Source organism: Choristoneura fumiferana, chromosome 7 (assembly GCF_025370935.1).
Source record: "Choristoneura fumiferana chromosome 7, NRCan_CFum_1, whole genome shotgun sequence".
Lineage (NCBI taxonomy): Eukaryota > Metazoa > Arthropoda > Insecta > Lepidoptera > Tortricidae > Choristoneura > Choristoneura fumiferana.
The window spans coordinates 4,792,702-4,916,798 of NC_133478.1; the positions used below are offsets into that span (position 1 = coordinate 4,792,702).

At 37.3% G+C, this 124,097-nt stretch overlaps 5 protein-coding genes, 2 long non-coding RNA genes and 1 pseudogene across 10 annotated transcripts in view; 5 read left to right on the forward strand and 3 right to left on the reverse strand.

Moving 5' to 3' along the window:
* Window positions 1-5,731, reverse strand: part of LOC141429556 (uncharacterized) — an 8,256-nt gene extending 2,525 nt beyond the window's left edge. The window contains exons 1-4 of the mRNA XM_074089910.1: window positions 5,329-5,731; window positions 2,646-3,660; window positions 1,106-1,259; window positions 1-50 (exon numbers count right to left, since the gene is read on the reverse strand). The exon at window positions 1-50 is cut by the window's left edge and continues 97 nt beyond it. Coding sequence (XP_073946011.1) covers window positions 1-50; window positions 1,106-1,259; window positions 2,646-3,660; window positions 5,329-5,466 — 1,357 coding nt within the window. The 5' untranslated portion in view covers window positions 5,467-5,731. The remainder of the gene's footprint in view (window positions 51-1,105; window positions 1,260-2,645; window positions 3,661-5,328) is intronic.
* A 1,615-nt stretch (window positions 5,732-7,346) lies between these two features.
* PCB (Pyruvate carboxylase) lies at window positions 7,347-61,314 on the forward strand. 3 transcript variants are annotated; one of them, XM_074089913.1, is made up of 25 exons: window positions 7,347-7,506; window positions 27,395-27,635; window positions 29,935-30,086; window positions 31,062-31,202; window positions 32,168-32,283; window positions 32,788-32,882; window positions 33,288-33,456; window positions 36,518-36,624; window positions 37,591-37,715; window positions 38,605-38,814; window positions 39,742-39,832; window positions 40,421-40,556; window positions 41,344-41,526; window positions 44,527-44,577; window positions 46,452-46,701; window positions 48,108-48,255; window positions 48,964-49,223; window positions 50,147-50,361; window positions 51,545-51,755; window positions 52,863-53,069; window positions 53,780-53,888; window positions 55,230-55,355; window positions 56,393-56,554; window positions 57,286-57,361; window positions 58,441-61,314. In XM_074089913.1, exons 2-25 carry the CDS (start codon window positions 27,549-27,551, stop codon window positions 58,611-58,613), a joined length of 3,600 nt encoding a protein of 1,199 aa, XP_073946014.1. In that variant the 5' UTR covers window positions 7,347-7,506; window positions 27,395-27,548; the 3' UTR covers window positions 58,614-61,314. The 3 variants fall into 3 exon arrangements, with proteins under 3 accessions (XP_073946014.1, XP_073946013.1, XP_073946015.1); XM_074089912.1 differs by lacking the exon at window positions 7,347-7,506 and adding an exon at window positions 11,442-11,508; XM_074089914.1 differs by lacking the exons at window positions 7,347-7,506; window positions 44,527-44,577 and adding an exon at window positions 11,442-11,508.
* A 2,806-nt stretch (window positions 61,315-64,120) lies between these two features.
* On the reverse strand, window positions 64,121-72,491 carry LOC141429558 (uncharacterized). Its single transcript, XM_074089915.1, has 5 exons — window positions 71,933-72,491; window positions 69,921-70,219; window positions 69,283-69,377; window positions 67,842-69,206; window positions 64,121-66,137 (listed from the first exon to the last, which is right to left on the reverse strand). The coding sequence occupies exons 1-5, from the start codon at window positions 72,042-72,044 to the stop codon at window positions 65,927-65,929; spliced, it is 2,082 nt and encodes a 693-aa protein (XP_073946016.1). The 5' UTR covers window positions 72,045-72,491; the 3' UTR covers window positions 64,121-65,926.
* Window positions 72,492-73,449: 958 nt separating this feature from the next.
* On the forward strand, window positions 73,450-78,096 carry LOC141429559 (uncharacterized). Its single transcript, XM_074089916.1, has 3 exons — window positions 73,450-73,603; window positions 75,480-75,797; window positions 76,149-78,096. The coding sequence occupies exons 2-3, from the start codon at window positions 75,485-75,487 to the stop codon at window positions 77,015-77,017; spliced, it is 1,182 nt and encodes a 393-aa protein (XP_073946017.1). The 5' UTR covers window positions 73,450-73,603; window positions 75,480-75,484; the 3' UTR covers window positions 77,018-78,096.
* A 5,989-nt stretch (window positions 78,097-84,085) lies between these two features.
* Window positions 84,086-92,419, forward strand: LOC141429901 (uncharacterized). The gene is made up of 6 exons (XM_074090459.1): window positions 84,086-84,299; window positions 84,647-84,895; window positions 85,049-85,211; window positions 89,235-89,344; window positions 89,610-89,855; window positions 90,859-92,419. The coding sequence occupies exons 1-6, from the start codon at window positions 84,089-84,091 to the stop codon at window positions 91,737-91,739; spliced, it is 1,860 nt and encodes a 619-aa protein (XP_073946560.1). The 5' UTR covers window positions 84,086-84,088; the 3' UTR covers window positions 91,740-92,419.
* Window positions 92,420-96,801: 4,382 nt separating this feature from the next.
* Window positions 96,802-101,541, forward strand: LOC141429384 (uncharacterized; annotated as a pseudogene).
* A 2,450-nt stretch (window positions 101,542-103,991) lies between these two features.
* Window positions 103,992-113,132, forward strand: LOC141429385 (uncharacterized). Of its 2 annotated transcripts, none has more exons than XR_012451527.1 (5): window positions 103,992-104,166; window positions 106,404-106,482; window positions 109,029-109,130; window positions 109,563-109,720; window positions 111,416-113,132. It is a non-coding gene; the product is annotated as an uncharacterized lncRNA (long non-coding RNA). The 2 variants fall into 2 exon arrangements; XR_012451526.1 differs by having other exon boundaries at window positions 109,029-109,223; window positions 111,416-113,131.
* Window positions 113,133-121,342: 8,210 nt separating this feature from the next.
* LOC141429386 (uncharacterized) lies at window positions 121,343-122,724 on the reverse strand. Its single transcript, XR_012451528.1, has 2 exons — window positions 122,582-122,724; window positions 121,343-121,883 (listed from the first exon to the last, which is right to left on the reverse strand). It is a non-coding gene; the product is annotated as an uncharacterized lncRNA (long non-coding RNA).
* Window positions 122,725-124,097: the final 1,373 nt, after the last annotated feature.

The following is a 124,097-nucleotide window of genomic DNA, read 5'->3' on the forward strand; positions in this document are numbered from 1 at the left end:
CGCCTGTGTGGATGCGGTAGTGACGCTTCAGGTGGTCCCTGCTTGTGAACCTGTGAAGTAAACAATGTAAGCTATCAAGATGTTTTTATAGGTCATCTTCTTTAGTTTTTTACCTATAGGTAGTGGTCAATGAGGTTTTTGGGACAGGCCAGTTGGCGCTATTATCGTGAGATCCACAGATATAGATTACACTAGATAACGCAAACACCTCAATCTGTATGAAAACCAACCGTGTCACTTTTTTATATCTACTGTGACGTCTCAAGAGCGAATTAGCGATGTGGATTCACCGATGTCCGCGCAAAATCGATTCAAATGCGCCGCCCGCCCGCGCCGTGGGGCTCGAGTCAGTCACTAGTCATTATTAGTCAGTTAGCGGTCAGTCTTTGTATGGGGCCAACCCCGAAGTTTGGTCGGGGTTCGGACACGCGAAGTAGATGCATTTGCGTAATCTAGTGTTATCTATATCTGTGGTGAGATCTGTTTGACCTGACAAGTATGATACGATTATTTGCGTCACATTGTGATTGGTTAAATAACGAAATGTGTCAATAAGCAAGACTGTAATGTCAAACCGACCTCTCGATACTAACGCCATCTAGCGAAATTTCGCTTGTTACCTTCATTCATTACAGAATTTAAAAACAAATGGATTATCAATGAGATACGTTAGTCTTTCTTTTTATAGCATAAAATAACTGCGGGAAGTGACTTATTTTGCATTTTTGTATTATACACAGCCTGTGTCCCACGGCTATATGCCACATCGTAGGAAATTATCTTAAATATATTGTAGTTAGAAAATTTTACTGAAAGTAAACTTCATTTTGATTTTGTAAACAAGTTTAACTGCATTTAAAGTTTTTTAGATAATCCCCTGTCTGAACTAGGAATCGAACCCGCCAAATGGTAAGAATAGAATTTTTTTTTCAAACAACTTAATTTTTTTCAAATAAAAATACGACCGTGTAAATTTACGTTTATAACTTCAGGAATCTTAATCTGGATGTTTTTTAACCATTTGGTGGAAACTGGTACTTATAACATTCCCTCTAGTTTTTTATTCTACGATTTAATTATTCCAAAAGGAAATAGTGCAAATTACTTCATAGGGCAGACGTCGCAGTGGTGCGGCTTCACGCCTCGATGGTTGAGCGTGTGTTTCTGCAGCGAGCTGCCTTTGGTGAACGTCGCGCCGCACTGTTCGCATGCGTGCGAGCGCTCACCGGTGTGCGTCGTGCCGTGGGACTTTAGCTCGCCTGGAACCAGGTAAAGCGTAAACCACACAAAGAACAGCAGCCCTCAAATAAAAACCGGCCAAGAGCGTGTCGTACACGCCCAGGATAGGGTTCCGTAGCCATTACGAAAAAATCAGAGGATTTTCGAAGGATTTCGTATTGTGTACTGAATCTTCCAAGTTTAGGTATATTTTATACCTTAGGCTGCTATTTACTCTTAAACTACTAAAATTCTTAAGCAATCTTAGCCGCTATAATTTTCCTTGTAAATTCGGTATAATACTTACTACCATGCTGAATTTTTTCAAATTTTTCCACCCAACAGTTTAGATTTTAGAGGAGGGGGGGGGACGCTCGATTTCAATGAAAATTTGCACTTTAAAGTTGAATATTTCGCAAACAGATCACTGAATAGAAGTCTTAGCAACCCCCCAATGGTTTTAAAAGACCTATCCAATGATACCCTACAATATAGGGTTAGTAGAGAAAAAAAATCACCCCCACTTTACGTCTATGGGAGGTACCCTAAAAACTTTTTTTTATTGTACCACTTTGTCGGCGTGAGTGATATCGTATATTCATGTCAAATTACAGCTTTCTAGTACTAACGGTCTCTGAGCTTACCGGCGGACAGACAGAAGGACAGACATGGCGAAACTATAAGGGTTCTTAGTTGACTACGGAACCCTAAGAAGGTTGTGGTCACAGCCACCAGAAAATCGGCCAAGTGCGAATTGGAGTATGAACGCAATCATGAACAATCATGACTACTGATGTGCTATAGGAAACTCTCCAAAATTGCGGATATTTTCGCAGATGACAATTTCGGAAACTTCTCACAATTTTGTACGGGCATTGAAACTCCGTTTCTTAAATTTAAATTTCCTATATTTCTTGTGAAAATTTGCAGAAATTACAGAGAACTTTTCGAACTTTTTGGAAACTTTCCGCTGCTTGCACATCTATAATCATGATTCATACATGAACGACTTTTCATTTGACTTTATTTCCTTTTTTATCATCACCTGTAAAAATGTGTTGTCACCACTCTATTAGGGTTGTAGTCATGCCCATCGTCACAATCACGTATGTTGTATGGGAGCTCCCCCCTCCCTTAAATATTTATTTTATTCTGTTTTTAGTATTCGTTGTTATGGCGGCCACAGTAATACATAATCAGTGAAAATTTAAAGTGTCTAACTATTACGGTTCAAGAGATAGAGCCCTGTGACAGACGGACGGACAGACAGACAGGCAGACAGACAGCGGAGTCTCTGTAATAGGGCTCTGTTGGCACCCTTGGGGTATGGAACCCTAAAAAGAGTAATGAAACAGGGGGTTAATATTGTAAAGACTGAGAAAATAGATTTTAGGATAAAAGAGAAAAGGATAGTTTATTAAAATTACCTTTGCTGACAAATCTCTTTGGACACAGAGTGCAAGCAAACGTCTTCACTCCAAGATGCCTTCTCATGTGCTGGTTCAGATTGTTACTGGAATCAAAGCTCTTCCCACAAGTGGGACATAAATACGATTTCTCCTTCGTATGTATTTTAATATGCGTATTTAAAGAAGATACATGAGAAAATGTCTTTGAACAAATGGGACAAACATGACTCTTCACTCCAGCATGTTTGTTCACATGCTCTTTGAAAATAATATCTGAGGTAAACGACTTCGGACAAAGAGAACATTTATACGGTCTATTATTCTCATGACAGAGCTCATGCCGTTTCAGATGACTTATTTTCTTGAAGACTTTATCACATATACCGCAACTTAGGACACGGTCTTTGGAACTATGTTTCCGCATATGACCTGCCAAAGATTGTGATGATTTAAACACAGAGTTACAGATGTTGCATTCGTAATTTTGATTCTCATTTTGGTTTTCATTTTGATTCTCTGTCTCTTGTTGGTTGTGCTGTACCAAGTGTTGGACATATTTCGTATGGTGTTTAAATGTTTCTGGACACAATGAGCATTCATGTGGACCTTTTTCATGTATGCGTTTATGCCTCTCTAGTTTCGATGGCTTCGTGAATTGTTTGTTACATTTATCGCATTTATGTACCGGTTTTACTTTATGCGTTTTTCTGTGTGTCTGTAAGTCCGATAGTGCAGTAAAAACTTCAAAACAATTAGTGCAGACAAACGGGTAGTCATCGGTTTCCTGTTCTTCCTTCAACTCCATTTTAACTTCACAATATTGGTCTATTCCATTATCGTCACAGTCTATTTTATTATCATCATAAAGTTTATCTTTGTCTTCAAGTTTGATATTGATCATGTTCTTTTCTATTTGTCTTGTATGAAGCTTGAAGTCAATGGCTTCAACTTGTTTTTTGAATTTATAGAACTTTTGTAAGCAGTTGAAACAGCTATCACAAATTGATTTTGGTAAGGAGTCCTCAAAGCTGATCTGAAATAAAAGAAAAGTTTTTTTTCATTAAAGTCCTGTTAAAGATTAAAAAATTTTAGGTAAAAATTTCATTTCATTTTTAAATACAAGCTTTTTACCTAAACTACATTTGCATACCAAATTTCAAGTCAATGCCATTAACCGTTGAAGTGTTCCGTCCTGCGGAGACAATCCTGGCCAGACTACCAGGATGTCATTACCAGATTATTGTATTGTCACACAATCTACATAAGTATACCAAATTTCAAGTCAATCCAACTACTGAAACTTGGTCGAATTTAACTTGCAAGATTTGATTACAGACAGACAGACAAACAGACATACAACAGGACAGGTGAGTTGATAATTGTAAAACCACAACATTCTCTATGCTGGTTGCTCTTTAATGATATTTAGAATTATTTTATTTCAATTTTGTCATACTCAGTGTGCAAAATTCTATGAATCACTTGGGAGCCCTCACCATAAATAAATAAGTTTACTCCCTTATGACACAAATAACTATTTTTACCCAGGAAACTAACCTGTATCAAATCAAATCAAATTATGGCTCATGCAGCTGTGTGGGAAAACCATTTAAAAAATTGCAAGATGAATGAATGTGCAATCATTCTCTAATTTTGGCCAAGTCTGTACTTATACTAAGAAGTACAGTCCGACTGATAAGTGCTGTACCACTTAAAATTCCAATAAGAAGTGTCTATTAACTTGAAAGATAAACTTTAGCAACATATCTCATTGGAAGTTGTTACAAATTGAAGTTATTTATTTGACTTGAGGTATCCCATCTTGGGCCTCTAGGTTGGCAACGCATCTGCAATACCCCTGGTGTTGCAGATGTTTATTGGCGGTGGTGATCTCTTACCATCAGGAGAGCCACTTGCTCGTTTGCCATCCAGTCGTATAAAAAAAAAAAAAAAAAAAAAAACAACATTATGGTCAATATGGAAATGACAATGAAGATGTCATCTGTAACAATTTTAATTATGGCGGCAGCTATGTTTTAGAAGAGCTGATGTAATCAAATTTGGCATTGTCATGAAAATAGAAGCATATGGTGTTAGATAGAGTGAGTGCCATCCACAGAGTTGTAACCTGTTATACCCATTAGAATTATTAGAACATACGCAATAAGTTTAAGGACCTATATCACGCCATTTTGACTTTATTCTGGAAACAATTAGTAAAATTGCTTTGACTGTCTTTTTCAAAATATGTATATGGTGGGCCTCAAAAGGGTAATGGATGTTACCAAGCGGTTTGCTTTTAGTAGGTTCATACTTTGTATCCAGCCTCTTCAATGTCTAACGCCCAAGTGCTCGTGATGATATTACTATCTCTTTCTACCCTTATCTTATACCATTTAACAAAAGGAAACCGAGGAAGCGATTGTGATTCCGAGTGTTAGACTGTGTAGCCATATTGTCTAATGCTCTGGTACTCACAATCGCATTTACAATCTCTTTATCCTCTACTCACTGTGACAGAAAGAAGTGATGTAAACGATCATGATTCCGATTCCGAGTGCAATAGAAAAGAAGGCCACTGTTCTACACTTGTCTTCTTCAAACGTGGACACCATTGCGCAAATAAAGCAAGATTGTATTGTTTCCTGATGCCGACAGTTAAGGATATACCACATTATGTTATTATAAAACAATTGCTCACCTTAATCGCGGTACATGATGTTATCATTTCCACGACGCTCAGAGAATTAATAGGCGTATAAATATCAATCATTTCATGGGACGAAATGTTCATGCAGGTTCGACAACATTGGTTTTTCGTTTGTGTTTCGGTAGCCATAGTAAAGAATCAATTACTTTAATAATTATGATACACTAACTAATGGATGAAAAATTATTTTAGATACTTCCTAAATTGAATATTATTGAAAAGGACTGACTTCGAGATGTTTTCATTGCGATGCAAGCAAGATACAAGAAAATAGAGCGAGCATACTGTACTGTCACTGTCAGCTGTCACTGTACTTGCTGGTACTAGGCTGGTACTTGTACTTGTGCGTCTGCGGGGCTACTCCGAAATTCGGGAAATCGAAATTTTATCGCTGAAAGATTTATCGCTCGAATCGAGCGACGATATATTCTGTGGACGAGTGACTGCATGTGGCCCCGCCTTTATACAAGAGTGAGAGGGACGGTACGAAACGAACTTCTGTGGTAGGGCTACTACGAAATTTGAAAATTATTGATTATTATTATTATTCGTACTTTACGTATTATTAAATACATAAAGGCGCGGCCACATGCAAATCGCTCGACGCTTGTTGCCAGTGTCAAATCTGGTCATGTGACATATAGCGTTAAGGCTGAAAATGTTGAACTTTATCGCTGGAAAAAAAGAAAACTTCTTGAATTTTGGCTCAAACACTGTTTTATTTTTCATTTGCTACAATTTCTTTTATTTATTTTGTACCACTGCCACGATTGCTACTAAATGAGATAAGGAAATCAGCTTCCAAGACCAAGATCATTCCTGCAAATCTTGTCGCTGGTGCTCGACGTGGCGATTTGACGCTACTTTTTTGAGTCGCGGGAATTTCAAAATCACATTCAAAATGAGCTCACGTGACCAGATTTATCGCTGCAAACGAGCGACTGCATGTAGCCGCACCCTAAGTGTCAGCGGGACGGTACGATACGAAAGTGGATACGAACTTCGATTTTCGATTGAAATTTCATAGTAGCCCTCCAAGTGGGTGTAATTTCTGTCATTGTATATCACCTTTTTTTTGGAGATTTGTTCAAATATTTTTTGCATATTCGTAAGAAAAAGCCTAGCAGTGAGAACTAGCAGCAGAAGTCTTTTTTGAAACACACTATTCTAGTTTAATTTCATAGTAATTTTTTGGAAACGTAATTTTTAGGGAGGATTTTGTTTTTTGAGTGGCAACTTTAGCACAGCTGAGCTTAATGTTGCCAAGCAAATAACTTGGTCGCTAGAATTTTGATTTTACGAGATACTAGACTAGCGAGGCTACTACGAAATTCGAAAATCGAAGTTCGTGTCGCTCCGTCCCTCTGACACATACAATTTAATACGAGAGTGAGAGCGGTACGATACAAACTTTGATTTTCGAATTGCGGAGTAGGCCGTTAGGTCATATTTTACTCAAAGAACTTAGTCTGCGAATAATTCATTTATTCTTAATACTTACAAACTAAAATATCTCCATACCAAATTTTATCAAAATGGGATGAGTGATTAAATGTATGTTTTTTGTAGTTATGGAGTCAGTTCATTCTCTTCATATTTTTCATTTTATGTAAGTAAGTATTTTGTAAGTTTAGGACAGTTTTATGTATTAGTCATATGTAAGTAAGTGCATGTTAATTTATTTGATTTACAAGTTCTTAAGTAACATTATAAATGTTGATGTGAATTTGTTTGTTTGTTCTGAAATTTGATAGATAGTTTGAAACCCTGAGAAAGACATACAATAGTTAGACTGAGAAAACTTTTTACCTGACGAAGAAAATCATAGTTACACTACAAAAATTTACTTATGATGACGACATTACTTTTTGGCCCTTTTCTAAAGCAATTAATTTTATTTTTGGTCTAAAATTTTTTATTGGCTTGGCAGCATTTTCTTGTGGTTGTCAATGTCAGGATTGGACGGCTGCTAATGTCAGCTATCTGTCTGTCAATCTGTCACTGTCACTCATTTACATTGCTTACCTCGTTTTGTAAAGTTCAAACAGTGTTAAGTAACCATTGAGAAAAATACGAAAATAAATTATATCACGAACGTTTCTGACCGTCACTCATTTTGTTTAGTTGCTAGTATTAGTATTGTGGAAGTTGTGAAAACGTTATTATTCGGTAAGTGTACAATGTTTTTTTTGTAGAAATATATCCGTATTTGTTTTGCCCCATTCTCGGTACGGTACTTGCTGTCGAGTTGAGTTTTATTTTATTTTCATGGAGCGTGACATTCAGACCGCTTCGTAGGTTTTTACTAGTGCTTACAAAAATACATTCACATTTTTATTGTTGCGTTACTACATTTTATTTAGTGAAGACATTTTTTTGTTTATTTTTAACCTGTAGTTTTTGTTAAGTTGCTGTAAGAAATAATTAATTTCGCAGGTTTTTAATTTAGGAAAAATGGTGTGGAATTCCACATTTCATATTTTTTTTGTAAACCTTGTAGGTATCTGCTAAATTCAAAATGCTGGTATTCTTATTTTAACGGTTAAAATGTATAAATTGACCAAAGTATCCGAAACGAAATTGATCTTTGCACAGGAGAATTAGATAGTTTTTGTTATTTATTTTATATAAATTTAGCCAGGTTTAAAAAAAAGTACTTAAATTGGGGCGTCATGTTCTTAGTAACTGCCACATTTTTTAATTAACATGCTCGAATACGGCAACAATTTTGTATTGTTTTTTTTATCTCTCTTTCTGTTTTTTAGACTTCTCTTTGTTAGCATCTAAGGCAAAGGCACATTCAAATAAATAACTTACTTTGTTGACTAATCATCCCTTTTTTTCCTACTTTGATGTGGCTTTTTTATTTCCGTATCCCTTTACAGGAATAGCAACTGATTTTCTTTGTAAAAATGTTTTTCTTCATCGTTCATGGTTTTTTTAACTTACTAAATCAACCTGATGCTGGCTCAATCCATATAAATAAAAAAAAATAACAGTATGGGTGAATATCATTGTTGATAGTTCAAACCCGCATATGAGCAGTTTGTTAATACCGCATAAGTGTTTTTTTACAATTGTTCAGGAAGATGAAAAAACTTTGTATTTTGCCCATTTTTACAAATTTAACCATCTAAACTTTGTACCATATTTGCTATGACGTCTTTTATATTATATGTATGTGACTTTACTCAAAATAGGTTAAGATTCTGAGAAAAGTCACGCGGTTTTGTACCATGAAATAGCCACAAAAATTGAAGTAAAGTGGTAGATATGCGGAGTTGAAATAAGACACGTCAATGTAATTTTTTCGTTTATTTGTACAAAATTTGCATAAAAATCTTCTCAAAACTTCTATAAAACCAGTCATTGCAACTTCCAAATCAAGATTAAGGTGTATTATAAATTCTTGCAATTAAGTATATAAATACTCAAAAATAGTTAAATACACAGAAACATCCACTATTAAGGACAAACCACTAATGAAATTACAGTAATCCAAAACCGCGTAAATGCGCACTTCAATTGTAGTTTCGCAATATTAAAACCGCGTAATTACAGTACTAATCAGTTAAAATCCTTAGTTTTTTAAAATAAAAGCAATTCACAAAATAATATAATCATTAGAACAGTAATAAATAATGACATTATAACAAGATTAACGTACTGACGAGACTGCTATCCAATCCAAAAAATATATTTTTTCTGGAACCACCCACTGACCGTGTCATTTTTCTAACGATAATGAGTAAATACGCGGATTTGCAACCAACTTCATGCGACCAACGGATACGCGGTACTGTTTCACCGATGTTTTGACGGTGTCTGATTGGCTAACTTAGATCGTGTGAACACTAGCTGCAGCGAATCCGTGCTCGCTACCTGTCGGCGCGAAATCTCAATCTTTGCCACTTTTGCACATACGCGGTATTTACAAACAGCTCATACGCGGGTTTGAACTATCAACGACGATATTATGTCGTATGTACAAGATAACTAGTAAACTTTCAATGCCGCAGCAAAAGTACTAAGTGCTTAGTAGATCAAGGTTTCTATCTTGTTTTATGCTGTACTTTGATTATATTATTATTTTTTTTTTATTGCTAACAATATCTCTCATAGCTTTCAAAAGCTTTCAATTGATACCCATTTTGTTATAACACAAAATATGGATTTTAATCCCCCGCGATATTTTTTTCGCGAGCGCTAACCCCGTCTTTCCGACAGTTAGGGGGCGTTCAAGTAATATGTAACTCAATTTTTGGACATTTTTGGCCTCCCCCCTCCAATGTAACGCGCCGTAACATTTTTCTGTTCCCCCTCATATTTTTTTTACATTTCTTTAGCCATTTTCCGAATTAATTTGGCATTTTTTGGCACAGTCACACTCGATTTGGCCAAAAATTTACTTATCAGGCAGGTAGTGTCTATCAATGAAGTGAAAGTTATCGGAAATCAAGAAAACAGTGTGTATTAGTAAATTAGTACGTACATAAGCGGTGTATTATATGTATATAGACTAGACACTTATGCATCTGAGAATTTAGACTCCAGTTTAGTGCCAAGGTTTGAACATGCGTGTATAAAAATATACCGCATAACGCAATTTGCCATTTGTCTCTCTAAATATAACTATAAACGAGAGACTGAACTGGACTACGAAACACGACACATGGTAAGCTTAATTGTTTCTTTCATTCTTTTATTTGATTTTAATATACTTAAAGATAGTAAAAAGTTTTTGTTAGAAAAACATTTTTTAATGCAAGCCTTTCTGATGATTGTGCTTGCATTGTCATTCAATCTACATACTCCGGGATGGAGTTGGATTAAATTCTACTTCAAGATTTGACCCAGAACTACACGGTAAGTTAATCCCCGAATCTTGATGTTTTGTCAAATGTGTTGTTTCTTTATTTTTGTACAAAAAAATTGGCTACATAAAGATTATTTTTCAACAACTAATGGTTTTCCCGCCACACCTACGAATGCTCTCCACGTTGCGGTTTAGTCGTGTAATTGAATTTATAGTTAGGTACTTATTATTATATTTTTCCTGTAGCCTTTGGACATACCATTCATCTTTTCCACAGACCTAACTCCTAACCAACAACGATATTATAATAAAGTTGAGTGCCATTTCAATACCATCAATCTAATCCGCAAACATCCATTCACTAAAAGGCCTCGTCATTTTGCCTGTACTTGTTCAGCAATGTCGGATCTATAGGTTTTTGATGTGTTGGGCAGATAAAAATGTTTACAACCGAAATTGATCGTCGTCATAGCAGCTGTAGAACGTCCACTGTTGGACATATAATAAGCCTCTCCATAAACCTACAGTTGCTTCAGTACAACCGACGTAAAAGGTACTTTTACCTACCATAATCGACGTATGATGTACCTACTGCTGCTCTTTGTTCTTGTCTGCCTTCAGTAGGATTTAAACCTGAATTGTGCAAGGGAATCTAGTGGACCAAAGTTATCTGTGTTGTGGAGCATGCGAGGACAAAACTCTTACCAAAATACTCGATTTTTCCTAGCACAAGTCTACTGGAAAGGTAGTGCTCATTAGCAGTCGTCATAAAATGCTACCAAAACTAGAGTTCAAAAAATAAGAACCTTTTAACATCGCGTTTTTCAAACACGCCGTCGACGCGCATTTTTCTTTTAATAGAGCAAAAAAACGCTGTGTGTAAAGGCCTAAAGGGCCATGTGAAATGCTTCTGCAAGGCTCATGCATGGTAAATAAACATCAAGTTTAATTTCGCAAATGAATTCCAAAACCCACGACCCTCTGCTTGAGGGGCACCTTGACAAGTTCGTGTGTGACACTCAGTAGAACCCTGTCGCAGGGAGCCTCTGCTGCCTTATCAGGTTTTTTTTGATAAGCGCGGTAAATTCTGGCTGTAACAGAGTTCTATCGAGTGTCAGGCACGAGCTTGTCAAGGTATAGCCGGTTACCACGGCTTTATTCATAAAATGCATAATCCCCTTCAGACAGCAATGCTCCATAAACGCTTACACAAGGAGTTAACCCTCCCTGCCATTGAACCTTAGATAAGTTAGAGGTCGTCGTGACCCGCTTCTGTCAGTCCAAGAATTTTCAGTAGCACGTCGACCGTGGCCGAGAGAGCACGTGTTTACGTTCCCTGTCCTAATCGCCGCAAGGTATGTTTATCGCCGTTTTATTGCCCTGATTTAGATAGTTTCCAGTTGTAATTTTATCAGTTGAAATGGGTTAAAAAATTGGGAATTGTATGAAGAAAATTTGTGCTAAAAAGTGCCGAAACCAGTCTTCGAGGCTTGTTTGGATTAAAAATAAAAGGTTATCGTTACGTGTTCTCTAAGTTCTGTATGTTCTGGATTTTACGTTTTCTGCAGTTGTCACGTGTCTACTAAAATTATTAGGGTTCAGGCGCAGATCCAGGATTCGGTTTAGGGAGGGGGCAATTTTCACCCATTTCACCTGAATTATCTTCTAAAAACGTGAAAAATTAAAAAATGGTCATTTCCGTTTCTCTTAAGTAATATGGTCGTAAGTCAAGGGGGACAATCGTACCCCCTCCCCCCCCGGATCCGCGCCTGTTACTGTCTAACATTTTCTCGGTCTATATTAAAAACAAAACACAATAAGGCGGTTCGAAAATTCTAATACGAAACCTAGACAGACCGATCCCCAGTAAATAAATAAAATATCCTTAATAATAAAATAATATAATAAAATGTCCTTGATTAATCTCATTATGTAACGAAACGAACTGTAATGTGACTTTCAACTAATTATCGCACTTACTATGTCATAATTATGAGATATATGGGGTGATTCGTCATTCAATCTGTAGGTACTGTGTCCTCTATTTTATGTTCCATTTTTTTTTCTGCTGCTGTGCAATGGCTTCCTTCCCGTCTTTCTTTATAAATATAAATCCTTTAGTACCTATTTACCTTGCTGATGCCAACTTGGGCATCAAATGCACCCGAAGCATCCAAGAACCGGTATAATTCTCAACTCTTTTTTTTATCGGATAATTTTAGCTAACAAAAACAAATGTAATTGTGGTGATTTGAAGGTCGTACAGTATTTCGAAGGAACTTTAGATGCGTTTATGTTTATTTTTCTGACTTTGTTTCACCATCCATAGATTAAATTTATGTGTCGGATAAATTTGATGCCCTCTCTGTTTGTTTTGTTCGAATAGACGGAGACGGCATCACATTTATCCGTCAAATAAAACGAATCAATGGATGGTGAAACAGCCCCGAAAGGTTTTTTACGTAAGTAACCAGTAGAAGACTGTCGCCAGAAAGGTTGTTTAATCAGAAATTACTATTTTTAAAAATTTAACTCGCGCGGTTTGCGTATTTGCCACAGACAGACGCGTAGTAATAATTTAGTTAGTTGTTTCTTTTTTCGTACTTTTGTTTTTCAAGTTACTGGCCACATGAAAAAGAGGTTACCATATGATAGAACAAAAGGTAACAATAGATCAGACTTGATAGTCAACCAAGGGGCTGCATGGTAGACATTTAGTATTCGTATCTTTCACTTATCTTCCTAAATAAATAAAGCTATATAGCAAAGTCCAAAGTCTTAGATACTGTCACGGATGCGAGGCATGATCGTAGTTCAATATAGTCTCCTTTGTTACGAAACAGTGGGCAACTTGACACCTTTATCAATAAAATAGTTTAAGGAACAACACAATCTTTGAACCGCGTATAATGGCATTTGATCATACGTTTACCTAGTTATGGCATGTCAGGCATATTACACACATATTACACGCTTTCAAGCGGTATTTGTTAGTAATGCTTTTGCTCGCGACTTCGTCTGTATCCCGCCGGAATTTTGCGCTTTAGGTACGGGTTAAATTGTCGAAAGCCTTGTTACCCAAAGATAGTGTAGGTAGAACCCCTTTAAAAACATTAAAAAATATTTTTTGATAATTTTTTTGGCTTTGGATCAAAGATACAGTAGCTTATACAGTAGGGCCTCGGTAATCCGGAGAGGCAAAAACAAACCCTTTCCGAATCATCGAGGCGTCCGGATTATAGTATGTAATTGACACTGACGTACTACACGAAAGGCGATTAACAAAAGACTGACGACGCATTGGCTCATGGCAGTCCGCACCTACACCCGCCCGCCTCTTCCCGCGAAGCCCATTGCCCGGCCGGATTACAGCGATCACCGAACAAGCGGGAGTCCGGATTACCGAGGCCCTACTGTAATCTTAAAATTTTAATTTGAAAGTTGTAGCTCCAACCATTGGGCTCTACAGCTGTGTGACAGACGAACAGATGGACACGTAACTGACAGCAATAGGGATCCGTTTGTACCTTTCGGGTACGGAACCCTGAAAATACATAGTAATTTCCTTCAACTATTCGTTTTGCGACTCAAATGATAATAAATAAGAATCGTCTTTACTTGAGTTGACCTTGAGTATTTGTCAAAACACCAAGAGACAATGTTTATATTAAACTCATTTTTGCCTGAAATTCGTCCATTTATAAAAACCATCCCAAGGTCTCAAACTATCTCCATAACAAATTTCATCTGAATCGATTCAGCGGTTAAGCAACAGACTGACGGTCAGTTTCTTTCGCATTTATAATATTAGTATGGATAATCTACACATCCACTTGAAGTTATACGTTTGTGAACACCATAAATGATAAAGCTTCAAGAATTATAGATTAGATTATTTGGATAAAGCCACCCGTAGCGTAGTGTAGAGTGCAGTTTAAGTAGTAAAAGTATGCATACTAGTTGTTGCCCACTACTACGTCTGTACAGTCAGCTGCATTGATATCTGCCACAGCGGAGCGTGCAAAAATATCGGACACATCCTACCGGCCCTAGAAATAGAGTCGTAATTGAGATTGGTTTTGGAGTCTTTTTGTATTTTTTATATTTCAACTCCAAATTGTGTTACTTTTACGGTCATCCCGTAAAACCTATATCGAAAATACAAACTGAAACATAGATGCACAGAAAAACCAGAAACACACAGCATAGATGTCGCTAGTGTCGCTGCTTAAGTGACTAAATAAGAAACAAACAAGCTGAGATATGTGGTGCATAGGAGAAATTCGTGTCTGTACCCCTGTCCAGTGGTGGTGTAGCGGTATAGCACGTGGCACGGAATGCCGAGGACCTGGGTTCGATTCCCAGCGCTGTTCTACTTTTCTGGTTTTTCTATGCATCTATGTTTCAGTTTGTATTTTCGAAATAGAGTCGTATCAGATATTTATGCACACTTGGTTGTGTCAGATATCGGTGCTGGTTACTGTACAACGTGGGAACTACACTTTTTTGGGGTCAGAGTAGCCTATGGTAATCAGGTTGTAGTTTATTAATTAGTGAATTAATAGAATTTCTAATCTAATACTTAGTTCAGTACTTCCAGAAATTGTGTTACTTTAATCGTCAGCTGAACAGTTTGTTTTTGTATTATATTTTCAAAAATATCTCACGAGAGCTTAAGTAAACTACAAGTACTACTACACCAAGTATTTAAGTTCTACTTGAAACTCGGTACAACCCTGTCGCAGGGAGCCTCTGCTGCCTTTAAGATTATTTTTGAAGTGCAGCAAATGCTGACTATAACAGGGTTCTACCGAACACATACGAACTTGTCAACGTATATACCTAGTATAGTTACAATTCGGTCACGGTATGTATTGTATTTCATTGCACAAGTTTCTTTACATGCCGCAATGTTTTTTTTTTATACAAACAACTGAGATGTAAAACGGCGGAATTACGTAAATAAACTTACGAATTTTATCAGTGACCGATACCGGTTATGTTAGATAATAATGCCACGTTGATTGTGCTGCGCTTGAGTCTTTAGCTTGGTGGGGTTTAGGTGTTTTTGGTTCAGCACGGCGGCAAAGCACTTTGTTGTGAGTGGTTGGGTTCGATGCACGGCGCAGGAACTCGCCGGTTGTTGCCAAACATGCGTCAGGGCCACCTGTTTAATGCAATCACGAACGATCATTATAAAGGTTGTGTTCGAAATTTAAATCTTTCTTCTTTCAGTAATATTATGCATGTTTCTTAATGAAATATTTTCTAAGTTAAAATCAATAAGTACTTCATGGGGACGGATTTAAAAAAAAAACATGATAATTGGGAGTAGGTCGTTTCGTTGCATTGAATGCAAAGGTGAGGACTTATGAAACTGAGACGTGGCGAAGAAATGCAGTGTTGACTGTTGACAAGTCGTGGTAAGTGCAGTTGCGGTTGAAGAAGACCCTGTAACGCCTTGATTCCCAGAGGGCTGACAAAAATTTTCCCAACTCCGGCTTCTTTCACGCTCCTAACATGTTCACTCCACACCGCTGTGTCCGCAACAAATGACCTTATATCGCTGAAAAGGCAGTGGACATGTCAAGAGTATCATTGCGAGATCGAATTAAAAATATTATCGTGTCTGAGATATCTTTTGATCATAAATTTGTAGAGATGGATTGTATCTTTGGAGATGGTTTAACTAAATTCTTAATCGCTCAATTTTTTCTGAGTACCTACTTCAAATCACGCAGTTTCGCGTGATTCAAATCCATCACATTTAAGTTTTACGTCATTATAATTTGCTAAAATCTGTCGTCAGTCCATCTATCACCTCGTGTCGTGTCGTCATAACACCTGACAGTATTGTACCATATCTATAACTGACACGATGGGGTGATGGCAGTTCTTATAGACACGGGCTAACAATGGGCTTAAAAGATTTAGAAAGGAGCTACAAACCTAGTTATCTTACGTCTCTTCCCCGTTTTATGGGTAACCTCTCTTTAAAGATAACTCCATTGCGCAGTTATTTACTCTTTATCCTAAGTGTCATCACTTAAAATAAATCCGAAAGGGTACTTCAGTAGGTAGAGTTAGTTTGACTTTTTTTTTGGTTAGAATGTTTTTCAGGATTTTTCTAATTGTGGCTGACAAATGTTTCTATACGTTGGTCGATGTTCAAAGTGTACCGCGTCAGAAACGTGACTACATTTCGAATTAAAAAAATCTCAATCATAACTTTTACAAACATGTTCACTCAAACTATTCCTTGATTGTATTTTGTTAGCTACAAACTTAGCTAGGTAACTAAATGTTTAAAATAAAAATACTGTTTTTGCAATCTTTTATTATTTTTATCAGCACAATCAAACATCGCCTCAAAGATGTTTTAAATTTACATCTCAATTTTCCTTAAGAGGCAAACTTAGTATTCAGTCTTGTGAATGGTCATTTGCAAAGCAAAATCGACCGACCAAACGCGCCTGTGTTGCCAGTTCCAACATAATTAGTCACGAATGGTGAATTATGCTTTGAAATAAACTGCTAATTGGCTTGACCTTGAAATAACCAGTAACACTCCATTTTCAGAGTCAACACCTCATTCTTTAGTTCATGAAAATAAACGGAGCCGTGAGTGAAAGTGTTAGAAAGTTAGAAGTTTAATTTGAAGGAAAGTGATTAAGACATGGCTATGATATTACCTAGCCATCTTCAGTTGATATTTACACGCTACAGGCAGATGTATCATGAATTCTCCAGGAAAAAGAAAAAGACACAAACCTCCTAGTGCTCTCATTGGCCTGACCTTTTTATCATGCTATTCCACCGTGATTTTACTTCCCTTATCGACTTTATTAAACGAAAAATTTGTTAGACTCAGTTTAATATTAAAGAAATAATCAGCATTTACGTCATTTTCGACATAACTGATTGATGGTGCTTTTATGTAACACAGATAGGTGACGATAACCTCTATAACCATGGTGACCACTGTAAAATTAGCAGAAGCATTAAGTATATATACATAGGTATTGAGTGGCGATAGTCACGTGTTGTGCGAAAATGTATTCGGTTTGTACAATTTCACTAATGCAACAAAAATTTTACCTACTTGAACACGTAAATGACAGGATTGGGATTTTAGATTGTAACTTTTTTGAAGATTAAGTTTTGAGTATTAAGGAGTTTTAGAAGTTCGCGTCAGTCGCATAAAGTCAAAATATCTATATTTAGTTAAGCACTTATGAATCTCGAAAAATCGACCAGGGTTCGGAAACACCTCTGTTGTAAAGAACCCGGCAAGAAACTCAACGAGGTATATAATTTTTAAACAGATCTGCAATATTATTTAGGACTCAAAATACAAATATTTAACACAACTACATTTTTAAAACAGTACACGATATAATCATTAATATCGTCATTTTTTATTTTGTTTGATACTTTTTCTCCTTTGATGATTTTTGGAATTTTGTTAAGTACTTATAAAAACTCGCTACTTATAAAAGTACTTATAAAGAGTCGCTGGAGGAGCTCAATACTATGCTCAGTGACCTCAGTATCGTCTCCCAACAGGTGGGTCTTAAGATGAACATGGACAAGACTAAAATCATGTCAAATGTCCATGTCACACCCGTGCCGGTTATCGTTGGGAACGATGTACTCGAAGTTGTTGACCACTATGTTTACCTTGGACAAGTTGTCCAGTTGGGTAGGTCCAACTTCGACAAAGAGGTCGCCCGAAGAATCCAACTCGGGAAACTTCGTGATGTCTTCTCGTCCAATATTCCGCAGTGCCTGAAGACTAGAGTCTTCGACCAGTGTGTGTTGCCAGTGATGACTTATGGCGCTGAGACGTGGTCCTTAACTGTTGGCCTCTTAGAGAGGCTCAAAGTCACGCAACGAGCTATGGAGAGAGCTATGCTTGGAGTTTCTTTGCGCGATAGAATCCGGAATACGGAAATTCGTCGAAGAACTAAAGTCACTGACATAGCTGGAAAAATATGCAAATTGAAGTGGCAATGGGCAGGCCACATCGCTCGAAGAACAGATAACCGTTGGGGGAGAAAAGTCCTCGAGTGGCGACCACGAACCGGAAGACGAAGCGTTGGCAGGCCTCCCACCAGGTGGACTGACGACATCGTGAGAGTGGCGGAAACCGGTGGATGCAAGTGGCAAGTTGTCGTTCATTGTGGCGTTCTGAAGGGAGGCCTTTGTCCAGCAGTGGACGTCTTCGGCTGATGATGATGACTTATAAAAACGTACCTATGCATAAAAGGCTATATACTAACAGTGAGGTTGAGGTGCCTACTTATAGTGCATGCGCAGTACACGCTAATGTACATAATATTATAGTTATAGGACATAAATAATGGATGATTTGATTGAAACCTTAGTCAACACAATGGCTTCTTATACTGATATGCGTTTGAACACCACCCGCCGTGATTGGTTATTTAGCGAGTGATAGTCATTTGAAAATACACCGCGTGGTCTACGCGTGGTACCATCAGCCAAATATGTGGTCTACCACCTTAAAGTTGATAATCGTTTGCATGTCACAAAACAATAATGCCAATAGACGTGTCTGTCAACTTGAAAGTTCGACTTTAGCGACATATTCATTTGATAGGAATTATTTTGTATTGTTTAATAATTGATTTATCAGTACTCTCAAAGCACGTGTTTTTACACGATCATTATGACGATTATTTAACTTTGTAAAAAAGCAGTACTTAACTCTTTTTTCAAGATTTTCTTTAGCTTACCCTGTTTATTTATTCGTTTGGGTCAAATCTTGGAAGCTAAATTTGATCCTCTTCCAGTGGTCCGAATGAATTGAAATTTGGCATACTTATGTAAATTTGGTGACAATACAATAATCTGGTAGTGGCATCTTGGTTGTCCTGCCAGGATCGTCTCCGCAGGAGGGGACTCCTCAATGGTTAATAGTACCTACTAGAAATTTGGTACGGATATGCAGTTTCGATGACAATGCAAGTAAAGAAAAAGTATAGTCAGCAAAAAAGCTTGTATTGAAAATGAAATTTTTAACGAACACTTATTCTTTCGGCAGTCGTGTCAAAAAAAGGAATTATACTCGTAGCTAGGCACAATTCTCATCTTCAAATATAATTTGTGATTTGTAGTAGCCCCCTGTATTGGCGGGTAGCCATTATTTTATTCAGTTGTTTTCCTAGTGCCTTTCTTTCGTCGAGCTGTGGTGAAGTGTTTGGACACAAAATAATTTAATTTTTGGCATTTATTCCTCGCAATGTGATGAAAATCATTCTGTGTAGGTTTCATACGCCCCAGCAGGGCTACTACGAAACTCGAAGTTCGTGTCGTGCGGTCCCTCTGACACTACTAAATACGAGAGCGAGAGGGACGGTGGGTACGATACGAACTTCGAGTTTCGTAGTAGCCCTGCTTAATGCCTATTCGTTGTCATCTTGTGGATGGACTTCGGTCGCATTAAAACCTTGTTAGTACTCTCGTGCTTTAAAATGGTCGTTTCTGATAAGCACCGTAAATTACACCTGTACATTGCACTGATGGGTTTTATCCAGATAAGGATAATCTATTGCAAATTATCCTCACTTCTTGCATTTGTCATACAATTACAAACGTGACCCTATATAGTACTATATACGTATATCTTTTAACGAGCAATCTTTTTATATTTATTTACTAGCTGCTGCCCGCGACTCCGTCCGTGTAGAATTTATTTATCGCTATCCCGTGGGGATTATGCAATTTTTCGGGATAAAACTATCCCATGTCCTTCTCCGGGGACTCTGTATACCGAATTTCATCTAAATCGGTTCAGCGGTTTAGACGTGAAAAGGTTTTTTTTTTTATTCGACTGGATGGCAAACGAGCAATTGGGTCTCCTGATGGTAAGAGATCACCACCGCCCATAAACATCTGCAACACCAGGGGTACTGCAGATGCGTTGCCAACCTAGAGGCCTAAGATGGATACCTCAAGTGCCAGTAATTTCACCGGCTGTTTTACTCTCCACGCCGAAACACAACAGTGCAAGCACTGCTGCTTCACGGCAGGATTAGCGAGCAAGATGGTGGTAGCAATCCGGGCGGACCTTGCACAAGGTCCTACCACCTATTTTATTTACTAACTGTTGCCCGCGACTCCGTCCGCGTAGAATTTATTCATCGCTATCCCGTGGGAATAATGCAATTTTCCGGGATAAAACTATCCTATGTTCTTCCCCGGGGACTCATACTATCTGTATACCGAATTTCATCTAAATCGGTTCAGCGGTTAAGACGTGAAAAGGATTTTTTTTATTCGACTGGTTGGCAAACGAGCAATTGGGTCTCCTGATGGTAAGAGATCACCACCGCCCATAAACATCTGCAACACCAGGGGTATTGCAGATGCGTTGCCAACCTAGAGGCCTAAGATGGGATACCTCAAGTGCCAGTAATTTCACCAGCTGTCTTACTCTCCACGCCGAAACACAACAGTGCAAGCACTGCTGCTTCACGGCAGGATTAGCGAGCAAGATGGTGGTAGCAATCCGGGCGGACCTTGCAAAAGGTCCACCACCTGCAGGTAACAAACAAACAAACAGACTAACAAACTTTCGTATCATAATATTAGTGGGAATTCGGGGAACAATCGAACTAGCTTGCTCCTATCTCTGGGATAACGTGTTTTCGAGTTTTAGTGTTTTTACGGTGTATTTATTTTTAACCCCCGACGCAAAAAAGGGGTTTTATATGTTTGACCGCTATGAGTGTAGGTGTCTGTGGCACCATAGCTCTTAAGTGGGTGAACCGATTTTAATGCGGTTTTTTTATATTTGAAAGCAGGGTTTCTAGCGATGGTTCTTAGACGTGTTTTATCAAAATCGGTTCAGCCGTTTGTGACAATTTTGCATTGAACTTTAAAGTGACAATGTCGGGGGGCACTTTTTGTTGGTTAGGTTATTAAAAAGCTTGTAACAGAGGGAATATGCCATAACTATTTTATTTTATGACTAGCTTGTTGCCAGCGACTCCGTCCGTGTAGTATATTCTTTATTGCTATCTTGCGGAAACTATGAAATTTTCCGAGATGAAACTTCAAAGGCCGGCAACGCTCTTGTGACTCTTCTGGTGTTGCAGACCATGGGCGACGGAAATCGTTTACCATCAGGCGCTCCGTTTGCTCGTTTGCCCCCTATACCATGAAAATAAAAACAAATCGATGTAATTTCATCTAAATCGGTTCAAAGGTTTAGACGTGATGTGGTAACAAACAAAGAGACTTACCCCCTTATTCATAACGACAATCAAACCTATTTTAGTTAAAATGCCGCTAAAATTCGTTTGTCCTTATCTGTCACTTCGACATTTGTATTTGTTAGAAAGGGACAAAGCATTTGTTAGTTAACATAGGCTTGTTAAGTTTTATGAATAAGGGGGTTAGAAACTTTCGCATTTTTAATATGCAAATGTTATTACCTACGCGAAATCTTAAACATTTTTTAAATGTGTTTGTTTAACTGAAGTACTTAATATTTAATTCTATTATGTTATCTCAGCCGTCTAGTCTCCAGTCGGTGTAAACAAGCAGACTCAAGGTTATAGTTTTTTAGTCGAGCTAATTTAGATGTCTCAGTCTGAGGTCTCAGTGAACTAGTAACACTTAGTTTTTAGGGTTCCATAGCCAAAATGGCGAAAACGGAACCCTTATAGTTTCGCCATGTCTGTCTGTCTGTCTGTCCGTCCGTCCGCGGCTTTGCTCGGGGACTATCAATGCTAGAAAGCTGTAATTTTTCACGGATATATATGACAAAATGGTACAACACAAAAAAAAAAAAAAATTATGGTACCTCCCATAGACGTAAAGGGGGGTGATTTTGTTTTTCTTATCCAACCCTATAGTGTGGGGTATCGTTGGATAGGTCTTTTAAAACCATTAGGGGTTTGCTAAGACACGATACGCTCTTGGCCGGTTTTTTTAGATTATTTGTCAATGTTGCTTTTGAGGTTCCGTAGCTAAAGGCTGCCGACCGTCCATACATTTAACTTTGCGGTTCTATTGCAGTCGGCATGGCACGCTAGCTGCGATTGAAATGTATGGGCAGTCGGCAGTTGCGATACAGTATTTGACAACTCTTGAATTCGTCATATCCTATATATATACTCAGCGGCACAAAATTTGGCCCACTCTACATACATTTTTGAAGGCTAAAGTTTTTGCCGCTCAGTATATTATTAGGAAAATATAGATATACAGGCAGTGTTTAGCAAAGAAAAAAAAATCGGTTGAAAACTGAATAAATAGTGTTTTTTGAAAATCTATGTGTATATCTCATCATCATCATCCCAGCCTATATACGTCCCACTGCTGGGCACAGGCCTCCTCTCAGAACAAGAGGGCTTGCACGCACGCACCATTTAATTGCTTCGCAGGTTTGTGCAGGTTTCCTCACGATGTTTTCCTTCACCGCAAAGCTCGTGGTAAATTTCAAATGTAATTCCGCACATGAATTTCGAAAAACTCAGAGGTGCGAGCCGGGGTTTGAACCCACGACCCTCTGCGTATATCTATATCTTTTTAAAATGCAGTAAATATTTAATAAGCGCTATTTGAGTGTAACGTCATACGCTAGCAAGTCTTTCTCTCCCTAGTCTTGAAATTCAGTCAAACCCAAACTGTTATGAGTAAAGGTGCTTATAATTTTTTTTTATTCTATAACACGCATTGACTGGCTTTGATTTGTTAATTAATAAGAAATAGTCAAATGGACGCTGCAGTAGGAATGCAATCCGTCTGTAACTGCACAAAGGCATAATTTCATTTAATTTTCATTTCATTTTATAGCCACTCAAACAAAGTACTCGGAGAGACGAACCTTATTCTCATTAATCATATTTTATGATGCTTAATCGCAACTTTACAAGCATTAAGTTTTCATGTTATGTTATGTAACTTAATAGTTGTTTAATAAACAGTTATGAAGAGTTACAATCATTGTTTGCGTTTAATTGTATTGTCTAAATCTTTGGGCAAAACTCAAACAAGAAACAAAGATAACATCTCACAATGAGGAGAGGAGCAAAGTTTGAAACTGATGCCGAAAATAGCGATTTATACCGCTCCAGTACTGGTATTTTCGATAGTTTAAAGCACTCGTATAGGTATGTTATCTTATCGTTAAATGTCTAAGTGTTTTCAATTTCATTCATGTAAAAATAGTACATTGTGTCTTAAGGGCGGTAAATAAGGAATTACGAACGAGAGTCTATTAGAAGCCCGAAATCGAAGATTGAGGGCTTTAATGAGTCGATGTTCGTAATTCTAGTACCGCCCGTGCGACATACAATGTTTTTCATCACAGTTGCAAGTAAAATTTTATATTTGTAAAAGAAAAAATATAATTGTTCCAAATATTGGCGATACCTTAGGCTGTGCTCTTGGCAACGTCGCCCTCAACCTCCCTCGGCATGCGCCGCAACGTGCGTGTGCATGTGGTCCATGTAGTCCTGCAGCAGCGCGCGCACGAGCACGCGCACGGCGCAGCGCCATCAGTACGGGCACTGACTCATTTACCGACCTTGGGCTTCATGACAAGAAAATGTGCACGCGCAATGACTCATTTACCGACCACGGGTTTCATGACAAGCACATTAAGGTCGAGGGTTTTATTTGGGGGGTTGCAACTAAGGTAGCCTGCATGTTACGACACTGTTTACGAGCAAGTGTGATGAAAAAATATTTACTTACCTACTTTATTTTCTAAGTCAGTTAATAGTACCAGCCATGCATATTATACAGATAGTTTGAGTCCCGGAGAAGGACCTAGGATAGTTTTTATCCCGGAAAATTGCATAGTTCCCGCGAGATAGCGATAAACGAATTCTACGCGGACCGAATCACGGGTAACAGCTAGTGATAATATAATTTCCATTAACTGTGAAGTTTAACCAATATCGTAATATTAAAACATTTTACTTATGACTGTGTTTAATCTGCGGATTCACACAAGTAAAACTCGCTATATTTTTACAGAAACATCACAAAAATATAAAATAAAACATTACCTTAAAAACTAAAAGGAAGAAAATAAGTCTAGTGGTCTACAACTCTGTCAAGTAGCTAATTTAAAGTTCAACAGTCGGGACCCGTTTAAATCGTGACCAGCTCAAAAAATCTTGGTAATGGGTCCCGACTGTTGAACTTTAAATTAGCTATTTGACAGAGTTGTAGACCACTAGACTTATTTTCTTCCTTTTAGTTTTTAAGGCAGTCGAGTTTATTTTTTAAATTTTTAATGGGTATAGTTAAGTTTCTTCTATCTCACATATTTTAAGTCAGTTATTCATAACTTAGTAAACAGATTAGTTGTTAAAGTAGATATGCCAACCGATAGCGTGAGGTAGTTGAAAGTCATTCAGGTCATCGCGCTGCTAGTTTCAAATAGCGATTACCGTGACATCAGTACTAAAGTTTTAGTGTAAATTTGTGTGTTAAGTGCATTTAAAATCGGTTTGTGGTTTTCGATTTAGGTTAAAGTTTGTTTAACCTCAAAATGTAACCTTGGGATGGTTGTGTAGATTTTTCTTTGCCCGCGACCTTGTTCATGAAGAATGCGTTAACCGTTGGTTTTGGTGGGAACGGTGCGATTTTCTAGGATGAAAACTATCTTATGTCCTTTTACACAGACAACCTATTTTTAAAGTATATAACTTTTCCTCATAAAGGCGAAGTTTGCGTATGCACATATTATTGTTATTTACATATTTTGTCAAGATTTTGTCCTATAGCACCCGTGTCATGGTGATGTTTCTTTTCACTATGACATTTTCTGTGAAAAGGTTCCATAGTGGCTCACGAATCAATTGGTACGATTGAACATACATACAGAGTTACATGTACAAATATAGATACATATACTGCCGTGCAAAGTCCTTCACATACGTGTGACATGCCTACCTACTAGACATTTACGTGTAGTATTTAAATAGAGCAGCTAAACGATGGAAGTACAATAGCTAGACTAATTGAAGTAACTATCTGTTATTAGTATCGTTTACATACTGTATATCATACTATACTTTAGTTAAACTGCCCGACCTGCAGTTGAACCTTTTTACAATAAACGTCCAGCCCACTGGCTTCCTTGATGAAAACAATGATGACTTATTGGGACAAGGTTGCACTCACAGATATAGATACACCTCCATATCTGTGGTCTGTGGTTGCACAGCGTCGTGCTTACAGCGGTTTACCTATAGCCTTTGCTTTTGTGTTTATTTGTTAGCACGCTTAGGGTCGGTCGCACGGTCTAAAGTTGAAGAATTAAATTTTAAATCTTGGCTTATACTTCGTTTTTTTTATCATTAGAAAGAAGGTAAGCGATCTTGACGTGTCTTTTTATTGAAAAACACTTTTGAAAAATAAGTCACAGCTCATTATTTTGTGGTACTTATCACAAGTAATAGTTACTGTTTAAAAAAAAACAATAAAAAAAACGAAAAAAAAAAACCGAAGTATAGAGATGACAGTTCCATACCCGGTTTTAACCCGTCTATCCCACTAGTCACGTACTACTACCTAACCGAGGTTTAGCATTCAATTCTGAGTTATCCGTAACTCTGGTTCATGCAAGCACACATTGGAAAATTTCGCTAATGGTCTAAGAGCCGTTGAAGATCGACCTTCACCCATCTGATAAAAGTTGAGACATATTTTTTAATAAATATTATTTATTTACAAACACGCCTATGATACAAGTAGCTTGCCTATCGAAAGGTGTTCATGGCTATTTTTAATTAAATTAAATTTAGTCCACCATCTTGCTCGCTAATCCTGCCGTGAAACAGCAGTGCTTGCACTGTTGTGTTTCGGCGTGGAGAGTAAGACAGCCGGTGAAATTACTGGCACTTGAGGTATCCCATCTTATGCCTCTAGGTTGGCAACGCATCTGCAATATCCCTGGTGTTGCAGATGTTTATGGGCGGTGGTGATCTCTTACCATCAGGAGACCCACTTGCTCGATTGCCATCCAGTCGAATAAAAAAAAAAAATAGTCCATTATCTTTCTTATTATACTTACCAATTTTGACTGGTTATCAGATCGGTGTAGTTACCGATATTGACTCACCTGTTCATACCCGTTTGCCGGGTAGCCATGAACAACACTAAATAGGCAAGCCTACCAAGGTATATCGTCACTACTTTAAAAAAACTCGTACCTCAAAATAGATAATTTTCTGAGTGAACTTTATGAACATTATATCAAGGTTCAATTTTGTTGACATATTGATTTTAGATACGAGATTTTTTCAAAGTAGTGACGATATTCTCTGCATTAAAAACTATCAGTTGGACTAAAAAAAAAAACAGTTATCAAAAGAGTGTCTCCTCTACTATAAGGGCCAGATGCACGTAATTTGGGTTTCGTTGAAGTGGCCAATTTAGGTACCACATTGTGCCAAAAGAAGCCTAGTTTTAAGTATAGTAGGAATATTTTTATTATATACTTTTACGTAGTCTAATATTTATGATAAGCTGTATTAAAACAAAATTATCAATAATATTGTCGATTCCCCATACCTCCTAGGTAACATACCACTTTTAAATGCTCTGGCCTGCGCACTCGCTCCAAATATACTTTTGCCGTTAGGTCTTGTGTAGGTGTAACTATGCAAAGAATCGCTTTCTCATAAGAGCTTGTTCCACACATAATAATAATTATTTATAACCATAGTACTGATATTTTTCATCAAAAGTATAATAGTTATGTAGCCGCAATAAGAAGCACTTTATAGTTGTTTAGTGGCTGTTTTTTGCATGTTTTCAAGGAATTAGGTCTTGTCTTAAAAAAAAGAAGATATTGTCGTCATTTCTTTCGTTTGCTGTTTACTTTGTGCATAATATTTTCCTAATAAGTGTAGATATATTAGTGAAAACTTTACTGGCTCATGATTTACCTGCATGTATACTAACTTTATGTATGATTGTATTGCTGTTTCTTTTCCTCAACAAAGAAAAAATAAATCCATACTTAATATTATAAATGCGAAAGTGTTTGTATGCTTCTCCGTCTTTCACGTCGAAACGGAGCGGCGGATCGACGTGATTTTTGGCATAGTGATAGTTTATGGGCCAGAGAGTGACATAGGCTAATTTTTATCCCGGAAAAACGCACATATAACCGAATTCCACGCGGGCGAAGCCGCGGGAAAAAGCTAGTGTGATTATAATGATGATTAAGATGTGATTTTGTTACAGAAAACAACGGCACAACACGAGCGAAGAAAAACGAAATCGCAAAAGTCTAGTCATTTTTTTTTAAATTAATTTTAAAATGAAATAATATATAGTTTATCGTATACTTAAGCTATAAACTCAGTTTTTAAGTTTTTTTTTTTTGTTATAAGTCAAAATGCAGATTCTTAGAGCCCGGTTTGTTTGTGCTACCGCCAATCAGTTTCAAGCATGGAGTTGCGCGCGAGCAAGGAATTCTAGTTCCGTAAGTACTCAATTACCAAATTATTTGCCTTTATTTATACCAATTAGCTTTTATGGTGGTCTAGTGGATCGTGGGCTCAAACCTGAATTTTTCAAAATTCGTGTCCAAAATACGGTATTTGACAACTCCTGAATTTGCCATATCTTAATATTATTATGAAAATATAGATGTAGAGACAGTGTTTAGCGAAGAGAAAACTGTAATCGGTTGAAAATTGGATTTATAGTGATTTTTAGAAAAATCGATATACCTGTCTCTTTCTCAAATACTTTTCTCTATGCAGCAAGTATGGCGGTACTGGCGTGTGACGTCACATGCCAGTATGTCTTTCTCTGTCTAATCTTGAATTTCAAACCTTTATAACTTTGTTATTTGTAAAGGTAGCTTAAAAATTGTTTCTTTATTCGATAACAGGCATTGTGTACTTTTAATTTATAAAACATATATAAAATAGTCAAATACCGTATTACCATATAAACTTGCTACGAGCTTACGGTGAAGTAACGTGAGGGAACCTGCGCACAATGCAAGGAAATGGTGTGTGTGAAGTTCCCAATAGGCACTGGTCCCGCGTTGGAACTATGAACCAAGCTTTCTCATGCTGTGTGGAGGTTGGAATGATGCTGATGGCTTGAATGATGATGATGAGCCCTTACCCACGGCTTACACGTGTGTATCGCTAGATTTGGGAGTTCAATAGAAATATTGGGGCTTTCCTAAATTCCCATGGGAATTTTTAAAAATCATGTGATTTTCAATTCAAATTGAAATCTTTTTGCAATGAACTTTGTTAAATGACCGTTGACATAATTACTTATATATCCTTTTATAATTCTTAGGATTCCGTTGTCAACTAGGAACCCTTATAGTTTCGCCATGTCTGTCCGTCTGTCTGTCTATCTGTCCGGCCGCGGCTAAGCTCAGAAACCGTTAGTACTAGAAAGCTGTAATTTGGCATGATAATACATATCAGTCACGCCGACAAACTGGTAAAACAAAAAAAAAACACATAGACCTAAAGGGGGGGTGTTTTTTTCTCTACTAACCCTACAGTGTGGTGTATCGTTGGATAGGTCTTTCAAAACCATTGGTGGGTTGCCAAGGCGATTCGATTCAGTGCTCTGTTTGCCAAATATTCAACTTTAAAGTGCAAATTTTCATTAAAATCAAGCGTCCCCCCCCTCTAAAATCTGTTTGGTGGAAAATTTGAATAAAAATCAGGATGGTAGTAAGTATATCAAATTTACAAGGAAAATTATAACGTCTAAAATTGCTTGAGAATTAGTAGTTTAAGAGTAAATAGCAGCCTAAGGTATACCTAAACTTGGAAGATTCCGCACACAATACGAAATCCTTAGAAAAATATTACTTGAGTTTTTTGTAATGGCTACGGAACCCTATCTTGGGCATGTCCGAGACGCTCGTAGCCGGTATTTTTATAAAAAGCTCGATATTTTTATGTCGAATACCATTGTTATCAGATAAACAAATTAATCCTGTTAATTGATAACGAATAAACATCTCTTTTTTATCTCGTATTCAATCTACGCCCATTTTGTTGATTATTTAATATTTACGTTGCGAATACGAGTATGTGCAACAACAGCTTTCTATGTAACGTACAGTAGGTAGGTAGTTACTCGTACCTAGAAGTGTAGAGTACAGTATCTTTGCACTCAACTAATGTATACAGAATATTTGTATTTTTGCAAATCTGTCAGAGATAAAGTTATTTTATACATTTCCACCAGTCACCGGTGATAAAAAAGCAGTTGGTTGATATGTTATTTTAAGTACAAAAAATACCATAATACTAAATACTATGCTATGGAGTGCAATAAGTAATATGTTAAGACTGAAAATGCAGTTACTCCCATCATCAACATATTATAATTGAGTTGTGTGTGGCCGTTGTGTGTGGCCCTTGCATCGGTGAATGAATCGCGACTACATCTGTGTGAAAGTATACCGCATATATTTGCTCTCGATCATCAGCCTATAGCAGTCCTCTGTTGCATATAGGCATCCCCCAATGAGCACCTTGCGCCCTGGCCTCAGCTCGACGCATCCAGCTTCTACCAGCTTTTCGCAGATCGTCACTCCACCTGACCGGAGGGCGTCCTACACTAAGTTTGCCGAGACCCGAAGGTCTATTCCGTAACGTTTCTGATACTGCGAAAACTGTCATTTGATTGTGATCGCGAGTGTTAGAAACGTTACACAATTGGCCCTCTGATCTCCACTCAAGGAGTCATTTGAATTGGTAAAAAATAGAGGTTAATGCGTTTTGTTTTTCCAGAACACAAAAAAGCCCGTCGAGTACAAGCCAATAAGGAGTGTGCTCGTGGCGAACCGCGGCGAGATCGCGATCCGTGTGTTCCGAGCATGCTCGGAGCTCGGCATCCGGTCTGTAGCCATCTACAGTGAACAGGACAAGCTACAAATGCACAGGTGACCATCAATCTTAACTTTTATGGTGTGGAAAATGCGCCTTATGCAACCAGCCCTGTTCGAGGAAACAGAGGGTATATGTGGAACTTGTCGCCAAGTTCCCTCGTTCCCTCGTTACGGATGCATTTGGTCGCTTTTCCACCAGAAATGTGAGAGGACAGAGGATGCGTTGCGAGGAATACAATATGTTTTTCATGAACCAATAGAAACGCTTAATTTATCTATCAGGTATCTCCATCTATTCTATTAGGAATCTCATATTAAATGATATTGTAACGGATAACTCACGTCTTAAATCGAGTTTAGCTCGACATGTTTCGGGCTATTTCGTAGCCCTTCTTCAAGGAAGCACGAGACTCGGCGGCTGCCGCAACACGCGCACTACGCGCCACCGCTCTGCTCGCGCGACTGTCCGAGGAAACTAGCACCGGCGCACAACTACCCGCATTTAGCTATTAGCCGCTATTAGGAATCTGTCAGGATTAGGATAATAAGTATTAAAAACATTGGAAAATTGACGAAAAAATTAAATAGAAGAGAAAATATTTTCCCATACAAAATGTTCATTGGTTTCGTAACTGTCTGTTATAGACCACATCCCCATACACTTACAATAACTTAGTTATTTTATATTTGCCTAAAAAATATTCATTTAAAATAATTGATATATGGCAAAGCAACGTTGGTTGATGGTTTGGAAACGCAATTGGACCCGCTAGATGGCGCTGTTGTTGGTATGTTATCATAATATGAATGTAGTGTTTTTCGGGCAGGACAACGTCTGCCGGGTCCGCTAGTATTGAATAAGTGCCTTTTGGGTACCTAACTTGATAGACATCATCTTAGATTGATATAGCTACTAGAACTTACCTTCTTTATAAAAACAGTGACTAAGACATTTATAAATTGGTTTACCTCTCGCGCTAACCACTGAAGTACCCGACACAAAAATTATAAACTGTTTTTCTATTGCAGGCAAAAAGCCGACGAGTCATACTTAGTTGGCAAAGGTCTGGCGCCAGTGGAAGCATACCTCAGTATCCCTGAAATCATCAGGGTAGCCAAAGAAAACAATGTGGACGCCATACATCCTGGTTATGGACTGCTGTCGGAAAGGTAGGCATAGTTCAATGTTGCCGAAACCGCCTGCGTCTCTTCGCAATACGGGGTCAGTTTACCTTGGCTCCTATTTCCAAAAAGGTATCCTATCAAACTTGTAAGTATTTCAACCTGTTTGTGAAAACTCCTCCAATCCTCACTTCCCCGTAGTAAGCTCCATTAAGTTGGAGACGTGTAGTTGAGTTTTTTAGCCTCCATCTCCCATAAGGGCTTACGCAAGCCGGCGCGGGCGCACGGAGCGGGCGCACGCCTGCGGGTGCGGGTACAGATAAAATCGGTCGCACGCGACGCGCGCAGTTAGTGCTGCTCATACTATGTATTTTTCAATAGGCATCCACGCGCTCCGTGCAAACCGCGTCAGCTAGCGTAGGCCCTAAAGTACTTAGGTACACAAAACTAAAATCGAATTATATCAAAGCAAGCACCTTCTTTTTTTTTATTCGACTGGATGGCAAACGAGCAAATGGGTCTCCTGATGGTAAGACATCACCACCACCAGGGGTATTGCAAATGCGTTGCCAACCTAGAGGCCTAAGATGGGATACCTTAAGTGCCAGTAATTTCACCGGCTGTCTTACTCTCCACGCCGAAACACAACAGTGCAAGCACTGCTGCTTCACGGCAGGATTAGCGAGCAAGATGGTGTTAGTAATCCGGGCGGACCTTGCACAAGGTCCTACCACCTGCAAACCTACCTAGGACCTAGTGGACCTTTGGCCCGTAAGTCGACTCAACCCAAAAAAATTGCTTGGTTTGGAGTTACGAGCCAATCTGAACTTCGGCTCTTCCATTGAGTCCATGGCAAGAACGGCTGCTGAAGAGCTTGGCATGATGCCATCCTGTATAAAATGAAGGGGTTTTTCACTCTGGAACAACTTTTTGGTCTATACCAAGCATAAGTTCGCTCCTGTATGGAGTACGCTGGGTCTCATGAAGTTAATATGTAAACTTTTTGTACGCAGGGCAGACTTCGCCCAAGCAATCGTGAACGCGGGGATTCGCTTCATTGGCCCTTCGCCCGCCGTCGTGCAACAGATGGGGGACAAAGTTGCCGCTAGACAAGCCGCTATTGCAGCCAGTACGTATATAAAAGTATAAAAGTATTTGTTTTTAGTTCATTGATATGAACCTCGGCCAAGTAACGACTTATTTAATCAATTAGACATAAAGGCTGACCGATACTAAAAACCTGACGCGAGGGCAGCACTTTACGTTTTATACTGCAACATTCTTTACACTTCCTATACGATACCTAGTCATATTGACAACGGTGTCGGTGATGTTATTTAAGGGAATATTTTCTAATCCCTCAGACTTTTTCTATGACAAATACTTTTATTGCATTGTGAATTATTTTCTATGCTATGGATAATCTTCGGCATTTTAACGCACAAAAACACAAAATAACACTTTAAAATACTACACGCAAACAACGTTAAACTTTGACAGCAATATGACATTTGAACTTAGTGTTACCAGTGCAAGAAATTAGTTCTATTGGTTTTCCGCAATATGGCGAAGTTTTTTTATAATTCTGGTCAGCCTTTACTAAGTTCTAAAATCTGTTGCTCTTGTGATGCAGAGGTTCCAATTGTACCTGGTACCGACGGACCGGTGACAACGAAAGAAGAGGCTCTTGCATTCTGCAAGAACCATGGTCTTCCTGTAATATTTAAGGTAAGCTCTTGAACCTACTAATTATACTACTTCCTACTTCCTACTTTTATATTATAAATGCGAAAGTTTGTGTGTGCGTGCGTGCGTGCTTGCGTGCGTGCGTGCGTGCGTGCGTGCGTGCGTGCGTGCGTGCGTGCGTGCGTGCGTTCAAAGAAATTTGGTACGTTTTCGGGGATGACAAATCGATCTAGTTTGGTCTTGTCATTGGGAAAACGCTTATTATCGAGTTTTTGCCCGAGCAAGGCTCAGTCGCCCAGGTACTATAATATATTATTCTCCCAAGACACAATACCAAACAGTCGTATTTTTCTTATAATAATATCTGCTCTGACTGGCGATCGAACCACTCAGCCGTCCGTTTAATAAAAAAAAAAAAAAAAATGCCACCGGTTTTCTCTTCTCCAGGCAGCCTTTGGCGGCGGCGGCCGCGGTATGCGGGTAGTTCGCGACATGGCCGAGGTGGAGTCAGCGTTTGAGCGTGCCTCCTCGGAAGCCCTGGGCGCTTTCGGCAACGGGTCCATGTTCATAGAACGGTTCATCGAACGCCCGAGGCACATCGAAGTGCAGTTGTTGGGTGAGTTAGAAAATGCTTAATAATCCCAGCTTATATACGTCCCACTGCTGGGCACAGGCCTCCTCTCAGAATGAGAGGGCTTGAGCCGTAGTTCCCACGCGGGCCCAGTGCGGATTGGGAACTTCACACACACCATTGAATTGCTTCGCAGGTTTGTGCAGGTTTCCTCACGATGTTTTCCTTCACCGTAAAGCAGGTGGTAAATTTCAAATGTAATTTCGCACATGAATTCTGAAAAACTCAGAGTTGCGAGCCGGGATTTGAACCCACGATCCTCTGCTTCAGAGGCCATAGGTCAAAAAACCACTCGGCCACCACGGCTTGCTCCGATCCAGAAAATGCTTACTTACATACATACATACATACAATCACGCCTCCTTCCCCACGGGGTAGGCAGAGCCTACGTCCTTACACTTGCTCCCATCCTGGCATTCAACTCTTAAAAGCTGACTTACTTTTATTTATTTGGGTCAACCAAACTTTTAAGTGTAGCTGGTTGCAATGGTAACGTCTTATGGGTCACTTATTAAAATTATGATCATATGGGGTAGAAATCCAGTAAAAGTTGAGATTTGTGACAGTTTTAAGGCAATTTGTTCGTGGCTCATCTGAGCATGCTAGTAGTATACATTGCAAACATTTTTCTAAGCAAGTGTACCACTTATGTCTGTGTATGTGTGTATGGGATAGAATAACAACACTAAGGGACTGTTTCACCATCCATTGATTAGCGTTAATCGACGGTTAAATGTGATGCCGCCAGTTAACACTAATCAATGGATGGAGAAACAGCCCCTAAACAATTTATTGACCCCTCTATTAGCCTGTTTTATGTTCTTTAATGTCCCACTACTGGGCAAAGGCCTCTCCCTTGGATTTCCAACTCGCCCTGCCTCCACGTATGTCTGGCGAGTCGCTGGAGACGCGTCCAGTTTAGTCACAGAAAGACATGCTTGCATGTGACGTCACATGCAGTGAAAAAGCGTTTTAGAAAGAGACAGATATATAAATTTTACAAAAAATCACAAACAAGTCCAATATTCAACCGAACCGACTGGATGGCAAACGAGCAAGTGGGTCTCCTGATGGTAAGAGATCACCACCGCCCAGGGGTATTGCAGATGCGTTGCCAAGTGCCAACCTAGAACTCTCAACTCAAGTGCCAGTAATTTCACTGGCTGTCTTACTCTCCACGCCGAAACACAACAGTGCAAGCACTGCTGCTTCACGGCAGGATTAGCGAGCAAGATGGTGGTAGCAATCCGGGCGGACCTTGCACAAGGTCCTACCACCTATCTGTATTATATTTTCGTAATAATACAGTATATGGCAAATTCAGTAGTTGATAAATACCTTATATTAGGTAAATCTACTTTTGATACCAAAATGAAACTGATGAAAGACAACAAAGAATTATAACTAGAGCGTAATTTTCAAATAAACACGCTATTACTTTATTATTGTTGTATCGATGACCAGGCAGCCGAGCCCACCTTTTTAATTACATTTTAATCAAACAACATGACGTATTAATGAATTCGTTTTGTACTGTAATTGCGTCATGGCTCTTTTGTTTTGACAACGCCTTGTTTTTCACTGTAATCGGTTGTATTATCTTATTATCGTGTATTGATGTTATTTTCGGTTTGATCTTAGGCCTCTAGGTTGGCAATGCATCTGAAATACCCCTGGTGTTGCAGATGTTTATGGGCGGGCGACCCACTTGCTCGTTTGCCATCCAGTCGAATAAAAAAAAACTTCTATGTGATGTCACATGCAATGTCGTTCTCTGTCTAATCTTGAATTTCAAAACTAACTCTGTTATATGTAAAGGTAAAACCATCCACTACACCGTATCATGCCATGACCGTAATAGGAACGTGTCAGTAACGGAATGTCAAGCGCATACATGGCACGCGACGGCGACGGCTGGTTACGACACGTGGCTATTACTACGGCGTATGATACGGTGCAATCATGGGTAGAGACCTTATTCACGATTATAAACCAGGAACGGTACGGTACGGGTACGTTGGTCGAACGTGAGTTTAATTTAGTGATTTTATCAATATATTTCAAGAGAGTTTAAGTGATATAATAATGTAAATGTAGCTCAAAAATGATGTTTCTATTCGATAACGCATTGTCAAGATTTAATCTCACTAATATTACGAAGTGTAAGTCTGTCTTTTTGTTACCTCTTCACGTCCAAACCCCTGTACCGATTTAGATGGAATTAGGTATACAGATAGTTTAAATCTTTTTTTTTTTTTTTTTTTTTTATACGACTGGATGGCAAACGAGCAAGTGGGTCTCCTGATGGTAAGAGATCACCACCGCCCATAAACATCTACAAACCAGGGGAATTGCAGATGCGTTGCCAACCTAGAGGCCTAAGATGGGATACCTCAAGTGCCAGTAATTTCACCGGCTGTCTTACTCTCCACGCCGAAACACAACAGACAACAGGGAAATCTTGGGAAGGATAGTTTTTATCCCGGAAAATTGCATAGTTCCCATGGGATAGCGTTAAACCACGTTAAACGAATTCTACGCGGACGCAGTCGTGGGCAACAGCTAGTTTAAAAAATAAAATTAGAATGTTCAAATACCGAATTGATAAGTATTATTTTCAAACGACTTAAAAAAAGGAGGAGGTTCTGAATCCCTGTGTATGCTTTCAAATACTATGAGTACTATGAGTATGAATTATGTACTATGAGTTGTTTATTTAACCTGAGCGCCGACGCACACCAATCGGAGGTAGCTTGCACGTCGCCGTGCTCATTCTACCTACTTAAATGTACTTAAAGAAAAAAATATATATATATATATATATATAATATTATATATATATATATATATATATGTATCGCTATCGCTATCGTTGTTTTGTGTGTTTGTGGAGTCGCAGTGCAAGTTAAAACTTGTGTTAGTTTGTATGTACTGTATTTGTTGTATGTGTAGCATTCTTTTGTTTACAAATAAAGATTTTTACTTTTTTTTTTACTTTAAATAAACTATTTAACTTGTGAGTAAATTTTTGTTTTTCTTTACGCAGGTGACAAGGCCGGCAATGTGGTGCACTTGTATGAGAGGGACTGCTCCGTGCAGCGGCGGCACCAGAAAGTCGTCGAGGTAGCGCCCGCGCCCGGTCTAGACCCTGAGGTACGAAACGTTAAAGCCGGCCTGTTGGCCGTCGGGGCCCATGTGGTGAGAGGTGATGACGTAGAAGGGCACAGGCCTCCTCTCAAAATGAGAGGACTTGGGCCGTAGTTCCCACGCGGGCCAGAGCGGATTAGGACCTTCACACACACCATTAAATTTCTTCGCCGGTGTGTGGGCAGCATGTTTTCCTTCGCCGTAAAGCTCGTGGTAAATGTCAAAACACATAAATTCCGAAAAACTCAGAGGTGCAAGCCTGGGCTCGAACCCACGACTCTCTGTTTGAGAGGCAATAGGTCAACCACTCGGCCACCACGGCTTTCCACAAGGGAGTAGGTAATAAGCTGTTGAAGATTGCTGAGTTTTCTGGGATGGCCCATAATATTATATATTTTATCGATAGTAGACTTATAATGTAGCTCACTCCTGTAGATAGATATTTTGTTCGCTTGCCGTTTTTTTTTTCTAAAAATAAATTGAAACTTTATTTCGGCAAACCACACGTTTTGTGCCTTGGTCTGTTTGATTTAAAAAAGACGTCGTATTGACAGTTGTCAGTTGTCAAATGTCGCCGTACAACGACACATACGTCCACACACACGTACGTACGTACGGCGACATTTGACAACTGACGGCTGTCAATCCGATCTCTTTTTTTTTTAATCAAACAGACCAAGGCACAAAACCGATTATTCTCACGAAATAAAGTTTCAATTGATTTTGTCAAAAAAATGCAGTGAAAAAAATCTATATACAGGAGTGATTTACATTATGAGTCTACTATCAATAAAAATATAATATGGACCTAAAAGACAGGCGAAAAATCGCTAGACAACAGACTTGCTTGCAATTGGCTCATTTAGTTATTAGCCAATTGCAAGCAACACCGTAACGTCAAAAAAACCTCGCGTTACTACGCCATCTAGCGATGTTTCGCCCGTCTTTTAGTCCTCAATGTAATGTTTTCAGGTTCGCAATAGAATGACAGAGTGCGCGGTCCATTTGGCAAAGCACGTGGGCTACGAAAATGCCGGTACCGTGGAATTCCTTCTAGACAGCAAAGGCAACTTCTACTTCATCGAAGTCAACGCTAGGTCGGTCCAACCAAACAAATTAAATATAAAAATAAGTTTTTGTTAAAAATCTAATGGTTTACGTGTGCGATGCCACGGGTACAGTCTAATTATAGAATAAACCTAACCTAACCTGCCAGACATTCGTCTATGAAAAATATTTTCACTGTAATAAAATTATGTCAAACGATTGTTCGACCAAATAACATTAGGACAAAAAAGTTTTTGTTAAAAATTTCATTTTTAATAAAAGCTTTTTGCTGACTGTACTTTTTGTTGACTGTACTTGCATTGTCACCCAAACTACATTTGCATACCAAATTTCAAGTCGATGCCATTAACCGTTGAAGAGTTCCGTCCTTCGGAGACGATCCTGGCCTGACAACCAGAATGTCACTACCAGATTATTGTATTGCCACGCAATTCACATAAGTATGCCAAATTTCAAGACAATCCGACTACTAGAAGTGGTTCAAATTTAACTTGCAAGATTTGACCCGCACAGCACATACGAGTACATGAAACATACTGTATTGCAAGTTAATAAAAAGCTTTTAAAAAAATAGTACCCGACTGCCCGAAGTATATGTAAGTATGAATGTCTATTTTCTTGGGCCTCTCCTAACTTAACGTCTGGGCGATTTTCAGCATATGATGTTTACTGATTATGATTAGTGATTAAGTTACCTACTTGACACATTTTTAAGACTTGTTTTTTTCCTTTTTTGTTTTTATTTAAAGTTAATCTTTTATACGTTGTTTTTCTAAAAATTACGAATGCAGCATACGCCAATTAGAAGCCAATTTAATATTTACTACCATAATTAAGGGTAGATTTCAAGACAAGTGCAGGCGCCAGATAGTAAAATCAGCAAAAAAGTTTTTTTTTTAATTGCTCTCTTCTTTACAGGTTACAAGTGGAACACACGATAACAGAAGAAGTAACGAGCATCGACTTGGTCCAGTCCCAGATTCGGGTAGCGGAGGGCATGACCCTCCCAGAGTTGGGGCTGACCCAGGATAACATCAAGACTCAAGGATACGCCATCCAGTGCAGGGTCACTACCGAGGACCCGGCGAATAACTTCCAGCCCAGCACCGGCAGGCTTGAGGTGTTTAGGTAATTAAATGTTATAGAATATCTAGAAATTTGACGAGTGTCATTGACCTGACGCATAAGAGAGACAAAAAACTCGCTTTATGTCACTCTTATGCGTCAATTATTTGTGTTATTTAAAAACTCTTTAGTTTCGGATTTAAAAATAAGTCATAAGTGAAGAGTGTTTACACTGTTACTGAACATAACTAAGTAATTATCTTAATTGATGATGATGATTGATGATCTTTATAACAGTAAGAGTCCCTAGGCCACTAGCATCTTGGAGAAATTAACTTTATTTTTCCGGTTGAAAAAAAAAGAAAAAAAACAATGGCTGTTATAAATGTTATAAAACACGATAACATTGTCTAACACTTTATGACTTCTGTTACAACTTGTTACATATTTTAAACGCTCCCACATTGGTATGTTATAGGTACAATGTGTGGCCCAGAACCGGGGTTAATATTAAAAACAGAGGCTCTAGAGGTCACCGGTAATTGAATCATCATGGCCCCACTTAATTAAAATCAAAACTCGTAAATTCAATGTACGCCATCCTAGACTCCAGCTGGCGTCGCCTGTCACGCTACAAATATCAAACATTATGCTTTACATTGCTTCTTCGAATAAACTTGAAAGTGTAATAAAAATACTAATTATTTTTAAAAGTCGCTGAATTAATGTTGTTCAGTTTGACGAGTATGATCTATGTTTTAATTATTTGCCCGTGTTACAGGCCACACCCGGTATAACACCATGTATTATACATACCATTATAACACTTTAAAAGATATATAACATTATATATTTTTTTTACAATTTGTTATACAATGTTATAAACAAAATGTATAACGTTATGTAACACATATAACAGCCAATGTGGGAGCACCATAACTTAAATGAGAATCAAAAATAACACAATTGTATTATATTTTCATATTTCAGGTCGGGCGAAGGTATGGGAATCCGATTGGATTCGGCCGCGACGTACGCCGGATCTATCGTTTCGCCTTACTATGATTCGTTGCTGGTGAAAGTAAGTTAATAGTAACCTTGATTTTCTAGACTTAACGCGAATTACAATTAGAAACAGCTGAGTGAAAGGGTAATAACTACTAGTGAATATTAATCTAGAGAAATAAATGTCATGGATAGGAAAAAACAAGATGTCGTTTGTCACTTGTCATAATCAATTTTGGCGAGTTGCAGTTGACATAGATATTATTATATATTTTTTCTTCAAATATGAAGGCTTTATAGCTCTTCTGCCAGTACCATGACATCCACGAGATCACACAGAAAACTATTCCCGTTAAATCATACGGAAATAGCTGTCACACTCGTCATAATCTAATGATGGTAAGAATTTTTCTTACTCATAATTTTTTCCACCGAAACCGTAAATTATTCTGAAATTTTAAAATAGTAATCCTATTAAAAACTATAGGTTAGGTTATGTTTGTTTTATAACAATTCTGAATAGATTTAGAGAAAAAGCAGTTCTGACAAACATCACCATTATGACAACAATACATTATACATTATGACTTTCAACAATTATGTGAGGCGATATGAGCCCGCCTGAATTAATTCCTTTTTTTCTGAGTCTATAATCATTGTCCAGGTGATCTCGCACGCCAATGACCTCCCAGCTTCCGCGGCTAAAATGACGCGTGCCCTTCGCGAGTTCCGTATCCGAGGCGTGAAGACCAACATACCGTTCTTGCTGAACGTCGTCGGCAACCAGAAGTTTCTTAGCGGTAAGATCTACAATGACTTTGTTAAAGGTTTTATTTAACTTGCAATGTATCTTGTATCTCTGTGTGCGGGTTAAATCTTATGTAAATTACGTGACAATACAATAATCTGGTAGTTACATTCTGGTAGTCCGGCCAGGATCGTCTCCGCAGGACGGTACTCTTCAACGGTTAAAGGCATCGACTTGAAATTTGGTATGCAAATGTAGTTTGGGTGACAATGCAAGTGCAGTCAACAAAAAGTACAGTCAGCAAAACGCTTTTATAATAAAAGAAATTTGTACCAAAAACTTTTTGTCCTAAAGTTATTTGGTCGAACAATCGTTTGGCATAATTTTACTCCAGTGAAAGTATTTTTCATAGACTTAGGGGCTGTTTTACCATCCATTGATTAGCGTTAACCGACGGTTAAATGTGATGCCGTCTCCGTCTATTCGAACAAAACAAATAGAGACGGCATCACACCTAACCGCCAGTTAACACTAATCAATGGATGGTGAAACAGCCCCTTAGAATGTCTGGCAGGTTAGGTTAGGTTTATTCTATAACTAGACTGTACCCGTGGCTTCACACACGTAAACCATTAGATCCGGCAGCTTAATGAAATTTCGGGATTTTACTAAATTCCCAAAAATTAAATTTCGCATTCATAATATTAGTAGGATTTAAGCAACCCGCAGGGAACCGAGGTGTTACTCTATTTTACTACACTATTACGTTACGCTACTGGAACGAAGTTATCTTTTATTCTTCGTTTAACTTATGATTCTATTTTTTTCCCGTTAACCAGGAGCTCTGGACACGTACTTCATCGACGAGCATCCCCAACTGTTCATGTTCAAGGCATCGCAGAACCGAGCTCAGAAACTCCTCAGCTACCTCGGTCAGGTGTTAGTGAATGGCGCGGCCACGCCCCTCGCCACGTCTGTGCCTCCTGCCGACATCGAGCCTTATATACCTCCGGTGCCACTTGGTAAGACTTACTTAAGTTTTTGCTAATATGTTAGTCTCCGATAAGAAGTAGCAGTTAATGTGGGAGCCGCTTCCCTAGCAACAGTACAAGTATACTTTATTGAGCACCACAAATCAGTAAAATATTTAAGTTATCATATTTCGACATTTCGTCTTTGTATGCAGGGTAGACAATAGCAACTGTCACATTTTCAGTACAGTGCTTAGACGTGGTAACGATTTTGAATGAACATTTTTAGTGAATTTTCATCCGTTTTCTACCATTTACTGACCGTTTTCTGAAGTCCAAAGGCATGTTAGATTTCTTAAAATATTCGTAGAACTCATTTATAAAATAACTGCCTAATATCAAGGCCTATTCCTGACGACTCAATTGTCGAAATGTTCAAAATAAATGCTAATAATCCATTTATTTTCATTTTATCATCGAATATTGTTTCAATGATTTTTAAAATGCTGGTACTAGCTGCACATAAAGTTTCATACTATTTTATAATTTATTTACCTACTTAAGACAAGGCTATTTCCTCTAGTTTGGGACCCTGCGTCTTACAGCAACGGCTATAATAATGGTACAGTAGCTTAGTTTTGGTAGTGTCAAAGTAAACACACTGCTTTTCATCAATTTACAATTTGATATGAAAAAAAACTCCAAATACGAAAAGTTTTGTCGAAATTTTTTAACTTCTACTCGTATAGGTACTTTTGTGATTGTTAAATAAATATGTTCTTGAACCACTTTTTCTTTTTTGTGGGTTCTGCACTAAATGAATGGGATTTTCAATCATTATGCATTAAGTACATTTAGATTTCATGCAATAACACCTCACTTCCATTATAGTACAGACTTACATAGATAGGGCGGCGTTTTTCCGTCTGGAACAAGTATTGCTATTACTATGTTTATATTTAGTTTTTGTTTGTTTTAAAGGTTTATTCATAATTTAATTACTATTTAAAAATAAACTAAGAAGTGACGAAGAATATAATTTTGAACAAAAATGCAGAGTGACTTTTATGACTAAATCGAGCACGATTTCTAAAATGAATGAAATTGGACTGTTAACGATAAAAATTGATAAATTTGTTGAAATCGTCACTCGTTATGATAACGTGTGTGTGGTCTAACAAAATTAATCGAGACCTGAATTTTTTACAGCCCCATCTGGGTGTGGTAGGTTCAACTTTAATTATCTTGAGGTTATTTTGCTTTTGTTTTTAACTTGCTTTAATAATTTGGACGGTGCAGCGCTACATATTCATCTAGCACTCGGGATGTAAAAACTTTTTTATGACATGTCCTTTGGTTTATGTAGAATTTGTTTTTTTTTCTTGATATTTTTCAGGCGTATGTATTATTCGAAGTTGAGAAATATTTATTTTCTGTCATAGTTTTAAAAGGGAAGTAATATTAACTTAAATTATTTGCATAATAATTATTTATTATAAATCTATTATGACGGCGGATAAATTCAATTCTGTATTTAATTTTTTATTTCCTCAAAGCGATCTTGTATATTATTTTATTCAGTTTCGAAGACTTCTTTCCTGGGATTTATTTACACTTATCATACTCCACCTATTATAAAAAACAGAATTATAACAACTGATTACAAACTCCCACAACTCCAGTTGTGTGTCTTTGACTGAATATATTATTATTTATCTTACTACTTTTTTATGCAGTTAACTTACTTCCCTTTTACTATAACGAAGCCATTACACACAAGACGCTTTTATTCCTAAATGAAAACTGAATTTGGATATCGAAAATACAAACTGAGACATGGATGCACAGAAAAACCAGAAAAAGAGACCAGCGCTGGGAATCGAACCCAGGTCCTCAGCAATCCGTGCTGCGTGCTATAACCCCTACACCACCGCTGGACAGGAATTTAGATACGAATTTTTCCTATGCATACATATCTCAGGTTGCTTATTTCTACTACGCTACTTATGCAGCAGCACTAGCGACATCTATGTTTTTTCGCTCTCATCGAGAGACGTCACACTCTATCGGAACCAACCGCTCACCCAGACAAGAGATGTCGCTACTAAGCAATCAAATTATGATTGGTTATTTGGAGTCTTTTTGTATTTTTTATTTCAACTCCAAATTTGTTACTTTTACGGGTATCCCGTGAAACCATATCGAAAATACAAACTGAGACATGGATGCACAGAAAAACCAGAAAAAGAGACCAGCGCTGGGAATCGAACCCAGGTCCTCAGCAATCCGTGCTGCGTGCTATAACCCCTACACCACCGCTGGACAGGAATTTAGACACGAATTTTTCCTATGCATACATATCTCAGGTTGCTTATTTCTACTACGCTACTTATGCAGCAGTAACAAATTTGGAGTTGAAATAAAAAATACAAAAAGACTCCAAATAACCAATCATAATGAATTTGGATATTCATAATAATGCACTTTATATTTATAATTAAAAAAAGATTAAGTTTCAATTACAGATCCTTTTTAAGAAACATAATTAGTTGTTAATGAAATATTAAATGTAATTTAAGTTATATCAATTCTGCTATAAGAGAAGAGTTCTATTCAATTGGAGACAAAACATTTTTGTATCATTTTAGTTATGAAAGTGTTATGTGGGCTTCTTGTAAATATAATTATGCGTTTTCTGTTACTCTAATACAAAGGGAATCTCTTATAAATCTCTCTAGGCAAACGTAATGCCTGGGACCGAAGTGGATTGAGAATAGTCTTTTTGCACCTCGATGTAGAACTTGAATGAACAAGCGCTAGCTAGTCATACGTCGTAGTAGTTTATCTATTGGATGACTAGGTGGCGCTGGGGTCTCTGCAACTCGCATACATTTCCCTTTGTATTAGAACAAGTAGTATTCTATTTTTAAAATAATATATAATTATATAATAATAATAATATATATGGTGTTTTTCATCATCGGCCATTAATTTATCGGCACGCTACACAAATGCACTGTGTCCATATTATTCAGTTAACCTGTTTTGCAGACCTTTCCCCAGAGGCCATTAGAATATACGAACTAACCGGCGAGAACACAGGTAAGGCACATTTTAATATGGTTTATAACATAGCTGATTAAATTGAGGGACAACTAATTGACCGGGTAAACTCGCATTCTATTAAATTTTTCGAAAAAAAAACTAGAATTCAAGGCTAATGTGAAACACTCGCTGCACTCGGTGCCATTAGTCACGGATGCACTAGAGATATACTCGACCGTTGTTTCATTTATCGTTTCATAGAAGAATGAGGGAAAAGTATAAGCTGGAGATTTGACTCATTGATAGGTGTAATGAGGGCTATCGCGTATGAATTCGCCACTAGAGGCGCTAGTGTAGCGTGAGGTCTCCGAAATGTCAAATCTCATAGTTTTTGGGTGAGCTACACGGGTTTATTTATAATTAGAATAATTTTGTGAATATTTTGCAATTTTGAAATTAATTATGGCAAATATGCGTTCCGGAGCAATGAATGTCTGTGTTTTTGTCTTTCGGAAACCATTGTCCTCCCTTTTTTCCGAACAAAACGGGGACTATTCAACACTGTGGCATGCTCGATATTTTTATGGTACGGTTTTAAGGTGTATTAAATATGATTTTAATCTAAACTTTGTTTTCACGCCCGTAATAACAGACTTTGAAAGCCATACTTAAAAACCTCACGCAACAGTGCGCCATCTAGTGAGACAAAAAACGATAGCCCTCATTTAATAATTAACTCTTTGGGATGTGAGTAGCGAATTTTATACATTAGTATAATGTAAAATGTCAGCAAATACGATTTTATCCGGTGAAATTAGGTCTATATGAATTAATAAGTAGACGCCCATCATATTTAAAAGGGATATAAACCAAAAATTTTCACCGTTAAAAACGAAAATTTGTCTAATACATTTTGGTTTTTATTCTTCCGTTTTTTTTATTAACCGGGTTATTCAAAATGGAAATTACGCCAGACATGTCAAATAAAGTATGATTTAGTGTATTCCCACAAAAATGAATATTGAGCCACTGTGGTGTTTTTTCATAATAATTTTCAAACCAAGGTCCTTCGCTGGCATTGGTGTTTATTTGTTTGATTTTTTACACGCTCAATATTCAGTTTTGTGTCGTACGATATAACTGCTGGCAACTGTACTAGAATAGTCATTAACAAAATTATTCTTGGGAACTCATGAAAATAATAAAAATACAACATCTGTCAAGTTTTTTACTAAAGGGGTTTCCTAACACTTTAGTTGTTATTTTGTAATCTGATATTAGAGATATTAACCCTTTTTCAGGCATAGAGCGTATAACGACCACGTAAATCTACACAAATATTCGATTTTGCTCTCATTACAATATGGTACATATGGTGGTATATGGTGTGGTATGGTGTGTTAGAAATATGAGTCTATTTAAAATTAATCCTTCATATGTAAACAATATAAAACTATGAATAATTTTGCTAACGCAAATTAGCTGTCTCTAAAGAAAGGTTAATTTTTAAATTTCAACAAATATTTTTAATTTTTTAGAAGAACTAGAACTAATTTCTATTGAGTGATAAACTCAACTTTAAATTAAAAAAAACTTGAGGCTAAAATTTTCCTAGTATGATATTGTCATTGACTCGGCCATCCTAATAATCGTTTAGTTGACCAAACCATGTCATTACTAAACGCCCCAACATCATAAAGGTACCCCATCCATGTCATTTACAGGAGTAATCAGCGCGATATTAAAACTAAACCAGCCAATCTAGAGATTAATTCATGGAATACAAAAAACTAGAGGAAATGTTAGAAGTCCCACTTTGTACTGAAACAAATGCTCAATATAATTTTAAGTTAGAATGTTTGCTACTGAAACCGTGAATCTTTACTCTATGATTACAAGCAAAACCAACGTTAACAAAACCTTTCCAACAGCGGTGCAGCCCCCGAAAGGCTACAAGCAGATCTTACAAGAGGGCGGCCCAGAGGCCTTCGCCAAAGCAGTCAGGCAGCACAAGGGTCTGCTACTCATGGACACTACGTTCAGGGACGCCCATCAGTCCCTGCTGGCCACTAGGGTCAGGACGCACGACCTGTTGGCTGTGTCGCCGTATGTCGCGCATAACTTCAGTAATCTGTACTCTTTGGAGAACTGGGGCGGTGCCACGTTTGATGTCGCTTTGAGGTAAGTTAATAAATATCATAGAATACTTGACACCGACACGGCATTTGACTATTTTTATTCATTTTAAAAATCAAATTTTGACAATGCATGTTATCCAACAGTTTATTATTATTCCCCTCAATGGCGGCCTTAAGGCTTGAGCCAATGTCAGTTAAATTAAAGATAAATATTCTTCTTCACGTTGTACGGTGATTGTACTTTTTGCAACTTGATAGCAAAATTCCAGAAACCACGCGGAGACAACTTACGCATTAAAAATTTTCAGACACGAGAGCAATATATAATTTTGTGATCACTGTTCACTTGTAAGGTTAATCGCCGCATAAAACACTATCAAAATTATACTTCAACTAGCCAAAGAAGCAGAAATACCAGAATTAGATATCGTCTACGTCCGCGATGTTTAAATGCTACAAATCGAATACATCCAACAGTTTTTTTTAAACTACATACTTATGACAGTTACAAAGGTTTGAAGTTCAAGATTAGACAGAGAAGTTACTAACATGTGACATCACACGCAAGTCATACTTGCTGCATAGAGAAAAGCATTTTAGAAAGAGACAGATATATATAGATTTTTCAAAAAATCACTGTAAATCCAATTTTCAACCGAATAAATTTTTCTCTACGCTAAACATTGTCTGTATATCTATATTTCCATAATAATAGTCGATGATGGCAAATCAAGAGTTTTAAAATACATACCGTATTGTCTAAGGTTTAAGTGCCTGCGGTCGCATTCACCTTCTCTTTATAACCTCATGCTATACCATGTCACAGATTACCAAGTATGATTCTGAGTGTGTTATACAATAAAACCTCCGGTAAACAAAGCTTGTCTTATGGGTACAGTCACCTGCATTAATATCTGCCCCAGCGGAGCTTGCAAAAATATCTGACACGTCCTACCGGCCCTAGAAATAGAGTCGTATCAGATATTTGCACGCTTATGTCAGATATTGATGCTGGTGACTGTACCAGGCTATGGATATTGTATGTATGTAGGTATGTATTGTATGTGTGTAGCGGACCCGGCAGACGTTGTCCTGTCCGAAAAAACACTACATTAAAATTATGATAACACCAACAACAGCGCCATCTAGTGGGTCCAATTTATTTAAATACGTTCTTTAATTTGAGGGGAGAGTTTAACGTATCGACGGGATGAACATTACGAGATGTTTGACAGTTACGAAACCCATGATCATTTTGTATGGGAAAATGTTTTTTCTTTTATTTTATTTTTTAATCAAATTTCCAATGTTTTTAATATTTATTATCCTATTGCTGACGAAGACAAATCCAAAAAAAACAAAAATCATAATTATTGGTCCAGCCGTCCTTCAATTATAAATGGTGTAACTAACACGACGATATTCGATATTATTGTATTCTCTTTTCAGATTCCTCCACGAGTGTCCGTGGGAGCGTTTAGAGGACATGCGCCGGCGCATCCCCAACATCCCCTTCCAGATGCTGCTGCGCGGCGCTAACGCCGTCGGTTATACCAACTACCCCGACAACGCCGTCTATAAGTTCTGCGATATGTCGGTCAGTGCATCTTACATTTTACCTTTTTTAGGGTTCTCTACCCCGCGGGTGGCAAACGGATCCCTATTAATGTCGCTCCGTCCGTCTGTCTGTTATAGACAACTCTGTGTTCTCATGAACCATATTGCCGCTACAACAACAAAAATAAAATCACATTAAGGTAGGTCTCTACAAAAAGAGTATTATTTTTGGTTTCGTTGTATCTCTAAATATAGCGTTTAAACATACAAATATCAAACCTAAAATAATATGAGAGATAAGTATACTATAGGGGAAATAAAAAATGAAAATTTAAGATTTTGTCATGTATGTACAATCAACTACAAAGAGACCGATATGGCCAAAGTTACAATAATATGAATACGCGACTTTATTATCTTAACAACAATCTATCGATATCTTTGTAGTTGACTGTACGGAATCTTCGGTCCGCGAATCCATCTCGCACTTGGCCGGTATTATTACTTTGAGAATAAGACGACTAGGGCTGTAGTTTAATTTGGCACATAAATTCGAAAAATTTTGAAGTGTGTAAAATAAATAAATAAAAAATTTATATAAGTAAGGGATCAGACCCATAACCCTCTACTTGAAAGGGCATAGGTCAAATTACTAGGCTTTGAACTTGAACCTGGTACAAAGGTAGCCAATCTTACCTACCTTACGTTGGTAGGTTACCAACTCACAAAGTTATCATTCCCTCCCCAGGTCAAAGCGGGTATGGACATCTTCCGCGTCTTCGACTCCCTCAACTACTTACCAAACCTGATCCTCGGTATGGACGCAGCAGGCAAAGCCGGCGGCGTAGTCGAAGCTGCCATATCATACACTGGGGACGTCTCCGACCCTAACAAGAAGAAGTATGACCTAAAGTACTACTTGAACTTGGCCGATGAACTGGTCAAGGCTGGGACGCACGTGCTGGCTATCAAGGATATGGCGGGGCTTTTGAAACCTAATGCGGCCAAGTAAGTGATGATTTGGTTAAATGAATGACGACAATGATTTGCTGATTTTAGTTGGGTATGGATGGATGTGACATTAGCTTTTCGATGAAAAAAGAAAGCCGTAGTGTCTCCTGGATACTGCAGTCCTAGCCCTCTCGTTCTGAGAAGAGGCATACGCAAAATTGCCTCCTATGTGTGCATCATTCTTTCATATTTGCTGATGATAAGAAACAACGCCGAACATTGTCCGTCCGAACGGTTGATTGATGACCAAAATTTAGACGATTTAAATAAACGACGAAATTACTATCGTTTTTACCTACAATATAAAATAAATCAAAGGTACAATGTTGGTGTAATCAATCTGACAGAGCAACTGACTTCTGGTTCTCTGTCAGATGGATTGCTGTAGACTTAAATAAAGAATTAAAAGTAAACATAAATAATATGGACAAGGAGACTTTGTCCTAACCAGTCGCCAACTTAGGGCGAAAGTCTCAAGAGTCCATTGCATGCGGGCGACGAAGTATCAGTCATGTCACGGATCAATGGACATCTTTCGGCTACCGATTATGATAATGATAGATAGATAGATAGATAGAAACTTTAATCCTCATAACAAAATAACATGGCTCTATACACGTTTTTGATAAAAACAAAGGAATAAACGTTAAGAAGAAAAAACACGTTAACAATCATACAGAGAACAAAAAGATACAAAACAGATATAGAGAAACCACATTGTAATACAGGGAGCCATGTTATGTAATGAAGATAAGGCGCTGACTCAGCATAATGCCGCGGCAAACAAGCCGTAGCGCTGGTATTCTGCCAGTACCTGTGAGTAAATAATGAATGATTTACATTGTAAAGACAAAAGGCTGGGGGCATTGACGCAATTTCAATGTCGACACGTGGTACAATTTTATTGTCTTATCTTCCAGGCTTCTAATCTCAGCCATTCGCGACAAGCACCCAGACATTCCTATCCACGTACACACTCACGACACTTCCGGTGCTGGAGTGGCGGCCATGTTGGCTTGCGCCGAGGCCGGTGCTGACGTGGTCGACGCCGCTGCTGACAGCATGTCAGGAATGACGAGTCAGCCCAGCATGGGCGCGCTAGTCGCCTGTCTGCAAGGCACGCCGCTAGACACAGGTCAGTATTACCACTAGTTACACTACGCAGCTGCAGGGCTACTACGAAACTCGAAACTCGAAGTTCGTGTCGTGCGGTCCCTCTGACCCTTATACTATTTAATACGAGAGCGAGAGGGACGGTACGATACGAACTTCGAGTTTCGTAGTGGCCCTGCTGACGCTGGCGTGGCGGCCATCTTGGCTTGCGGTGCTGACATGGTTGACGCCGCTGCTGACAAGTTTCCTACCAGTTGACAAGATTAATTAGATCTGTAATAGTAATTTTCTACCTCTCGAAGTAGACGATTTCAAATTTTTGCATATCTTTCGCAAAGTATATCTTCGAATATGATTAAAAAGATCTCCATCAAAATACTTTCCGAAAACTATACAATACAATGACTCTTTGTTGTACACAAGAAATAGTAAGTGATGCAGAAAACAAGTACATAGAGAGAAAATTACAAGGTAAGCAATAGGCGGCCTCATCGCTACAAACTACATTGATTTAATTTTGCTACTTCACTACCAAACGAGAAGCAACGTAAAAGGTTCATTCATATAATAATATGTATACAAAGTCACGCTCAATTAGTTCCTGTGACAGCAGGCTAGATGGCGCTAGTATTGCGAGGTCCGTTTGAAAACTTTGACATTTACGTCACATTTGTGATCGGTTACCTAAAAGAGCCAATGAGGGCTATCGCGAATGAATTCGCCGCTAGAGGCGCTAGTGTAGCGTGAGGTCTCCGAAATGTCAAATCTCATAGTTTTTGGGTGAGCTACGCGGGTTTATTTATAATTAGAATAATTTTGTGAATATTTTGCATTACCTGAAATTAATTATGGCAATTATGCATTGCTGTGTTTTGAGACAGTTTTGTCTTTCGGAAACTTTTGTCCTCCCTTTTTTCCGAACAAAACGGGACTAAGCAACACTGTGGTTGCTGGATATTTTTATGGTACGGTTTTAAGGTGTATTAAATATGATTTTAATTTAAACTTTGTTTTAACGCCCGTAATAACAGACTCTGAAAGCCACACTTAAAAACCTCACGCAACAGTGCGCCATCTAGTGAGACAAAAAACGATAGCCCTCATTGCAAGCAAGACCGTTATGTCAAACGGACATCTCGATTACTAACGCCATCTAACGATATTTCACCTGTCGAGATACCCTCATTAATTATTCTTCCCCGCAGGCATCGCGCTCCAGAAAGTATCAGAGTATTCAGCGTACTGGGAACAAGCCAGAACGCTCTACGGACCCTTCGAATGCACAGCCACCATGAAGTCTGGCAACGCTGATGTATACCTCAACGAGATTCCTGGCGGGCAGTACACTAATCTGCAGTTCCAGGCGTTCTCACTCGGCCTGGGAAGCCAGTTCGAGGAAGTTAAGAAGGCTTACAGGTATACAGCCGAACAAACTGAATCATGTACCAGGGTGCCTTTGTCCTACTAATGTCATGTTGGCATTACATACTTTTGTCAAGGAAATCATTGTGAAATAGATTATTAAAGGGTTCTAATCATTTAACATCAGGTGAACCGTCTGCTCGTTTGTCTGCTATTACATTAAAAAAAATGTACATTAAATAGTGCCACAGATAGTGCAGAGATCGGCATATTAGCAATGAGGGCTATCGTTTTTTGTCTCACTAGATGGCGCACTGTTGCGTGAGGTTTTTAAGTATGGCTTTCAAAGTCTGTTATTACGGGCGTGAAAACAAAGTTTAGATTAAAATCATATTTAATACACCTTAAAACCGTACCATAAAAATATCGAGCATACCACAGTGTTGCAAAGTCCCCGTTTTGTTCGGAAAAAAGGGAGGACAAAGGTTTCCGAAAGACAAAACTGTCTCAAAACACAGACATTCATTGCCCCGGAACGCATATTTGCCATAATTAATTTCAGATATTGCAAAATATTCACAAAATAATTCTAATTATAAATAAACCCGCGTAGCTCACCCAAAAACTATGAGATTTGACATTTCGGAGACCTCACGCTACACTAGCGCCTCTAGCGGCGAATTCATTCGCGATAGCCCTCATTGCTCGACGATGAAGTAGAAGACTGAGCGCTAGCGAAGCTGTCTATGATATGAGTCTGACAATCGCTGTTGCGGCCGAGTTGTTTAATAACCTAAACAGCATAGAAAAGTTGAAAACAAAAAACATTGTCATGAACCGATTTAGCTAAGAACCATCTCGATTAAACTAGCTTTCGATTAAATAAAAAACACATCAAACTAATAAACCGGTTTGACATTGGCGTCAAACTTAAGTTTCCCCTCTTTTAGCGTCAAAGGTTAAAAAAATGCTTTAAGAGTAAAAAAAAGTTTTGTCCATCATGCTCGGAAATACAACGCACGCAGAAAATGAGTTTGAATTTGTTGATCTTTTTAGCATGTATTTAATTGTAAAGTTTATTCAGAATAATTTATTATTTTTGATTAAAATTATATCAATTAACAGACAGTGTCAATGTCAACTCTCTCTTCTCGCGCACAGGGAAGCCAATCTTATCCTCGGCGACATCATCAAAGTCACCCCCTCGTCTAAAGTGGTGGGAGACCTGGCGCAGTTCATGGTCCAGAACAAATTGACAGCCAAGGACATCGAAGAGAAGGCCGAGGAACTCTCCTTCCCTAAGTCGGTGGTGGAATTCCTGCAAGGAGCCATCGGGCAGCCGCATGGTGGCTACCCGGAGCCATTGAGGTGAGATCATCCTAACACATATTAGCAGACCAGAAATACACTCAGTTGTTTTTTGGTTAGTTTTTTGTCCCTTTTGGGATTGGCAAAGGAAATGGCATCCACGCACCCAAAAACTCTTCAATTTCTTTTCGCTAATATCGATATTGAAAAAAACACACTAGGTATTTTTTGTGAAACCGTAACACTCTAAATAGTACATTAATAAGTTTATTATGCCCTTTAAGTGATAAATGGGCCAATCAACTTTTTCACCGACACCAATCTGTCCTCGGCATTTTTCAAACAATTGCAGATTTTTGTAAGTAAACATGTTTTTTCTGTAATTTAATAGATGGTGTACATGAATACATGCCACCCTACGTAAGTTCAACCTATTAAACCGTGAAATATCTTGTTGGAAGTACGAATTTTTGGTAACGCCAGAGAATTTTGGTAACGCAGGAGACGCACAAAGTGTCGGTCAAATAGTTAGTTGGCCCAAATATCTAGTAAAAATGTATCTAAAGTTGTTATCAACTCGAGCGAAGCTTGAGCGCCCAGGTACAGTCAGCAGCACCACTATCTGACACAAAAAAGCGTACATAAATATCTGACACGCCTCTATTTCTAGGGCATTTTTGAACTGTTCTCTATTATGCAAACTTAGCTTGGTCGTGTTATGCTAAATCCTCATTAGTCCTACCAACAAAGATTTATTATTGGTTTTACAGATCTAAAGTGCTAAAGGATATGCAGAGAATTGAGGGCCGCCCAGGCGCCGAAATGCCACCTCTGGACTTCGACAAACTCAAGAAAGAGTTACAGGAAACCTACCCCTCTGTAAGCTACTCTTTCACATCTTTAAACTAGTCTATTGAAACAGGCGTTTTTTAAAAAAAAAAAATTTTTTATGGAACTTTGATCAAAGGGTAAGGTACTTTGCGGATGTCTATGTCAATAGAACTGAAAATATTACTTTGCTCACCCGACCTTATGATAGCTACATTTATGCAAGTAACCATGTCATTATGCCATATATTAAGGTCAGCACTATTTGATATTTCGTGAAAATACTATTGTATTGTCCAAACTACAATTTCGCTATGCCATTATGCCATATAAAAATCGGCGATACTATTGTTCTGCTATTTAATACTAGTTGTTACCCGCGACTCCGTCCGCGCAAAATTCGTTTAACGCTATCCCGCGGGAGCTATGCAATTTTTCGGGATAAAAACTATCCTATGTCCTTCACCGGAATTCAAACTATCTGTACACCGAATTCCATCTAAATCTTAGCAGCTTAGACGTGATGAAATAACAAACAAACAAACAGACTTACAAACTTTCGCATTTAGATTTTAGTTGGAAAGGACGCGTGATTTTGTCAAAACTAGACATTATTGTAATAAGAACCACGGCACTCGTCATCGTGAATGACTCTACCTATAGGAAAAGTAGGAAGTAGGATTGTCGCGGATCGGCAAGCGCAGCGTTGGACGTTCACCACAGGAATGGACGGATGACCTGAGAGCCAATGCGGTATTCGACTATTTTGTATATGTTTTATAAATTAAAAATTCACAATGCCTGTTATCGAATAGAGAAACAATTTTTAAGCTACCTTTACAAATAACAAAGTAATAATGGTTTGAAATTCAAGATAAGACTGAGAAAGACATACTGGCATGTGAGGTCACACGCCAGTATCGCCATACTTGCTGCATAGAGAAAAGCGTTTGAGAAAGAGACAGGTATACAGATTTTTCAAAAAATCACTATAAATCCAATTTTCAACCGATTTAAATTTTCTCTTCGCTAAACACTATCTGTATATCTATATTTTCAAAATAATATTCAGATATGGCAAATTAAGGAGTTGTCAAATACCGTATTGTGTAATGTTTCTGACACTCGCGACAGTCAAATAAAAGTTTTTGTATGCGAAAACTGTCATTTGATTGTGATCGCAAGTGTCAGGAACGTTACGCTATAGACCCTCTGGTTAAAGCCGCGGGTTCATGGTGGATGCAGGCCGCTTACTCCCGAGGGACTATGGGGGAGGCCTTTATGTCCAACAGTGGATGCCCTACAGCTGATATAATGATAATGACGAGCAGGATTTATGAATTAGATTCATTAGCCTATATTCATAGAATATTTAATTTTTGTTATCCACAGGTGACAGATTACGATGTGATGTCGGCTGCCATGTACCCGCAAGTTGCGAAAGACTTCTTCCGCATCCGCGAGAAGTACGGACCCGTCAAGCATCTCGACACCAAGACCTTCCTCGTTGGACCTCAAGTAAGTCATAGTAACCGATGAAGAAGGTTCTCAAGTCGACGCATTTTGTTACGCTCCGAAAAAATTATATTCGTCGGTTATATTCACAAATACTCAAATGAAACGGATAAAAATAATTAATATCATGGAAATTAATTTAATCTGCTTGCTAACATAGTCTCATAGGAACCTTATACACACTAACAATGGTTACCTAATGATTCGACGACAATTTTTACGCAGATTATTGATTGGCAGACCACGTTTCGCCGAGTAACGGCACGCCGATGAATTTGTACGCAGATGTATTGTTTAGCAGACTAACGTTTCGTAACTCAACCTTTAGTAGACCATTCAGTTGGCTTGTGAGTCAGTAAGCCGAACAACTATTAACAGAAATTCGTTTAGCCGATTAATCACTACACATTTTCAACGTTTGCTCGAACAACTTTTCGCTTTCGAATTTTTGATTATTTTATATTGAAGTCAAAACAAACTAAGTCGCGACGCCAGCAGTTCGGTTCGGTTGTTGGTCACAATTCCAACTAACACTCCTCCTCGCTGACGCTCGTCGTCGCACCTAACCACACATTTTGATGTCATGCGATCAACTGAAACAATTACGAAACAAACAATCGACTAAAAGTAAATCTGCATATCGCTATTCGTCCTACCGACTATTCGGCGAAACGAATAATAGGCGTAACGAAATTATACCAAACTTTGCTCGGCCAAAAGAAAAATCTGCCAATAGTTATTGTCTGCGGAACGAAAATCTGCATAATTAAACTCGGCGAAACGACAGGTCACCACTATCACAACACGAACGCTAGAGAAAAGTGTATGTATGGCAAATTGGATCAGTTAATCGTATTTAGACGCAATTAAACCTTAAAGGCCAAGATTTGATATGACTATTGTAGTGAATTATCTGCAATTTTATTAATTTTGATACTGTAATGCACCACATAAACCTCGATAAAAAAAACTTGGAAGAACATATCTTGTGAGCATACAGTGGCCAAACAAACTATTCATAACCTCCTTTGTCCCCTTAGGTGGGCGATATCATAGAAGTAAAGATCGAACGCGGCAAGACCCTGAATATCCGGACAGTTGCAGTGTCCGAAGAGATGACCGCCGCGGGAGAGCGAGAGGTCTTCTTTGAGCTCAACGGGCAGCTGCGGAGCGTGTTCATAAGAGATGAGAACGCTAGCAAGGTGAGTCCTGACCTCAATAATAATAAATAAATGTCATGGGATAATTGACATCAAATTAACCTAGTCCCAAACTAAGCAAAGCTTGTACTATGGGTATTAGGCAATGGATAAACATACCTATATAGAGAAATACATACGTAAATACAATTTAAACGTCCAATATCCGAGAACAAACATTCGTATTATTCATACAAATATCTGCCCCGACCGGGGATTGAACCCGGGGCTATAAGCTTTATAGTCAGGTTCTCTAACCACTTGGCCATCCGATCGTCAATAAGGACATGAATAGAGTAGGTAGATGATGTGTAGGTATAGAATAATAATAACAAGACGCGGCTAATAAAAACATTTATTGCCCATAAAAAAATACATATTAGTGAGAAGGTACATACATGCTCAGCTATGTGGCGAAAGGTGTTGGCCCTGAAAACAAGATTGGTTGACAATTAAATGTATTCCCACGTTGCCACAGCTTCCACCCGCATACAATGTTGTCACCCATCTCCCGTAGACGTCGTAGAAACCGTCTAAGAAATAATACCAGAAGATGGGCAGCATCTTCTAGGCAACCCTACATCCTATACTGCGCTCGCCAACCCGCTTGCAAAACGTGGCGAGCATTAGCAACCCCCCTCCCGCCTATGAGCGAGATCTATGTCCAACAATCGACGACCTACGGCTGGTATGATGATGATGATGATGATGCGACTGTTTTGTTTTACTTATAGGAGATGAAGATCCATCCCAAAGCCGTGAAAGGAGACAAAAAGCAAGTCGGAGCTCCGATGCCAGGAACAGTGCTGTGTAAGTATTACATGCTTAAAATTTTATACCGAGTTAGGTAAAATACCAAGTCAAACTTTGTCACTTCAAAGTTCAATATTTCAAAAAGGCTAAACCAATTTTGATGACACATGTCTAAGAACCATCGCTAGAAAACTTGATTTCAAATAAAGAAAACCGCATTCAAATCGGTCCACCCGGTTAGGAGCTACGGTGCCACAGACAGACAGACAGACACACATAGCGGTCAAACTTCTAACACCCCTGTTTTTGCGTCGGGGGTTAAAATACATTTATTCACAACAAGATCCCCTTACGGCCCGTGATTCGCACAATGATTTTCATCACATTGCGAGGAAAAAGTTGCAAAAAATTAAATTATTTTGTGTCCAAACACTTCACAGCTCAGCAAAGGCAAGACGCTAAGAAAACAACTGAATAAAATATGGCTACCCGCCAATACAGGGGGCTACTACAAAATTTGAAAATCGAAGTTCGTGTCGTACCGTCCCTCTAAGTCTCGTATTAAATAATATTAGCGTCAGGAAAACTATATGAACTTCGATTTACGAATTTCGTGGTAGCCCCCCTGATTGTCACTTTTTTCGAGTCGTCTACCACAGATAATACTAAGAACCGTGTTTTGTTTAGAATCCGAATGGTCTTACGGCGAGATAATTCCAACATGCTAAAAAAATATTTACTAAAATTATTGCAAAACAATTTGATATACATTTAAAATATAAAAATAACGAAGTTTCATGAGGCGTGGCAAATTTTTATGGTGTAAAATTAGATTATAGCTAAGTTTTAAAGATGTAAATAAAACGTTGGCTGACTTGAAACCTCTTTAGTCTTTAACTTTTTAAAACTAAAGTCATAACTCCCTTGGGGAGGAAAACTATACGTAAATCCATAATTCCCGCGGGAACAATTCAGGCAATTGTCCTTTAGTATACAGGCATGGAATAACGTCATTGACGAGCAAGTGTGATGAAAAAAATATTAGTAGAATTATTTCAAAATTATAATCGATTTTTACGAAAATGTTACATAGTAATCAAAATGACCTCATGACTCAATTTTCACCATTCCCACAGCCGTAAAAGTCAAAGAGGGCGACAAAGTCGAGAAAGGGCAAGCCATCGCGGTCCTCTCAGCGATGAAGATGGAGATGATTGTTCAAGCCCCTACCGCCGGCACCGTCCAGTCTGTTCTCATCACCAACGGGCAGAAACTTGAGGGTGACGATCTCATCTGCACCATTGAGTAAAGCAGGTGTAAACAACGCCGGATGTGTGTATGTAGATTGTACATTTTTATAGGTGCAGTTGTATAAAAAGAGTCAAAAAAGGGCGAGTGGCGTGGGTTACGATGTGAGCGTAGCGGGTAATATCGTAAAGGCGCGGCCACATGCAAGTCGCTCGACGTTCGTTTCCAGCGTCAAATCTGGTCACGTGACACATAGCGATAAAGCTGAAAATGTTGAGCTTTATCGCTGAAAAAAAAAACCTTCAATTTCGGCAAAAACACTGTTATATTTTTTTCATTCACTCCAATTTCTTTTATTTGTATCACTGCCACGACTGCTACTAAATGAGATTAAGAAATCAGCTTCCAAGACCAAGCTTATTCCTGCAAGCAGCCACTACTCACTGCTGCACGCTACTTTTTGAGTTGCGGGAAATTCAAAATCACATTCAAAATGGGGTCACGTGACCAGATTTATCGCTCAAAACGAGCAACTGCATGTGGCTGCAACTTAAAACAGAAGTAAATGATGTAAATTAAGTAAATGATGATGCAAGCTACCTACAAAAATTTACAAGCTTCGAATGAATTTTACCGTTGTTGTCCAGGTACCGGCTCATACGTTACTCTCCCCCCATAGAAGGGAACCGTAACGCCCGATGTCAAATGATCGGATCCCTAAACGCTTGTTAAGCTATGTTAACTTAACATTAGTTATTTCTTTATCTGTCAGACGATTTTCTTTGCCAGACACAGATAAGCAGAATTTGTAACGTATAACGGTGCAAATGTGGGTGGAATCGTTGCATTTCTTCGATATTGATATTGTTTAGAAGTTTGCGGGGATTAAGACTTTATTGTAATCAATGCCGACAACTCGTATAAGAGTTTTCAACAATTTGACCCTCTGCCGACATTTGAACGCTCTTGTGCGTTTGGTGTTTCGAGTTTCCACCGAAATTGCCAACCTGACAACATTACTCGTACGTATGTCTTTGATCTGAAGAATTATTCGGCAACTTAGGGCGCCGAGTCTGCAACTTCGGTGTACTTATAAGTTATCTTTTGCAACTTTTAGGGTGCAATTTTTAAACAACGTCAATATGGACCGTGCAATTGAGAAGATATTTATATTTCATTGTTTTCCGATAAAAAAGGAAGGGCGTTAGAATAATTTTACAAACCTACTTAAGCTGTTTATTGTTATTGCAACATAAAATCAAATTATAAGTTTTTGTTTGTATTTATTATTATGTTTTAAACAAAACTTCGGTGCTTATTTTACGGTGTTTATATTTTTATATTTTTTTTTACTTTCGTAAGCGTTAATACAAGTTAACTGAAGGTTACTTAAGGAAACCCGCTTTTTTGTGAATGAAATTATTATACATATTTTCGAAACGCAACGACTCTTGTGTGTTGCATTTAGATTATTGAATGTTACTTAATTTATAGTGAACCCGTTTTTTATATATTTTTTATTTAAAGGCAGAATAGGAATTTGAAAATTGTATGTGTCTTAACTGGTGGTTTTAGAAACGTAAGTTGGTGCAAATACGCGATTTTTGCGATTCAATTTGATTAATCGCATTAAAATAAACGCATATAATGCGAAATGGGATAGATGTTTAATGGTTGGAAAAGAGAATGTCTATTTGCATGTTCAAATGTTACAAGTGTTTTACAAAAATAACCCAACCCTTTGTCCTTGCATTTTTTTTTTATAAAACAGCATTTCTGCTTTTAAACTATTGAATGAAGATTTCTGTGACAGGCTAGTTGGTGCTATGGTTTATGTCAATCCAATTTATGGAAAGGGTAAACAAACACGCCATTAACCCAACCACAGACATTTAATGATGTGAAAACCTAGAACCTATTCGATTTTTAAAATGTCAAATTTTCCACCATCTCTACGCTAGTCTCTGCTACTATAGATTATACACGAGTTTCATTCAAGAAACAACGTCAGATTTTTGACGAAGATTTTTCAAATGAAAATTAAATATTGAAATCAAGTGAATTTTGGTGAAAAAAGTGATTAAACGTCTAGTTAAAAGACACGAATTATATACATAAATGTGTTATTGATTCGATCCAGTGAGTGTTTATAAAAGAATTTTCATTAAATCGGTTTGTTTACACTTTCCATAAATTGGATTGACATAACGTATAGTATCGTGAGTTCCGTTTGACAAATTGACATTTGCGTCACGTTCGTGACAAGACCTCTCGTTACTAACGCCATCTAGCGAGTCAAGAAACTCAATGCAGAATATCCAACCCAATAACGGTCGGTGCGTTACTTTATCAGACAATGGCATCCAAAGTGGGTAATGTTATTGAACAAACTGTGATAATCCACTCTGAGTGGCTAAGTTACTTAATTGCATCACAGTACAAAATTTAATGGGCATAATTTATGAAATTTAACTATTAATTCTCCCTGGATACCCCTAATGGGTTATTAGTTTTGAATAAACTGAAGCTCCTATGTAGTTAGTCATTCCATGCAACAGGGTTAGAATAAGTGTGGACATATCACAAAATAAAAAAGACTAGATAGATAGAAATAAATGAAAAACGTTAGAGTTAAGGTGATTCTGTGTAATTGTTTATTGTAAGAAAGTTTTTTTTATTTATGTCGGTGCTAACTTTGTTATCATTCAGCATTATTGTTACTTTTTCATTTTTACTTTTACGCAATATATTTTTTTTTCACATGTGCGACTTTTATTTACAGTGTCTCGAAAAAAATGTAACGTCCATGTTTTCAAATTAATTAAACTAAGAAACTTTTCTGAAATTTATAACTCTTTATCGTAGCTACTATATCGTACCAGTATTAGTGAGATTATGTTTTTTTATATGTTGCATTGTTGCAAAAAAAGTATTAAATTATTTACCTACTACGTGCATAGTTACATCTGCAATACGGTATTTGACAACTCCTGAATTTGCCATATCTTGATATTATTATGAAAATGCGCGTGGAATACTAATATTATAAATGCGAAAGTGTGTGTTTGTATGTATGTATGTTTGTCCGTCTTTCACGTCGAAACTGAGCGACGGCTCGACGTGATTTTTGGCATAGAGATAGTTTATGGGCCAGAGAGTGACATAGGCTAATTTTATCCCGGGAACAGCGCGCGATAACCGAATTCCATCGCGCGCTGTTCCCTCGGGAACTGTGCATTTTCCCGGCATAAAAAATAGCCTATGTCTCTCTCTGGCCCATAAACTATCTCTATGCCAAAAATACGGACAAACATACACACAAAAACACACACTTTCGCATTTATAATATTGGTATGGTTAGATATACAGTCAGTGTTTAGCGAAGAGAAAACTTAAATCGGTTGAAAATTGGATTTATAGTGATTTTTTGAAAAATCTGCATACCTGTCTCTTTCTCAAACGCTTTTCTCAATGCAGCAAGTATGGTGGTACTGGCGTGTGACGCCACATGCCAGTATGTCTTTCTCTGTCTAATCTTGAATTTCAAACCTTTATGACTTTGTTATTTTGTAAAGGTAGCATAAAATTTGTTTCTCTATTCTATAACAGGCATTGTGTAGTTTTAATTTATAAAACGTACAAAATAGTCAAAAATTGCCACGCCCCAACAGGGCATATTTTTTTGTAAAAGGTGTTGCAATAAATAAATAAATACTGAATACTAAATGTGTGAGGCTTTTAATTAAATATGATAGTGAACATTATAAATTACTGAGGGTATAGGATTAGTCCTGCTCAAGTCTCCTGAATCAAATTCAGCATCATCATCATCATCAGCCAGAAGACGTCCACTGCTGAACAAAAACCTCCCCCTTAGAACGTCACAATGAACGACAACTCGCCACTTGCATCCACCGGTTACCCGCAATTCTAACGATATCTTCAGTCCACCTGGTGGGAGACCTGCCAACGCTTCGTCTTCCGGTTCGCGGTCGCCACTCGAGAACTTTTCTCCCCCAACGGTTATCTGATCTTCGAACGATGTGGCCCGCCCATTGCCACTTCAACTTGCATATTTTTACAGCTATATGGGTGACTTTAGTTCTTCGACGAATTTCCGTATTCCGGATTCTATCAGAATCTATAATCAATCCGGATAATTCAAGTCTTAAATAGTGTAGCTCGACAAGTTTCGGACTAATTCGTAGCCCCTCCTCTAGGAGCAACGCGACTCGGCAGCTGCCGCAACACGCGTACTGCGCGCACCGCTCTTCTCGCGTATTGGGCTACGAATTCGCCGAAAAAATGTCGAGCTAAACTCGATTTACGACATGAGTTATTGTTAATTATGAGTCTCACAGTAGCTTCATGTTCAGTGTCCTGAATCGACCAGTATAAGAATCGAGTCAACAAAGCCCAGCTTCTAAGCAAAATAGTGGGTTGGGATCTCCGTCAATTTTGATTATTTGTTGTTGTGCAACAGACAGACATACAATACACGTTGTGTAAATTCCACCTCTTATTCTCAAATTTTAAAAACGTTAGCTTCAGATTGGTATTAAAACAACTATATGTTAATAAAAAGTATATTTTTAACGGTCGTTTTACTTAAAGCTACATACTATGTGATCTGTACGGCATACATATTTACAAACTAGGTACATAAAACTATGTAATGTACAGAGTGCATTAAATAAAAAAACTGGGTCTTAAGACAATTAATCTCATCTCATCATTTCATAAAACGTGACAGGTGATACAGACAATTTTGCCTACATTTCGTTGGCAATACGAAGTCTGATTTTACATGGAAATGCTCGGGTCAGCAATGTATTTTGAATTTATAAAATCGGGGCTTGCTTATGAGCTTCACACGTGAAGTAAACAATCTATTCGTTTCTATTCCAATAAATATGAATATCTACGTGTGTTGTGTCTAAATCACCTATTTTTTACAATGAGTTTTACTTTACTATAGCTTTTAAACGATCAATCGTTTTTGAACTATTCCAGTCAGTAGATGGTTAAAAAAACATTGCAAGTGAATAAAAACTTTAGGTAAGAAAATATCACAAAAAAATAGGCCGCAAATTTGATAAAAAGGTGTGGAAACTGTATAATGCCGAAAACATTCTAAAATCAGTCGAGCTTAAAAGGTATATGTGAAAAACTTAAGTAAAGGGCCTGAGGCCATCGCAATCAAATGACAGATTTCCCATACAAAGACTGTCCTTTGATTGCGATAGCGCGCCTCAGAAACGTTAGGCAATACGCCCTCTGCTGTAAGTAGTAGTAACGTGTCCGTATAAACAAATTGACGTTCCAAATTTGAAGTGACTTAAGCTCCATATCAATTCTGTGAACTACTACATACAACGTCCTTTAGGTACTTAAGTTTTTCACCTATAACAAAAATAAAATAATCACGGGACAATTGACACCAATTGACCCAGTCCCATACGAAGCAAAGCTTGTATTACGGATACTAGGAAACTGATAAACATACTTATATATAAATAAATACTTAAATACGTAATAAACGTGACATTCATAAGTTATACCAAGATACTTTGACTTTGAAACGTCCAAGACCCGAGAACAAATACAAATATCTGCCCCGGGATCGAACCCGGAACCTCAAGCTTCGTAGTCTCTAACCACTTAGCTATCCGGTCGTCAAACATTAAAATGATATAAACCACCCTACTAAGAGACGTCCGTTAACTTTAATAGAATCTTAGTGTTCCATTAGGTATGTTACTTCACTGAACATTGAAGCAATAATACAAATCCAAGGCTCTCCGTACATTTACAGAAAGTTAGAAACATCACAACAATCTTGCAAAGTAATTAAATATATTCGAAATAAATAACCTTGGTCCCTTAAAACTAAACTCACTAAATGTATGTGCACTGCACAAAACACCTTTGCCTTTCCTCTGACAGGGAATTAAAAAGTTTCACTTCAAATTTATATCCTCACCAATTTAATTACTTCTCAGTGAGATCAGTATTCCTAATAAAATAAACTTGTAATTTTTAAGTATATTCCATAAAATAGGGGGCTATTAAATTCGAAGTTCGTATCGTGCCGTCTCTCTCATTCTCCTGTTAAATACTATTAGCATGAACGGAACGACACTATACGAAGTAGAACTTCGTAGTATAAGGCCACTAGGCCAAATCAGCATAGTTTGGAATTCACGACTTATATCTCAACCGCTAATAAATTGTACAGATCTATTGAATAATGTTTTTCCATCGTATTTTGTCGGAAAAGTTCGAATTTATCTAGCTATTTCAACTAAGTTACTGAAGGTAATTGAGAAAGCAGGACAAATACGAACTTTTCTGATAAAATACGATGACAAAACATTATTCACTATATCTGTAATAACTTTTTATCGCTATATATCAATAAAATTTTCTTTATTATTCATAAAAATCTGTTAAGTCGACAATAACATTTGTTTGTCTTTATTTGTTACCTCAACATTTAGGACATACAACATATTTTTGCTATAGCAAGTTCAGATCTATTCACTCACAAAAATGTGTGCCTCTACAGTATAATAATGTGTGCAATAGTACTATTGAAGCTCGTACAAGATGTCTTAGTGTGCAAGACTGAAGGTACCGACAGCGACTAACAAAGCGATCATTTTAAATAAATATCACGGGACACTTGACACCAATTGACCTAGTCCCAAAGTGCTGAGCAAAGCTTGTGTTATGGGTACTAGGCAACGGATAAACATACTTAAATACATATTAAACACCCAAGACTCGAGAACAAACATACGTATTTTTCATACAAATATCGGCCCCGACCAGGTATCGAACTCGGGACCTCAAGCTTTTATGGACACATAGAAGTGTATTCTCGTGAGTCCTCGCGTACTTTATAAAGGACAAATTGACACTAAGGATAACTGCCGACTGTACTATATAAAGCACAAAATATTGCAATTGGATAAATAATTTTAATTATGTTAAAATAATAAAACTGTTGACTTTCGTTTAGGTTTTAAGTACGACATTATTATGGTAAAAAACATGGGAATCAAGAGGAGAAACGTTTTCAATGTACCTACATTTATAAAATGCCTTCGCGAGTGAACAGACCTACGATATGACACTTTTATGAATAAGTTAGTCACGCAATTCAATTGCGTGTGTGAAGTTCCTAAAATCCGTACCGGGCTCGTGTGATTACGGCGCAAGCCCTCTCATTCCGAGAGGAGGCCTGCGCCCCGCAGTGGGACATATACAGGCATGGTCGATGTTACAAAACAATTTCAATTTTACGTCATCTGTACCAAAAGCTCTTTGCCTATGACAGACGCTTTTTATATCAAAATTCTCCACAACTTCTTAGTCTAATTCCCCCGGATGCAGCAGATTTCTGTCGACTAGCGAATGAGAGAAAGGTTCCGGCTCCTGGCCTAAGCCTTGGTCTTCGTCGTTGGAGTTGACTGAGGGATCACTAAGGCTCGAGTCTTGGTCCTCACCGTAGCAGCGACGCTTGTGGTCCGAAGGGAAGTTGTAGCAGGAATGCTCAACTCGAACTGCTTGCATCGTGTTGCTGAAAGATATGTAGGTATTTTTACTAAATTTCTTATCGAATTCAATAGTGTAGTAACTATACCTAGACAAGTTCGTATGTGGTACTCAGAACCCTGTTACAGTCCGCATTTTGTCGCAATCAAAAAAAAACCAGCCGGACAGATATTTGTATGAATAATACGAATGTTTGTTCTCGGGGCTCGGATGTTTAAATATCATCTTAAATCTTAATAAAGGATAAAGGCAGCAGAGACCCCCTGCGACAGAGTTCTACCGAGCATGGAGTATCACATACGAACTTGTCAAGGTATAGTAGGTAATAAATTTATTTTTTTGCATTAATATTCTCAGTGTTATATTTGAAATTAGTTCGTCCGTACTTAAAGTCATATTATCGCAAATAGTTGCATTTACAGACTTTATCTATACTATTTGGGGTCAAAACATGATAGATATTTGCGATAGCACGCCAATATTATGAAATGTTATGAATACACTAAAAACAATCTTACGTCAGGGAACAGTCATACCTTTCCTTTGTAATGACTGATGATGATGAAAAAAAGTAGGTTCATTAAGTAACTTAATCCGCGAAGAAAAAAAACAAAAATAGATCTACAGTAAGTACAGGGAGTAGGTACAGTTGCCATCAGATATTTCGGAGCGACCAAGGTGGCCAAAAATGTGGCAGATGCACTCTATTACGTATTAAGGTAACTAGAGTTCATGTTTCGATGACTGTACATCCGAAACTTAATCCCTTTGGGTTTAAATTTCCAAAAATTCGTTCTTAGTGCTTGCTTAAATGATAAAAGGAAGCCATGTGCAAAATTTCAAGCTCCTAGTCTCAGTTTGGGCTGTACGTCGATTAGTCAGTCATATAATACATACTATGTTTGTATTAGTTTCTATACCTGAAAAAGTTCGCTTTTAAGCGATAAGACCGCCTAACTGTAACTGTGTTAACTTACTCATTAAGTCTTACTGTACCGATTTGTGGTGCTCAACAAAGAATATATATTTTTAATTTGAAAGTAACTCTTGTCGGTCTGTACCCTTTTCACGCTACACCCGCTGAACCGATTTAGACGAAATTCGTTATACAGATAAGAGGTCAGAACCTTTCCGGCCCTATTGTCAACCTCACCTGCACGCGCCGGATGGCGGCGGCATGGCGTATACCGTGTCGTGGTGCTCCCTGCTAGAAAACAGACGAGGCTCTGGCGACCGAGCAAATGGCGAGATAACCATTAAACCTAGTCACGGTAATCGTCATCGGCCTTGGAGTTTAAATCACTTCTAAAAAGCATGAAAACCGATCATGGCGGAATAACCACACACTGGCTGAAGCTGGAAGAGGCGTGCGGCGGCCTTGGGAAAGGAAGTGCTCCCTGGATGCTCGATAGGAGGAGGAACTCTGAGAACAAATCAAGCGTGGCGGTGCGCTTTGAAGTAGCAGCCCTACTAGCCGTCTAGGGTACTATGGGCTAATAACCTGTATACTCGAAATAATAAAAATATTACTGAAACTCAAAAGAAGAAAACAAAAACTCTTCTACGAGCCCTATGTCCCTAGTGAGGGATAACAGGATCACATCATCATCACCATCATATGTATTTACATATAATAGTTTTGAAAATTGCATAGTCCTGCGGGATAGCAATAAACGAATTCTATGGGGACGGAGTCCTGTAAGAATATTTGTATTGTATTGAGACTTACCTAGTTTTTCTTAAGACAGGCCTCCCCATTTCGACCTGCAGCTCCAAGGAATAAAGCTTCGCTAGCGACTCCAGCTTCTCCTTCTCTTCAGGATCGTGGAAACTTGGCAGCTTAAGCTCGCTTTGGCAGGAATCCTGTAGAAACTTGGACAGCTGCTCATTCGCCGCACTAAGGATAAGAAAACCCGGTCTCTCTTCCCGTATTCTGCGGCAACCCGCCCGTATTTCCCTTACTTCTGTCACAGTGGCTATTCCCATGGAATGTTCGCTGTAATAATGGTCACTTTGCGGACTTTTCTCACTAACATTCAGGTCACTCGACGAAGTTTTTTGTAGCGAAAAATTCGTTCGTGGCGCCTGTACGAACCCATCCTGGTCGCCCGTCTTCTCTTGGAACGCAAGAAACGACTGAAAAAACTCATTCGCGCACTGCCCAGAAACCCCAGCGTTTTTAATATCACTGAAAGTAGAAAAAGAGGAATGCGGCTGCAGTATGTCTCTATTCTCTTTCAACATGACGCCGTCTTCCAAATCTACGACGGTTTTGGAGTCAGACATCATGGCATCGTCGTCGTTGCCTGAGTCAACTTTCGCCCTTTTCTTCTTGAATCTGTTCTTACAACTGGCCCAGCCGCTTTTAACTAAACTCTTCTCTTTTCTTAAGCGTTTCGGTGGAGGCATGTTACTGACTGACTTGGGTGAATTGTTGTTGACTGATTTAGACGATTTGAAGGTTAGGCTTTTGTTGAATACTTTCAGCTCTTCAATGCCTGGCCAATCTGTGAGCTCGTCATCACCTTCCCTATCGCTGTCATTGGTCACTAAGCCATCAGAATCGCTGCTGCTCAGTGAGCTAGATTCGTTTCCAGCACAGTCCATTCCACTGTTAGAGTCGTCGAAAACGAGCGGGTTCCTCAACGAATTAGGGGGATGACTTTTGTTCAACATTTTCGATTTCTTATACATCTTTTGGTCGAAAAGTTTCCCAGAACTAGTGGTCGGATTGAAGAAGGGAGGCAAGTCTGTGGTAATCTTATACCCCGTCAATTTACATAGCACGGGAGTGCCGTTTTTAGACGAATTTTTGTAAACAAAATTAAAGCTTGAACTCCCGGGTAAAGATGGGGTGTTTGTAAAGTTTGAAGGCTTGGCGCCTTCCATGTTTTGAGATTTGAGAACAATTTTGCCAGGCTGCAGGACGGAATCCCTCCTCTTTTTGTCAGTTTCGTGCTTTTTTAACTTAAAATCTCCTTTAGAGAAGAAAGCTGATTTTGAGGAACATCCACCACTGAACGATCTTTCTCTCATTTCACAGACATCTCCTTTGTCTCTATGTGACCATTTCCTTTTGCCACAGAAGGTGTTTCTAAAAAAAAAAAGATACAGTTAACACAAACGAATAGATTAATAAGTAGGAGTATGAATGAAGTTCTGTGGCATACCTTTCATGTTTGAGAAAAGACTTGTGTCTGTGTAAATTTATAAGTGGCGCCAAGCCATGTGTCTCTAGCATTAATGAAGATGGAGATGCATTTACCTGTAATTAAAAAAACACAGTATAAAGTCATAATGAAACACTTGACTTTCTGTCTGGATCAATAAATTTGTATAAATTTCCAGGGTTTGAGGATATATATCATGATATATATCAAATGATTTTTTATGATATAAGTATATCAATACAAAAATTGGTTTAAAAATTTGATATTATTAAGTAATTTTTGGCTAGTTTTTGGCCTTTGTTACTGTATGCGTTAATGGCGTCAGTCGTGACAGAAAAATTGCGTTACGAAAGAGTAAGTTTTTGTTGTTTATTCTATTGTTTTTTACAAAGAAAGTAATTGACAAAGTACAGAAACAATGTTACTTAATTTATTTAACAAATAATAATATGGCTTTCATACAAAATGGATATATATCACACTTTTGATATATATCGGATATATATCATAAATATCCGATATTTTGATATTTATAATAAATATCAGATATTTTCGAACGCTGAAACTTCAAAAAAAGGTACTTAGTAAATAATCTGTAAATTTTGATAAATGTATGTAGACAGTTTTATTTGATTTACCTCAGTAGTAATAGTTAATATCTCAACGGGCGGCGACCTATTCCCCTCTGCATACTCGACAGGCATCTTCTTATATTTCCGTTTTCTCCTCGCATTAGAGGGTCTTGTTGGTGAGAAGTTTTCATTAAACGAATCTGACTCAAAGTTACCAATCTGACAGTAGTGCCTGGACTTGAGCCCGGCTTTGTGTGGGTTGAGTGCTGGGTCGTCAGAATCGGAGAGGGGTTGAGTGATGAGAGGGGCTTGAGGAGGGCTGCTGGAGCTGCCATCTTCAACAAGACTGACTGCGACCGCTGCCGCTGTAATTGTTTGAATTAATGTAAGCAATTAATGTATACTCTGTTTATTTAACCAAGCTACAGTGACAGTATGAAATGTCAATGTAAAATAATATGACCAGCATAGTATGAATACTGCTGCTCTATGATTTTGGTTTTCGACATAATTGCAAATTATCGATAAAACATAATATTTTATGAAAACAAAAATAAAATTAAGGCATTCAATATTCTACTTTCCATAAGCATTGAGCTTTTAGGCAGGTCTTGCTTAGAATCAAATACTGTATTTGACAACTCCTGATTTTGCCAGGTACAGGTTGTGTTTAGCGAAGAGAAAATTTAAATCTGTTGAAAATTGGATTTATAGTGATTTATTGAAAAATCTATATACCTGTCTTTTTCTCAAACGCTATTCTCTATGCAGCAAGTATGGCGGTACTGGCGTGTGACGTCACATGCCAGTATGTCTTTCTCTGTCCAATCTTGAATTTCAAACCTTTATAACTTTGTTATTTGTAAAGGTAGCTTAAAAATTGTTTTTCTATTCGATAACAGGCATTGTGTAGTTTTAATTTATAAAACATACACAAAATAGTCAAATACCGTATTGAAACATCAACACAACATCTAAAAAAAGTCGAAATATCTCCTAAACTGTGGCATTTTTGTTAAGACTTATTTCACCATTTTAGAATGTCCTAAGCTGCCTGCTTGTGTTAGTATGTCACAGATCCGTTCATATCCATTTTGTATGTATAACATAGGTATGTTTCAAAACTTTTTGGTGATTACCGGTTGCGGCACATCACTATTATTTTATGAGATGTAAAAAGTAGGTAACACATGAAACATCATTTAAGTATCTTGGGTAAACAAACAGTATAGCTGCTTATAAAATAATGATGATACTAAAAGATTTTATAGCACAACAACAAACAGAACAGTACAAAGGCGGACTTATCCCTGAAGGGATCTTTACCAGTCAATAAATTGGCAAATTTTTTGATTCCGACCTAAAGTAAACCAAAATTTCTATAATCTGCAAGAAAAATCATTACACCATTTTTTATAACTTGTAGTGCATAATGAAATATACAGTGGCAAAAAGTCTGGCCCTCAAATGTATGCTATAACAGGTGATTTTGTATGTAGAGTGGGCCAAATTTTGTGCCGCTGAGTATATTTTGTTCAATAAACATTTTATTTGTGTTGTGAGCTAACACTTGTTCTAGGCTAATAATAATCAGCATAATAGCATTACCTAACCATCCCAACCTAACAAGAAATGTAAAAGTATCAAGACATTTTTTATTATTTAATAAATATTATTTAAATGTCCTATTATATGTAGACACACAATTGATAAGGAGGTTAAGTCATTTTTCAAAAATAGGAGTAGGGTTTTAATGACTTTCGCTGACAAGGGGGAGGACGGGGTTAAAAATTACTAAAATTCGGCTTACGTAATACTTGAACAACCCCCTACCAAAAAAATGAAGTGCCTAACACTTCAAAGTGAGTATATTGAGCCCGTATGGAATTTTGGATGCGAGGCAGAATCTCAAGGCCAACATAAAATTATGATGCCATTACCTCTAGTATTATTTTCTGTGTACCTGTTTTCTGTATTGCTGACCTTATGGCATACAATAAAGTCATTGTATTGTATTGTAGTTGAAAATAAACAATGCGAAAGTCATTCTACTGGGTTATATATTATATTTAACTCACGCAGGTTCCCCGCCGAGCGGGTTCGCCGTCGAAGCCCGAGCTTGCGCCTCTCCTGCCGGCCGCAGTTGCTCTCCTCTAGAGCCAGATTCAAGTCATGATACAATCGCTCCATGTTCTCTAGACCACGGAAATCCCACCCATAGCGACAAGGACAGAACGTCTAGAACTTACGATGGCACCGGCTAACTCTTTGTTTATGTACACACAAACACGCCGACCCAGTTAAAAAATCATTGACAATGTGATTTTTAAGGATTAAACTTCGTCGTGCAAATGTTCTATTATACACTAATACAGGTTTTTAACACAAAAGTGAGTGTTATGTGCTGCGTACTTGTATACATCAAGGTCTATTTAATATAGAAGTCATGACGAACACAAATCACAAACTAAGTCAGTGAATTTTGCGACGCGTAACTAAGAACGTATTCACGCAAACTAGGTATTCCAGTGCAGCTGATTTTAAGTCAGCAGATTAAAATTAATTTAAAAAAAAACACTGTACTCTACGACGATACAATACGTACACACACTGTCTTCTTTTGTCTGTCAGTCAGCGTAATTTTGACATTTCTAACTTGATTGACAAAAAAAGATGAATGAAATGAACGAACGACAGACGAACGAATAGAAGAAATAGGTACGTTTTTGTCCAGGGTTGCCAACCGTTGCAAAAAAATCCTCGTACTATGCAGCTAAAAATCTCGTATTTTGGCTTTCAAACCTCGTACATTTATTATTATGCATCTAAAACGTGCTAAAAACAAAATTAAGGCATATTAAACTTTTGGATTTAGGACTTTTTACTCTATAAAATAAACTATTGCAAGTTTCCTACTAAATCATTTTGTATCTCAAAAAATATTTTCTCAAGACTGAAAACTTAAGTAAAATCACAACAAAACTAAATTTGTCTATATTATTACGAAACTTTGCAAATAATTATGGTGTAAAATGTTCGTATGGAACAAAATCTCGTACATAGGTAATTGTACGAGGTTGATAGTGTCCTCGTACCTCGTCCGGATGGCCACAAATCTCGTATTTGTACGAGGAACCTCGTACGGTTGGCAACCCTGTTTTGGTCAGATCCAGATCCTTTATAATCCTTTAAAATCCTTTTATTTGCATCGCATCGGTTCGGTTTATGGCCGAGGCCGCACTACGGCTAAACCACCACGTTATTTAACCGCGTGACTTTTTTTACTTAAGACCGCCAGTGCGGCCGCTTGTTGATTCACAAAGCCACGCAGTTAAAAACCGCGGCTGTTTAGCTGTAGTGCGGCCTCGACCTATTTTCATAGATTAACTCAGAAAACAGAAGGGCTACTACGAAATTCGAAAATAGAAGTTCGTAGTAGCTGCTCAGTATTTTTTAAATAATTATTATTATTTACTAGATACACAGTGCTGAGCTGACGAGGTATGTCTGATAAAATGCGCAGAGGCGTTTTTACATTATATATAAACGTAACGTAAATTTGCACATCACTAGCACGACCGTTGGATTGGATGGCGTCTGTTCTGTCTGTCAAGTCAAAGTCAACAGTCAACTTCGCTCATTCGCGTCAATTATTGCGCCAATTTCCTTCCTTATCGAATTCATTGTTTTTTACTTATTTTTTAGTGTTTGTTTAAGATTTTAGTGTCAAAAAAACAGCAACAATTACGGTAATGAGCTATTTCATATTAATTCTACTGAATTATGTCTTTAAATTGCTTTTCTTGTCACGAAATATGGCAGTGGTTTATTTTGAGCGGGAACATGAAAAATAACAATATTTAACCCCAAAAGTTAGGTTGATATATTTTATTACGTAATATAGACATCGGGCTATCATTTGTGTTAATTAGGGCGCGATTGTAAGTGTTTTTCACTATGAAAATTCATGATTAATGATATGAGGAAACTACTACTTTGGCACCATTTGAGTGCGTTTTAAGTGTTATTAAAATTTTACCTAATATTTGATGCGATTCCATTTCTCATACTCTTTTGATCCTGATATAGTTGAAGATCAAACTTCTTTAAAACGGTGATGATTGCTTTCTTTCAAGGGACCCGCCTGCTCGTCTACCCCATTGTACTCATAAATAACCTGTCTAAATAATTATGTTTTATAATTAGTTTACCCGCGAGGCTTCGCCTCAAAAATTCTAGGGAGTTAAGACTAAATTGTATAATATGGTCCCATGGGAATTTTCTTGAATCTCTTTTTCGTGTAATCTAAATAAAATTTGTTCCTGCTAAAATTCATTTCTCCATCTCTAGTAGCTCTTTTTCCGAATGTTTCTTATACCTATCTGTATACTTTAAATTGGAATCTTATACTAATTTTATTTTATTTTTTTTGGCTTTTTTTTTTAATGAGTAATCTGTTAAACATGGTTAAGGAAAACATTGTGAGGAAACCTGCACAAACCTGCGAAGCAATTCAATGGTGCTTGTCAAGTTCCCAATCCGCACTGGGCCTGCGTGGGAACTTTGACCCAAGCCCTTTTGTTCTGAGAGGAGGCCTGTGCCCAGCAGTGGGACGTATAAAGGCTGGGATGGAACCCGTTTAAATAATTTTCTTAAAGAGATAACTGGGTTAAAATCCATCCTCTATATATTATCTACTAGGTACTATGGATCTGATGATGCTAAAAAAAGGCTAATCGTAGTGATGGTCCAACATTTTCCATTTAATAATATTTTTTTACAGTCCTTTGACAATTTTTACTGTAATTTCTATGGCCCAATAAAGAGGTTTCTATACTCTGAACATTTTAAGCTCCCAAGCATGAAACAGGAATTTGTTTGCATAAGATTGTGTCAGGTTGAAACAGTAAGGGGAACTAAGGAGCGGAGCAGTGACAATAAAAGAAGTATACTTTTATATAAAAAGATTTCTTGATGGTCCAATTAAAATTTGTATACACATTTTATTCTACACCAACAAAGTACAGGAAACCTCCGTCCATCATAAATATATAAGAAAAGCGTAGACCCCTAATAGCCCCCTTCTTCTTTATATAATATTTGCATGGGTCCCAATCGTCCCCCACATGCACCACATGAAAAGTAAGCTAAGTAACACTGTCGGTTTAAAATTGGTTTTGTAGTTTGCTCAGAAAATTATTTTTCTTGTATACAAAGTACACACTTGTATAAACAAAAGTTTACTACATTATGTGAGTGTATGTAAATAAATACATATACAGAACACAACCAAGTTACAAAGTAAAAATATCATAATAAGAAGGCAGTTAGAATACAAAAGTAAAATTGAAATAGTTTAAATTATAAAAATTTCCCTCTGATATTACCATGCCCCTCTTTAGATGTATACCTAGTCTGTATGTTGCAGCTCATGCCTCAATCAACATCAATATTTAAGCTTTCGTTTGCTGTCTGTTCTTGCATTGTCATTGTCATCCAAACTACTAATCCATACCAAGTTTCAAGTCAACCAAAGGGTAAATAAGAGTGTGTAAAAGGAATGGTCCACTTTGATCCTTATATAAAAAGTTAAGATATTACTTTACTTATTTTTAAAATCGACAGCACCGATGGCAGCACAGACCCCAGAAGGGGGTCGCCGCACCCGTGCCGCCCTCGCCGAGATCCCGCTGCATCTCGACCGCCTGCGCGTGACCCCGCAACCCCCGGCCGTTGTGATCCCCCAGCTAGGTCTAGGCCGCGCAACCCCACAGCCTGCGAACCCGCAACCGGCCCGAGCGACAACCCTAGGCCGGGCAACCCCGCTCCAGCCCCTCACTAATACCCGTCTGACACCTAACACGCGGGAGAGGTCGCCGGCGCTGCCGCCCGGGTACCTCAGCCCCGCGGCGTCACCGGATGAAATGCTGATACAACAACGAGGTATGATAATTGTTTTTCTAAGTTCTTATTCATGCGCGGCGCAATCGTCCTACTTAAAGCTAGCCTTGGCTACAATCACACCAATCCATTAAACCTTGCTACAAATTTGTAAGGGAATGCCATTCAAAATCATCTGTATTTTTTTAAGGGAGCATTGTAACAAACTACTTACTTTCCTCCACCTGTCTTGTATGTGATGAATTAATTAGGTACTTGGTATGTATGAACGTTCGGGTGTAGGACAGGCAAATTTCTAGTAATTTATAATAACTAACCCTTAGAGTAAGTCAAGCTAACAACAATTATGTTTGTATCACATGTGCATTAAAATAAATATCTTTTATTTTTAAGGTCGCAAACGTCTCCCGGTGACATGGTCCCCAGACATCGACTTGAAACGCAACTCATTCCACTCCACCGTCCGCACGCCGCCCAAGGTCGCCCCGGGCCGTCTTTCCCCTCAAAAGCTAGGCGTAACTTTACGCTCTACGCCCAGAAAACGCCTTATATTAAGCGACGAGCGAAGCCCGCTCACACCCGAGAAAATAGACTTCAGCCACATCAGCACTCCCAAAAAGTTCAAAATCACCAATAGCCCTATTAAAGAGACGCCACCTATCAAACGTCCAAGGATTGAAAGGACTCTTGAGGCCGATTTTAAAGGCCCTATCGACGTGGCTCTCAAAGGTTTAAGCCCAACGCAACTCATTAATGTTATAAAGACCATAACAAACAAACATCCTGACATAGAAAAGGAGATTCGCATGGAAATGCCAAAGCCTGATTTAGCGCCCTTGGAGGAGCGACTGAACTATTTGAAATCTAATATCTTCAAAAGTCTGCCAACTTCACGTTTGACGTCGAAAACTGATTCACCAGCGTATTCAAGAGTCGCTACGCATTTGGGGGCATTTAAAAAATGCGTCATCGATCAAGGGAAGACGTTGGTGGAATCGCAACATTGGGATTCCGTGGTTAAGTATGTTTTTCTCGCCTGGAGTTACGTTAGGGCTACGCCTGTATGGGACAATCAGCCCCATAATACAGCGAGGAAGCAATGTTTTAAAGCACTGATTAATTTTTGTATGAGCGCTCTGAAGAAAGGCTCTTTTGATAGAGAGACGCTGGTCGATGCTTATGACAAGTTGCAGGGAATTTCGTCTGACGCAGAAGAGGCGCAATCTTGCTTAAAGTACATCCAGAGCCAAATACAAGATTAGTAATGGAAATTTAAACAAGAGTTATTTTCCATATTGCATTTACTGTTCGACACTAAATTAATGATTAGACAAAATGTTTAGAAAATTGTTTCATTTTTAAACCAGTTATGTGGATTTATTTCATGATTGAATTAACTTTTTGTAATCGATTTTGATTGTATAGTTTTAATCGCACTATTTGTAAGACATTGCTGTTTTAAATCAGTGTTTACTGTAATTGGTGGAAGGAATCGAGTGTCTTTCATTGTTGGGGCTGTTTTTATAGTATAATTTCTATAGCTGTGAAAGTGCCAAATGTCTCCTGACCTAATTTATGTTAAATTAGCGTTTTCACCATAGATATATCATAAAAAACAAAGTTTGTTCTAGTTATTACACCCGAGACAAACGCGACCATAAAAAATAAAATGCTGAAAATTACTTCGACCGCACTGCATGGCCACGATCAAGAGTCGATTTTCGCGATTTTCACGTACAGGTATCGTTTAATTTGAGATTTGAATTTACGGTTTTCGAACACAACCTAAAAATACCTAGATGTACATTTATTAGCGGTATTTATTTTGTTTTTATTACAGAAGTTAACACAATTTTAAATAGTTTCATTGTTTAATTTAAAAACGTGTGAAAATTTTACCGTTAAGTTTCAAATGTTAAAATAAATGGAGTAGTAGATAATAATAGTACGTGAAAATCGAGAAATTCTGTAACAATTTAAAATTTCCTGTGTACTGTTGTCATAATATTATCCTCGGGTTTTATGCGTATTTGTGGTGAAAAATCTAATAATTCTGTTTATTCAGAATATCCGCCTGTGTTATAGTTTTCATCACCTCATGTTAATATGTAGCATCTTTAATATAGTTACGTGCTACTCTAGTAGTAGCTGCTCAAGTTATTTTAGACAAGTGTTCTTGAGATTTCAGTGTAACTAAAATTTGTGCCTTAATGTTAATCTAGAATATTAACTAGTGTTAAGCATACGATTGACAAAATATCGTTCGATATTGTGTACCATTTTAGTGTTTTAGGTAATTAAGCATAATTTTACGCTTAATAAATGATATTTTTTGAACAAATTGGTCTATCACTGAGGCATAGCCGCAAGCACTGGTGTACAATATCTTACCCTTAGAACGCCACAATGAATAATATCTTGCCGCGTGCATCTACCAGTGGCTTACAACTCGCGATATAGGTAGCTCCGCTTAGTGGTATATAGGGTTAGTGTGGTGGTCTGTGTCTTCTGGTACGTGGTCGGTCACCACACGAAAATCTTTCACCCCCAATGGTTACTTGTTATTTGAGTGATGTAGCCTGCCCATTGCCACTCTTTACAAGCTTTTATTTAGTTTCACCTGTCCCGTTGTCTGTCTGTCTGTAATCAAATCTTGCAAGTTATATTTGACCAACTTCAGTAGTTGGATTGACTTGAAATTTGGTATACTTATGTAAATTGCGTGACAATACAATAATCTGGTAATCACATTCTGGTAGTCGCCAGGATCGTCACCGCAGGACGGAACAGTTAATGGCATCGTCTAGAAATTTGGTATGCAAATGTAGTTTGGGTGGCAATTACAGGTACAGTCAACAATAACAAAAAAGTAAAACCGACTCCAAAAAAATAACGAAAAATGGAACCGACTACAAAACCCTTGAATATATTTTTCTAGGTACCTACTAGCTCGAAGTCTGTGCCTCAGCACGAGTCAGCAGGAATGGAACAATAGTCGTCTACCTCACCTACATACCTACTGGGTTTCAATCCATCCTGCTGGGTCGTGCTGAGTCACCGCCTTCGAGCTAGTAGGTACCTAGAAAAATATTTTCAAGGGTTTTGTAGTCAGTTCCATTTTTCGTTATTTTTTTATTTTTTTGTTAAAAATTTTCTTTATTTCTCACTTTTTAGTGATTCATAGCCAAAAAACATCTCACAACGATTCTATTAAGCCCAACACGGCTTAGTTACGTTGTTTTATAACAGAGTTCCGTTGCCTACCTTTCGGCTTCAGCATCAGATTAGTTCGAAAGAATCATTAACTTAAAGCTCCTTCTTAGTCGCTTGTCTAGGTATATTAATCATATGATCGTTTATAGACGAGCGAGCATTAAATACTTAGCTTTGACGAGTTCTATTGGTCATCACGGTCTTCTTCATCAGGTCCAGTTTACCAAATGATACTTTCTGAATGTACTTAAATGCTTATTTTAATGCTAAATATGCCAAAATCGCCATAGGTGTACCTATAAAGTTTGAGGTTTGCCCTCGATTTCCCTAGGATTCCATTATTAGATCTTGACTTAATGACAATGGGACCACCTCAGAAGAGTACCCTTTCGAATAAAAAAAGAATTTTGAAAATCGGTCCACAATTGACTGAGTAATCGGTGAACATACAAAAAAAATACAAACATTGGAACATAGAACCTCCTCCTTTTTTGAAGTCGGTTAAAAAGTACAGTCGTCAAAAAGCTTGTATTAAAAATGAAATTCTAACTAAAAACGTATTTATTACTAACTAGTGGACCCGGCAGACGTCCTACCCGCAAAACACTACATTTAAATTATGATAATGAACACCAACAACAATTTTGTATGGCAAAATATTTTTTCTTTATTTTATTTTTTCGTCAATTTTTCCAATGTTTTAATAGGTACTTACTTTTTACCCTATTCGTGACGAAGACAAATCCAAAAACACAAAAATCATAAAAATTGGTCCAGCCGTTCTTGAGTTATAGGTAGGTAGGTATATATAGATGTAATGTACCTACCTACTAACCTACTAATTATTTAAATAATTAAGACTTAATTAATACATAGAACTGAAGTATAATTAGTATTAAACGGCAAAACTAAATGTTGATTGCAAGATATATACCTGCTCACAAAGGGAAAATTCCAAATTTATTGCATTACAAAAAAAATGTACTTACTTCTTCATACAACATTGCTTTTACATTGCCACGGAACGATATCAATTAAGTAAATAGCATTATTATCATTCTATAATGATACTTAATTACCTAAGCAGGCACTAATATGTCATTAATAACCCAGCTTATAAAACGTTTCTCCCAACTTTGATTCACATTGCGTCTAGAGCTCAGAAGGAACCAAGTACATAGCAGTGCTTGGGGCCTCTTTTAATAAAATACCTAAGTCGATATTTTTTATTATTTTCTAGTAATTGTTGTTAATAGTCGTTTTAATGGACAAGTTTGCGCATATTCGCGAATTTGAAGATCTACTAAAAGAAGCAGAATATTTGAAAAACATGTGTCATTCCATGGGTGAGTGTCTATAGATTAGGTTGGTATATATGTAGGTATCTAATCTACATATATTTATTTGCTTTCATCATCATATCAGCCGTAGGACGTCCACTGTTGGCGAGGCATATGTCCTATAGGTATACTTACATACAGTTCCGGTTCAACCCGCGGCTTTAGCCAGTCATCTGTTCATCTCGTTGGTTGACGTCCTACGCTGCCTGCGTTTACTTACAATAAAATTATTTTCTTTTCAGAATTAAAAGATTGGCAAACAGGGGTTGGTTGCTCTGTCCACAGCGCCATCGCTGAGATTCAGGTACGTTTGGATCGCTTGCGCGAGACCATGCCACCTCTTGCGACTTCCTCGCTCCAGGACTCCTCGAATCCGGGTCCTGCTTCAACCTCTCAGTCTCAACACACACAAGACTCAGGTCATCAGATACACAACATCTGACATCTAGATCTCCTACATCCTTTAGTGATCTTGGAAGACTCGTTTTCATAGGTACCTCGTTCTTTAGTCAAATTTTCATCGTTGAAAACACACAGAGATTCATACGGAAGGCTGGAGAGAGACAAGCGGTCAAGAGGATCCCAGGTCATCCCAGCCCGGTAGTGTCATCGTCATCAGATGACACGGTGATAGATACGACAACGTCTGACGTGGAATCCTAGTCATTATTTGTATCGAAGACTAGTTCTTGTCCGAGGCTTCGCTTTCGTGAAATAAAGATCTTGTTCAATTGAAATTCCGAGATTTCATTTAATTGCCATAGGAAACACCCAAAATAGCGTCGTAGGACTAACATTTTTATGTGAAATTTTTCGTGGGAAAATTCATGCCTTGAGATTTTCTTTGAACGGAGTTAGGAGAGTGGAAATCTATGAATACCTAGAGCTTTATGTACTTACTAGCTTTTACCCGCGGCTTCGCACGCGTAAACTATTCGGTCTGGTAGTTTGCAATTGATTTAACAAAATTCCCCTGTAAATTTCCAAAATTTATATCGTGGTCTTCATTGAGGTTGTGTTGTGAATAACTGTACAAAATTCAAGACTAAACCCAGTGCTAAAATTTCAAAAAAATTCCCTATCCCGTGGGAATATCGGGATAAAAACGCTAATTCCAGACGTCTACATGTACATCACAAATTTCATGACTCTAAGTTATTAATATTCGATATTTTATCCTATATCTTAATATATGCAAATTATTACCTAGTATTTTTTTAAGATGTCATTTATGTGTTCGTCAAATGTACCTACTGATTGTCAATTGGCATATCTTAATTTAGCAACATATTGAATGGCATCCGACCTACTTTAGTGGCAGTTATTTTTGCTGCTATAAAAAAAACCTAACATCGAAGACTATGGCGGGAACTTCGCTCCTGAACCTTAACTATCCAAGTCGCTTCTACTCTGAACCGTCTTGCTTGCTCGCTTCGCTCGCTCGCACAAATTTTGAAGTAAAACTTTCCAATATAAAAATTGGCCAAATGTTATTTGACAATTTGGCGAAACATATTTCGCCGAAAAGAGAGTAAACCCGTCTCTTACGAGCATCCGTTACTCTTGCCTATTTTTTATTACCCGACTGCCCGAAGGAGGGTTATGTTTTTCGAGCGCATGTATTTATTGTTATCTATCCAATTTCATTTAGACTAATCATTCAAATATATATGACAATAATTATATGTATAAAGCAGATGTATGATTATTGACATTATGAATTTCAATAATGCGGATAAATAACACTTATGATTAAGAAATATATGAAAACAAATATTAGTATTAACAAAATTATGAATATTTGCGTTATAAATTAGAATGATTGGGAGTTTCGATCGTTAGTATTAAAAAATATATGAAAACCAATCTTAGTATGACCAAGGTGTATGAATAGCTATATTATGAATTCCGATGATTATGAGTTTCGATCGTTAGTATTTAAAAAAATTATGAAGAGTGATATCATTATGATGTAAAATGGTATGAAAAAAAATTTCGGACTTAAAAAGTTATATGAAAAAATGCGCACCGAAATTCCTTACATTCCTAAGCGTATAATAGTAAAAGATGTAATGGATTTACTGTAAGTACATAGTAAAAAAATGTAAAAGCCCATTAGTAAGGAGCGTTGTTTGCAATTATTTATTTCCACCTAATTACCTATTAGTCATTAATTCTGGTAATCCCCATTTGCAAAATTTATTCTGCATTTGATTATCAGTGCATATTTGACCTTAAAAGGATGTACGTGTCTGGCAGCTTTCTTTTAAATAAATTTGAATTTTGACTTGGTGCCCTCCGCGTTTAGTGAAGTTGTGTTACAAATGGATTCTCCTGCGCACATTATTGCTTACCTAGATCTGTTGAGGGACATTGATCTGTTGGACAATATGAGTAAGTTTCTATAGAATACATGGTTTTTGGTCAAAAATTACCTGACTTACTTATTTAAATACCCGCTTTTGTTCCTGACTCCATTAGTTAGCCTATGGTTGCGGAAAAACGCAAAAATAAAAACATTAAATTTAAAAAATCAAAACACCGGACTGCGTTAAAAAATAAAAAGAAGAAAATAAGTCTAGTGGTCTAGAACTCTGTCAAGAAGCACATTTAAGGTTCAACAGTCGGGACCCATTACCAAGATTTTTTGAGCTGGTTACGATTTGAATGGGTCCCGACTGTTGAACCTTAAATGTGCTTCTTGACAGAGTTCTAGACTAGATTTTTTTTTTTAGTTTTTAACGCAGTCGGGTGTTTTGATTTTTAAAATTTAATTTTTTTTTGATATTTCTGTGAAAATATTAGATTAAAACTATTATAACCCATATATATTTAGAATGGGTTAATTATTAGCTTTTATTTGATACCCATATTGTTACAATACAATTTTTTGTTTTTTATTCCTTCGCCATATTATATACCCTATGTCACTCCGACAGTTATGACGAATCTAGTGATACAATCCGTCCAGCTGTTTAGGCTGCAGCGAGGACCAATAGTAACATACATACATACATACGCTCGAAAAACATAACGCTCCTTCGGGCAGTCGGGTAAAAATCTCCGTATTAACGCCCTGTAAGTTTCTTAGTCGAGTAGACAAAAGTGCTTTGCCGTTTTGATTAAGACATATACACATACAGAAGCTTAAATAATAATAAATAATATAATATATTTCAGACTTTAATCCTATAAAAACTTTATACGAACTGTGACATAATATTTCCATTTCTTTAAAGATTTTTTGTTACATTATTTGAGTATCTCATTATCTCTATTTTGTATTTTGTATATTTTAGCAATGCGATACGATATGTATCGCATAGCTAAAATATATGTGAATCAAATTTTTTAGTACTCTATTTTGTAATTTTTTATAACTTTATTAAAATTGCTTCACAACTTTTTAAGTTTATCCATTAAAACAAGTAATCTTATTTCTACCGTAAAATGTTAGTTAAGATTAATAAAATTGACGACCAGGCCTAGTGGTTAGAGAACCTGACTACGAAGCTTGAGGCCCCGGGTTCGATTCCCGTGTCGGGGCAGATATTTGTATGAAAAATACGAATGTTTGTTCTCGGGTCTTGGGTGTTAAATATGTATTTAATATGTTTTATGTATCTATCTATATTTATCCGTTGCTTAGTACCCATAACACAAGCTTTGCTAAGCTTACTTTGGGACTAGGTCAATTGGTGTGAACTGTCCCGTGATATTTATTTAGGTATTTATTTGTTTAAAACATTTTCCTTAGACTTCGGCGATCGGCAGTCAGAGATGGTTCTTTCATTCCATGAAGCCCTCGGCGGGATCCAGTCCCGTCTCGATCACTTACGCACGATCCGCTCGATCCCTGAGCTGGTGCAAGCGCCGCCTCAAGACCAGGCCCCGCTCCAGCCTCTCGGCCGCACCCTGCCGCCTGACACCCGGGAGGTGTCGCCGATGTTGTCGCCAGGTCATACCAGCCCACCCGTGTTGCCACAACCAAGTATGACATTTCAAGGAGTTCTTTTTCATGACACATCAAGCGCACTGGGCGGTGCGCATAAAGTGATGGTGTGTTGCAGACAGTTGCAGTGGACATAAAGTTTTATTGATATCTTGCTCTCTAGCCGCAAGTGGGATAAGAGGATAAGACTACGCTATTCATTGAAAGATTCCAGCTAGAGTCACGAAATTAACATCGCCTAGTAAATTACCTGAAACACATTGATTCATGTATTTGTGAACAACTAATTAAGTCCTTTTTGATATTCACTTCATTTTAACTGAACTAATTATTTTTATTTTTAGACACTAAGTGCTTACTTATTTTAGCAAAACTTGTTTTTACAGATATAAACAATCGTCAAACAGAGTCGGATCTCTCTTTCCGTGACGCCCTCAACGAGATCCAGCAACGTCTCGATTACTTACGCACGGACGCGTCACTCCGGGGAATCCTCGAGCTGGTTCAAGCGAACCCTCAAGTCCGGGCTCCGCTTCGGCCTCTCAGGTTCCCTCCGACATTAAGCACTTGGGAGGAGTCCCCAGGTCGTCCCAGCCCGGTGGTGTCACAGGATGAGATGGTGATACGTCAAAGAGGTATGCCATTTGGATACAGTTGTTTTATTAACAAATACTTATCAAGTTTAACGTAATACACAACACATGTTGTGTGGTGAATATGATCACAAAAATCCCTTTATTACAACTGCTGTAAAAGATGTCCACAAAACGATGTCTTTAATTTTTCAGGTCGCAGACGCCTCCCTGTGGCGTGGTCCCCTGACATCGACTTGAAAAACATTTCATCCAACTCTACTGATCGCACGCCGCCCAAGATCGCCCCGGGTCGTCTCCCTTCCCAAAAATCCGCCGTAAATTTACGCTCTGCGCGCCGAAAACGCCTAACATTTTTGTGACGAGCGAATCTGACGCCTGAGAAAATGGACTTTAGTGATATGAACCACGAAAGGCCCAGAATAGGACGCCACCGGCCTAATGCCCAAAGACTAAAAAAAACTAGAGAGAGAGAGAGAGAGGTTATAAATACATGCGACGCTAAATTAACGGGAAGATGAAATATTTAGTTTATTGTTTTAAAAAAAATAGTTTTATTTGTTATAAAAAACAAAGTTTTTTTTATATACCTACCTACCTTAGGTATAAATATTTTTAGTAGGATTTAACTTTTTCGTATAAATTTGTTTTGTTAATTTTTGTTTGTCATATTATATAGAAGCCGTTGAATAGTCTTTTGTTTAAACCTGTTAGAAGGAATTAAGTTCTATTACTTTAAATGTTACAATTGTAATTTAATATTTTTTTGTGAAATTTAATATTTTTTAGTGTTATTTATTAATTTAAGTCATTTATTGTAAAAACAAGTCTTTGAGACTTGGGTTGCGACGTCGGAAACCTCCCCGAGTGCTCGGGTGTTACAACTCCCTACTAACCGAGGCCTAGACCTCATGGGGTGGGGAAGGGTAACGCCTGGGCCTGGTGCATCCTGGGCAACACCGGCCAACTAATTTTTTTGTAAATTAGTTAGTCGCTGGCTAATATCCGATTGGTAGGTGGTGGACTTCGGTTGCGGGTGATTAGATCCAGTGGGCCCATTCATGTATGAAATTTCTATCAACGGTCAACTCTGGTTACGATACGCCCCACAATTTTGTTTTTTTATAATCAGTGCCATAGATGTGGAGAGTAGTTTAGAGCGCCTAATCTATAATACGAGTAGTTGAATTGTTTTTGAGTTATACATTTGTGATGGTAATCTTGAACACTGATATTCTAATTTTTAGTACCTGGGCGAACGAGCTTTGCTCGGGCTAAAACTCGATAATAAGCGTTTTCCCAGAGATAAAACTAAGCTAGATCGATTTGTCATCCCCGAAATCCCTCACATACCAAATTTCATCGAAATTGTTGGTGCCGTTTCCGAGAGCCCCGAAATATTATCTATATTATTCTAGATATTTTCATTTGATTCTATTTTATTTTTGTTTGAATCTGCGTACATAATAATAATAATAATTTTAGCCATACTGCCTGCATGTATAGTCTACATAAAGGTTGTCCCAAAAAGGACGCAAGATTTGAAATTGATGAAAAACACATTTTTTTTTCGTTATAATATATTTGTATATAAAATCTTGAAATACATAAAATAGGGTTATTTGTGGAATAATACGTCAGGCAAATGTCTTCCCAGGGCTTTGCTGGCACATACGCACAGTTGATGAAGTCAAGTCAATATTCCGACCATATTTTGCACGGAATTTTCGAACCGTTCACGCCAATCTTCTTTTGAAATATTGTTCAATAATAAAAACGCGTTGATCTTTTGTATAACCCGCCATTTTTACAAACCCTAAACATTCAGCTGTCAAATAGTTTTTTTTAGGGTTGCCAGCACTAAAATACAAAAATGGCGGCAAATTGAAATCTTGCGTCCTTTTTGGGACACCCGATATTTCTATAGGTATGTAGTGCGACCAGAGTTGAGGTTACGCACGTAAAGCGGCTCGTAGACGGGCCATATTTTCACTGCAATTTGTGGCCGGCAACTATTGGTGTCCCTCTCTTACTCACATGTTAAACAGGGACACCAATAGTTGCCGGCCACATATTGCAGTGAAAATATGGCCCGTCTAGGAGCCCCTTAAGAACATGTCATGTAATGGTTCCCCTTGTTTACGCATATTTTATAAGTCATAATTCTATTTTGCATAATCTGTTTACGCATAATTGTAATTATGCCGAAACTGTTTTTGCATAACAGTTTAAGCAGAATTCTCTTACGCATACTTAATCAATGTAAGCCGAATGGGTTTTACGCATAATTTGTGAATTCCGAATATTGTTTAGGCAGAAAATTACTTTCGCATAAATAAATTAGTTACGCAGAAAGTTACTCATCAATAAGTTAGTCTTCAATAGTAATTAGGTCATTTATTTTCGGACAGGATTTCAGCCTATCGAAATTCGGCTAAATTACATATATGCTAAACAAGATCATGCATAATAAAATTCGGCCATGTTAATATTATGCTATAATAAATTCGTTTCATTGAAAAAAGTATGCCAAATAGATGTCACCCATCATGTAATTACAGCGGGATTTGACATTCACTCATTCATTTAGTTCATTCTTATTTTATTAAATCAGTTCTTTATGTAGCTGTGTGTGATTCATTTCAACTCTCACGACCATGACACTACCGATATGCCTTATAGCAATCATAGTGATATAAAAATGTATACAAAAGCTAGTATGTACCTACACATATATATAATTATCTGGTAGTTTCTATCAACGAACTGCGGGGCTACTCGATAATCGAAGTTCGTGTCGTTCCGTCCCTCTGACGCTTATTCCATTTAATACGAGAATTAAGAGGGACGGTACAACAATACGAACTTCGATTTACGAATTTCGGAGTAGGCCCTCTAAATAATTTATTGAATCAGGCATTACTTTGCGGAGGTCTATATCAATGAAATAAAAGAATTTCCTTGCTCACCCGCGACCTAAGGCCCTCTAAACCATTTGTCGAAGTTACCGGAAATCAAGAAATATACCATTCGTTCTCGTTTAGTTTTATTAAAAACGCAAACAAAATACAAAACTAAATTACGTACTTAGGCAAGATAAGTATTACAATTACCTTTCCAGGAACACTAGTGACGGGCAAACGACATGCTTAGGGTACGAGTAATTGTGGTTTTTCCCATTTTGTTTACGCAGGCCACCCAGTAAAAAGGAATAACGAAGCTGCACCGCAATTCACCAAAATTGGAAATTCCGTTCTATCTGATATATTTATTTTTACTCTATTTCCATCTTCCCTCAATCTAGTGATACTGCCATACTGCGTGTGTATAGCTTATTAGTACCTAGGGCATATGGGAATTAATTAGGTGGGTGGGTATAGCTTTTAGGTTTGTCTGAATCTGCCGTCTTTGGTCGAGTCATGACCGAACCCTCTTTATGCTTCACGGTCGAAAAAAGAGGGTGTGTGTTATTATAGGTAGTGCCACGAGAGTTAAGAGCGTTTATACCTGCTGAGCTGGCAACGTTGCATTTTTGTTAGTTTTTCTCGATTATTCCATAAAAATTTAATGTAAATTGAAAATGTGGTGTGTTAGAACTGTTCTTGTTATATAATTTAATGTGTTAACTCCAATAATTATGCCTGATAGACTTTTTTTTTCTTTAAAAACCGTAAATAAACATTTGTTCGTATTTAAATAATATAAATTCCATCCCACCCAACCGAACAATCCTTTCTTAGTCCCCCGATTAAACCATCAACTTCATTAACGTCTGTGGGCTTGTCTCTGTTGGGTTGGATATCAAATAGAAATATACTTAAATAGAAAACGTTTATTCGCATTTCACAAATTACATAAGTACACAAAATAAAACAAGTAGGTATAAAGTAAATATTAATGACAGTATTTGCGAAATCGTGCATCTTCAGAGACATGTGAATCCAATGCAGAAGAAATTCCTTCCGCTAATGTTTTCTCAGGAATTTGAGGCAATTAATAGAACGTTGGCAATTAGTACACAACGTAAAAACTTAAAACCAAATGAATACGTCAGAATATATCTCCCATTGTATTGGCGCAAAAGGAAAATCCCAAAATCATTGAACTGCAAAAATAAATTAGTTTTCATACAAAAATGTAAAGCAATTTTGTACACGTCTTTATATGTCTTGTATATTTTTCATACAAAATTCGTTTTAAATTTGCACGTATAAACTATCAATCGGTATAATAATCAATTCAATAACGATCATTAATTAATAGGCACTCGTTTTTAAATTAATATGCCATTAATACCTGCTTATAAAAAGAGGCTCCCAACTTAGATTCGCATTGATTGCAGAACTTTCAAGTTAAACAGTTGGTTAAAACTTTAACTTTCTTCTATTTGGTGTTATCCGCGAGTTGTTACCATGGATGATTACTACAAAAGTGACCTTGAAAGGCTTTTAAGGGAAGCTGAAATTTTACAAACCATGAGTCAGTCTATGAGTAAGTATTGTGATTAGATATTGTTTCTAGACAAAGTATTTACCTACCTACAAATTTATCTAACATCATGCTAACATCTGGTAGCATGGTGAATGGTTGTGTTGCTCTGAGAATGAGCTCTGGTTGAGTTCGAAACGCGACAGTGTAGCGTGGAGTTAGAGGAGCTGCATCAACACTTTTGTTGCATAGACGTAGCTATCATAAGGTCGTGGGTGAGCAAATTGTTTTTGTTCAAGGTACTTATTCACATACTGTTTTTTCTTAGCCTCAGAAGATTGGCTGTCAGAAGTGGGTCTCGCATACTGCGAAGCCTTTGCTGAGATCCATTTGTGTTTTAATCAAATATGCGCGGATACGTCATTCCCTGAGATCCCGGTGGCCCAAGCGACCCCTGAAGTCCAGAACCCACTCCAGCCTCTCAGCCTCCCCCGGAAGCTTGACACTGGGGAGGAGTCGTCAGGTCATCCTAGCTCGGCGGTGTCGCAGGATGAGATGGTGGTACGACAACGAGGTATGATATAGTTCGTAGACATTATCTTAATTGAAGATTAGTTTTATCCGCGGTTTCGCTATCGTGACATCTTAGATCTAGTAGTTGGATTAAAAGTCCGGGATTTCACTTTTTTCCCATGGTGATCTCCAAGAATTAAATCGTAATAATTTTTTAATGTTATGAACACTCGTGCAAAATGTCTTGTCTTGAGACGGTTGAGACGTAGGCGCGTTGGTTTTCATTTAAGATTGTCATGATGATTTAATTGGTTATCAGGGGTACGTATTACAATATTTAAAGAGCGTAGCCGTGTTTGCATGGAAAAGCGGCCCTTTCACCAAACGTTCACTGTATTTTTTTTAATAAGAGCCCTCATGACAAGTATTATTTCCTGTAAGTTTCAGCTTCCTATCTTTGTTATTTTCTGAGATATGTTTTTTTTAACTTTCACAAAAAGCGACTTTTTAATGCGAGCTACGTAATCTTTTAGTACAGTAATTTACGTATAGAGACTCGCATGTTCTTTAAATAATATTTTATTTTTCCAAATAAAAAACTTAGATAAATGTAGGAAATAAAACTTCAGTATTTTTTTTCTTGCTTTCTAGAAGAGCGACACCAACAGTTTTCTGTTAGGTAATTGCTTGTATAAACTTCATACTAGAAAATGGAAAAATAAAGGATACGGTGTCCTCTTACAAGATAATTTAGTCGCAAAAGAGATTATGCACATTGCAACCTCTTTATCATTACCTATAACGTTTATTTAGTTTCGCGATTTCGTGGCTGGTCCCATAGTAAAAGTTGCTCAGTGTGAATCTCCCCATCACCCCCATCACTCCTGCTCATTACCCCGAACTCACCCTGTATATGAAAGTAGCAGTCGCACCTGTCAGGGTGGTGAAGTAGGGCCCTGATCACCGATGAAAAATCATCGTGTACTCGTATATTGCCCAAAATTCATAGAATATTTCTTTATATTCCATCATTAAATGCATTAACAGCTATGCCGATTTTTCAGGTCACAAGCATCACACAGTAGCATGGTCCCCGGATGTGGACTTGAAGAGCACTTCATTAGATTCTACTGATCGCACGCCACCCCAGGGCGCCCCGGGCCTCCTCTCCCCACAAAAAGTCGGTGAAAATGTATGCTCTTCGCCCCCATACAGCCCTATACATGAAGAGCAAATTCCTATGATGCCTGAGAAAAATGACTTCAGTGAAATAAGTACCAATGAGAAGTTAAAACTCACTAGCCCTGCTAATGGGTCGAAAGCGACCAAACGCCCACGGACTGAAAAAAATCTAGAGGCAGATTTAAGCGTCCCTATTAATTTGGCTCTCAAAGGCTTAAGCCATATGCAACTAATAAACATTATAAAAAACTTAATAAGCAAAAATCCTGAGATAGAGCAGGAGATTCGTAAGCATTTATCAATGCCTGATTTAGCGCCCTCGGAGGAACGACTGAACTATTTCAAGTCCAAGATCTACAAAGCTTTACCAATTGCACATTTGACGTCGAAAACTGATTCTGCGGCTTACTCAAGTGTCGCTGCGCATTTGGCGGTTTTTCAAAAATGCGTCATCGATCAAGGGAAGACGTTTATGGAATCGCAACAGTGGGATTCCCTGGTTGAGTACGTATTTCTCGCCTGGAGTTATGTTAGGGCTACACCTGTATGGGACAATAAGCTCCAAAATGCAACGAGGACGCATTGTTTTATAGCGCTCATTATTTTTTGTATGAACGCTCTGAAAAATGGCTCTTTCGCTAGAGATGCGCTGGTCGACATTCATAACAGGTTGCTGAAAATTGCAAAGGATACAGAAGAGGCGAAATGTTGCTTGATGCTCATCCAGAGCCAAATGCACACTATTTTTAATAGAAATTTATAAAAGTTCCGTTTTTTATTTTACGATTGAATTTGTGATACATATTTGTATTTCCTAACAAGTTTACATGATTGACATTGAATCCATTTGGTCTATCGCAGGGTTTCTCAAACTTATGGCTCCACGTACCCCTGTTAAAGTTTCTAGACGACAGCGAACCCCTACCTCCCCCCCAAAGAAAGTAATAAAATTGACTGTTGGAGAAACTAAGTTTATTTTTATTTCAATCATCATTATAATATAATGTATATTATTTATTTCAATAAAAGGTAACAAATATAGGTTAGAATCGTCTTGCCAACGAAAATACAAACTGAAACAAACAACAACAACAAATAAGTAACAAATTTGGAGTTAAAATAAAAAATACAAAAAGACTCCAAAAACAATCTTAATCATCTTGCCAGTCTTGCAGCCACCATCACGTAAACCTTGTCGCGAACCCCCTACCGTCGAATAGCGAACCCCTAGGGGTTCGCGTACCCCACTTTGAGAAACCATGGTCTATCGGGTGGTCCATTCAGATCTGTCAGTAGGTATGTTAGTACTAAAGTCAATGACATGGTTCGTTACAACATATATTTCTGTGTCTTATAGTTTCAGAATTACCCATAGTGACTCATCTAAATTATTCTACTACGATTTTGATACATTTATTTTGTAAATAAATGACATGATCAATATAGCTGCTATTTTATTAACAGGACAACACCACATGACATTCACGAGTTATTCCGATCTTTATAACAGAATACTTACCATTTTCAATAATAGGCGTGACGACTGGGTTTAAATAAATATATCACTCTATTTAGTCCGTCTTTTAGATTATGGAAAAATATGGGCCACCTATTTTTTGATTAATCATCAAACTTCCGGAGTGGGGGCTTGTGACGTCACTATTAGGTAAAAATCGTACCATATACTCGTAGTGACGTCACTCAAAACTTCTAAGCACTGTCTAATCGTCATTTTTTGTTTGTCAAACAAAAGCAAAAATACCTGAACAATATTTTTTAATAATCTAACCGACGGACTAAACAGTTTTTTTTAGTCGTCTAGCCTATTCAATTTTAAAATTAGAAAGTGTTAGTAATGGAAATACCTGTTTTGTACCATTAACGATAATAATGACTGTTAAATTACTTAGTGTAAAGGAATTGATAATTACATTTGTACGTTTTGGACCAATAATTAATTTATGTTTAAAATATTTAACTATTAACAATCCTGACTCCCTGAATCATCCCTTAGTGTATGTATAGGTATGTCGTCAGCCATAGAGCCCTTGTCAGCGCCTGCCGTGCCGTTCTGGAACCTACCAACCTGCCTACAACAATTTCTTGGCGGATGGGTTTGCCCTTAGATAGAGATGCCACTTCTATTGACACCTTTACACCAATCCATCATTATATAAATATTATGTATGTATCATCATCATCATCCCAGCCTATATACGTCCCACTGCTGGGCACAGGCCTCCTCTCAGAACAAGAGGGCTTGGGCTATAGTTCCCACGCGGGCCCAGTGCGGATTGGGAACTTCACACGCACCATTGAATTGCTTCGCAGGATTGTGCAGGTTTCCTCACGATGTTTTCCTTCACCGCAAAGCTCGTGGTAAATTTCAAATGTAATTCCGCACATGAATTTGGAAAAACTCAGAGGTGCGAGCCGGGGTTTGAACCCACGACCCTCTGCTTGAGAGGCGATAGGTCAAACCACTAGGCCACCACGGCTTTTCAGGCCACCACCAGGCCCGGCCAGGTATGTATGTATACTGTAGCATATTTCAAGTCGATGCCATTACATCCTACTCAGTATCAAGAGCACAATCGATTGCGATCGTTAAAAAAATGTCCCCAGTTGTTCATACAAAATTTTATGAGTCAGTTTTGTCACGCCCATACTTAATGTATGAAAAAAAAACCGGCCAAGAGCGTGTCGGACACGCCCGAAATAGGGTTCCGTAGCCATTACGAAAAATTTAGTAATATTTTTCTAAGGATTTCGTATTTCTTACGGAATATTCCAAGTTACGGTATATTTTATACCTTAGGTTGCTACTGGTATGTACTTTTAAACTACTCTAATAATTCTCTAGAAAACTTAACCGTTTTAAACTCCTTATAAGTTTGATATACTAACTACCATCTTGAATTGTTTAAAATTTTTCGACCCACCTGTTTATATTTTAGAGGGGGGGGACGCTTGATTTTATTAAAATTTCAAAGTCAAAGTGGTTTATTTGCAAACATAGGTGTAACTGATTACAGTGGTCGTAACAAAAATAAGGTAAGTATCAAAATGCTATGTTTTGCCTGCAAGCATACAAAATTCTATTTGTTATAAAATTTCATATTATATTGTTATTCTATTATCAAACACAAATATTAATCCATTATAATCATTTAAACATTATCATATCATCATCATTATTATCATATCATCATTATCATTATAATTTAAATTTGTAAATATCAATAATTATTAAAATCATTAAAATTATCATGTAAATAATCAGAAAATGAATAGTAGCAACGATTAATTAGCAATTTCAGTAATTCCTGCTTCAGCCTCGACATTGGCAGCTGCTTTATGCATATCGGGAGTTTATTATAAATTTTACCAGCTGAAGAATATAAGTATTATAATATGTATATGCATTTTAAAGTTGAATATTTTGCAAACATATCACTGAATCGAAAAATCGTTTTAGCAACTCCCTAATGGGTTTAAAAGACCTATCCAACGATACCCCACACTACAAGGTTGGATGAGAAAAAATAAATCACGCACACTCTGTTTTTAAAAAAAAAAAATTATTGTATGATTTTTTTGGCATAGTTTACTTATATATTAATGCAAAATTACAGTTTTCTAGCATTGATAGTCTCTGAGCAAAGCCGCGGACGGACAGACAGACAGCCATGGCATGGTTTTTGCCATTTTGTCTACGGAACCCTAAAAACGTCGCAAAACTGAAATTTTCTTTGGGGTAATTTTTTTAAACTATCGGATTCGATTGTACACTCTTGCTTCTAAGTAGGAAAGAAACATATTTTTTCAAAATTAAAAAAAAAGAAAGGGTAGTACTTACTCTTTTTTTGAAAACGCCCGTACATTACATACTCTTAATGGGACCATTTTGTTTCATTTAATTATGAATTACAGGAGATCTATGGATTTGGAAACGAAAGATAAGTAGCGTGTAGCAAATAAAATGTCTTTTACCAAGTGAGAAACGTGTAGGTACTTTATTAACTAACTCTTACGAAGGGAAAGTTGAGAAAGTGTCTAGCTGCGGGGTAGGATAACTCTTGAAGAACTTTTTACTGGTGCGGTTGAGATTGAATCAACCCAAACCTAAGTTCTTTCACTTTTTTACAGTGTGGGTGAGGCCTTATCGATCTCAAATTTCAGTACTTACTTAGATCCTTTTAGATCCTTAGATTACATGGGATTAGGTGTTTTTAATGCGGTCTTCATTTGTCAGAAAGTGATTACAATATACTTAGCTTCGCCCTTGGTTCTGACCTCTGGTTAAAGAAAATACACCTAATGTATTCTTGAGGTCTTTTGGGCCTCAAAACGCACTAAGGTTTTATTTAATACTAGTGCAGGTATGGCACTTATCGCAAAATTATCGATGAAAATAATCATTAGCTCACCAAGCAACTTGGTACAATATCACAGAAACCGTTTTTAGTGAATCCACCTACTGCATATGTATCAGATTTATTACTTAGAGTATGAATTTCTTGAGACGTAAATAGACCTCTACCCGCATTGTGTGAAATAAGTATATACCACCCAGTGCGTTAGAGACTTATTTAGACCTCAATATTTTTTTCTGTACCTACGAGCCCGTGATTGAAAAACATAAATAAATGTATATTTGACTTTATCATACGCCTCGTACTAAACTTGTACAGTCAAGGGCAAAGATATCGACACGGCCAAAGTTGTAAAAATATGTATACACGGCCTTAATGTTAAGTGCATAAAGTCGTGTAGGTATACATATTTTTGTAAGTTTGACCATGTCGATATCTTTGCCCTTGACTGTAAGTAAACGGCAACCGCCCAGAAAGATAACACGAACTTTTAGCCCCGCACCGATTTTGCCTCAACCCACAGTGAACGTGTTAAGCGGTAGATAACAGTTCCACATCCCTCTAGAGTGGCGCTAAAGCAGCAAGAGTGTCTGAAAAAAGTAAATATCCTACAGTAAAAGTGAAAACACAGTAAAAGGGAGAAGTGATATGAGAAAATGTGGACGGTATAATGTTCATGATCAGTATTATTAACTTTATTGCGGTTATCATTATAAAGCTTCCTTTAAAAGTTTTCTTTGCTACTGCAGCTCCGCCTATTTAATACTTATGCATATATATAGCGTGTGTGCTTTAGCTCTAGACTTCATAAACTATTGCTTGCTCAAGTCCTTTAAATACTTTTTAAGGGAATATAGCAGTGATTTAATATGTACTGTCGGGGAAACTTAATTACGTACCAGTGGGGAACCTTTTCATAATCAATTTCGCTATGATTTCTTGGGCTGTCAAAATGGCATTAGTGGCACAAAGGTTCTACTTTGGTACGTGATTTAGATGGAACATCATTTGAACCTAACAATAGAGTCGCTATACTAAATTTTTCATTGAAAATACCATCAGTGGTGTAGCGGTATAGCACGCGGTACGGAATACCGAGGACCTGGGTTCGGTTCCCAGTGATGGTCTTATTTTTCTGTGCATCTATATTTCAGTTTGTATTTTCAATTTAGGTTTTACGGGATGACCGTAAAAGTAAAAATTTGGAATTGAAATAAAAAATACAAAAAGATTCCAAAAAAACAATCTTAAATTTTTCATGTTTTTCGCGAGAAAATTAATTAGATACCATACCTACCTAAGAGTTTTAATAATACCTCATATAATATTTAAGTGTTACCTATGTAAGTTTCTTTTGCTTTGAACTGTAGAAAAGCTGAAATTAGTACCTACAAAACTGTTTTAAATTTGTAAAAACCCCTTAGTCCGAATGTCGGTGTCACATTTGACCGGTTTTTATAAATCCATTAAGTACTTAATGATCATAATTAGGATGATAGAATTACTTGCATTTCCCATATCAATACGCAGGTAATTAGTTAATAGGTAATCATTATTAAAATACGTCATTGGTCGATCTGCGAAAGCTAAGTGCAGTTTTCGGTTGCCATTGCTTCCCTAAGCCTAGAGAAGAACGTACTCGTAACTCGTACTTGTGCTCGATAGATTTCTATAAAATCACTTACTTTAAATTTGTATTTTCTGCTATTTGGTATTAGCAAAGTTTTTTCAATGGATCCAGCAGAGATTAGTGAATATGAAGCTTTTCTAACGGACGAAAACCTCGTATATTACACCAGCGTCTATATGGGTAAGTTCCTTGATTCTTGTAAAAATAATAGTGTTATTTATTAAGATAATAAAATTATAAAAAAAACATACAAAAGAATATGTGTAAATATCGCAGTATCGCCTCTCAAGCAGAGGGCCGTGGGTTCGAACCCCGACTCGCACCTCTGAGTTTTTCGAAATTCATGTGCGGAATCACATTTGAAATTTACCACGAGCTTTGCGGTGAAGGAAAACATCGTGAGGAAACCTGCGCAAACCTGCGAAGCGATTCAATGGTGCGTGCGAAGTTCCCAATCCGCACTGGGCCCGCGTGGGAACTATGGCCCAAGCCCTCTTGTTCTGAGAGGAGGCCTGTGCCCAGCAGTGGGACGTATATAGGCTGGGATGGAAATATCACAAGTTCAACTGGGCAGCGCCACACCATCATCGGAGCCAAATAATTTGGCTGGTGGCTCAAATGGTGCCGTGTACCACGAATGCACATGCTGGTTGCACGGATTATTGAAATAATAATGCGTGATCTTAGCCAACCCATTACTAAACTTAAGGATCTGTCCCAACGATTTCTGTCCTTGATTCTTGTTGAACTAGATGCTCATTTTATTCTAATATAGATATACGCTAATACTTCGTATTAATATTATAAACGAGAAAGTTTGTAAAAACGTTCGCTACTTAAGAGCGTTTATTTTATACCTGTCGAGCTGGCAACGTGGCATTTTATACTTATTTAAGAAGTATTCTATCAGACAACATTTTTAATAATAATAATTTATTTATTTATCAGACAACATAGATCCATTCATTTGTTAGTACATACACACTTAAAAACTAAGTTAGACATGTTTAAAATTAAAATATTTTTTTTTTTTTTTTAATTTTCATTAAATTTTTATGGAATGATCGAGAAAAACTAACAAAAATGTAACGTTGCCAGCTCAGCAGGTACCTAAAACGCTCTTAATCATCCCGGGAAAAGACATAAGATTTTATTATCTCAGATAATTTTATAGTTTCTACGGCAGAGCAGAGATAAACGAATTGGCTGGCATTGATCACTTTTTTACAATGTGGTCTAATTCCAAAACAATTTTGAGGAATAGGTTTAATAAATAATTTTATAATATTTTAATAAAAAAATACTAAATCATTGTATATAAAAATACTAAATGATTGTGTACTAGATGAGTGAATATATTTGCAAAATAACGTTTGACCTTTGTTTGACTTTCATCGTAAATAAACAAAGATAAACGTAGTTTTAACGCCATGGCAACAAGCTATAACTCCGATAACTTATAAATAGGATAAAAAATTCAAAACCCAACTAAAACCAAAATCCTTCAAATAGGTGTCTTAAGTTCGCGTATTTTATGAAAAAAAAAAATAATAAACATTGTTTTTTTTTAGACCAATGCCCATTCTTTACATATGAATTTGAAGGTGACAAATAGAATTTTAATAAACCTATTTATTTCACAGGTTCAGACGATTGGCAGAACAATTCGGATCGCCCATTACATGACCTGTTTGCCGATGTCCGTGCGCGTTTTGATCTCTTTCGCGCGGAAAACTGGCCACCCTCTGGACCCTCTGATGATGTGTCCCCGCTCCAAACTCTCAGCTCCACCCTGGAACCTATTAATCAGAATGTGCCGACAGCGCAGCCACCAACTTATCTCAACCCTGGGGTCTCGCAGGATGAGATCGTGATACAACAGCGAGGTACGTCCTTATTTTAAAAAAATCAAGCGCGACCTTGTGTTGTAGTTATAGTATGGCCCGTAACACACTTACATAATTTAATAGTGTGTGGCGACTGTATTTCCGCTTCCGCTTTTATCATGGATATTGCGCATGTGCGGATTTTGACGTTGATTTTTTCATTTCGAATTGATACTGTATAAATAAATATAATTCCTTTAAAATTAGTAATTATTCCCATAAGTGGTGACCCTGACGTGATATGAACACGCAACCTTCTGATGATTCCCATAAGTGAATAAAAAATATTAGTACTTAAATATAGTACCTAAATAAACTTGCGATTTGTTTACAATCTCAAATTATAGTATTTGTGAGAAATTAAACCTTTCTTGATATTCCCTTCGTTACAACTGGCCCTAAACCACCAAGTGCAAAACTCGAATTTCGTAAGTTGCCGTCCCGCTGACGCTTATGTCATTTAATACGCGAGTGAAAGGGACGGTGCGATACGAACTTCGATGTGCGAGTTTTGTAGTAGCCCCTCTGTACTAACAATGTCCTTTTTCCAGGTCGCAGACGTCTCCCTGTGACATGGTCCCCGGACATCGACTTTAAAAGCATTTTATTCAAGTCCACTGAATGCACGCCGCCCAAGGTCGTCCCTACCCCGCAAAAAGTTTCTACAACCCGAAAACGACTTACATTTCTGGAACGAAACCCTATGTCCCCTGACAAAATGGACTTTAGTGATGTCAGAACTCCTGAAAAGTTTAAACTTACTAGCCCTGTTAAAGAGACGCCACCTATCAAACGTCCAAGGATTGAAAGGACTCTTGAGGCCGATTTTAAAGGCCCTATCGACGTAGCTCCCAACGCAACTCATTAATGTTATAAAGACCATAACAAACAAACATCCTGACATAGAAAAGGAGATTCGCATGGAAATGCCAAAGCCTGATTTAGCTCCCTTGGAGGAGCGACTGAACTATTTGAAATCTAATATCTTCAAAAGTCTGCCAACTTCATGTTTGACGTCGAAAACTGATTCACTGGCGTACTCAAGAGTCGCTACGCATTTGGGGGCATTTAAAAAATGCGTCATCGATCAAGGGCAGACGTTGGTGGAATCGCACCATTGGGATTCCGTGGTGAAGTATGTTTTTCTCGCCTGGAGTTACGTCAGGGCGACTCCTGTATGGGACAATCAGTCTCATAATACAGCGAGGAAGCAATGTTTTAAAGCACTGATTAATTTTTGTATGAGCGCTCTGAAGAAAGGCTCTTTTGATAGAGAGACGCTGGTCGATGTTTATGACAAGTTGCAGGGAATTTCGGCTGACGCAGAAGAGGCGCAATCTTGCTTAAAGTACATCCAGAGCCAAATACAAGATTAGTAATGGAACAAGAGTTATTTTCCATGTTACATTTACTGTTCGACACTAAATTAATTGGAAATTGAAACCAGTGTTATTTCAGTGGTGTCCCGGTATTGAATTCAGGTTCGATAACACTCATTAGACGAAATGTTCAAAAAATATTTTTTAACCAGCGGCTTGGATATCATGATTGAATAAACTTTTTGATTTTTTTTTGTACAATTTTGCTAATAATGTTGTGTACGGATGTATATAATAATGTTAATTGGACGTAACCGACTAAACAATTAAAGATTGTAAAATTATGAAGAAATAGAAATAGAAAACGTTTATTCGCATTTCGCAAATTACATAAGTACACATAATAAAACAAGTATAAAGTTAATATTAATGACAGTATTTGCGAAATCGCGAAACGGTCTCAGCTCAGCATAGTGCTGGCCGTAGAGGCCAACGTTGGTCTTCCGCTGAGACCGCTTGGCGACTTCACGGAAGGCGACATAAATTAAAAAAAAGTAAATCACTAAGAAGACTAGTTTAAAGGCCATTTAGTGTTTAACCGTTGAATTTTTCAGATATTAAATGGACTTTCTATAAATTTAATTAAATTATTTTGTATAATATTTATCGCCACATTAGAAAGATGATAATGTTTTAAAATCAATATCTCTTATTTGGGAAACTGTACTGAGTGGAAGCAAGTTGTATCTTCTATTGTTTAACGTTATTTATTCTTGAATTCTATTAATTATTACTAAAGCATTTTCTTCTTCCATTCATCTTTCTTCATTGATTCATTCTTGTTTTCTGTCCCTTGCTAAATGCTCCTCTCATTCACTCAAATGTTAACTGGATCCCTTAAAGGGATAGGTTCGCCTCTGTACATTTATCTCAACGTTTATAAATTGTGTTTATTTATTTTTGTAAAATAAAGTCATATTCATAAGTCATTAATATTTTTCATGGGCATAATCCTGTTATTAATCTAAGTTTTATATTTATGTTGAGAAATCTTATTGTTTTATTTATTATTAATCTCCACCTGTGTTGAATTTTTCGGTAATTTAATCAAAACAACCTACTCTAGTAGGTAGGGGCTGATTAAGAAATCTAGCTAAGTCATTAATTGTAAAGAAAAGTCTTAGAGACTTCAGTCTAAATAAAATGTTTGCATCAATATAATTCTTATAACTGTGATTAAGTACATAAATATTATTTGACTGACGAAATGAGACCTAAAGTTGTTTACGTACCAGTTTTATTGTTTTAGAAAATTAAGCATAATTAAGTTTAAGTTTAATAAATGACACTATCTCGAAAATTCTTGTCTTTTATCTTTAAATAAAACGTTAAGCACTCAGATTCTACTGATTTCATCACTAATAAAAACTTTGAAAACAAAATACCTTCATAACCAGAATATTAAATAAAGAAACATTTTTTTAACATAAACAAAATTTTAGTCTATAAAAAACTAAGTGTCCATAAACTTATTGATGTTTCTGTTTATGATGGTATTTAGCATTTTTTTTAACCTTAAGGCACAAAATGTAGCTATCATGATGATCATCATCATCATCTTGGCCTATTATACACGTCCCATTGCAAAGCACAGACCTTCTCACAGAGTAATCTAGGTACCTATAATAAAAGACTTAGGGGCTGTTTCACCATCCATTGATTAGTGTTAACTGGCGGTTAGGTGTGATGCCGTCTCTATTTGTTTTGTTCGAATAGACGGAGACGGCATCACATTTAACCGGCGGTTAACGCTAATCAATGGATGGTGAAACAGCCCCTTAGCATAACATTTCTGACTTTCATGTTTCGAACAACGCCTCAAACATGTAACTATAGTTCTAATCCCAAGAGAGCCATATTTTATAGCGGTCAATGTTTAGTACTGAGGCCGTAGCTAAGCCAGTAATAGTTTAAGTCCTTAAAAGATGGGTCAGTGCAAGGGTGTCCACACAAGTGGCGTCCCAAACTAAAGGCCGATCAAGAAACCAGTGGAAGGGCGTCCGGCCGCTTGACATTGTCTCTGACTCTGTGCACTTGGATTGGACGCTGGCAACCAAAACTGTCGCATACAAAAACTGTCGTTTGATTACAATCGCGAGCATCAAAAACGTTAGGCAATACGGCCTCTGGGCTGTACAGATGATGTCATTTACACTACGTCCCAGAAAAGTCATTATTTTGAAATATTATAATAAAATATTTTTCACTTTTCATGCTTTAAAATACAACTATAAAGCCTCATAATAGCGTGAGTAAAATGCATTGTTTAATCCCAAGGAAATAAATACATGAAACGATAAATTTGATGAAGTGAGAATACGTCTTTAATGAGGGCTATCGCGTATGAATTCGCCACTAGAGGCGCTAGTGTGTAGCGTGAGGTCTCCGAAATATCAAATCTCATAGTTTTTGGGTGAGCTGCGCGGTTTTATTTATAATTAGAATAATTTTGTGAATATTTTGCAATATCTGAAATTAATTATGGCAAATATGCGTTCCGGGGCAATGAATGCCTGTGTTTTGAGACAGTTTTGTCTTTCAGAAACCTTTGTCCTCCCTTTTTTCCGAACAAAACGGGGACTATGCAACACTGTGGCATGCTCGATATTTTTATGGTACGGTTTTAAGGTGTATTTTTTAAATATGATTTTAATCTAAACTTTGTTTTCACGCCCGTAATAACAGACTTTGAAAGCCATACTTAAAAACCTCACGCAACAGTGCGCCATCTAGTGAGACAAAAAACAATAGCCCTCATTACCGCAGGATAGTCCGAATTCATACTTAATCGTGGACAACGTAAATAAAGGGATGCAAGACATACGTTGTCGTGACGTGTTATGTTCAAGATATCTTCAAGCCGACGTTCAAACTTGCACCCTCAATTTGTATAATATAAACTCCTTGCTTTACATCATACTCAACGCTCCGGCCCAGCCGTGTTAGGTTGAAGGACGGGGGCGTGCGAGCGAGGCGATTTTTTTATTTCCATCATGGAAATCGTAAGCCATGATGATTCGTGGATTATCACGTCGTACACATTATTGCGCGTACATTATTGGTTCCCTGCTAGTTCGTGCACGTGAAATACTTGTAATTGAGTAATAACTCCGATGGTCAACTGTGGTCTTCATCATCAGTTCCACTTCACCAAACGATGATTATCAAGAGCAAATGCATGAGTTACTACTAAATATATATCGAATTTACTATAAGTGTCCCTACAACATTTGAAGAGTTTCCTCGATTTCCTTAAGATCCAATCATCAGATCCTGATTTGGTGCTTATGGGACCTAATTGAAAACATTCCTAGACGAACGCAAAAAAAAATCAAATCGGTTCATAACTGACGGAGTTCTGAGGTAACAAACATAAAAAAAATACAACCGAATTGATAACCTCTTTTTTTGAAGCCGGTTAAAAATATACTTTGTGACAAAAATGTTCAAGTTTAGCTTTATGTTCGACATAATAATATTTTTGTCAAGCCTGATTCATACTAAAGCTGCGATAAACATGCATATATATGCGTAGACGTAGTGAATACCGTCGGTTGATAAGCAAGTAAGAAATGCAAAAAAATAATAAGGAAAATCAACTATGTTCAAAAAATAATAAGGTTGATTATGTTATGTACCTACTTTAATTAGTGAACGTAGTTAGTGACTTTTGCTTGCACCCACGAATTTTGTGTATCAAAAACTATTTATTCTTTTGAAGGAGGGTAGTGTGGTTTCCCGCCATCGGCATCGCTGTAGTTTATATCAGTAAGCTGTGACCGTTTCGTGTCGTTGCACAAATCACGCGTCAGAACAAAATACTGATTCGATCCTTGTCAAAAACTACATTTATCTGGTGGCATTTGTTTTCGTGAGAATTTTGTTTTATCAAAGGACTTTTAATTACAATGAAATCGAAGTAAGTATTTAATTTAGGAACGTATAAAAAAGTTCGAAGTGATTTTCGTTCTTCATTTTAATGTGATTTTTATTCGTATCAACGAAAGAAGTTTCCTAATTGAGAGGATAATTTTCGTCCCCTTGATATCATCAATAAAATGGCAATTTCTAATACCTGCATTAGAAAGAAGGTAAACAGAATAGAGTGCATTATAGTAACTTGTTGCATACCTACTAGTTATCTCAACTATGGGGGGCAGTGTGGGTTAATTGGTTCCTGTTTGCATAACTACGTCCATTAATTTAATTTAAGTGGCCACTGACCATTTTGCTGTCAATTTGTTTTTTTCTAAAAACTGCGAAACGCAATGACGAGTACTAATTATGAGTGCAAAGTTAGAAATCAAATAAAATTACTGACTTAGAAGAACATAAAACACTATTTGTAATCATTAAGTTATTAAAAAATAAATAGGGGAGACGGGGACAAAAGTAACATTTGGCATTTGTGCTCCGATTACTCGCTATCTATTATGTATTTGCTCAAATGAATGTAGCTATATAAAAATGTTATTTATACAACTGCTGTTGCTATATAAATGGACGTATATATATATATATCCATTCCATATATATATATATATATATATGTCCATTTTTATTAAATAGAGTTCGATTTTTTATAATTACAAAGCTTTGAAAAATAATGGATGATTTTTACTTTTATCCTCTAGAAAGGACGAAACTTTACTTTACTGAAGTGATCTGCATAGCCTATGGTCACTTCTTTCTGTTTCATGAAAGTTTAGGTACTTTAATGTTTGGAAATTACGATGTCTAATTTTTTCTGCAAAAAAAATGATTTCTGCTCTTCATAATTTTAAGCGCCATTTAAACTCGATCCCTGTGAACATTTGGAGGGAGAATTGAGTGTAGTTAATGATTTTTGGCGTACCTTATGACCTCAATGCAATTTGTCAGGTTTTTTGTTCCAGCCCAGGCGTTATGTTACTTTTGTACCCATCCCAGTTTTTCTCATTTCATATGTCCTTAGCAAAAAACTAAATGTTTTACAAAAAATAACTTAAAAGAGTCTAATGTAATAAAGGGTATACTTACTGCACTTTTGGCAAAATATATTTCGACATATCCCAAACGAATCTTTAGCACATTTGCATTTCGCATTTTATTCATTTGGTCAAATTATCATTTGGCAAAATTTTACGTCGTCAAATTTTATTAGGAGAAACGTTTATTAAGCAAACGTTTTCTTTTCGCTAATATTATATACCAAAAAAAACTATAGCATAAGTTTGGAAAATTGTGCAAGCGAGCGAAGCGAGCGAGCAAGACGGTTCGGAGTAGAAGCGACTTGGATAGTTCAGGTTCAGAAGGCTAAGGCGGGAGCGAAGCGGAGCGTAGCTCCCGCCCTAGCCTTCGATGTTAGGTTTTTTTTATAGCAGCCAGGATAACTCCACTAGGAAAGCGGGTTGAATGCCATATCCTATCATCATCATCATCATGTCAGCCGAAAGATGTCCACTGCTGGACATAGGGCTCTCCCCTCAGACGGGTCTTGTGCTTTCCGCATCCACAGCGATCTCGCGATCTTAACCTTAGTGACTTGGAGCGACGACCTGCTCCATCTTGCTCGTCTCCCAGTCCGCGGAATTTGTATCCTATACGCTACTCTAAGGATGTAAATCGTATGCCATGCAATATTTTGGGAAGAGTACGTTATGCCAAACGACACATTTGACTAAATAATACTTTGGTAGTATGAAACATGACTAAGTAATTATTTTAGAAACAATAACTTGCCAAAAAAAATACTAACTATATAATTGCGATAAGTCGTTTTAGCAAATTATTTTTTGCCAAATGATAATTTGAGTAAAATATTATGGGATGTGATACTTTGGGAAAAGTTTTTTTCTCATACATTAGTAATCCATTCCGGAATAAAGAATTACAATTAGTATTAGTCATTTTGATATTCTCGCCCTTATGGTAATTAAGCGCCAAATAGATCAATCTTAAAATTTTACTTCAGGGGTGCAAAATCATGTTAAGACCTGTAATTTTACTTGAGGTTGAGTTGAGATACGTGGTTACAAGCAGAGAAATGATATTAATTATTTATCATCTATTGATTAATTATCATCTCGTAAGTATATATGTGGGACCCGTGTATGCATGTATTTACATGTTTATAGTCAAAGTAAATTACCTAATTAATTAAATTATTTCATGCAGACTTTCCTGTTGTACGAATGGATTAATATGCGGAGTGAGCGTCGATAAAGCATGCTACGTATTTTCAGCCATTAATCTTGTAAGTATTTATTTTGTTACTCCAATGACATATTAGTTCATAAAGTTAATAGTTTCTGGTGCAACACACTACTGCAGCGCGACTTAGAAGCGCTACAGTCGCCTATATTTTTAAAAGCGCTCTTACCCCGTTGAACAGCGATGGAAAACCCTTGCGCCGTCGCAGTAGTGCGACTCGTATCCATACATATTTAAGCGTGCCACACACTACGCAGATACGATAATATTTTATCTGCGTATAATAACTTAATGATCTGAAACTATAACACACTACGCAGATACGATAATATTCGAGACGATACATTCAGTCTAAGTCCTTCAAACTGAGTATACTTGTTTTTTGGTGCGGATTGTTTATACAGGATGTTTTCGTGTTTATCTCTTCTAGATTTACTCGCGTGCAGCGGGGCTCTCACATCAACCTGTATCTATCTGCAGATAAAATACTATACCATATTTATATCGCCAGATATTATACACAGATCAATTTATATACGCAGATAATATCTTTGCCATCTTCCGATATATGTCGGTGCTCACAGATACTTCACGATAAAATGTAACTTATCTGCGCTGTGTGTGTTAGCTCATTGAATTGTATAGGGAGCGATATTGACAGATATGCGTTCAGATACAGATATCTTATCGTATCTGCTTAGTGTGTGTGCTTTAGTAGTGCGGCTGCAGCGTGGCAGCTGCGCGACGCTCGTGCGACAGAAGTGCGACTGCAGCGCTAGCGATGGCAGATACTGTACCACTACCATGGGTTTACAGTGACCGTATTAGATAGCGACGGAGAATTGAACAGCGCCTCAACAAATAATTTACGCCGTCGCTATCGAGTACGGTCACTGTAAACTCATGGTAGTGGTACAGCCACTGTAATGTGAAGGGATTTGCTGTGCAGCACTTCAGTCGCGCGACAAAAACGCCTATATACTTATTATGTGAAAGCGCTCTAAGGCGGCAAGCGAAGGTATTGGGCATCTAAGTTGCGCCTCGTAGGACACGGGGCGGTTTATTTGATTGACTATACATTTAGTTCACAGATTAATTAAAATCGTAATAAGTATCTGTTAACATTTAATTTTCAATACAAGCATTTTTTGCTGACTATACTTGCATTGTGATCTAACTTACATAATATGTACCTACATATAGCTCATTTTAAGTCAATCCAACCACTGGAATTGGGACAAAATGAATTTGCAAGATTTGACCCAACAACAAACGGGCAAGTTAAATAAAAAATCGTAAAAATAGTAAACTATACGTATGTTAGAAGTAAGTATAGAATAACTATAATTCTAAACCGTAAACAAAAAAAACTGAAACGAATATAATGTAATAATTATTATTGAATTAATATGCAAATAAATGTAATTTTACTTTCAGTATTTATTTAAAACTACTCTAAAGATGCAGGCGGGGTTGTCTCTTTAAATAGCTATGTTAAATTTGTTAGGGACCTACCCTTTTATACCTTTTAACTCCTATATCCCACTATATATAATATTATAAATGCGAAAGTTTGTAATTCTGTTTGTTTGTTACTTCATCACGTCTAAACTGAAGCGATTTAAATTAAATTCGGTATACAGATAGTTACGGTATCGGAGAAGGACAAACAAACAAACAGACATAAGATGAAATAAGCGTCAGCGGGCGGCAACATACGAAGTTCGAGTTTTGCACTTCTTAGTTGGACGTCAACTCATTTGACTTAAGGGCTGTTTCATCATCCATTGATTAGTGTTAACTGGCGGTTAGGTGTGATGCCGTCTCTATTTTTTTTGTTCGAATAGACGGAGACGGCATCACATTTAACCGTCGGTTAACGCTAATCAATGGATGGTGAAACAGCCCGCTATTCTCTTAATGAAACATGCAGCTCATCCACCATCCATCATTGACGACCAGACGGCCTAGTGGTTAGAGAACCTGACTACGAAGCTTGAGGTCCCGGGTTCGATTCCCGTGTCGGGGCAGATATTTGTATGAAAAATACGAATGTTTGTTCTCGGGTCCTGGGTGTTTACTATGTATTTAAGTATGTATCTATTTATATAATTATATTTATCCGTTGCTTAGTACCCATAACACAAGCTTTGCTAAGCTTACTTTGGGACTAGGTCAATTGGTGTGAATTGTCCCGTGATATTTATTTTTTTATTTATTTATCTTGGTGTGAAATAACCCAAGCTTATCAAAAAAAGTATACTCTCATTATTCTCATCATTGAACGAATTCAGGGCTGGATTTAGAGGTCGGGAGGCCTTGGGGCAACAAAGGAAAAGGTCCTCGCGCCCCGGCCAAAACTATTTTCCAAATAAAATGAGGGCCATTTGAGATTTTGATTATGATTGAAGTGAACAAATATATTCATAGTTGTTTACTAGTGTTTCCTAGTCGGAATTTGAAAAAAAAAAACCGATGTGGAGGCCCCGGGGCTGTTCCCTCGTTTGCCTTCCCCTAAATCTGACCCTGAACGAATTATTATTATTCTCAAAAAGATGATCAAATGACTGATTGAGATTTTTTTTTCAGACTGTTATGGTTAGCTGTTTGATTGGATGCCTTTTTTACATAGGATGGTTATGGGATGTGCACTCTTACCCTTATAGACATCGAGACATGGACGGACTGGAGGTGTATCTACATGATATATTTTGCATTATAATAGCTTTGTCTTCTGTCGTTGCTTTCTCATTCTCTGTACTACTTTTCTACGGAGTTCTCAAGGTACTTAAATATAAGTATAATTATTAATTCAAATTATTATAAACCGATCTCTGCTTGAGAGGCCACCAGTCAAATCACTAAGCCACCACGGCTGTTTCGTGGGAAATTTCGAATGTAATTTACCACGAGCTTTACGGTGAAGGAAAACATCGTTGGGAAACCTTCACAAACCTGCGAAGTAATTTAATGTTGTATATGAAGTTCCCAATCCGCACTGGGCCCGCGTGGGAATACGCCCCAAGCCCTCTCATTCTCAGCAGTGGGATATAGGCTGGGATGATGATGATTACAAACCGAAAACCGGGCGATCGTACGTTCTGACATACACTTTATTTTCAGATAATACCTTCTTTTCTGATGATGTATTGGTGTTACGGAATCTTTGTGGAAGTACTGTCGGTGGCCGGAGCTATTGCGTATGTCGCATTGGGACTGCAATGGGAGTGGCGTTGATGCAAATCGAGTAAAATTATCTTCAGCTGCACTAATTGCCTGTGGTATGTACCTAAAGCTCATTAGGTATATGGTTTCGCCGGAAGATCAGCGCTGACTCCATCCGAGGAGTCTTCATTGATGCTGAGGCGGGACCATTCCGGGAACATAAAATAGTTTCACATTGTAACTTACCCTTTCTTTTTCTTTTTTATTTTCTTATTGATATTTTTGAGCAGTGGAATTACCTATCGGGGGAAGGCCTTTGCTCAGCAGTGGGATGGAATAGGCTAACAATAATAATAACAATAATAATAACAATAATAATAGGCGTCATCCCAAAGCACCTACACCATAGCTTAAAATTATTATAGGTATAAAATCATACGTTTACACAACTTTACAAAAAGCAGCAATACATGCATTATAGTGAGAAAGTTTATGCAACTAGACCCTGAAAATAGCCCTTCGCAGTCTAATTAAATATTCTCTACAACTCTTGCTACATTTACTTGGTGGATAACCCATAAATGTAGTTAATACCAGCCTAGATCTGAGAAAAACCAATCCTTTGAAAATAATAATAATTTTTGTCTCAATTTTTTTTTCATTTCATTATCCTAACTAATATTAGAGAGAGAGACAAATTTATTTACACATATTCGATACACATATACATACAAATAAATTAGAGAGAAAGAATACAAATTTAACATCAAAGAAAGTGGGCCCGACACCGACTCTGCATAATTTTACGGCAATACAATTATTACAAACAAACGCGAATTGTATGTTTGTGTGTTTGTTATAATACTTTCAGGCTTAAGTCAAGCAGATGGAGATTAAATTAGTAGTTTATTTTATTTATTCATTCAATATAATAATTAAGTACACCTTAATTAACATAAATGACAAATTACAAGAATTTATATTGAATTCATCAAAGTCAGTTATAAATAAAACTAATATCCCCACTAATATTATAAATGCGAAAGTCTGTAAGTTTGTTAGTTTATTTGTTACCTTATATCGTCTAAACCACTGAAACACTGAACTGATGCTGAGTAGGGACCTATTTAGCGTCATGTATGTACTTATGTCTTGTTTTTTCCATTGTTATGACAATCCCGGAAAATTGCATGCATACGCGGACGGAGTCGCGGGCAACAGCTAGTGAATAAATAAGTAAATATCACGGGACTTAACACGTGATTAAACACCCAAGACTCGAGAATAAACATTCGTTTTTTTGTACAAATATCTGCCCCAAGGCTCCGACTGGTGATCGAACCCGAAACCTCAAGCTTCGTACTAGTTAGGCTCTTCCACCACTGGGCTATCCCGTCGTCACATGTACTTACTTATAAAATCAATGTACGTAAACTGACCAATAAGTAAGCTGTAAGCCGTGGTGGCCTAGTGGTTTGACCTATCGCCTCTCAAACAGAGGGTCGTGAGTTCAACCCCGGCTCGCACCTCTGAGTTTTTCGAAATTCATGTGCGGAATTACATTTGAAATTTTCCACGAGCTTTGCGGTGAGGAAAACATCGTGAGGAACCTGCACAACCTGCGAAGCAAATTCAATGGTGCGTGTGAAGTTCCCAATCCGCACTGGGCCCGCGTGGGAACTATGGCCCAAGCCCTCTTGTTCAGAGAGGAGGCCTGTGCCCAGCAGTGGGACGTATATAGGCTGGGATGATGAAACTGACCAATTTGTTCCAATTTGGTACATAACACAAAAACTTTTTTCTTTTTTCAGCAATCTATGTGTTTCCGCTGATATTGGTGCGACGGACGTATGCCATATTCGTCAATGCTACTACGAATCTGCCCTGCTAAGCCGAAAGGCGCTATGTCTGAGATACGCCCTTTTAGATTTTTTGTTCCATTCGATAGCTATAAAAATTTCGCATTTGATAGTATAAGCCAAATAGCGCTATCTAACTTAAAATGTTGAAAAAAAACACTAAGAAGTTTTTTTTTTTTTATACGACTGGAAGGCAAACAAGCAAGTGGGTCTCCTGATGGTAAGAGGTCACCACCGCCCATAAACATCTGCAACACCAGGGGTATTGCAAACGCGTTGCCAACCTAGAGGCCTAAGATGGGATACCTCACGTGCCAGTAATTTCACCGGCTGTCTTACTCTCCACGCCGAAACACAACAATGCAAGCACTGCTGCTTCACGGCAGGATTAGCGAGCAAGATGGTGGTAGCAATCCGGGCGGACCTTGCACAAGGTCCTACCACCTGCAAGTTTTTCATACCTCAACTTTTCCTTAAATTACTAAGAGATTGAGCGCTATGTTGTTTTTACTAAGCCAAACAGCCGTATGTCACGCCCGCAAAAATATCATAAGAAAGTGGCAAATAATATCTGCGTCGATATTGAAATAAAAACGGAGCTGGAGGGGGTGCGGTTAATGTACGATCGAATATTTGTGGCCTCGGAATGTACAACAATATGTAGATATACACGACGTGAAAATTCGTCATATTATGGCAAATTAGAGTAAGAAAAATCTAAGCCCAATTGCATAACAAAGTACGAGTAAGTAGTATTATAGCGATTTTGTACTGAAATTCACTAATATTAATAACTTGTACTTTATTATGCAATTGGGTTACGAGTTGTTGCCGTGTAATCCGAGTCTACATGATAGTGAAAACATATAAAGCACCCGGTGAATGTTATGATTCTAGTTCATTTTCGCAAATATTTTATTTTAGCGATAAATTTTTAGCAATAGATACATAAATAAATTATATATAGTTCAAAATGATAATTTAAGGTTCTGATTTAAAAAAATTGCTAAAGCAGTGGTCGGCAATCCGCAACACATAGCCGAGCGTGCCCGAGCGATACTTAAATACTTATCAACTGAATAACTTGTACAAACTAATTCAGGCCGCCTTCTACCTCGTACGTATTGCCAATATTTAGGTAATTCTAGTCCAGGGGTGGGGAAACTTTTTCCTTCGCGTGCCACGCACGACTAACGAAATATATGGCGGGCCAAGTTGTTGCATTTTTGGCTACATATGTTATTTACCTACCTACTGAAATAAAAATATTGATATGTATTTTCTGAAACACTAATTTGGCCATTGCCAATGAGAATGAAATTTTGTAACAATACGAAATGATTTTTGTTTGATGGTCGCGGGCCGGATTTCAAGCCTTCGCGGGCCGGAGATGGTCCGCGGGCCGCAGTTTCCCCATCCCTGTTCTAGTCTGTCAAAATATTGCCGACCGCTGCCTAAGAGGCTTTCAATTCAATTATTTACAAATTTACTATATTTATATGGGTAGGTTATTAATGTTATAAATGTTGTAATGTATACAATTTATAAAATTAATGATAGTTCAGAATGTGGACCTACCGCTGTCTACATTTTGATTTTCTGAGTCTAATCACTAAGTGTTAGGTAGATTTAAGCTTAGGTTGTCACATATTTACGTGCAAGAAAAAAAATATTATTAATTAAAAATAGTTATGTTTCTTCAGGATGTTTTTATTTCCTCACCCCTGTTTACCAGTTTACGAGGAAACGCACAATTCACACACATCATTGAATGTCTTTACATACGTGTGCAGGTTTCCTCACGATGTTGTCTCTCACCGTAAGTCTTATAATAAATTTCAAATGCAATATCGCACAAATTCTAAGAACACAGAGGACAGCCTAAGTTCAAACTCACGATCCTCTGTTTGAGATGCCGTAAGTCAAGTGGTCTTTTAAAAGGGATAGTGAAGACGATTTTTCAATTCAATAATCTGTTTGTGAAAGAAGCAACTTAAAAGAGAAAAAAAACATTAAAATTTCGCGCCCCCCCCCCTGTAAAAGCTAAATCGTTGGTTAGAAAGTTTAAAAAAAATTCATAATGGTAGTAATTATATCAAACTTACAAGGAAAATTATAACGGCTAACTTTGCTTGAGAATTTTTAGTACTTTAAGAGTAAATAGCAGCCTAAGGTAAAAAAAATACCCAAACTTTGAAGATTCCGAACAAAATACAAAATCCATACAAAAATATTACTACGTTTTATCGTAATGGATACGGATCTTGGGTGTATCGGACACGCTCTTGACCGATTTATATTTTATTATTTTTATTCTATGTAGCCCTCTTCTTCTGAGAGGAGGCCTGTGCCCAGCAGTGGGACGTATATAGGCTGGGATGATGATGATGATGATGATTCTATGTATGGGATTAAATATCTTTAGGTAGAATTTTAACTTTTATTTACAACCTATAGCGTAGGTAGCTGGGAAAAGTTGAAAAACCTCATACATTGTCATTTAATTTTAAAATTTCAATAACATAAAGCGGCTGAACCGATTTTTTTAAAACATAGCTAATAATCACCGTAAGGAAACTCGCTTTTACGAAAAAAAACCGCATCTAATCGGTTCAACTGTTTGAGAGCTACGATGTCACAGACACACAGACAAACAGACATACCTTGGCGTCAAACTTATAGCAACCCTTTTTTTGTGTCGGGAGTTATAACAGAATCATAAAACAAATATTTTTTATATTTATATTTTGTTACGTCGGTTGAGAAGTTACATGTTTAAATACTTATTTACAGATGTCGAAATAAAATATTGTTTACAAATTTCATATATTTATTGGGTAGGTTTTGTTGACAACAACAATAGGCACTAAATTTGTTTGTTTGTTTGTTTTTCCATTTACAAATTTACAAGGTTGAGTTGGTATGTAGTTGCAGATTTTTAAATGGAATATTGTTTACAACTTTTATTTATGTAATTATTAGGTTGGTGTTGTTGACAACAACAATGCAACCTACTTAATTTGTTTGTTTTTTTATTTACAAATTTATAAGGTAATGAGTACTAAATGGATTATTGTTTACAACTTTTATTTGTTGATTATGTAGGTATTGTTGACAACAACATATAATTAATTGGTTTGTTTATTTGCAAATTTACAGATTTACAATGTTTTAAAATAATTTTATTTAAGATTATTAAAAGTATTTTTTGTTGTAAACACTAGATATTCAGTCTTTAAATCTTGTAAATCTGTAAAGCGAGCTTAAAGTAGTTAAACTTCGCTTCATGAAGCTTAGCTTCATCTTTTCTATATTGCTTTCAATATATTAATTACTGTATAGCTAATTAAAATATTTAATATTTAATTTACAATAAAATAAATTATAAAATATTGTTGACAACAACAGTTGTTTTATAACAAGGTATTCAGTTTTTTTTTAATACTTAATCGAATATTGCTTACACTTACACAACTATGTTTTTTCTTAATAATTACGTATTGTCTTATTTATTTGGCACTAAGTATATACAAAATAATATTTAAAATAACTATACTTACAATTAAAAAAGTTTTGATTAGATTTTATTTAACCTTCCTACAATTTACGGTATTAACAAATGGCATATATATGACTTATACATATTGGTATTGAAAGAATTTTACATTAGTTATTCGTTAGTTATTGAACCAAGGTTTTGACTATTTTGACTTACACTTATACATTTATACAATAATATCAATCTTCGCTTGGAAAAATATAGAAAAATTATATAAACAGTTTTAATTCGTATCAATTGGTAATTGAATTGATATTAGAACTACATGTATTTACATAGTATACATGTATTTAAAGCGTACTAGTACATATTTCCAAAGTTTACTATTATTTACAATTATTTACAAAGTATACAAGTATTTACCTTTATATTATATGTATAGTACAACGATTAACGAAATAAATATTTTCATATTTTTTTACAAAGTAAAAATATTTACAAAATTTACAAAGAAAATTTTAATTTACTCCAAAATTTTTGAGAGCACAGTTAATATTATTTCTTAGTTAAATACAATCGCAGGTAACGAAATTTTTGAGTCCTTATAAAATATATACAAATACATATAGAAAGAAAAAGAAGACAAAAGGAAACATGATTAAATAATTAATAAGTAAGAACCTAATTTGGCCGCAGAGACTGACAACTTTATCGGGTGGTATGAAGATGTTCGCTGTGTGTATTTATCGACTCTACGAATTTCATAATGATTCCCTACAGTTGAACGTCTCTGTAAACAAGTATGAAATATCTATACTAGAGTATTCCAAGAGGCTGACATGAAATGAGAACATCAAAGCTCTCACTCAAAAGGCCGAAAAAACTTTGTATTACTATTTGTAGTATGAGGCACGCCACAATTCGCCGCCCGCAGAGATAAGTCTAGCGGTTTGTCTTGAACGAGCTGGTGTGCGTAAGATGTAGACGATATAGGGTACAGAAGATGATGGTTATAGAAGATGGTAGATGGGTAATGTAGTAGCAGCGGGAAAGGTGGAAGCGGAACATAGGTTTGGGAGAAATAATGAGGTGGCAGAGCAGAGAGAGGTGGCGGAGGGACGTTCAATCGTGGCTTCTTTTCTTTCATATCTTGGTCACTGTCATCATAGATATTGAAGTCTATCCTTCTGCGGCATTTAGGTGAATTACGTCTCACTTTAGGACGACTTCGCGGAGTCTCGCCTGTATAATCAGTTTTAGATCCAGCTTTAGCAAACTCTCGAGTTCGAGTCGTGCGACGTGGTGAGAACTTCTCCAGAACATGATAGTACTTTTCTGAAGTATTTGGTGGCATTGAGGTCTCGTTACCATTGTGTGACGTCGGCGGGTCATGGTGCACTGTTAACAATAAATCACACATTAAAATTATTTAGTAAGTATTTATGATTTAAAGACTTTAGTTTAAACTTTTTTTATACAATGATTTTCATAAAAAAAATATCACGAAGCGATTAACACCAAAATTTGATAACCACAACAAACATATTTTTCATACAAATATCTGCTCCGGCCGGGGATCGAACCCAGGACCTCAAGCTTCGTAGTCAGGTTCTTTAACCACTGGGCTATCCGGTCCTCCAACACATTCACCATTTAACATTTTGATTGAATCGTAATGCAATATTTAAATAAAAAAAACGATCGATTGATCCCTGTATTAAACACAATAAAATAAAATTAGTTTCAATTGAGCTATTTGAATAAAAATAAAAACTCACCTTTAAATTTGACGGCATTGCCGGTAATAAGAGAAACTGCTGTATGTTCTTCAGACATGTTCAATGCTTCCACTGTCAGATTTAGCTTTAAGTTAATTTAGCTTTTTTTGCTTTTAAGCAGCTTCGTAAATCGCACAAATTACTTTAAGAGAGCACAGAGCACAGATCACAGAGGGCACAAGTTCACGATACTGGTAAAAGTTTAGAAATGAAGCTAGTGCCAAAATTGCTTTCAATTTATACTAAATTTGCAATTGCTAATTTGTTTACAACGACATTGGATTTGCCCAAAGCCCTTTTTACTCGACTTCGGCAAAGCCAAAGGAAGAGTAATGATTTTAGCAGTCTATTTCACCTAGCTAATGAGGTAAGTACTTAAATGTTATTAAAAAAATAAAATAATGGTTTTTATGATTTACTTACGTTGCAATTGTAATTGCATGACGTATTTGCAAACTTGGTACTTCGTGTTTTTCTTTCCAATCTTATCTACTAATATTATACCTATATACGAAATTTTGAATGTAGAGATGTTTGAATGTTTCTTATTCCATCACGCAAAATCAGCTCAACGTATTACCATGACATTTGGTGCACGGATATTTTATAACATGGATTAATACAATGTTTGTTTTTTATTTCGGAAAATTAAATGACTCCTGTAGGATAGCGATAAACAGATTATCACAGACGAAGTCGCGAGCAACAGTACGAATTTTATATAAATGAAAACTGGTAGTTACTGGTTCTTCAATACTTAGTCATTTGGCTTCGTTACCTATCGGTTGTTTTAGAGTTATACAGAACCTTTATAGTTTCGAAATGTCCTTCCGAACGCAGCTCAGCTTAGAGCTTAGAAACTGTTAGTGCTTCATCATCATCATCCCAGCCTATATACGTCCCACTGCTGGGCACAGGCCTCCTCTCAGAACAAGAGGGCTTGGGCCGTAGTTCCCACGCGGGCCCAGTGCGGATTGGGAACTTCACACGCACCATTGAATTGCTTCGCAGGTTTGTGCAGGTTTCCTCACGATGTTTTCCTTCACCGCAAAGCTCGTGGTAAATTTCAAATGTAATTCCGCACATGAATTTCGAAAAACTCAGAGGTGCGAGCCGGGGTTTGAACCCACGACCCTCTGCTTGAGAGGCGATAGGTCAAACCACTAGACCACCAAAGCTCTCAGCTCTGTTAGTGCTTAAATGCTGTTATTTTGTGAGTTTAATGTCAATCACGCCTTCACGCCAAAATGGTAAAATAAAATTAATAACTTAACCTAACCAACCAAAAGTTGGAAACCACCGATTTGGTCACTTCAAAGTTCAATTTCTCGAAAACGGCTGAACCGATTATGATAAAACATATCTAAGAACCATTGCTAAAAAACCTGCTATCAAATAAAAAAAACGCATTCAAATCGGCCCACCCGTTTAAGAGCTGCGGTGCCGCAGACAGACAGACACACATAGCAGTCAAACTTATAACACCCCTCTTTTTGCGTCGGGGGTTAATAAGGTCAAGTTTTTTCTCTCTTCTAATCTTTTTTCAGCTTTCCCATCTATTGCCATTTGTCGTGGTCAGCATAGCAGTTGAGGATCAGTAGTGAATTTTCGTGACGATTTTCTTGCTAAAATAGTGCAACGTAATACGTAATAGTGTACGTGGTTTCCACAACACACAATAGAGCTGTTCGGTGATCGTAGATGGCAGTAGAGGCCGCCCACTGTCATGAGTTACAACACCCACGGGAAGAGATAGGACCGTCCTATTCTATTTTTATTTACCCCCGACGCAAAAAGAGGGGTGTTATAAGTTTGACCGCTGACCGTCTGTCTGTCTGTCTGTGTGTTTGTCTGTGGCACCGTAGCTCTTAAACGGGTTGACCGATTTGAATGCGGTTATTTTTATTTGAAAGCAGGATTTCCAGCGATGGTTCATCAAAATCGGTTTAGCCGTTTTTGAGACATTGGACTTTGAAGTGACGAAGTCGGGGTTTGCCAACTTTTTGTTGGTTAGGTTATCCCCTTAACTTATAAGTTTGACGCCAATGTCTGTCTGTCTATGGCATCGTAGCTCTTTGTATCGTTCCAATCGTAGTTTTATTAAAATCTATTCAGCCGGTTTTGAGAAACCTAATTTTTAAATGACAATATCGGGGGTGTTTAATTTTTTCTAAGTTAGGTTATAATGAAATGAAATGAAATGAAATGAAATGAAATGAAATGAAATTTATTTATTTGCTTTAAATGTAGTACATTACACGATGTTCAATGGTTTATGAGTCTCATACATTCAAACTTTATAAGTCATGCAAATATTGAGATTTACTATATTTATAACAAAATACTACTACTACTCTAATATTATGTCCATTTGTTTAGTTCCATCTATAAAAAATGTCCGTTTGATAAAATATATTATTATTCAATTACTTATATACTTAATATTAAATTTTCAATTGTTAAATTACTATTTATTATTCAATTCTCAATTATATATTTATTTATTATTTACATATTATCCAAGAATTCCCTCAGAGAATAATAACACTTCTTGTGAAGCCAACGGAACAGTTGAGTTTTGAAGGAATTCAATGGGAGTAGTTTTATGGACTCCGGTAAATTATTGTAAAATCTTATGCACTGTATGAAACTATTTCTCTTTTTCATTACTGTATTTATCTTAGGTAAATCTAGTTTGTTAGGATACCTTGTGTTGTATGAAACTATGTCACTTTTTTTTTTAAACATTTCTGGATGCAATTTAACAAATACGCAAACCTCATAAATGTAAACAGAGTAGACAGTCAATATTCCATATTCCTGAAACCAGGGTTTACACGAAGTTCGACGGTTGACACCACTTATCGCTCTTATGCACTGTTTCTGTGCGATAAAGACTCGGTTCACAGTAACAGAGTTGCCCCAAAGTAAAATTCCATACCGCAAATTTGATGCTACATAGCCGTGATAAGCTTTTAATGCCGTCTTAGTGTCGGTTATCTTGGCTAAACGCCACAGTGCGTAAGAAAACCTGTTTATTTTTAAGCAAATTCTATCGATATGCATTTTCCAAGAGCAGTAGTTGTCCAGAGTGAATCCTAAGAAAGTTGTGCTATCACATTCAGTTAAAACTTCGTTATTGTGGGTAATTTTAAGCAATGCCTATATTATGCCTATATTATGACTATTCTGTTTGAAATATTTTAATTTTCATATTTTAATCAATAAGTATACTTTATACTTTTAAAATGTATTTTGAGATCCTTACAACCAAATCTTTCATTCGACTCATTTTTGGCACAGTCGGTCAGACAGACCGTCCGTTTTGTCACTCGGATGTACCTAGGTACCTACCTACGGAACCATAAAAAAAGATTGATCGGCCATTTTTATTTTGATTATTAATAGCTAATTTAATCATTGCATTTAACAATTTGTAGGCTTAGGTGCTTTTTGTATCACTTATTTGTAAGTAAAAAAATAATTATAAAACAATTATAGTTTGTCACATAATTTTTATTTAATGAAGTACCTAACAAGTTTTAAAGATTACTTATTACCTGTTTACTAAGTCCAAGAGGCAATATTGTGTAAAATTTTACCCCTATTATGTGTAAACAAGTACCTAGAGTACATTGACTAATTATTAATTTATATTTAATGACTGTTTGTTTGTAGGTAAAGTAGAGTTTGGTAAACAGTTTTAAATGTTATCAACATAAGGAAGCGTTCAAGATTTACGTACCGCAATATTTTCTTGTAATACGTTACATGCGTTTCAGGGGCGGGAGGGCGTTCAAACAACGTACTACGTCACAGTTTTTTTTTATAAAAAGTTCATACTTTAATCTTCTATAAGTTCTTGTTGTTGGCCTAAAGATCTCACGCTGACTTGCCAGCACAACTGTGCCAAAAAAAATTATTTGGAAAATGGTTAAATAAAAATGGTAATTTCTGTGTTACTTAACATTCGGGCAGGGGAAGGAGGTACAGAAAAATGTTACGGCGCTATACATGGGTGGGGGAGAGGGAGAGTCAAAAATCTTCAAAAATTGCGTTACGTAATACAAGAATACCCCCTGACTTATACTTAAAATACGACAGCAGGTGACTACTAGTCGTTTTATGCCAAAAAAGGCGCCTTGGTGCGCGACCAGAATTTGGACAATCGCCCATACATTTGTTATGGGTACAGCCGCTGTTTATTTAGCTTTTGCATATTTTATGTTTTTATAAGAGTAGACTTATATTGTATAAACCTGTATCAAATAACGAAAACAAACCAATTATTAATTAAGGAATTAATTTTTCATTTAACCATTAAACTGTATTTAACACGAAAAATGGGTTCTAAGTGAGCAGGCTTTGGTATTTTTGGGCTGTTACTGCACACTTGTCTCTAAACGCTTATCTGGATCAGTATCACAATAAGTCTAAGTATTAGTGAAATAATAGCTGTATCAATGTTGTTGAATAAATTTACTGATATATATAAATACTAGCGCGTGGTGCATGTGGGTGCAACAAGTAGAATCCGTCGCGGCGCATGCATTTGGAGCTGCTCCTTTTTTTTCAACTTGCGTCCACTTGTCAAAGTCAAAGTCAAAGTCAAAATATCTTTATTCAATTTAGGCTATAACAAGCACTTAGGAATGTCCAAAAAAAAAACTACCGCCGTTTCGGAAAAACCTCTGTTGAGAAGAATCCAGCAAGAAACTCAACAAGGTATATTTTTTTACACAGATTTACAATATTATTAAATTATATGTATACTTCACAAGTATTTAACACAACTTTATTTTTAACACATTAGGTTCGCTATTTGAAGGGACTTGTTCTTTGCAAACCGCGTCAACTTGTTCCATGCAAGCCGTGTCAGTAGTAGATAGCTCGGCTGTAGGCTGTTTCTGTTCCTGAGCTACTTTTTTCGGTAATTCCCTCTTCTTTTTGATGTTTTTGCGTATTGTTATATGTGTGAAATTTAGCTGCCTTCTACACTTTGGAGTGCGTCTTATTATAGGATGGGACGGAGTCGGGAAAAGAGATTCTAATTCATCGAGCACTTGATAATGTTGTGGAAATGTTTGTGGTGTCATCGAGGACTCTGTCTCGGCGTACGGCGACGGCGGCGGAGTACAGAACACTGTAAATAATAAGTCCTATATTAAAACGAATCAATTCCGCTTTTATTAGGGTTCCGTATCCAAAGGGTAAAAACGGGACCCTATTACTAAGACTCCCCTGCCCGTCCGTCCGTCCGTCCGTCTGTCACCAGGCTGTATCTCATGAACCGTGATAGCTAGACAGTTGAAATTTTTACAGATTATGTATAACCGTGGCCGCTATAACAAAAAAAAAAACTAAAAAGATAGTAAAATAAATATTTAAGCGGGGGCTCCCATACAACAAACGTGATTTTTTTGCCATTTTTTGCTCGATATTAATATCGGCAACAGGTAGTTTCTTGAAATATTCACATAATATTTATTTACTTATATTCATTCACTTTAAAAATAAATAATTAAATTTAAATAAAATAAATATTGAAGTGGGGCTCCTGGACTGTGTTTGCAATGTTAAACTTTTAGTGTTTCCATACTAAAAAATAAATACAAATGCTTTACATCAGCTTCGTGATTGATTAACGATGAAATAAAGTTCTCGTAGTGGGAGCTTTGATCCTCTACTTGAACCGAAAATTGACTTCATTTATTATAAAATTGTCGAGATATTTGATTATAAAATTGTATGAACTATATTTTTTTTTTTATTTTAACATACCTAGTCTAGGCTATTTTCTTATTAAATGGTTTAGCAATTTTATTATTAAAAAAAACTTACGTCTCAGTCTGGCAACATTGCCCCTGAATAAAGATGCTGCTCGTTCTTCAGACATATTCGATCAATCAAATTCAAAAAGAACCCACAAATGCACTAAATAGTTTTAACAGAGCCAGTTTGCTACACTGGCAAAGATTTCGAAATACATAAAGCCAGCCGCCAATTTTGTTCACTTTTATACAAAATGTCTAATTGTTTTATTGCTCATTCGTTAATGACTGATTATCAACGTCATTAGGCCTTTTCGAATTATACCTATAATGAGGTATACACTTAAGTTGTACAGGTACTAATTAATTTTTATCGCGTAATTTTACAGTCTAGTAAGTACAGTAGTTTTATAACTTCTGTCTAAGAAGATATTTAAAAACTAAAAAAATAAATGTCAGCTATAGTACAGCTTTAGTCTGTATTACTTACAGTTTTTTTTTTTTTTTTTTTAAATCGTGGTGGCCTAGTGGTTTGAACTATAGCCTCTCAAACAGAGGGTTGTGGGTTCAAACCCCGGCTCGCACCTCTGAGTTTTTCCAAATTCATGTGCGGAATTACATTTGAAATTTACCACGAGCTTTGCGGTGAAGGAAAACATCGTGAGGAAACCTGCACAAACCTGCGAAGCAATTCAATGGTGCGTGTGAAGTTCCCAATCCGCACTGGGCCCGCGTGGGAACTATAGCCCAAGCCCTCTTGTTCTGAGAGGAGGCCTGTGCCCAGCAGTGGGACGTATATAGGCTGGGATGATGATGACTGACAGTTACGAATCGGTTTTTGCATGTTCTTAAATTTATAGTCAACCGGGAATATTTTATTTTTATCCGCTGCACCTGTAATGTGGAAATAAAGTAAAATTTCTGTTGCAGTCAAAAGACGCATTAATAATGAATATTTAAATATAAAAAACTACGACACAAATGACGATAGTAAACCATTTAATGAGGAAGAAAACTATACACCAATAAATCGGACAACGCATATTAGTCAAGTGTCAGTTCCATCGACGTCCAACGAAGGGTCCGTAGCAGTAGAAATGTTAAACAGTGAAAATGAACAAAATTATAGTGGTTGTGTGTGTGTGGGTGTGTTGTGTGGTTGCCCGAAGAATTGCGGAACTAAAGTGGCAGTGGGCGGGGCACATTGCTCGCAGGACGGATGGCCGATGGGGCCAGAAGGTTCTCGAATGGCGTCCGCGGACCGGGAGACGAGCTGTCGGTAGGCCTCCAACAAGATGGAGCGACGACTTGGTTAAGATCGCGGGATCGCGGTGGATGCGGAAAGCACAAGACCGGTCTGAGTGGAGAGCCTTGGGGGAGGCCTATGTCCAGCAGTGGACGTCTTTCGGCTGACATGATGATGTGATGATGATAGTGGTTGTGACAAATGTGTGGATTTAGACAAATCACAAAGAATTTAGACAATGTGTTTATGTAGCAGCGTAAGTAGCTCAGATTGATGATGATGACGAACCTCCTCCGTTTTTTTCGTCGGTGAAAAATCGTTCATATTCACCGGAAGTTTT

Coding starts and splice junctions, on each gene's coding strand:
- PCB (XM_074089913.1), top strand. CDS start 27,549: ATGCAGATTCTTAGAGCCCGGTTTGTTTGTGCTACCGCCAATCAGTTT. Junction 39,833..40,420: donor ATGATTCGTTGCTGGTGAAA/GTAAGTTAATAG, acceptor ATCATTGTCCAG/GTGATCTCGCACGCCAATGA. Junction 46,702..48,107: donor ACGTTTGATGTCGCTTTGAG/GTAAGTTAATAA, acceptor TTCTCTTTTCAG/ATTCCTCCACGAGTGTCCGT.
- LOC141429558 (XM_074089915.1), bottom strand. CDS start 72,044: ATGGAGCGATTGTATCATGACTTGAATCTGGCTCTAGAGGAGAGCAAC. Junction 70,220..71,932: donor CCGCTCGGCGGGGAACCTGC/GTGAGTTAAATA, acceptor AAACAATTACAG/CGGCAGCGGTCGCAGTCAGT. Junction 66,138..67,841: donor CCTGTCTTAAGAAAAACTAG/GTAAGTCTCAAT, acceptor CATATCTTTCAG/CAACACGATGCAAGCAGTTC.
- LOC141429559 (XM_074089916.1), top strand. CDS start 75,485: ATGGCAGCACAGACCCCAGAAGGGGGTCGCCGCACCCGTGCCGCCCTC. Junction 75,798..76,148: donor AATGCTGATACAACAACGAG/GTATGATAATTG, acceptor TTTATTTTTAAG/GTCGCAAACGTCTCCCGGTG.
- LOC141429901 (XM_074090459.1), top strand. CDS start 84,089: ATGGTTCTTTCATTCCATGAAGCCCTCGGCGGGATCCAGTCCCGTCTC. Junction 84,300..84,646: donor ACCCGTGTTGCCACAACCAA/GTATGACATTTC, acceptor TTGTTTTTACAG/ATATAAACAATCGTCAAACA. Junction 85,212..89,234: donor CGAAAACGCCTAACATTTTT/GTGACGAGCGAA, acceptor ACTTTAACTTTC/TTCTATTTGGTGTTATCCGC.